The following is a 144,179-nucleotide window of genomic DNA, read 5'->3' as shown; positions in this document are numbered from 1 at the left end:
TTGTTTAATGCAGAACAACTACACTTGCGTTGAATCAATTGAAACGCATGAGCTGTCACTCACAGATCATAAATATGCCACCACGATAGACAGGCTGGACTAAAGAGTGAGGATTAATTCATGATAAAGACGTTGCTTTGAAGACGGGGGGTGGAGATAATCGGTGCAGGAAAAATCGAAGCTTTTATAGGGATGAGTGCAAGGTGCGACATTTTGCAAAACTTTAGAAAGCCTACGTGGAATGATCAATTTGTGTCGTGGGTATGTAGTAGGTTAAATACATCGACACATGGTAGAGGGTATATTGAATAATTTTTCCATTTTATATTGAATTTGCAGTAATTTACAAGAATAACTTGGAATTTTCAAGCCAATGAAACCAGTGTTCAAGAATTTTATGCAGGAAAAACTTAAACGAATTGGGTGTCCACCTTTAACTTGCTTTATTGGATAAAAATTTGTACATTTTTGCATACAAGTATACATATATTCAGATAGTGTCTATGAATCCCCTTAATTTGTTTTGACAGAATATTTGTTTGCTTGAAGAGTCAAAAATTTCACGGAGGCTGGTTTATCTCAGGTTTTCACACCGTTTCGACATATTACTTCGCCATAATTTCGGGTTTCGGAGGAAATCGAAAGTCGAGTAGCTCCATAACTGCACCGGTGGCGGCGGGGTAACGTCCTCGCCTGCCAACCCAGAGGTCGCGGGTTCAATGCCCGCCTAGGTGGATTTTCCTCCATCTAGAGTTTGGTTGCATGAAATGTCTGAGGTTTAGGTGGAAGAAGGGGCTATAAGTCTCAACCTCGCCTAATTAAGTCGATAACAAATAAATAAATGCAACCTTGGGTGGATCTAGACTTCCTCCGAGGGGGAAAATGAATGAATCAAAACCTAAGACCATATCGTACTCAAAATATCAGCTAATGCACTCAAATACAATAAATAACTACAGTCCCTCTAACTTGGAACGAAAAATATTCAATTTGTAGTTAATCGGATTTAATTTTAATCTTGACACATGTCTGTCTCAGTTCGTATAATATAATTAAATATATTTTTTCAATAAATTTTAATGGATTGCTTCTGTTGGATGAGGAATCATTAATGCAATCGCTTCCTTCGTAGGGAACGGAGATAGAACCATTTGAAATGTTTGCATTAATATTAATTTATACTTACAAGGTCTGTCCAAAATGTAGTAGGACTTGCTTTTTTCCTGATGGACGGACGGGCGGCGTTTTCTCTGGCTGGGTTCGAGGGAGGGGAGTTTCAGGAAAGGATGGAGGTCGGTGGCAGTTGGCTCCCAGCATTTGCGGAGTGCGGATCGTTCGTTTGCGAAGCATCTATAACGTGACCTCGTTTCGCTCCGTCATGAACCAGATATTGGAACAGCGGTACGCCATCAAATTTTGCATGAACCTGGGCAAAACCGGGAAAGAGACTCATGATATGCTCAAGGCAGCTTATGGTGACAACGCCATGGGTAGATCGGGTGTTTTTGAGTGGCAAAAGTTGTTTCGGAAGGGTAGAGAAGATGTTAACGACGCCGAACGTTCAGGTGGCCCTTCGACCTCAGAAAGTGACGAAAACATTGCTAGAGTGAAGGCTTTGTTGCACAGTGAGCGCAGATTAAGTGTAAGCATGGTTTCTGATGAACTTGGCGTCCCTATAAGTGATGCGCATCGACTTGTGACCGAAAACATGGGCATGAGAAAGGTGTGTGTGAAGGTGGGCGAGTGCTCTTGGACGAAAAAAACGAAACTCGCCCGCGGATATGTCAAAAGCTTCACAACCATGTGAGGGAGGATCCAAATATTTTAGACAATTCCCCGCCAGACTTTTTCCTCTTCCCCCGCCTCAATTTCGTGCTAAAAGGATGTCAACACGGCACTGTGGAAGCGTTACAACAGGCCGTGACGCCGGAGCTTAGCACTAGTTCCAGGCGCCGTCTTCCAGAAGGCGTACAATGCGTGGAAAATCCGCTTGATGCGGTGTGTGGACGTACAAGGGTGCTAATTCGAAGACTTGGGTGAATGTAACACTTTTGGTATTAAATTACTTTCAATCGAATCAGTCCAACTACTTTTGGGTCAGGCCTTGTATGTTAACATTCGCAGAATTGTCAGCGAAATATGGCGAAACACCGCCGGGAGAAATACTCCTTATATTAAAAAATAGCACCAGGGCATAGCATAGCATAAGTGTTAAAAAATATAATAAGTGTTAAAATTAAAGAGTAAGGTTGAGGTCAATTGTAGACACTTATATTTTTCCTATAAATGATTTTAAATTACTATGAAAATTTTTCTCATACTTAACGACTTAACTGAACTTGGCCCACGCAGAGCTAGCCCACGACTACTTAGCGGTCGGTGATGCTATGGATTTTTCAGTGATACTAACATAAACATTTTTGCAAGAAGTAACTTTGTAAATCTCCTAAACCATTGCATTTATCTCACTACATTAGGCATAATATACTCAGTAATACTTTCTATAATCACTACCAAATGTAACACCGATTTAAATTACATAGTATATGATAAACGGCCCTAGAAAGATAACTAAACTTATAGTTAGCCCAAGCGGTGAGTCGTCTTTTATAGCGAAAGGAAAACCTTTTGAGGCAATATCTCCTGAACTAGAATTTTTTTCTCTCGAAATTTTACATAATCCAAATTTTAATTTTGCATAATCCAAAGCATTTCTTCCTCTATCTGCAGGCTGACGCTTACCCTATGCTCATTGCCTAGTTTAGGATCCAGGGCCTACTTTACGTCACCAGAGTCGTCCTTTCACACCGAGAATCAGAAAGTACTAAACAATATCTCCTAAACCAGAACAATTTTTTCTTGCGATTTGACATAAACACCAATCACAACTTACTCTATCTGCGGGATTTCGCTTACCCCATGCTCATGGCCTAGTTTCCGATCCAGGGTCCACTATCGTCACCAGAGTCGGACTTTCACGCAAAAAATCAGAAAGTACTTAACAATATCTCCTTAACTAGAATATTTTTTCTTACAATTTGGCCGAGTGTTTGTGGTAATTTGTGGTGAACTATCGGAGTGTTAGTTTAAGAGTTGTTTCATCAGCAGATTCACGGGAGGATCTGAACTGAGGGAAAATTAGGGTACATTTACCAATGAGGTATTCACAGCAGCCGTATGTGCATGGGTTTTACGACAATATTAAAAAAAAAATTATTCCTAATAGCAGACCATGCGGCAAGGAGCATTGAAGTGGCCATATTGCCCCGCCTTCACAAACCATCGAAATTTAATCCCCTTATTTCATCCAAGCCAACAACATCATCCCCAAGACCACCATCTGCATCAACCTCTTCTATTTATTCCTCCCCTTCATCCTCGTCGTTATCATCTTCATCCCAAAAATCAAAATTCCACCACACGAGCTGTCAAAAATTCCTACCCCCCGATTCTCCTAGCAAACCACCTCCCAACTCTTCCACCACATCTTCCTCAAACCCACCCTCCAACTCACCCCCCAAATCACCCCCAAATAACCTCCAAAAATACCTCCAAAACCACCCCCCAACTCTTCTATCACCTCTTCTTCAAACTCACCTTCTACATTCTTCCTCTAGTTATACAAATACACACATTATTTTTTTGGAATGATTATCAGAGTAATTATCCCTGGCTAGTAGTTCAATATATAGAACCATTTTCTTGAAGACCTTCTTTTCCTTGCAGTTTGATTTGACAAGCTTGTGTTACACTGCAGTGCTGCACTCTTAAAAAGGAATATTGAATAGAGGGACATCTCCACTGCTATGTCATCACACATACCCATCCCCTTTCTAGCCAAAAGCTAATTGTTTCCTGAAAGATTTAAGTCGCCTCTTACGACAGACAGGGATACTGCGGGAGAATTCTCAATCCCCCTACCCGCATGAGGGTAGGGGGATTGAGACCAAACAAAGAGATGATAGAGTCACCGCGAAAGAGGAATTGAATGCTACCCCAGGATATCCCAGTGCACTGCACAGTCCGTCGGATGGGACGCAGTTGACTCATCGCACTTCTGAGGTGGGATTGGCAATGCTGCTCCACCTGTGCCTCAAACCTCCCTCCCCCTCTCCTCTGACCTTCCAACCCACCCTCCCCGTTATGTACAAGTTGCCATGCCCTTATGTAATAGACTCAAAGAATACCAAGGAAATATACAGCTTCATACTACCTACTGAGGAATAGTAGTTGCCAACACATTTATTTTACCGAGTTCCTGATGAAATTTTCCTTACAGCAATTCATCGCCAATGTAATTGGAACTTGCAAATTATTTTCCGGGTCACAAGGCATTAGCATCATCATTTGGCTCATTTACTTACATGTGTGTTACGACATGTATTTTTATAGTCATGGATTAACAATGAGACCCAAGCCTGGATTCACTGAATAGTCACACGATGGCTCGTTTAATGACGCGTGCGCAATTCTGGAGGGGCACGCAATTGCATTGTTGGCTGGTGGTCTTGGCGGAAGCTCTACGTACACTCGGGTCTCTAGCTTTCGGCGAGGAGGTTAACTGCAGAACTCCATTGCGAAGTCATGTGAAGATACGCGAAATGCGCACTTTCGGAATTGAAATGGGCTTAGGATTCCCTCCGCCTCCTTTTCCATCGTCCCAATTCGATTTCACTCCCTCTTGTCCGAAGTCTCACCCCTAGCGAATAAACCCCCCTAGCCAACCCCCTCCATCCCCCCAATGTCCCCCCTTACTCGCCGACGGGCATTTGGTCTCGCCAGTTCGGTTAGAGAGCCGGGATGAGCCAGCCGATCGAAGTGGATGGACTTATCGCTATCCCGGAGTTCGTGGAACCCACGAGGGCATATCGTCGAGGTACTCTGGAGAAGACTTAAGCTCTATATCATTGGTGAGTGGCGATTTCATTCAAGCCCACGTGCAAACATACAGTGGTAGATTAGGCTTTTTCATAAACGTGTTCAGTGTATCAAGTTTCTAATTGTCAGGTTTCGATTATCTAGATCTTAGGGCCACTTTCCAAAATTTACGGTTGCATGTTAGTACGTACGTGTGTAGTCAGCTTGCAAAAATTATTTTGAAATGTGCTTTCACTTGCTGGCATCCGTATATACATACACTTGAGCAAAGGTTTGAAGTACGCGGTAAATCCGATCTTCAGCTTGGGTCAATTGTCGTTCGTTATTGTGCTGGGGTTGTATTAATGATGGTCCCGTAATTGTCATCGCTGGGGATCGGGATGGTGCGGTGGGTAACGTACTGGCTTCCCACCCAGAGGGTCCTAGTTTGAATCCTAGAGGAGGCAGGTATTTTTCAGTAATGTCTCGATACCTACGATGAAGGTGCTTTGTGGAGAGCACTTTGAGTTAGTAAACCGTCGTTTGGGGCGTTAAACTGCGGACCTCTTTGCGCCTTCCGTTGAGAGTAGACTACTGCCGACGTCCGGTTTCGCTCCACCCTTCCTTCTTTCTCATCCAGCCCTAATGGCGCAAATGACCTCGGCTTCCGGCCACCTCCCCTAAAATTAGAAATATTGTGTATCCTCAGTAATACTGAGGTTACAATCACGGCCGCGGTAGCTTTCAATTCTTGTGCCCCCACACATTAAAATTTCGATTTGCGACGTCCAATTCTTCGTTATTGTAGACGCTCCACAATTTTTGTAACCTCGCTTGGAATGTGATCCGAAATGGGGAGGGACTGCAGATTCGATCGCGTGGATAAAAATTCAACCTGAATTTTGAAGTTCATTCCCTCGTAGGTGACGGTGGCCGCCTAATTAGCATCGCGCTCGCCATCCAAGCACAGAGGCTGTGCGCTCAAATCTAGCGTAGTGTGTGCGAGCGACAGGATGTATTTCCGAGGAACCCTTATAAGGAAAATAAAGCAACCGTCCCGGCTCGTTGGAGCTCGGTTAAATTAGCCACCTAAATTTTGTCAGTCTTAAAAAAATACTATTTTGAAAATGCTTTCTCGGCAGATACGCTTCAGATGAGGTCACTCCTAGGCTAAAACATGTCAAGCTACCCTCATCATTTCATCTTAGGCCTATTGCAGGAAAATCGCCTGAAAAAACGTCCACCTGCTGCCGAGAGGAGAAAATATGGGTAAAATCTTATAACTCAAGGTTGCTCTGGCTCTACTGACACAATTTGCCAAATATTTTCACTCCCCAAGTATTATAAGTATGATGATGAATTATTTATATTTTGCCATAGAAAGTAGAAGTGGTGTAAACGTTGACACTGTAATAGAGCCGAGAAGAAAAGATTGTGTACTTTCCACAGAAATTTAAATTTGCGACAACTATCTTCAATGCAAAGCCATAATCCTTGGGTACCTTAAGATGACACCTGTGTGTTGAAATTAGATGAGGGAAATACATCGCATTCTCCTTTCATTCAGAAATAAATTTCCACACAATCAAGTCTGATATTGAGTGTATGAAAGGGAAGACCATTAGTCAAGACAGGTGACTGTAGGTACATACTAGGGATGTTGGGTGGAATTAAGGGAGGAAGAATGAATGTGAAATGGAAGGATTAATTGTAGTGTGTGGTGCCAGGTATTCTTTTTTAGCAAGGTTGAGAAGTGAAGTGGCTGTATTTTAATGTCTTTCCAATACAAACTGTAAACTTTTATTTACCATGAACCAATATATTATTTAAAAGTTAGTTTTAATGTTTAGTAATATTAGTTAAAATTGTTTTACCTTTCATTGTGAAATATTTTACATAATTAAAAAAGCATTCCACAGTGAAAACTTACTGGTAAAATGACGCCAATTTGTGGTGGTGGCAAAAAATTGAGAGACCACTTCTTAAATATTTAGTATCTGCCAAATCAAGTGAGTTTATGCAGATTTTTTTGTATTAATATGGCTGGGAAATTTTTGTTTTATAACGCTTAAGGTGTAATTACAGATTCAAACTAGCTTTTTTTGAGAGTAGAGTAGCCCATGTTGAAAGCATCTCATCTTTGGAAAAACAATCCAAAAAGTAACCAAAGAAGCCCAATTTGTAATCATCTCATTGATGCAGGATTGTTGATCTTATTTATTGAAGTCATTTTTTCAAATTTAATCATTAAATTGACAAAATCTTATGCTGGAAATTTAGTATGCAATTATTTCTTGTAGGAAGTGTGGTAACCAAGGGATTATATAATTCAGTTTAACTCTGAAGGGCCAGGCCTGATCCCTGGTGACATTGGAAAATTCCCAGATTCACTGTAATTCTATTATTTTTAGGGTGCTCAACGTGCAAACCACAAGCAGCTCAAGGAAATGAACTGCCTAATCTTAGTTTCTTAATTTTGGCATGATGTCCTAATTTTCCAAGCACCTTTACACCTGGGTGTGAGGTATTCTGTCAAACTTTTTAATCCCACATGCCTTGGGCATTTGTGAGGTGAGCTGCACTCCAATATTTATAAAAATCAATCTTTGTGCTGATCACTGTGGTTACTCTTGTTTAATCATTTGGTAAGTTTGATTTTCAAATTGTTTTCAAATTTGACTTGAAGTATTATGGATTTGAGTGAAACCAGAGTACAACTTTTAATAAAGTCGCAGGTTGGTTTTGATATACCTCGCCTAGTAATAAGCTGAATTTTATGTTACATTCACTAATCAACAGGGTAAAAATGGGAGCCAGTTCCTTTTCTTGCACCACTTTGTGGTTTCCCAGGAAGATCTGGTACCCGAAAAATCCCACAGCCTGGATGAAGCCCAAGAAGATTTCAAGAGGTATCACTCTGAATCAAATCCAGGCCCCCAGGGCAGTAAACCAACATGCTACCAATTGGACTATTTCACTCCCTTCATAGTTGGTGCGTAATATATTTTTAAATGAGTTAAGTTAAACCAAATTAAAATAATTTCAGTAAAATCAGAATTAGCTTTAATTCCTGACCTTAATTTAACCAAAGAATTTTTACCTACAGTAAAGATCAAGAACTTGATCCATTTCTTTAGGAGATAAATAAATCATTATGAAAGCTAATGAAAATTTAAGTTGCTCTAAGTAATGTGAGTCATGTTAAGGTTGATCTTATCATTCTTTCTTCTTTGCTATGATTTCAATAACAATCACCTTTTTCAAGATGGATTAATTATTATTATGTCAATTTTTGCCTAGTTCCTTCTTATCAAATACATTTTGATAAAATGTCAACAGGAAAATAAATTAAATCACTAAAGGTTACTCCACTAAATAAATATTTTTAATACTTACATTTAAGGCGAAACTATAAAGTCTCAGCATACTTATGCACTAGTTTTGCCAAAAGGCACAGGTCCTTGCATTTAATCGTGCAATGTTGTAACAGGATATTGATTTCAATCTCAACAAGAAATAATTTATATATTCAATACCAAGGTTTTAGGTCTGCATGTTTAATAAACTGGTGCGTGGAATATTGATGTTAATAATGTGTTCTGAACTACACCCTTTGATGTACACTATTTGGTTCCTCAATACATCTCTAGAGGTATTAAAACTCATGTTTCGTTTTACCTTTTTCTCCTGGAGAATCATATGGAATAGTGCTCTGGGGATCATCTGTAAGCATATTGTACAAAGTTATCTTCAACCATATAGGCCCTCATTAAAAAACTTTAAAATCTTACCATTCCTTCTATGTAATATATATTTGCCATGTCTGTCTTAATCGTAAATAATATTCATATCTTTCATACAAATAGCAATATTCACTCATATTAAACAAGAAATCATAAAATCCACAGAAGTTATCATTAACCAGCAAATTTATATAAAACCCCAACGGTATGGGTGTAATAATTTATAACACAATACCAAACTCATTGAAAATGAGTGATAAATTACGTGGTTTCAAATTGAAACTCTGGAAATTCCTTCTAATGAAGTGTTATTTTTCATTGGATAAATTTTAAATAACATAATTGTAATGCTTGTATTTGAATTTCTGGGTACTCAATCCACATGGGTTGTCTTTTGGTGACGACAGTTTCCGTGGCCATCCTGCCTGCATCATTAGGTTAAAGGTATTATTTGAAGATTTCTTGTCCAAGACCTAGAAATATCAACCTGGACGATAGATCTCCATTAAACAGCACATGGAAAAGGACTATCCGATCAGAGCGCAGTATTTGGCTACCAGCACTAGATAAATACGGCTGTCACCAAAAGACAACCAACGCGGATGAGGAACACAGAAATGCAAAGACAAGCAATTCAACGCAATGGAAACCTTCGCACGAAGTAATTGTAATGCATGGTTTTTATTACATACTTTAATATGGACGCTTTTTTTTAACCATGTTCATAGTGCCAAAATTTATTTTGTAAATTTTTGTTTTGAGACTCCTATACATAATGTATGGTCTGTGGACAATAAAAATATTATTTGGGCACTCATTCCTTTAGTTACGGTATGTGCAATTTCTCTGTTTAATTCGTTTCTGTTTTTTTAGGTAATTTAAGAATTCACCAGATGGTTAAAATGTCTCCTATGAATGATGTTCTTTGGTGATGGAGACATTCTGGTCTTGATGTTTACTAGTGGTTTTCCTCCTGTGATGTCCATTAGGTCACGTCTGTTAAAGCTGTGATGTTTACTGGGTGACAGGTATTCCACCATACAAGTTTAACACCTACTTTCATTTAGGACCAAAGTATCAACTCTTTCCCTTCATTCTGCCTTTTAATCTAAAATGCCTTTACATTTGTTTTAATTTCATTCCCATATGATGATCCTCATATGACATATTTGATGCAGCAAAACATAAGTTGTTCCATGTTCCATTCCACCTCATCTCCCTTTACTTGAAAGAAAAGATTTATTGCTACTTTTAACTTAATCTTATAATTTCCACATTCATATGGGGATATTTAAATATATTTTGAAATTATGAAGTATGAATGCTTTTAAAAAAATACATTAGGTCAACATGAACAAACATAATAATGCATTTTACATTCAAATTTCTTACAAGAGTGTTGATTGGAAGTCATTCATTTCAGCAAGCCATTCTTTAAATTAATATATCGGTGATAAACAATGTTTAAGGTGTTCTTACCATTAGTTTTAGACAAATTAATAAAAATTGAAGTCAAGTGAAGTAGCAGTAGTTGTTAATCCAATAATTTCCAATAAATTGGATGAATTGCATCAGTTTAACTAAAATGCCATTTGTATGAAATTGTCATTTTAATTAAGCTTTAATTAAATCTGTGATATTTCAATGTGGTTATGTGTATAGATTTCAAGTGAGTTTCCATTTTTTTAAATTTTTGAAGGGGAATTAATCTTTCAATCATAAACCAGTAAATATTTCTTTAGCCCTTTTGAACAAAAGTATTTATATTTTTGCTTAAAAAATCCTAAAAGTAGTTTATAAAAACCACATTAACTCAAAATTCATAATCATATTTCAATAATTTTTCCTCAGGTTTTCCATTGGATGCTTACGCTGGGTGAGAAGAGGAGCATCCATGGGAATCAAGGTTGATCAGCAAGCTTTCTCACCAAAGGAAATATGGAACGAAGGTGTATATTTCCTTGCAAGTGCTAAGCTGGGCAGTGTCATCAGCATCTAAAGAAGTGCACTTCATGTGGGTGTCAGCCTTAAATGAGGCCTCTGAATAGACTAAAACTTCTCCTCGGCTAACTTTGTGGATAGCGGCTATGAGGGTATTTCAGTTAAATGTTTTGGTGAAAAAGAATATTTGAAATACTGATGCAATTTTTGATACAGATTTATCTCAACAAATGTATTTGAGTAATAAAGATGAAACAAAGATGAATGTTGTCTAATTTTTAAATCTTTCTTTTTGTGTAACTTTTGAATTACTACTTTTGCCTCAATATGTTGATTAAGAATTAAAAAGAGAGATACAGGAACTCATCTGAAAAATAGATCTTTTTTCTGAGGGTAACACTTTATGAAAATGTTGATTTGAATTTCTATCTTAAGTACAGTTAATGAATATATTCCAATGATCTCCAAAAAATAATGGCAGCCGGAAATTATTTACATCCTCTGCCTTACTTACATTCGGCAATGCGGGTTATTAAATTCCTTAGGAATTAAAACTGAATTAAAAGTAGATGGTTTTTAATTGTATAATGTAAGCATTTCCTACAAATATCTATTCGAAACATTATTATCGAATTGATTGTTTAAAAGCTAAGAAGTAGCTTTACTACATGTAAAAAATGTATCATATTTAGCATACGTAAAATATGGAAAGATTAATTAATCCGTACGTGGGTAGCCTAAAACATTGTCAAATTATTCTAAATTAATATTATCCTATCCTGCATAGCAACATTGTGATTCACTCTGAACAATTGCCCTTTGGTTTTAAAGGTGTAATTTGTGATTGCAATAAACATATGAGCTATATTTGCCCGCACCAGATCAAATATTACGTCATGCAACGAACTGAACGAAGTTCAATAATCAGAGTTATTTGATCTATCATATGCGAAAAAGCATGGTATCGAATGTTTTCCATGAACCAACTCACGCTTCAAAAAGAGTAACTCCGTCGACGGCCAACCGCTCACGAGCCATCTCGGAGTACCGTGAGGGCCAAGAAGTGCTAAGCCTCCCAGAGAAATTATACGTGTATTTAAGTCCCGAGTCCACCCAGCGAAAAATATTCTAAGTCCAGAGCCCCTCGCCAGGCGAGCGAGGCTTCGAGACAGGCAGATGCCTTGGATTCGTCAGGTGAGAGAGCCTTGCTGAGTCCAAGTTGATTTTGAGAAAAAATCGGCCAAGTCCGCAGATTTGCAAACTAAATAATAGTTCAGAGCACGAAAAATATAAGAAGCCCGGTAGCCTGAGGGATAAGAGGCGGATTACGGATACGAAACTCTAGACAATGTTATTTCCGTTCACTTTTGCAGCCGAAATTTTTTTTTTTGCAAAAATATTTTCGATCCGCAAATATGCACAATAATATCACCAGAGATTTTGACAGTAAGTCCAGGACGCCACAGGAGATCAGGAAAACAATTAAATATTGAATATTTTTGAGAAAAGGGCTGCCATTTTTTCCAGCCGGGCGGCCGGGCGCCGGAAAAAATGGCAGCCCTTTTCACAAAAATATTCAACATTTAATTGCTTTCCTGATCTCCCGCGGCATCCTGGACCTACCGTCAAAATCTCTGGTGAAACTTTACTGAAAATTAATGAACAAAAAATTAATTAACGGATTGGTTGAGAATCCAGCCAAGAGGTGGCGCATGCATTCACTAGTTGAAACCTCCTCAAATACCAATCACATCGTAGTTCATCCTTTTCCCACTAGAGACACGAACGTGTAATTTCGAAATTTAATTTATACATGGCCGTACAAAATGCATTGTTTAATTCGTATTTGGCTCTACGGGATTCGTTCGAACTTCGGCACAGTTAATAAATATATGACGCACCCTTCCGATTACTTCCAGCACATTCGATAAGGATGAGCTGGAACTTCATAATGTATTTGAATATTAGCGAGGTAATATTCAGCAATAGTGAATTAAATATTAGATAATGCTCAAATTAGAAATGGGGCGGCAACCCTAATTGGTAACATTATCTCCTAGTTCATATTCAGTATTTTTTTCATTTCTATAAAATCTGCGAGTTGTGAAGGATAGAAGTTATGTTTGACTGATCCAAAACTAAAATATTTGTTAATAATAGCATTTTCCAAAAAAATCCTCAAGATCTTTGTTTCAATGGTGCGGTTGAGCTATGCAATTCTACCCACTGTACTGGTTGCGACTTTCACATTCTCTTGATTACTGCAGTCACTGTAGTTAACATTTTAATAATACATTAGAATCATTAATGCAAGAATGTATTCAAAACTTTTAATAATTTCAAAATTATAGAATACAAAAGTGTCCACTAAATAAGTCTAAATTTCTTCTTATACAATTCAGCAAACAAAACTTTCTGAAAACTCCTTGGGTTTGACAAAACCCATGTCCCTGATATTTCAGGGATAATATTACTGTATCTCCAATTAAGTTTCTTCGGCTTCCACCTAAATTCAAAGTAAGTACATTTTACAGAATATTTTGTCTACACAAAAAGTTAAAGGAATAATTTACTCTCTTACACCATGACTTGGAAAGACTATTAAGTTTGCTTTCAATTGTACCAGAAAATTAACTTGACAAACTAATATCCGATAACGATAGCCACACCATATGTCACTTAGTACATCATATCCTTACATTATTTATATTTATCTATCAATGGGATTCCTATGAAAAACTAAATAAAATTCATTTGCTTAGCTGCACAGGCATAAGGAATTTAGATTGTAATGAATTTCTCATCTGCATCTTATTAACCTACTTCCTAGGAAGTACTTTGAATCATGGGAGAGGAATGCTGGGAAAGATCAGGCAGGAAAGGTCGATGCAGACCTTTTTGATTAGCAATGGGGTGCTGAAAATAGTAATAGAAGGGCGAATGTTAGGCAAGGAAGGGGTAGTAATAGTAGAGGCATATTAAACTGAATTGAATAAGGAGGTATGCATAAATTGAACTGTGGTCTATTGTAGTGTTGGATGCAGGGTTGTTTAGTTAGGTGAGGCCAGGAAGTCTCTGTACTGTTTGGTAGCTGGTTTAAATCATTAACCTACCTTATCGGTAGATTAATATAATAATAATAATTATTATTATTAATAGACTGATTTCAAAGAACGTGAAAATGTAGCAATCAACTGAAAATAAGATGCAAAGGAGTGTAAAATAAAAATATTATAATCAAGTAGGTTTGATTTATATGGAATCTGATATCAAAACAAGGATTATGGTATGGTAAGTGGGTAACTGCTGATCTCAAACTTTAGGAACAGTAATTTATCAGACCAGATTTACCTGCCAATTACAGAACTAGATAACACCTTAACTCAAGGGAAGGATTTTAATTGTAATTAATAGGGATTGTTTTGGGAACTTGTTTGCCAAAACAAAAAATGTGACTCAAAGTAGGGGTGGATAATGCTAGATTACTTCAAAATGTAATTCCAGTTTGTAGATTAAGAATTTGGACCTTAAGAAACTGTAGCAGAAAAAAAGAGGGGAGAAAAGCCTTTGGAAGGCTCTGAGAACATTAACCTTTATTCCTGGCAACTGTTAATTGGAGGAAACATTTAAAAATAAATATCAAATGAAAGTAAGCCATCTACATTTGAGTGAGTGATTAAGGCTCTTGGGGTTTCATGGGTCTTTAAGGACCATTTTAAAGGGCCACTCAATAACAGATTCTTCACTATGGTTACTTTATTGCAATGAATTCATTGGCGTTTGTTTACCATTTTCCAGCTAGAATAATTTAACACAAAATCACACTTCAATTTAATCAGCCGAAATTCATAAATTTTAACCATGGGCACCTACCTACCTTTCTGTTCATTTGGTCTATTGGTTGCAGCTGGTTTCTGGCAGTTATAAAATGGCTTCCTGTTAAATAATTTTTAAAACATTTCATTACTCCACAAATAGGTAAAGTCTTTATTTACATATTTCATGTTAAATATTAGATTACATCAAATAGGGATAAATCAATTTATTATAAAACAAAATAATAATCAAGCCACATCATAAAAATCCACTAAATACTTTGATTCTACACACCACTGTGATATAAACCACAAAAAATCCTAGTAATCAACCCAAAGGTCTGTTTGGTAAGTGATGGTCGAGTCCACTCAATACTAGGCTCGATAGGGTGTTGAATCCACACTTCAGGGTAGGGATGCCAGTGCCTTTCCCTGTGCCGCTTGTTGTTTCCCAGGAAGATCTGGTACCCAAAAAACAGCTTGGGTGGAGCTGAGGGTGCCTTAGAGGTATGACTTTGAATGGAACCCGGGCCCTCCAGTCAGCAGTCCATTGCTACTCCTGGCCTATGAGATCTCTCAATGATATGTTCATTCAATTTCTTCCTTTACCATCATAGCTGGGAGAATTTTTGACACTGATCACAAATGTTGGAAGCAATTAGTTTATAAGCTGACTAACTCAATTTCTGTAAACAATACCTTTCATGATGATTAAAAAAATTAAGCATAACAAATGTGCATATTTGAAAACACTTGCATTCAAAATTCTTCATAGACCACTACAGACTGATTGATTACATGTGCGACTTGTCATTTAACCAGATCTCTATGGGAAACCAGAGCTGGCTCAGGGAATGGTACTAGCCTTAACTAATCTTATGATCCTGTTTAGCCAATTACACACATGGTACAAATAATATTTATTAAATTAATTAGATCTCTCCTATCAAACCAGCCTTCAAGTAGAATTGCATCATTTTGATTTCAGATCAATGAGGCAGTTTTTCACAAAGTGAGTAGAAATTAGAGATTCTGACAGGGAGGAAACAGTTCCAAACCCCTATAGGTCCACCCATCTTCATTTTAATTTATTATTGTCTATTATCATTTTCGAATATACATTTGAGAATCTCTCCTTGTTCGTACTTGGGAACAATTGGGTTGGACATGGCACTAAGATTAACTGATGAAATTGAGCCACAGATACCATATTTGCTATTCATCAGCTAGTAAAAATCTACCATTTCAATGACATTTATAACCTTCTCACATGAGGAAGCAACCCAAGGTTCTCATGACAATCTGCAATATCCCTCAGCTGAAGCTCTTCACTGAGCAATAGGGAGGGTCACCATATATGCCTGATTCTAGGTTAATCTCATGTTCTAGTTGGCCCCTGAATTTTCACTCAAAATTCCACTTTTTACATAACTCTTGTGTAAGTAGTGTTTTGAATTTATTGACTGTTTAAGAGGTCATTCCAGTGAACTAATTGTGATTATAACTCTTGAACTTACATGAAATGCATGCTCTCAACAAGGATGAAAAGAAATTTAATTGATCACTTTCAACAGCGGGTATCAACTTATAAACAATCATTATATATTTGGATTTATTTAATCAATAGTGAGATCCACTTCTTTTTCACCACCATTACTATGAATACTGCCCACGTGCGACTGCTAGAATTGCTTGCTTTTGCCACTGTTATACTGCAACAATCAGGATTCAGAAGCTGCTGTAGGACAGGTCATAACCATGACATCACAATTAAAAAGCTACAATGGCAATGAATTTAAATATTGGACCTTGTTGAAGTATAACTCGGATAATAAATAATTTTTTTAATTACTACAAATTCCCTCTTGCCCATATTGGTCAACTCTTAATTTTTTTCAATGAAATTTTATTTAATGAAATACCTAGTGGAAATTTACAAGTATTTAGGGGAACAAGGTTGTCCAGAGAAATTATCGTCATGATTCTCAGCAAGGATATTAGAAGTCCAAACTTTTCTCTGTCACAGAGTCATTATGAAAATATATCATGATCATCATATTCCCTGCAGTAATCCAAATGATGTGATTTTGAATTATGATATTATTCAAGCCATGATGCTGATTGAAATTCAAATTGCTTGAAAACAATCATCATTTTTAATGTATTTCAGCTGGCAATCCCACATAAAACCCTTCAAAGCCCCATTTGGAGTCACAATCCATGGGTCCAAGAGAACTTGAGTGTTAAGGTCCATAACATATTATTAACCCTTCAAGTTAAGTCCTTAACATAACATGTTAAGGACATAACTGATTTGTAACTTAATGATCCCTATGGGTAAGTAAGATTGAACAATTCTCTCAACTCATTAAGTAATATTTTTCACTCCAGGCAACTCTGGATAAATGTCAGAAAGAGTGGAGCTTGTTAATAACAGTGAAATTTCAAAATTAGTAAGCCATAATCAATCATGGCTTTCAATGCAGACATGCGAGTTCCAGGAAACATCACTTGAAAGACAAAACATCTTGTTCATTATAGATTACCTTTTAGTGAGATTCTGCAGCAGATGAACTGACTTTCTTGCAAAACAAGGTAATGAAAAATGGGCAAGTACAGAGAAAAAAGCAAATATTTGAAAGAAAGATGTAGAGATAGGGGGTTGGGGCTGATACAGAGGTAATGAAATAGGTGACAAGAGGGGTTTAAGGTGTTAATTGTATTAATCGAGGGTTATGCAATGACTGGGAAATGATGAATTAGTTGTCCTGGGTTTTCCACTGCTTTGGTCTATCTGGTCTGAAAGCAGTTTTGCAATTAATCCAAAGAATTTTATAATTAAAAACATCCCAGGAGGCATTTGAAAGGTGAAAGGTTAATGGGGCAAGTCTTACATTGTCCATTCATACAGAACTCAATGGTCACTTGCAATAACACAATAGAGAGATAGAAAAAAACAAGCAATTCTCTTGTTGGTGATTGCATAATATGTGTGGAGTGGCTTTTGCTCAACATTTAATTTGGAGAGGCAAAATTAATGGACAATGAGAACTGAACTTGAACTCATCATAAAAGCCACAGAAATTATACAGATAAGCTAAGAGTATCAACAGAGGATGCCGACCAACTCATGGAAGTAAAAATTCAAACAGCCAAAACTAAGCAAAACCAGAAACACCATCTTCACATCATCACAACAGGTCCATGCAGGCCATTAAATTTAGTGTATACTGATTATTTTAACCTTTTTCTAAAAATAACTCACCCTAACTAGCTCCTTTATTGCTTAGAACAAGTGCCCCAACCATGCTTTAAGTTATTGGAGAGAAAACACCCTAACCACAATCCCTCAATCAACATAAGGTTCATTGTGCTTTTTCATATAAATTAAAAGACAAAGACAGTACAACACCCGTGTTCTAATTTAAATTCATGCCAAGGTTCAAAGAAAACTTCATTTCACTGAGCACATTAGATGACTCCCATCTAAACAGTTAAAGGGAAATACAAGATTGATTTGGAAAAGTTTTTCTTCAATTGAAAGATTCATTTGAGAAGGAAAATAGGAAACTCAATCAACATTTGAATAATGAAAAGAAATGTTTTCAATTTATTGAACAACAAATAGTCATATTTGGCTCGAGACATGCCACTAACTATATATAATGCTCACTACATCTTTTAGAAGCACTGTAAAGATCTTGAAGTAAAATATCTCCAAATTTTCACAGAAGAGATAAAATATATAAAGATTTTAAATAGCTTACGTCACTACTTGCAGTGTGAATGCTGCTCTCTTCTCCATCCCCTCATCTGCCTCAGCAGACCTCATGTGGAGCACACACAGTGCGACTTCTTTCAGTTGAGAGCACACAAATGACAAATGGTGAGACCAAAGTTATACTGAGTATGAATAGGAGATGTTGCAGGCATCTTAGAACAGTTTCTTCCAAAGTGGAGTCCATTCTAGGTTTGGGGTAAAGGTTGAAGTCCATCAATATTTCTAGATAGGAAGTACAAATTTAGAAAAGTACAACAAAGGGCAGGGTGGCAGTATGGGGGAGTTTGTGATTGAAAAAAGTATCATTCAACCACATGAACAGTTTGGGGGTTGAGGCAACAAAGAAAAAATTCAACAATAACTTACGGAACTAGGGAAATGTAATTTTAAAAACTCCCCATTTGTGGATCTGTGTGGTTGAACTATCATTACTTTTACTGTATATGGCATCAAAACCTGATGACATATGGTTAAATGAATTTGGTCAAGACAAAAATAAGACTGAATTAAGTAAGAAAAGTAAGATTTTCGAATGCAGATTCAAATGGTGGGTATGATTAGAGAGTTTTGAATTTTTTCTCTAAATTGTTCAATACCTACATGAAAGTAATTTACCATTAAAACTTTTTAATTTTAGAAATAACTACATGCTGATTACATTGCTTGTCAGTAACACTATTTTCAATTACTATGAAATGCAACATTATGAAAATTCAATAAATTTCGATTTACTCACAGCCCATCATTTGTTTATTAACCTTATTTCCGCAAGTTCTTTCCCAAGATTACTACCAAATACTTTAACAAGTACAATGAAGTACTGCACTTCTCCCAGTTATATTTTGTGTGTGAATCTATATCTGTATTCCTATAGTAGTCAGCGCATTTTTGCACATGTGCTCACATGTACCTGAAGATGGCATAATAATGTGAAAATACTTTGTACATAGTAATAAAAGGATGGTGGAATGGTACAAACCATGGTGCGAGCTATCACTTAGTGCATACATCTGGGCTGACCGAGTTCTGGTGAAAAAGAAGCTGCTTAACTTGCGTATATAGGCACACTGAATGCGTTACATCTAAGCCCTGATAGAAATATTTCATTTAAAGCCTCATTGATCATTTGAAGAAAAGCAAACATAAGGATCACAGTAGGTTCATCTCATCACCAATATTGGAGGTTGAAGTTCATGAATCTTGTCATTTGTGCTTGAATAAATACCCTCTGATATCAATCTGGGAATGGGCGTGGGAAGAGGACACCATTGTCAGCATTAGTCTACTATAATGGAAAGACGCCAAGGGGTCACACAATTTAATGCTCCATTTGGTGGATGGACTACTCCATTATAGCATATGACACCCAAGTAGGGATCAGGATATCTTAGAAAAATTATGCTCCCACTGTGATTTGAACCCAGGCCTTCAGTATGGGAAGCCTATTCAATAGCTGCCGCACCAACCCGATCTCCTTCATTGAAATCATGTTATTTTACTAGTAACCGAGAATGCAAAAACATTCTAAAAAAATGGATGTTATGTAACGATTGTTATCAGTTACAAATTTTTTACCAGGTCAAAATGACATGGCATCAGTTGTAAATAACATAGATAACTCTACTATGTGTAATTATCATCATTTAGAATGAATTTTAACTTAAGTACATGAAAAGAGATGAGAAAGAGCAACTTATCTGCCAGGATCTTTCCTTGCCAAGTAACTGCTCCTACCATTTGATATATGTATTATATTAATATTCCTAAAAGAATGATACGATGTGGTAGTCGAGAAAACCAAAATTTTACTTACTGTTAAGTGGTCCCCGGAATGAAATCCTGGTCGATATATTTGGAGAAATCTGAAATTAAAATAGGGATATTGTGGCATTCATAAATTGAGGAAAAATATTATAGGACATTGAGATGATTTGAATTTTCCTATTCACTGAATTCTAGAGTTTCACGTGGGATAAGAGAGTTCATCGTGAGCTGTACAATCATTGTCATCTTTCAAAAAATCCCTTCGGATCGATTACCAAGGTATGAATCGACGGCGAGAGTTGGTGAAATTCATTCAAACCCACCTGGAATACGCGTAGCAGCATCAAGTAATTCTATTGACCCACATGAGCGGCTCAATCTTCCCTCGCTCCGACAGTCACTCCTCGTCCTCTCTCCGAAGTCACGGACCGAATACTTCCAGAGAGTACTCTCGCCCCGCTCGAGAGAAGGAAGGCTGCCAGGAACAGAAGAAAGCCGAGATGGAGGAATGCAGGGAATGAAGGGCTGGAAGATGCGGACACGGAAAGTGGTGGAGAGCAAGCAAGTGTAATGGGAGACTATGACGCCCGTCTGGGACAGGGGTTGTGAGGGAGTAGGGTTAGGACAAGAGAGGGAGAGACAAGTATGAAAGAAGGGAAAAACTTGTCCACTCTAGATGACCTGATGGATGAGTGCGTTGGATTGGTGAAATGAGTGAAGAAGGAGGGGAGGGATAAGTTTGTTGGGGTGGAGGTCCTTTCACGTTGACCTATGCGATGGGTTTGCAGTTGGAAGGGGAAATAAGTGGAGAAAGGGAGTGATTTCAATGAGCGCAGATGCATTTGACCATGGCTCAAGCCCAGTCCCAAGTTAGTAGGCTGCCTTTCCAAACTGGGTGAGTCGGGGCTGCTGTATTTGACACAAGTTTTTTGGGGGATGGTGGTGTGGGCCATTTCATTAAGTCTCCTTATTGTGGACAAGGGTGGGGTGGCCCGTGCTGAGAAAATTTCCCTACAAAGCGAGACTTCAGAGTATTTTTCAAAGCTTTCTTGTTCACTTTATATATGGCTGGTAATCATGCACTGCACTCTGCCTGTCGTAAAAGGCGACTAAAAAGGCGGGGAGACATACCCGAAAACTAATCCCAATTAAGAAATAGATACTTCCATACAGTCTAATGGATTTAGTCTGCCTACAGCCATACCATCCGGCCTGCGATCCACATAGGTGTTTGCCGCGCCTGGAAACCCGCAAGTGAGAGAAGGGGATCCCGGAAGGTGAGCGCTCTGGTTCCCGACCCGATTTTGTAAATCTGATATTGACCAGGGAGTAATATTCCTCTTCGGTCCTGGATTTTTTTGAAAACGGGTGTTCGGGCCTATCCACTCCCAGTCAATTGGCATTCGTCACGTTAATATATTTTGAAAGAAGATAGGAATTGGGACCTCTTTTTTCCGAAATTCTTTCACTTGGTCCTCCTAAGTCATCGCTTCAAAACCAGAGCATAATGTTTCTGAACAGGACAGTGCATGATACGAAGAACGGGATGAAAATATCGTGCTTTGCCCATTGTGTATTATACAAGTACATGTGAGAGCATACTGGTCTGAATGTGAGACCATGATGCTCTCACATACCCTTTGTCCAGCGACTAGAATATATGGAAACAATTAATACACTTTATTATGGCTTGTTGATCAAAATTCGAATCGACCGTATTTCAGCGTGACACTTCTTGCCACATCAAAAGCGGGAAATTTGAGGTCAGAATATTGCTAGTCATTTTCGGTGAAACTTTGTACTTAAAGCTAGGCGAGGAGTATGCCTAGGTGCCATAACATAGTGCATCTGCGATCGACATTTAGGTTGTCCCGAAGGAATTTTAGAGAACCGCATATTTATGGTTTCCATTTCCATCGGAATTCTCCAGAGATTTGGCTATTGAAGCCATTCTCTTCCGGTGAGAGGCTCAACTAGGCATTGTTGGCTAATTTCCATGTTCAGTTATGCCGGTATATTTAATCCAAATATCTAAGTATATCCAAATATAAAATCTTTACTTCATTGATGACACTGTACTGTTTTCTTAACTAGAGATGATTGATGACATTTGGTAATACCATAATTTATTAATTTAATTTTTAACTCAAAAAATGTTATTTCATTTAATCTGTTTTATAGTGTTAAGGTTACCACCTCTCGAATATCCCGACAGGTTTATCACCTCTCAATTTATCGAGGAGGTCTAAATTTATTCTACAGTGGAGGAAATACTTTGTTTATCATTAAAGTCGTGATTTTTTACCAAAGAAGCACCCAGCCATCTCGAAGACTTTCGGCGTATACTTCTCAGCCTGGGAGCAAGTATTACGTAAACCTGAGTGCTAGTGTTGACGAAGAAATGCCACTGCGTTAGGACAATGTTATTCTGATTCCTTATCGTTCGTGGAAAAAATTACATCTTTAATCCACCTATGGATTTAAGATGGATTTAATCTATAATTTAATCTTCGCTCCGTGAGTGATTTCAAGCGTAGCTGCTCTGATATTTTGGATATGCCACTAAGTTTATCACACCAAATTTTACAAATCTAGCTCCTCTACGCTGCACGCGATCCAATTTGGCAATTAATCCAAATTCGCGAGGATCCCATATATTTGCAGCATATTCTAAATGAGGCCGAACCAGCGAAAGATAACATTTCTCTTTGACCTTTTCATCACATTGACATAGAACTCTTCTAATAAATCCTAATTTTTTGTTAGCTTGTCCACATATTCCCCGTATGTGTTTCACCCAGGAGAGGTTGTGAGGGAGGGTAACGCCTAAGAATTTAATCGAGTCTACGCATTCCATTTCTGTGATTTATGACTACGCACTTGCGAGGTGAGATGGAAGGATAGCAGGGATAACTGTAGTAATAGCTATATTACGGTTTAGGCGGGTGGAATGTCAGCGGGGAGAAAGCAATTGAATTCTGCATGAGACGGGTTAGTCATCCCCAACACTTAAGTTTGCACCCTATAAGTAGCTTGACTTATAGCCAAAAAACTAATGCAATATTATTCCAGATTACACGACACACATTTATGTACTACATAAAGAAAGAATCCTTAAAGAGAAGAGTATTTATTAATCACTCAAGATCATCTATAATTCACGAGCAAAGCTTACACATTATTAGGAGAAAATCAACATAAAGTCGAGTTCTTCTCTGTTCGCTCTTAACTCTTTTGAGATGTGTTGACTCATAGCTGAAAAACCGTCGGCAGCTAACGCCAACGAGCTACACAAATAGAAAGCTAAAAATCCCAGAACTAATATTTAGAATAAACGGGGAGCAGTGATTAAGGTTAAGCCAGAATAAGCAATGAAAGAAGGCGTACATTAATGAGAATTCTGTGAAAATGAACAAGTCTTTTCAAAGTCAAAGAGAAAGCTTGAAAGGAGAAATTTTGCATACATTGGTATTGGAGAATCCTTGCCTTTCTTATCAAATTTTCAACGAATACCCACAGCTCGCATCACTTTTCATTATATTAACGGCCTACTTCCTCGTGCCGTTCCCATCCCACTAGATGGACCGAAGATAACAAGAAGCCGCGCCAGCTAATCTTCCAAAGAACGTAGAGGGTACAGAAAATTTCTCTTGCCCAGGGAACAAGGATCGGACTATTTTCAAGGGAGGATATCGTATACAGCCACCCGCGAGCCTCCACTCGTCTTATTGAAATTCTCTTCGTTCGATTGATTCCCCAAGTGCCCTTTCTGTACTTCATTCTCTTCCTCCATAGAACGAACGCTTCTGTGACAGTACATAACAATTCTCAAACGCTTCGAATTATTTAAACTACCTAATAGTTGAATGTTAACTTCTCTCTCTCTCTCTCAATTCGTTGGCTTTATAATGAGCTCCTTATCTCGTTGAGATTTAGAATGCAACCAAATGAAAAGGCTTGTTTTTATCGTGATTATTTCATCCCCGACATACAAGTGAACGGGGCTAATCGCGTTACTTCTAGTATTCCCCAAGGTTTAATAGAAGAGTTTAGCTTCTTATTTATTCCTTTCATCTTTTAAAATAAATGGCATTCCTAATTATTTCACAACACTTGAAGTATTTTGAAGCGGTGAGTCCATACACCCTTACCTCGAACATTTGTTCCAACCCAATCTTTTATTTGTGTATTGAAGGCCATCACTTAGTCTAGTTAATATATCCTCGGGTAGTAAAAAATTTGATAAATTCACTAAATCGCCCGATCCCATTTGAAAATTATGTTTAACACCTCAATATTTATGTCAAACTTCTGAATTTCCAAAACAAAACCTTTTCCGTACCCTATTTCCTTCTCTGAAATTTTGAAGAGTTTACGACTCCCTTCATGCAGAACAAAAAACATTCTTCTTCCTCGATCCTCTAAATCCCATGTTACCCTTTTCCATAGAATCAATCCTCCAACCTAAAAATAGCTTTCAACCGTCCATTGCACTTCTTCATTCGCTGTGTCCTTTACCGAGCTTATTTACTACATGTCTGCCCTCGCCCATATCTGAAAAGCCACCAATTAACTCTCGCCCACTTTCCTCCGAAAGAAAGTTTCTCGCCGATACAAAAACCAGCTCAATATTAAAACCTCCCATTACTATTCGTTTGGAGAGCCTACATTTCCAAATATGCTACTTATTCTAGAGTAATTATTCTCTTGTTTCACTAATATGATAGCTATCGGCCAAAATAATGTCCAAAGGTGACAAATGCTCGAAATATTTTTATTCACCAGCTCACGTTTTTAAGCTGAAATTGCTTTTTTTTGCCACTTCGGAAGTTCGTTATTTTTGTTTCCTCAACTATAAATATACGAAGACACTTAAAATTATTCATGCACCGTCATTTCCAAAAAAATTACATATTTTCTCATTAATTACTTCTTCAAAGTTTTTTGAGGAGACTTAAGACAGTTCCATCAAAATTTACAAAGAATGGTAGTACAAACATGTACGCAAGAATTCACACGAAATATCTAAGCATGCTTGAATAGAGGCCATTATTAGGTGCTTTGTATTTATTTTTTAAACGACAGAACTATTAACTGTATTAAGATAATTACGACTAAAATAATAATTCATAAACGATAACACTGAGGCATATTCTGTTTATCATATCTTCTGTTTACGACGCCTTTAAGCAATCGCAAACTTTAATACCCTCTGGAGTCATAAAAAGGCTCTACTTTGCCCTAAAAACATTTACTTTAGATAAAAATACTACAGATAAATTGCTTATTACCAATGGGGTTTGATTAATTTTTCAGGTTAGCCGCAAGGTTATTTGAGGAGAGCGTGTTGTCTTAAAATTAATTTATGACTGAAGAGCTCATATCCAAGGACTTCTTCGTTGAAACTGACTTGTGGAAAAATTCGACCAGGTTTTCTGGCATGACTCAACGGTTAGTAGTCATGGCAGATGAGGGTGAGGGTACATCACAAATTCCCACTCTTTCACTCTAAGTAACACAAAACTCCTTCATTTTGGTGGAAATATGAGCATGTTTCCCTTCCCCTTCGTAGCTGAAAGTTGGTCAAATAAAAAGTCACACGACACTGATGACACACACATACGAACGCTGCACATTATGATCAACTTCGTAGGAATACAAAGATATACATTAAATAAATAAATGTAAATACTCTATCCTTTGAATTTATGCATATAACATAGTTGATGAAGTCTCAGGAGTATATTTATAATGTCGCTGATTAACAATAACGCCAGCGATGAAACCCAATGAAGGGCTTTATTGTTGGATGCAAGGAAAAGGAAGAAGGTATTCGAAGACGTAGATGAGTAGCAGAGAAAACATTCATGGGGAATTCAGAAATGTGAATGCATCTTGAAGACAATCGGGGAAGGCGGGTGAATGGGATGAACTGCAGATAGATGGAATACCTCAGGCAAATTATGGGAGAATAATTATGTTATAAATACCGTGGTATTATGAGGCTGATTTATAGAGGTATGGGGTGGAGAGATGAAGCAAATTAATCATTACATTAAAAAGAATAAACAAGCATCGACGGCTTTTAATTAAGATTGATTCTTGGATAAAGAAATTAATTAACTTTCAAAATGGGGCATCCTAATTTTTTTACTATCAAAATGAATGTCTTTAGAGAAATTTAATCATTTGAATTGACAGCTGGATGTCACCATTTTCCATTCAAGGTATATTTTACAATACCTTTATAAAAATATGATTAGTTTGTTGCTGTCATGATTTCAGTCCCTTACTGAAGTGACAGGCAACAACGGGGCGAGAAGAAAATTAACTGACGAGCAAACACCGATATAAGAAATCCGTCTTGACTGTCAGCATTCGTCGCTTCAACGGTAGAAATATCACGTGCGACAACATTACATGGAAATAAAATTGTATGAGCCACAGTAATCAATTCGAAAATTGGTTTGATAGGTGGGGGTAAAGTTCACCAAGTACTAAACCCAACGGCGTGTGAATATCACACGACAGGGTACGGGAGCCAGTTCCTTATTCCCTGTGCCGCCTATGGTTTCCCAGGAAGATCTGGTACTACCCGTAAAATCACACTGCATGGGTAAAGCTGAGGATACCTGAAGGCATTGCAGATAATCGAACCCAGGCCGTACACCGAGTAGCCCAATGCCCTACCCACTAGAATACCATAACCCAATAAAAAATGTTGTAACAAAAATAAACATCGTATCCCTTCAGGCTGCGAATTCAGGAAAAGGCACCTTCGTAACTCATTGCTAACTTCAAGTACATAGAGCAAAAATAGGTGCTTTGAAATAATTTTCCCAGCAAGAATTAACGAATAAAAACAAAGTTTAATTAAAAGATAATGATTGTCTTTATTTTCTCCATCTGTTGTCATGTTTTTTGACAATTACTTTACAATGCACGGCTATAATATCCCATGGCTCACGTTATCCCACGACATGCCTAATCACTACTTTTGTATTTATTTGGACATTCATTCTCGATAATTGACGAGGCGATGTCGGTCACCCCATTCTGCGGCATCATTGAACTGGTTTTCAATCAGACTGTGGGGTAGATTGCGCTTGCCAATCTACCCCGTGCATCCAATGAGGTGGGGGATATATGACCAAACTCCAGTCGGCCCACTTCACTCTTTCCCTAAATTTTCCCCCCTTCTCCAGCCCTTCCGCCTCCATCCCTACACTCCTCACAATCATGTGCGCGTGCCATAAATAAGGCTGACCATCACTCAGCTTCTACAGTTGTCCCGGCCGAAGAACCATGAAGTCCGCAAATTTCATAATCATTGGTGAGTATTCTTCTTCTCCCTTCATGAAATAGTAATAACTACTTTTCGTCGGATGTATTTTATTTTTCTGTCAGGGCAGACGATAAATCTAAATTGACGGGCAAAATATTCGAGGAGCTAATGAATAAGGCTCAAGGGCAATCGCTTTACAAGAATTCTTGCAAAAGTAAATTAGGAATTTAAGTCGCTTACAGAAAAATTAGTCTTTTTCTAAAAAAACTTGGTCATAATGAAGGCTATGGATGTATTCCTGTAAAGCTTTTGCAGCTTTACGGGAAGGTTATTTTTGCCTGAATGAGTCTAAGACAGACCTGGATAAAGTTTACTGCTAATTTCAATTTTTTCTTGACGAACAACCTTAGTTACTTGCAGGATAACATTTTCTTGACAAATAAATGGCAGAGTACCTTTCTTCGGGATGGGAAAGCATGAAATATCTATAGAATACCTTGCCACCTTACAATCATGGCGTTGAAACAATTCCTTAGTACTTTGCAAGAAGTTTTCGTAATTATTATTTAATAATGCTAGTCTACTGATTACAACAGCGTGGAACCCTACAAAAAAATAAACTCTTTTGCAATTTTGCCTACTTTCTACCTCCATTCAGCCCAACAGGCTATTCTTCCCTTTCAGATACCTGGGTTGTTTGACGTTATCCCCTCCATCACAGTCTTCAAAACTCCATCGCTAATGAAATGCCCAATAGTAATTTTCATGCTTCATTTTAATTTCTCTCATTACTACCTTATTTCCTCTCCTACGATGCTCAGCATAACTATTCGTTGTTTTTCATATCATCCTCTGTACTTTTGTTCGAGTTTTGATAATGAAGCAGGAAGGTTTATATCGCAATAAGAGTGGTATTTAATTAACGGATAGTATTTAATAGATCTAATTGTGATCTCTTTTTTCGTTAATTCTTTTTTAAAAAAGAGTCACAATTACTCTCCCACCTATCACATCCATCAACATTCCATTGCCAATCGAAATGTCTTGTATCCGCTTTTCGTGTATCCTTCGAGTCTCTCCCATCAATCTTCTCACCGCCTCCATCATACCTAGCACTTTTTCTTTAGTTTACCTCTTTGTCCATTTTACTTATTTCATTCATCTTTACAAACGTCTCAGAAATCTTCCATCTTCGAGCACACTTAAAATCTTGCATCAATGAAAATGTTTCAACGCCGTAAAAAATAAGATTCATCTTCAGATATATAAGGAATGTGTCTAAACTTATCATATGTCTACATGATACCCCACTGACACCGGCATGGTGTTTGGCAGGGGATGTATTTACTTCAGGCATCCAAAACACGCGAAGCGCGTAGGCATTCTGGATGCTAGATTAGTAATTACAAAAACTTTTGTGAAAATCCTGTAATGTCCTACGAGGGTATAACACAATGGGTACTTACAAATAAAAAAATATTTCACTCCAATCACCTTAAATGATTAGGAGTTGGGAGTTCAGCGGCGTCAGTTATAAATATCATACTCTAAATGTATACGTATAATATGCAGTTTAAAAATGTAAATAAATGAGATGCAGGAAGTTTTTAGCCGTTGGTCATAAATATTGGACATAATAAAATTGGACATAAAATTTTAGATGTTACGAAAGAAGATGTACTGGTAACCAAGTAACCTCTCATTAGATATTACATGCCTAATTCATCAAGGTGTATACAAATAAACTCATCTGTATATCGCGGCACATACGAGGCACGGTTCGTATTAAAAATAGGCGTTGTTAAGAGACTCATGGGCTCTTGTGATCGAGATGAGATTCTTTCGATTAGATTATGTGTATTTTAACTTTTGTTATTTTGAATTCCCTAACGCACGACAACACCAGGCGCCGCATTTATGGCGGCTCTGCTGGTTTCAGCGGAAGTGGCCGTCCCTGAAGGGAAGGGTTGCGAAAAACCCTGCAATCGTGCGTTCCATCCCGTCTGTGTGATAAACAGCGAAGGGGCCCAGAAGGAATTTTGGAACGAATGCCTCTACGAAATCTACGCCTGCAATCATCCAGGGGGTGAGTCCCTAGACTGCACTTATTCCATGCATTATCATTTCTCTTATGCCATTCCATTTTCATGAGGTTTTCTCCAGAGGTGGTGGAGAAGGCTGCTTCCACTCTTTATTTTTCTCAATGAGTGCATAGCCGTGTGAAATTAGCCATTAAAAATATTCCGTATGCTGCAATAGCACCTAGGCACGATCTCTTCGAGACATTCTCCAGTTGAGATAGCTTACACCAACGATTGATCGATAATGATGAGGAAGAAGAGTGGAAATACAGTGAAAATAATGGCATCGGAAATAAATTTTTTTGCGGAGAAACGTGGCCATAGGATTGATCCCCGTTCGGATTGTTCCTCTGGACTCTCTTTAGGTGGTCGGCGCGAGAGTTGAACTACAACTGAATTTTTCTTAAACTATTGCTACGAACATGAAGATTAAATTTTTAATTTCAGTTATTTCGAAGAGAAGAACTCATTTACAGCTAAAGATATTCTTTTTTAATGTCGATCGTAGCTTGTTTTTGTCTACAAATTTTGATTTTCTTTCCGTATTTCTTTTGATAACAAAACACTTCAAAAACACGAGATCGTGAAAAATAACGATGGATAGAAGTTCTTTTTCAAGAATTTAAGAAAATTTTAGGCCTAAAATGCAGATATGGAAGTAAATATTGGGGTTGAGGTTTGGAGCGCTAAGAAATTTATATTCGCGTGGCAGAGAACGTTTTAAGTGGAGTGGCTGGTGACTAGCAGCAAAATACAGTCTGTATTTTTGTGTGAGCTAGTTTTCACCTCAACGATTCTATACAAATCCTATTTACACGTAAAAATTCACTTTATCTTACTTTTAAAAGACAATATAAAGTTCCCGAAGTCTTTCCCTCTCTTTGGCTGTCTCAGATTTTCTGATTGCTTTTGCAAAAGTCTATTTCTGCCGAACTAATCTTTAAGCAAGCGGAGAAATAAAGTTAAATTAGTTATATCAGAAAAATGAGTGTAGTTTTTCAAAAGTTTTGTGAAATATCACATTCAAGCATGAATAAATTCCAAATATTCAGCCTACTTTATTATTCCTCAGCCCATCATTATCTTTATTATTAGAGTAGCATGGTAATTTCTTATGGTTCGGCTTGACCTCAAAAACCCAAAGCCAATTTTCAAGATCATTACCACTAAATGAATTTTATATTTCTCTTCTTTTAAGTGACAAATTTCACATATAGCGTTGATAGAAAATGGATTTATAATTAAAAAAGGAGATTAAGAGCTGAAAGGTGAAATTTTTAGTATGTAATAGGAAGCAGTTTGTTGGTCTTGTTAGTAGTTAATCATTACAGCGTATTTTTCAATTATAGGTCACGATGCGATGAATATTTTTTATTTTGAATAATTCTAATTTTATACAACTGTTTATTCAAATGCTAAACTATTAACTTTTTATTACAGATACTATGCTGAAAACGAGTGGAAGATGCAACCCGGAAAATATTGCTTAATCGAGATGATTCTTAAAATTTACCTATACATTCTACAGGCCGGTTGGTAATAAAATATTAAAAGCTTAATGTGCATGCGTAAGAATTTAATACTCTTCTTTACAAGTGATTATAAAAAGAGTGATTTCAAGAATGAAGCTGTGTGACTTAAGTGGAAATACAATAAATCAATCTAAATTAACTAACAAAGCACATTTTTATCACACTATTTTAGGTTCTGCATAAGCGTTCAATTTATTATCAAATTTATGACGGCTATTTCATTTACATATCAGAACTGGTTCACCATTGTCAACCAGGCATTACAATTTTTCTTCGCAACTGAGAGAAAAACATCATTCTAAATAATATTGAAGCGATATTTTTGTCAACGCTTATATTTTATATGCATACCAATGGGAAATAACAGTAACGGGCTCAGCGTTTGATCCTTGTCTTTCTCAAAGTGATAAAATTGACTCATAAATATACACATACATGATGGATTGTAAGAATTTTTTGTCAAGACTTCATTGAAAACCTCGTCTAAATCTGAATATTCACTATGTCTAAAAGTTATTGACTGTTCAAGATGTAAACTATAGATGATTAACGCCAATGTAGCACCGCATATGAGACTTCATGATGCAGCTATTCGGTTTTCTACGGGTTAATTCAAAGTACATGCCTGGTATTGACGGAATGTTGAAATTTTCCCCCTGAATACTTGACTTGTATTCCCCTTGAATTTTGTAGCATGTCCAATAACTGTATGAAAATACGATATCAACATCAAGCTTCACTGGGGTCATAAAAAATAAAGTAGAAGGAAATAATAAACGAAATATCTCGTGTATCTGAAATGAGAGCTATAATTTATTGTTGGCCCAAGTAGGTATAATGCCATGATTTACATCCGTATTGTTCTTAGCTCTGATTGATTCTTATTAGTATTTAGCATGTCCTACTATTCCAAAGCTTTTAGGATCCCGTATTTTCAATTCGGAGACCACTGAATATTGCATAGATTATTGAATTTTTATCACCGAATACTGATTTGGTGCTTAAATAAGTCGATAGAACACGGTGATTCATCACTTTTCTAATCTTTTCAGAACTGAAACGATCAAATTCCTGGAGACTTCAATGCTCGATTAATCTTCACCTTTTAATGACATTTGGTAAATCTATACAGATTGTAAAATTTTGAAATAATGAAAGCTATTGAGATCAAGCCTGTTGATTTTGACCTTTACTTGTTATTCAGCATATTTTTTCCGCCAGACTGCATTTTTCCGGTTGAGTACGTAGTTTGGTCTCCTTCGTTAGGCGCAATACGGTATTTAAGGAAATTCATAGATATTATGTTGAAAACCAAAAATCTATTTTCTTCACAGAAAAAAACAAAATATCGTTACATACACAATTTAGACAGTCAAGAAAGGGGGAGTGTTAATAGAATTATATAAATTATCACATTATCGTTATAAACCCACATGCCAACTCTCAACGTTATGACGGAAACGGAACATGCTGGAATACCAATAATTATAATTTTTCTTGATTTGAGGATACATTTTGAAGACCTATATGTTAATGGTTTAATATCACTTTCATCTAAAACCTAAGTTTTGATGCATTACGCTCAAATATCGAAAATTTGTTATAATTGATCCTTATTCACTTATATTCATACTATCGGTCCAGTACATGTACCTAGGTTTAAGTTTCCCAACCTTTGACTAAGTCATACGCAGTTAAATTTGAGAGGCCTTTAATTTAAATAAACCGGAGTGTATTTTGATTTAAGGTTGAACTACTTATATAAACAACTGACGAAACAAACTATGTCGCTACCGAGGTGGGAGAGGAAGGAGGCACGGTAACGGGAAGGAAATTCAGTCCGACCGAGACAAAATTTATTGTTCAGTTCGCCGGTAAAATCAAACTGGAGCAGTTTATTTGAAACTTAAACTTGGAATAACCGCGAGGGTGGGATAGGTAGTGGAATCGATTGCTGAACAGAGGAATGTTGAAAATAGCCATCTAGTAAATGGGTGACTTAGCTCCTGCGTCATTCGACGGCGGTCTCAGTACAATGTGACATTGCTGAATCCCCGGTTCCCATCCCCGTCCCTTATCGTCCCCGAATCCCCTCCCACTCTCGACCTACCGCCCCATCGCCACCCTCAATCGGCGTTTTTATGATGCCGGAGAGTGTTCCCGTGGCTGCGCATACGCGTGCAAATCTCTCCTCCAGAAATACTAGAAAGGACTCTCATACGAAGGTGAAGGTATACAGAAATATTGTGACCACCTGGAACACCCACTGGAAAAAAGAGCAATTTCACCATCATACGCAGTTATTGAACGAATCACCGCTATTTAAGACATATTAGAGAGGATTCCAACCGTGATGCAATCATCGGTAAAGGTCTTGATGCGTCTGAGTGCAAGCATTGAGTGAGACTCCCCTTATCTAAACATTTCTGGAGCCTGTCCACGCAGGTAAGTGGAACTAAGAGCGTGCACCAAGGGTGGTTACGTAAACGATTTTTTTCTTTACAATGATGATTTTCCAGAAACTATGCCATTTGAATTTAAATATTGAGGAAAAGCTTGTCTGCGAATGTTCTGGAAAAAGTAGGATCTTATATACATAAGTTGTGAAAAATTGGGTCAAGTTCGTGGAAATGACGATGTTGTTATTTTCACAAATTTTCTCAAATGAATTCAAAGAAGATTTGATTAAAAACTGAAGTGAAATAGTAGTTTTGCAAAAGGTATTCTAGTACCACTTTCCAGCTACATGGTTCTACACCTCGGCTATCCATGAGTTCGTCGCTGTGTACGTAATTTTTTATTGTCTATGTGAATATCGAAGGTCTGCCGCGCACTGAATTATTCCATGAGAAATACGATCAGAGGTATCATAAGAAAAGATTTTTCGTTGAGTCAATACTTTATATACAGTATAATTCAGGAGGATTTCCATTCATTTCTGAATCGATACTCTGTGAAAAAAGAATTACTAAATTTTTGGCCAATGCTTTTTATGAATCATCATTAAAAGTGAGCTTCTTCCGAATAACGACTGCAAGCACATTATTATTTTTATCATTAGCAGTAGACTACTGGCTTAGGAGAGGGTTTTGAAGGAGCCTGACACTACGCAGTACTTGCAAGCGTTGACTAAATCCTCCTAAAGCCTTGACTATGCTTAGACTCCATAATTCAAATAAATAAGTCATTCTTTAGTTCTGAATACTTTATACCTTCTTTAATTCCATCCACACTACCTATTCTTCTCTTCCCTATAAGACGCATTCCCAGAATCATCCCATCGATTAGTTTTTAGCACCCCATTGCCTCTCAGTATCTCTTGCGACCACTTGCCTTGCGTTCTTAGAATTTTAGCATTATCTCAACCATGTCTAGGACTTCATTTTTTGTTTTTATTTTCGCCCATTTTATTTTATTCATTCTTTACCGCACCCGTAACTCTAAAAACGTCAAATTTATTTTCTCGCCTAAACGACCGAGTCTCCGATAAATACTAAAAGGCGACCTATATTATACTTTTCACTAGTATTGCTTTCGATTTACTTCTTTATTTCAGATTTCATCATCCCAATGCCTCTCACTACCTCAAGCATCCACTTGACTGGCCTTAATCCAATTTATCGCACCAGGTGACTCTTCCTCTAACTTGCCAGGATCGATTGCTTTTCTTTACGACCATTTTTTTCAGTCAGGAGCCAGTTTATTTCAGAACCACGTCGAAATCAATTTGAAATATTTTACTGATTAATCAAATAAAAATAATACTCTAATGAATTTGAGACTCATAAACTCTTCATAAGAAATGAAATGTCTTCATGAGAATACCCCAGGCATTCAATGTAATAAGGCAGTAACAGTACGGTTTTTAATATTGGAAACACATCATTTTTAATTAAATTTCCATAATTAGCACCCAAATTTAGATACCACAAAAATATATTTCATTTCATTGTTATGGTATTAACAGCATGAATTCAAGCATATTGCTCTTGTAAATACTTTCAAGTATAAACTAATTTTAAAAATATTACTAAATATGCAACAAAATAAAATAATGTGGAATCGAAAATTCAAGGAAGAGAAGAATTAAGTTAACGATGTGAAGTAAGAAAATTTTATAGGATTGTAGGTAGATTGAAAAAATGTGAAAAAAGAAAGAATTTGAACTACAATACAATAAAATACTTTGTATCAGTAATGCGCTGCAAGGATAAGACTGGAAATAATAACCGAAGAGAAGGTAAGAAAGAAGGGCTCTATGCTATACTGTGTCTGTAAGGGGGGTACAAGAGGATAAATGGAAGAAGTGGAATTGCTATTAAGAAAATGAGTAGCAATAGAGAAATTGGTGGAGATGAGGTGATGATAGATGTAATAAAATCCTATGATAAGACTGCTAGCAAGAATACGCAGACTTGTTAATACAGCTTTGATAATTGAAATTATGCCATGCAAATTGAAAAATGGAATAATATGCTTAAAAAGGAGAGAAAGTCATCATCATCATTATTGGTCGTGCAATCCTAAGATTGGTTGTTTATCTCTTCTAATTCCGTTTAATTAGACGTAGAAATTTTTTTGCGACATAGCTAAGAAAATTATATGGAACTGCAAATGAAAATAGTAAGTGGAGAATAATATATAATGCAGAGTTGAATTAATTATTCAGAGGATAAGATATAGACATATATTTGAAATCCTAGGGAGACTATATCGACTCATGCGTAGAGAACGGAGTGAGGCATGATTCCTAGAGGAATGTTGAGTGATTTGCCTCATTTTGAGACGATGATGAGTGATTTACCTCTTTGAGGATGACGCATACAACACATTTAAACATTCCTCTAGGCATCCAACCTTTCAAGGTTCTCTCTTAGGAGATCAGAGTTTAGATTTTTAGATGATGTAATTGCAAATCTACGGATAAATGACCTTATGGAATTGAGGAGAACGTTTACAAAGTAGGAATATTTGAGGCTGATCATAGAGGAGGCCTAGGCCTACCAAAGATTGAAGTGCTCGAGATAGACTTGCTTCAAAATTCTCTGTGAATATACGGGACATATAAATAACCACATGATATTTCAGCGATTCTAGTTTTCAGTTCCATGTATGGCTATATTCAATAGCCGTTGCTGATAATGTTTCTGCACCTTTTGCATATATGCAGGGGCTGAATATTGTTGCAGCTTGTGTTCTGGTTTCTGAACAGGAACTGATCAAAGTTATAAACATATTTAACTGCACTGAGTCATCAACGTTTTAATCAGTTCAGTTTTAATCGTATCCATGCGAGACGACATGTATCAGTCATTACACGGCAAGTGAGTAATACATAGTATGGTATAAAGTAGGCTATCTGTTTCAAATAATTATTCTCTAGATTTCGTAATCCCTAGGAGAGAATGTACTGATATTTTCAGCCCATCTGTTTCACTGCCCCTTTATTCTTATCATGGGATTTTACATTAGTTTTCTATAAGCTGCAAGTTAGGTTTGCAGGATTTTTTTTTCTATAAACCACCTCAAGTATGTGTAAAAAGTTTGGCCAATGTTAGCCAATATTTTAGCCTTCTTTTTTTTGTTTGGTTGCATTTCCGTTTGTTCTTAGATTCTAGCCGCTCTACTAAGTCTATCACCTATTTTTTTAGACATTAGTTGGTCATAGATCTATCCAACTACAACGGTCTTCCAACGAATAGCTCTTGCCACGAAATGTGATTGGCAGGTGCTATACGCATAGAGAGCTCACGTGTTGAAGGAATTTGCGGCGGGTTGCGGAGGGGAAGCGGGAGAAAGTAGACGGATTTGAAGATGTAAAATAAATTGAAATTATTTGCGGAGTCGTAATAAATCAAACACAAACGACTCTTCTCTCCGTCTTCCGAGAAACGAAGGTAATGATTACAAGGCCTGCCAGGAGGTCAAGGCCTCCTCTCTCTCCTCACCTCCACCGGCAAACAAGTATATCCCGAAGGCAGCCAATATAAAGGAACGCGCATCTGACATTGCCGTTCATATTTTGGAGGAGCGAAGAGAACATCAGCTGCTGAAATGGCTTCGTTGAAGATAGTGCTAGTGGGTGAGTAGTAAATGGTTATCTCACAAGTGCATTTTTAAACCCATCAAAGGAATCCAGCCAGCCGCCCCTATACATCAGTTACGAAGATTTCGATTCGGGAGCATTATTTTTGTTTGCGTCGGCAGAATACGCTGCGTTGCGTTCGGAAATACCGTCTTTTATTAATTTCTTTCCGAATTTAGAGGAAAATCAGAAGGAGTCAATCTAGAAAACCCATTTTAAAATTATTTTAATTGATTCTCATGAATATCTTCCGCATGCAAGGTCTTGAGGGCTATAAGTGAGTTAATTGAGCCCTTACAAAAGTAATAACGGCAAACAAACTAAAAATAAAAACAATGAGCAAAGATTCTCTCAAATCGCAAAGATGTATGGAACGGAGTTAAGGCAGGAAGTCAGGAATCATAATGAGGGAGGTATATATTCAATTATCCGGAATGGTCACTCAATTAAACAAAAACGAGTACTTTGAGGCAACGCTGAATGCTTACATTAACAAGAGGACCATATTTGTGGATAAAATACCTAGGAATGTTGATTCATTTCACCCCAAAGCTTATCTTTATTACATGCTAAATAAACCTGTGCCACTGAGGGCGGGATAGAACTTCGTTTCATAATAAGATCTAACAAATAGTACATGCATACCTGGTGCCCTGCAAGCCACCGCTAGGGTGTGTGGCAAGGGGGTGAATTATACCCCGGCCTAATTTTGACACAAAATACTTTCCCCCTTAGCGCGGTTGGATGACGTTATTTTGATTCCCTATCGTTCGTGGTAAAAATGGCATCTTAAATCTATCTCATTCACATAATATCTCAAAATTTATACTTCTACATATTTTATATTGTGAAGATCATATCACTATAGTATATGCTAAAGATTGTCTGTAATTTTATGTCGTATTGATAGTCTCAATTCTTTTTGTGTCATTTATGATGAATATTATACTACAACTGTAAATTATACATAAATAGCAATAAATTAAATACATTTACGAAAAAAATATCTCTCTTCAACCGTAGTACGATGGGGCTAATTTCAACAATTGTATAACCAGATGGGTGGAGAAATAAACTTCCTAACCGAAATATCCCGGGCGGGAGTCATTGTGTTTCTGCTAGAGATGGACAGTTATTAATCCATATTTTTATTAAATTTGGTACAAATAAGCGACATGAGGGAAATGATCATGCCTCAATATTTGACTTCTGGACTGCAATAAACTGGCCAACATATTAGCCCTAGGGATAAATACTTGTGAGAAACACATCACGTTTTTCAATATTCTTAGACAGAAAGTCCCGCTCTGTACTAAAAACCAATCCTGAATTCTGTTAATACTCGTTCGTTTGGACGAATACCTCAATAAGATACTGTGAATGCGAATAAAAACTAGGTAATTTCTAATTAATTGATTGAAAGAACGCATTGCAAAGTGTAGCGAATGTTTTAAATTTCATTTCTCATAAGACTATAGGAAAACCTTTTATTTTTGAGCCAGAACTTCGGCATGGATAAATGGTAAACCCCAGCCAGCCCTACGAGCGGAGTTTAAATGTTTTCCTATCACGATGAATATGAGTATACATTTTTTCAAAGGTAACTCCTTGTAAAACAGGGCGATAACTGAACTATGCAGATTCTTACATTTTTTTACGGTATTCGCGAGCGATAACTCTTAAAGTGCTATTTTGACCGAATAAGTGAGCACGGGAAATACGTAGAATAGATTACTGGAAGGTTGCATATTTAAACCAACCATTCGGCTTGAGTATTACATCGTAGGAAATGAAATTTCTTCCGTTAGATATTCACTGCAACATGATCGAAGCCGTCTAAATCGTCTCAGTGTATTTTAATCCCGGTAATGACAAAAAATTTGCAGAAAGTTAGGAAGTCATTAAAATCAGAGAGAAAGCTTGAAAGAGATGCAGGCTATATAAAAAGGTAGTTTACTCTATAGAATCAAGTTTACCTAACCTTATATGCACTTCCAAAATGAATTAAATCTCGAGCTCATATAACATATTCGACCATGATACGTACTGTTACACACATGATATGAGTCTATTCACATTGAAACTATATTTAAATTGGAATGGTACATACGTTCTGAGATTTACTTCCGAAGCGTGAGATTATACCTCTTAATATTAAGAGGTATCGTAAGTCCTTTAAATTTCTTCCTTACTTAATTCTCAATGTTTTCTCGTTATTTTCATCGGGATTAGTAATGGAATGATTGCAACTTGTTCAATGGGAATAAATTTTCCGAGAGATGTCCATCATATGATTTATTCATAGGTCTGAAAAACAAGGAAGAGAATTAGGTATAGTTAGTACTTTTCCTAATTTAATTCAGAAAAGATAGAAGGGAGTTATTGGACAAGGAGGAAGAAAGTGGAATTGATAATTAGAGCTGATAACCAGATAAATGAATTGGGAGAGGGATATTGACGAGCCTGTCAAATACCGTTCACGCACAGGGGATAGTGGGAACTAACACACCGTCCTGAGTGTTAATTTCAGGGGACACGCTCCTATGCCAGGAATCAGCTCACGTAGGTGACAGCCACAAAAGAAATACTCCCGGGAAGGCGTACACAAACTCCCTGTGGTTATTTACGCGAAAATACTTCCTTGCTAGAGACAGCCACAGGCACCAGTCACTTTACCTATTAATGGTTTCTCAGAACTACTATTTCACAAGCTCACAAAACGTTTTTCGGAGAAATTTAATCCTTCGCCAGGGACCAACTGATGACATTAAAGCTGACTTATGTACCAGTGTCATCTCAATATCTTCGTGTTACACACATACCCACAGGTAAAAATGTAAATATAGTCACAGCTACTGCGATGAAAACGCACCGAAAAAAGACACAAAATTGTTTATTTTTTTAATTTTTCGGTGTGACACAACCACTTCTTTTCCCGGAATGAAGAAGCTGCACATATGCTGATATACGCATATGTGCTCGTATATCAACCTGGTTAAAGTCAAAAGGCATGGCTAATTTTACTTGTTAACATATCTCATATTACTCGAGTAGAAACTATGCTAAAATGGAAACCCGACTTCGGCCACTGTCTTCGTCAAAGCGAACCATATCCTAAACAAAAGCTCTTTCCGATCCAGCCACCGTCGCCTGCGTACTGGTGATGGGACTCCACATGACGGCGGCGACGGTCAACTGCCCGTCGCTGTGCACGCTGGAGTACGCCCCGCTGTGCGCCCGGAAGGCTGACGGGACCACGAAGGAGTTCGCTAATAGATGCGCCCTCACATCCCATGAATGCCGAAACCCCGGAGGTGAGATGGCGAATTTGCTTCGTGTTTTTCAATCCAGATATTGGGTAATGGAAGGAATGAGTGATATAAAGCTCTCGGAGGATTTAAAAAGGTTCACCGGGATGTACATATTTCTTTTTAGAAAGAGGAGGAATTCTGAAGCCACAGTACGGGTTCAGTACCTATAATGTAGAATTTTTTTTAAACTATCCAGACAGTTTAAGAAATGTGTAGTTGCAAGGGTGAATCGAAATGTCTCCTACGACCTACTTTTTCACCTCATCTGAGGCGAAAAACACACCTGAGACATTTGAAATTGAAAAATAAACAACTTGGCTTTTCCACAAAGAAAATATTTTATTTACGACCTAGGTTTTGTTATGCTATAACATATTCGGGTTACACCATAAAGAAACCTAGGTCGTAAATAAAAATGTTTTATGTGAAAAGGCTAAGATTTTTATTTTTCAATTTCAATATGAAGATTTTCCACCAAGTCACACCTGAAACTGATTTATTTATACACCTGAGGCTATTTGAATTTTGAATATAAGAGTGGGAACAAAGCCTACCACAGATATTCTGCTGATTCCTTCGTTAATGCTGCCGAATACTTCTCTAATAATTGATAAAACCCTTTGGATATTTCAATGTGGAGATTCAGAAATGTTAGCACTGAAGGCCCAAAATTATTCCCTGAAACCTGGACTACACTAGTTCCTGGATATAAGGTAATTAACATTCACTACTGTGAACGGAAACGGTCTGCATGGAATCTTGGGAGCATAGTAAAAGTGAGCAAATTTAAAAGTAAAGTAATGATTAATGTTAATTCTGTATTTTATATCTAGACTGCTCACGCAGCGAACAAAAGTAAATATGTATTTTAATGAAAAAAGATTCATGGAGATGATTTAAATTCTACGACGCATCACGACCAAAGGCTGGTGATGATATGCAAATATCATCTCTTTCATCTGTTGATCAGATATGAAATGAATAAGAATTCGTGAAAAACCAAGGATTCTAAACCGGTTACAACAACTTAATCAAAAATGCATTGATTAATTCAAAGTAGTAGCCACTTCTCTGTTCGCTAGTATCCTATCAAATATATTAAATAATAAATTTGAATAAAATTACTGATCAAAAGTATGGAAAGCAGTGCTAAAACGGGAAAGATACATCTATGAAATGTTTTCAAGACAGCAAATATATTAGTCTTTTTTGCCTATTCCTTCGCTGTTCAATGAAAGTTTTCTACTTTAAGGTGGGATCTAAACGATTTTTACGCAAACCTGCCTTCTAACAATAAAATATTTCATCATATTAATATGATATCACAAATAAATAAAGTAAAACTGTTTACTATTATATTTATGAAATCTTTAGTGCACCACTCATCAGTTTACCCTTGGTTCGTATGATTCAATGTAAAATTCTCTCTAATTATTATTGGAAGGTAACTATTGGACATGTATGGCTATAAGTTGGCATTCAAGCAAAAGTATTTGATCTTTCCACAGATATCATCTCATCCGAGCGTGGCAGGTGTGCACCAGCCACGACCAAAACCCGGAGATGATCCCACAAAGGGAATGAAATTCCTGACGAGATACAGTGTGACCACACAGCTGATTGGAATTCTAACCTCAGTCTCTCCAGATTAAATGTCATACTTCATGTTATTATCTGCCCTATTATAATCGAGTGAGTAATAAAAAGATCTAAACTGCTCTAAGTGGTTGTGAAATAATATTGGTGAAGATTAAGCCACAAAAAATTCTTGGAGACGAGAGTGAAAGGGTGTTTTGAGAAGGAAATACGGAAACGCGGATGTAAACAACGTAACGTGTACACTTTACTACATATTTTTAAACCGTTTATCAGTGAGAATTTTTCGATGCGTTGCTACATTTTAATGACAGAGTAATCCATGACGCCAGTTCTTCGCATTCCTCCTCCATTAATTCCTCATTCCTCGCCCTTTCCACCCAAATTATCTTGTCATTCTCCTTCATTACCATGATTACGGAGAAAGAATATGCCAAAAATCGACGAAGCAGCGGCATTTGCGGATGGATTCTTAAATATTCAAGTATGCACATAATTTTTACGGAATCTGATGGTTCAAGGATCTAAATCCATTCGCATAAAGTACAAAGATTCTACACTGTTGAACCAAATTTTAAAAATTTGTCCAAAATATTCACTGCGTTGAAAAGTATTATGATGCCAAACAGTTTATTTCCCTCTCCCCAAAGGTAACTAAACTAGTAGAGTTACTAAAACCGTTGTCTATTGCATGAATATGAAAGGTTTAATTGAGCATATGACTATAAACTTGCTGTATCCGACTTATTTTTAAATATTGGTATCGATGTCATTTTAGAAATGAGCTTGCTCTTTCAACCAACTGTTAACGTGCTAAACAAAGAGAAGCATCTTAAAAAGTTTGAAGATGGTACATTTGACAGGAAACGTGAAGATAGTTGTGTGATTAAATTAATTATAATGCTCCTCGTTTGTAATTTCGAACAACGTTATTAAAATGTGCAGTAGCCATGGTCTACATTAAATATTAAATAATGTAATGGGAAATAACTACGGATTTGAAGCTGACAAACATTGTGGTCGTAGGCATACCGCACTGCAGTTTGGACCCCCTTAGTTGATATTAGGCTGTTAAAAATGAAATGAATATCCGAGGTGAGTATCAACTAATTCATTGTGCTGAAATTAATTATGAGAAATAGTTCAATGCTGATAGAAGAGCTGTCAAGACCAATAGATAAAGAAACTGCATCTATAACGCCGTATTTATAGCGGGAGGAGGAGATAATTCGTTTCTCGATATGGTATCATCACTAGAATTACTTCTCGTGCTCGCCGTGGAAAACATTTTCCTTATGATTTACTTCATTCTACTATGCATATATCTTCAATTGTTTAAACACGGTTTCAAATCTACCATGTATTATAAATATATGAACGGAAAGCACTCATGTGTTTTCAAGCATTCAACAGGAGATACTCGATTAGCAGTTCAGTTGTGATAGTAATGCATGAAAGATGTTATTAAACCAAATGTACGTATTTTTTCTCGATCTCGGAAGGCTGGGAACTTAGAATATGTAGAAACATTTAGAGACTTCGATGCTGTTGCGCAAGTTTATTTCAGTTAAAAACTCAGCATAAGATTTGCTAAGGCCGTCTATCACTTATATCAACTTTGATTGAATGTGAGGGTATCATTTTTAACTAATTATTACTAAGAAATAACCACACTAGCTGAATAAAATTAATTCTGCACATTAATTGATCTTTATTTACATAATTTTGTAAGTAACAGCTATTAATGTTGATTTGTTTTGCATCTGGAGGCCGTAGATTGAAGTAACACGCAGCATGAAGAAGATAAAGGCTCACAGTGTGACTAAGTTCCTTCATTTGAGAGGTTACAGTAAATGGTAAATCCGCAATAAAATTATGGCTGTTTATGAATATTATAGCCCGTTATATGACACAGTTGTGAGTTGGAAAAGGAATTTTCAAACTGGAAAGATGTCCCTCAAAGATGATCCTAGAAGTGGATGGCCATAGCTAACTGAGACGACAGTGCCTCAGTGAAGAAAGTGAAGGACTTATATGTCATCCGACTGAAAAGCAACCACCCAAATGACGATGAATTAGACCGATCTTAGCTACGGCAGTGTGTGGCAAATTGTTCACGAAGAACTGGACATGTCAAAGGTGTCAGAACGCTGGGTTCCACCACTACTGACTCCTTTTCAGAAGCAAACACGGCACGACATGCAATCGCGACCGCTGCGCGACCGGCAGTCAACGAATCCTTTCTCTTATTCCCAGAACTCAAAAACCATTTCGGATTCGTAGATTTGACAACACATATGACGTCATTCAAGAGGTGGAACTATAATTTCCACGAAATCTGCTGAGTTCTACAATGACTTCGAAAGGTCAAGAAACGATGGGAGAAATCCTTAACTCTGGATGGTGACTATGATGAGAAGTCTACATAGCCACAAGCCATACATGCATGGGTACATGATAACAAATAAAAATTAAATATCTATCTCGATTAATTTTTAGTAATGATTAAAAGTTAACGACACCCCCTCTTATATCATATACATTCTATCGGTGACGCTACAGGTATACGTGATAGGTATTATTTTATGATATTTCCCTTCATTACTGCCCGCGCTCTGAAGGAGGGCAATACATTTATTTTGACTCGTCTCTCCACTGTGAGGAACATTTACATTCATTGAAAGATATCCCGCCTTAACATCAAACGACTAATGCACATGAGATCCTGAAGTTGATGGCGAAGCTACGTTTGGTGGAGTAAAATATCCATCTCCCAGATGAAAAAAAACAAGGCAACTAACGCATGACAGCGGATGGAAGTCATCAGCAATTCCAGAACATTCCATCTCGTTTCCAAGGTACAAAACTCGTTGTGAAGGGTTCATAAGGTTTATTAACAAGGGTTTTAGAAAAAAATTATGATTAAGGTTTAATAATCGAATCAATATGAATGGCAAAAAACATCTACATTCCAATTATGAAGAAGATTGCAACTTATGGGCCATTTCAAAGAAGTTCCTGTTCCTCTTCGGAGGAAATGAAAACTATTCAACGGTTTGGCACTTTATTAATCGTATAATAATGGATCAAAGATCGTGGAAACCTGGGCGTTTAAGATAAGAGTGTGCGTCTGTAATTATTTTTATTCTTTCCAGTAAGAGGAGGAAAATGTTGAATATTAAAAACAAAGTCGTATCTATTCCCAAAAATCAAGGTGCCATTGGTGAGAGAAGTTGCAGAACAATACAATCCTACCCCTATTTTTTCCCCTATTAATTGTACAATAACTCCCTGCAAGTAGATGTTAAACAGTTTTGGGGAGAGACAACACTATATTACAACAATATATTACAAATATTTCTTTCTGCCATTTCATTCCTAACCTACACCGGTACATTATGATCCAACCAAAACTTTACGATGATTCTTAATTTTCTCCAATCCACTTCTTTCTTCGAAGTATACCGTGGCTAATCCCATTTCACTCAAATAGTCTGACACCTCCTCTTATTCTCATTATACAGCTACATAGGTTCTTTCCCAACTTTGTCCTCCTAGCTCCTCATTACATCTGCTGGTACATCATCTACTCCGCATTCATATATATGTACAGAGAGATGTTAAGGAGATAGATGTTACGATGCATCGTGCCAGAAGACGAAGATTGACAGAGTACTCCGGAGAATGTGGGTTTGTAAGAGAAATAATTGATGTGAAGTTAAACGGAAAGACCATCTATAAAGAGTAAAGGATAGTTGTGGACGTCATATAAAGGGAAATTGTAGGAAAGAGTATCAGTATGAAAGGGATTTGCACAAGAGAGGTAAGATTGGAGAAATTATGATGATGAAACAAATTAGAGAACAACATAGTATGCACACTCCGTACCCTCTGAGGGACTGACCTCTCAGTTCCGTCTTTCCCTAAAGGACGGTGGGGGCCACCGAAAATTCTGAATGTGTGTGAGTTTCATTTGTATGTGTGTCTCGGTGTTTTTGTTTGCTAGCGCTATATCGCTTCTCCTTTCAATATATATATATATATATATATATATATATATATATACACATATATATATATACACATGTACATATATATATATATATATATATATATATATACATATATATATACATGTATATATATATATATATATATATATATATATATATATATATATATATAGTATATATATATATATTAGGTAATCTACCGGTTAAGATAGGTTTTTGTATGGAAAAAATTACAAATTCAACAATTTGTGACCCCCAGCAAAACACAACATCCCACTCTACATCAGGTCCCTCTTCATCTCTGAGTACTCTCTTCCTCCCTTCATCCCGTCCAACATCCCTATCCTGCTCCTTCCCTTTCCTCGTTTGCCTAACATTCTCCCCTCAATTACAGTCTTCAACATCCCACTGCCGGTCAATACACCCTTCATCCACTTTTCCTGCCTCCATAGGATTTCTTCCAACAAACCCCTCTCTTCGCCCACCATACCAAGTACTTCCTCATTTGTTTTCTTCTCTGTCCATTTCACCTTCTCCATTCTTCTCCACACCCACATTTCAAAAGCCTCCAATCTACGTCTATCCTCCTGCTTCAATGACCACGTTTCCGCGCCGTACATAGCTACGCTCCATATCAAAGTTTTTACAAGTCTTTTCTTAACATCCTTACTCAACGTCCCCGTCATCAACTCCCTCCTCATTGTGAAAGCCTCTTTTCCCAGCGCAATTCTCCTCCTTACGTCCCTACTACTTTGACCGTGTTGGTCCAAAACACTACCGAGATAAGTAAACTGTTCTACCTGTTCTAGTTTTTGCCCTCCTATTCTAATTTTAAGCTTGACCTTTTTCTTTCTAGAAAATCGCACAACCTTTGTTTTATTAATATTGATTCTCATCCCATACCTGTCGCACTGAATTTGCAATTCACTCAGCAATGCTTGCAACCCCTTGCCTGACTGACAAACTAAAGCTTGGTCATCAGCAAACCTAACTGATTTTACGAATACCCCCCCCCCACTTTCATTCCTACCTCCAGTTCTTCCCATGCCTCCATAATCATTTCCTCTGCATGCAGGTTGAACAGCAATGGTGATAATGGGCAACCCTGCCTTACACCTCTTCCTAACACAGCCCATCCGGACTCCCCGTTTCCCACCCGCACCCTAGCAGTCTGAGACATGTACAGGTTGCGGATATATATATATATATATATATATATATATATATATATATATATATATATATATATATATATATATATATATATATACAGGGTTCGTCCGGAAAATAAGTGTACTGATTTTTTCCCGCCGCTCCAGGCGCGCCAAGCACCGCTCTGACGGGCTGCAATTGGAGGGGGATATGTTGGCAAGCGACGCTGAAAAAGGCAGTCGGCTCTGAGCTGTGGTGTAGTGAGGAGCTCTGTTAACGCGAACCTCCACGCTCGACCCACGTCACGGAACGCGATGCCGAAGTTTTTGGAGCAGCGTTATTCCATCAAATTTGTGGTAAAGCTTGGGAAATCGTCTACCGAAACTGTCGGTATGATTAACCAGGCTTACGGGGAGTCAGCCATGTCCAGAAACATGATCTTTCGGTGGCACAAGATGTTCGTGGAGGGCAGAGAAGAGGTCGACGACGAACCACGGCCTGGACGCCCATCAACGACACTCACCGACGAAAATGTGCGAAAAGTTCGCGATGTACTGAACTCTGATCGTCGTCTTAGTGTTCGGATGATAGCAGAGCAGTGTAATGTGCCAAAAGCAATAGTGCACGACATTATTAGGGAGCAGTTACAGATGCGAAAAATTTGTGCAAAGTTGGTGCCGAAAGTGCTCAGTGATGATCAAAGACTCAATCGTTTGGAAATCGCGACACAACTTGCGGATCACTGCAAAAATGGTCCACATTTTTTAGACTTCTCCCCGGACTTCTTTCTGTTCCCGAAGATAAAGAGGAGTTTGAAAGGAACGCGATACGGGACTTTGGACGCCGTCAAAGAGGCCGTGACGACGTGTCTTCGAGAGGTTCCCGATGATGCCTTCGCGGGAGCGTTCCAGGAATGTGAACGCTCCCTGTATATATATATATATATATATATATATATATATATATATATATATATATATATATATATATATATATATATATATACATATACATACACATATTTACACGTTTGGCCGAGATGTTACGTACAAGTGCGGAGTACAATCGAAGAGCCGCTATTATCGAAAGTGTTCGCGCTGGGCGTTATATTTCGATTCTTCGGGTACCCCAGATCAACTGTTTACGATACTGTGGCTAAGTATAACGCTTCGGAGAAGTCTGGGCAAGGTTTCGCTAACCCATCGAGGAAATCTTATTCGAGAAAACGCGTGATTTTCCGGATTTAAGCGCCGAACCCTGCATATATATCCAATAATTTAAAATTTTGCGAATCCTCCGGGTTTTCCTGTTTAATCCTACCTATGGGACATAACTCCAAAATCCATCACCTTTTATTATGGTAGGCATTTAGTTATCCACAGACTACCGTACCGAGTTAAAATAAACTCATGAAAACCGATTTAATTTCCCTTAATAATTTCTTTCGAACAGATTCCGTTTCTGGTAATTCGAAGCTAAATCAGCCGATTAAATGGTCGTAAACCCGCTCACATCAGAACAGGGATATTTGAGATAAAATTATAGGAACGGGAGAGAGAAAGTAATGGAAGATAATCGAGATGAAGGCGTAAGAAGAGATCGGGGATGGTGCTCTTTGTGGTGCTTGAAAAGCAATTCTTAGTTTCCGTTCGTAATGAGCATAGTGAGGTAGATTTGACCTGCGGTCAAGGTCTTTTCCTCCTATCTCCGAGCCACGTTCCCCCACCCACGAAAGAAGTATCAATCATCCCACTTCGTAGATCGGGGAATATAAAAGAAGAAGCATTCGTCCTGTGTTGCAGTTAAATCAGGAAAGACGAAAATCCTCACCTGCAGCAGCAACTCGTGGCAATGGGCTCGTCGAAGATGGTACTCTTGGGTGAGTAGCGAGGGGACACCTCATCGATTCCTCCCCTTACCCTTAGAGGGGAGTTTACCTTGTATTCAAGTCCGGTCCCGGGGAAATGACACGTGAACTCTCTTTTCTCTTCCGACCATAACTTAGGGTATACAGTAAGTAGGTATTCCTTTGCACTCATTTTTTTATCAATGGGAATTAATTTACCTATTATATACGAGCCATTTTATTTTAAATGAACTAACTACGATTTAATTTTATCTGTTTGAAGTTTAACTCTTCCCGCCGTTTTTAGCCTAAAATGCAACATGATTTCTTTGACATAAAAACAATGATTACCAACCTCCAAATAAGGTGTAGAAATAATAAAAAATTGAAATCTTAAGAGCACAAAAATGCTCCTTCATATTTAAATACCAAGGAAATGTCGAGTATAATGATTTTTCTAAAATTTCGCAAATTTAGGGTCTGGGAATCGCTGTGTTGACGCACATAGTCTTGTTGGATAGGATATTGGAGCTGAACCCGTGACCTTATATCATGTAAGAAAGGTCAGAAATCATTAATGAACTATTAAAAAGAATGATAATATCTAAAAGTTAGAAAAAATTACGTGGGAAAATGGAGCGTAAACAATGAGAAAAGCGGCTCACCAAATATTTTTAAGCCTGCCTAAACATGCATTACTAGATTTCGATCAATTCCCTTATATTCGCGCAAAATTCTATTAAAGCTATGCACACGATTGAATTAATCTCTAACCGATTCGTCTGATTTATTAGGAATAATTTATCCAACCGCGCTTAAATGTTGTGCTTCCTTTTCCAAAATTATCAAATAAAGTATTAAGTAATTCTTTTCATTAGAAATTGAAAATTCATATGAGCAATATTTCAAGGGCTAGACACAATTCTGTTTGGCTGGTATTAATTAAAATGAGATTAAGTGCATTAATGTGCATTACAATGCAAACATTTCAGAGTGTAAAAAAACGTTCGCCTTGATCCCGGTCACACTTGCCTAGGCCCAGCACTCTTACACTCTGAAATTGTTGCATTGGAACAAACTCGATTATCTTCCTTCCAATGGAAAGAGATTCTATCATTTAAACTAAAAGATGTTCTAAATATACCTAACGCTCGCAAATTCACGAATGTGGATAAAGTGCCTATAAAAAGAGCTTCTCTGACGACACAAAAACAGCCTCCTCTTAAAAAAAAGGAAACTTAATCGAGTTAATGTTGTCGAATCACAATGTCTGAGGAGACGCAGAGACACGTTTCGAAGGCGGCGCTCCATACGTTTCAGCCGTCGTGATCTGCATTCTCGCGTTGGGACACAGCGAGACGTCCGGAGTCAAACGGCGAAGGCCCCGGCGTTGCACAGATATCTGCCCGCTGACTTGCGACCCGGTCTGCGGCCGGCTGGCAAACGGGAGCACCAAGGAGTTCCGCAACGAGTGCGCCCTCAAGGTCTTCAAATGCAAAAGGCCCGCAGGTGAGTGAACGAATGATGGAATTCATTTGAACCAAAAGGGGTAAAGGACAAATAATCAAAATTTTCATTAGACGTTAGGGATAGCTCATCGATCTTTCTCTCAGGACGAATAGCAGTTTGAAATGAGGAACGAAATACCAATTCATCGACGCGATTTATTAATGGACCTTGAGGAAAGAATTGAATCTCTTTTGTCTCCTCAAATGAACCTTCGTTCTTCTCCATCCTCGAGTATTATTTGGGATTAAGTGCATAACGTCTACGCGAAAACGCTGAAAATAAATTCAAGTAGCAGTATTAAAATTAGAATGGTGATAAAAGGGAGCAATTCAGTTTCCATGATGGGATTTGCGTTTCAATAGCATGTAGGCAGAATGCATTTAATGCTGCACCAGCGTAGTACCAAGAGTAAGTTAAGCCTTTGATATTTATTTAATAATTGAATAAAACTATACCTAATGGTTCCGAATTTATTAAATTACACATCAAAATCGATTCCGTTGGACGGCATATGTTTATTGAGCACGATCAGCTTAACCCAACCTATGCGATAATAACTGGGTATAGATCTTCATAGAAAACCATAGAAGGCAGGGATTAAGGAATTGCCCCACTTACCCTGATGTGTGAATTTAAAAAAAAACAGCTGGGCCTAGCATCAGGAAAAATACCTCTGAGAGACTCTCACCTGTCAAATCTCTACTGAAGTTGATGACAAGTTGACATTAGCAATAAAATATTTTAAATATGTTTACATTCATATTCACTGTTTATTCATTATCAAATCAGATCACAATGACCTTGTTTGTTATTTGATAGCCCTACGTCAAGCAACTTACATATTCCACTACTCCAGGAATGTCTTATTTTAATGGAAAATATTTTGCCGGAACATGATAATCCAGATGGATTGAGAATATCATAAAATACTTACTAAAAAATCTGATTCTGCATATGTAATTGACCGTTATGGTTCGGAAACAAACTATTCGTTCGACTCTATGAGCTAAGCCAGTATCTCTTTCACTACAGCGAGTGAATTCTCAAATGACCATATGGTTGGCGTATCAAAAATCAGCGACATTTGTTTTTCGGAAGGAAGAGTTCGAAAATTTTTGTTTTAGTTAAAATATTTTTACTTTTAATGATTCCTTAAGGTCCCTCAAACACGGAGTTACGAGGGTCATCCGGAAAGTAGTACCCGTTCGTGCCGCATGAAGTGCTGACGACGCGAGTAGCCGCTGGACGAGGTCAGATAGCTTCAGTGGCTTGTCTGCCTTCTCTGAGCCAAGTTGCGTGACGCTAGCATTGCCTGTGTTGTTTCTGTGATTGTTTACAATGTTTAAAAAAATTGAGAACGCCGCCAGTTGTGAAGTGAGGGCAGTGATTAAATTCCTCAATGCAAGAAACGTTCGCCCATGTGATATTCATCGCCAATTAAAGGAGGTGTATGGAGACAATGTAATGGACGAGTCGTCTGTTCGGCGGTGGTGTCGCAACTTCAACATGGGGAGGGGGAACACACACGACGATGAGCGTTCGGGGAGACCGTCTGTCATTACAGACCAACTGGTGAGCTCAGTTGACGAATTCGTGAGGAACGATCGGCGCGTCACAATTGATGACATCTGTGAGCATTTTCCCAATGTTTCTCGAACAATTGTTCATGAAATTGTTAAACACCATCTGCATTATGCAAAAATTTGTGCAAGATGGGTCCCTCGCGTATCTCAATGAGCTGGCGGCGAAGGACTATGCAGCAGGAATACAGAAACTTGTCACACGTTATGACAAATGCCTTAATTTGCTTGGAGATTATGTTGAGAAGTAGTTTAAAGTATCCTCTTTCAAATAAAATTTTTTATGTTTGTTAATATTTACTTTTGTGTCTTTATTTCACGAACGGGTACTACTTTCCGGATGACCCTCGTAGACCGTCCTCTTGATGTTGTGAAATTCTTTATGAGGTAGCTTCTTGGCTGCGTTCACCAGTCGGCTAAATGAAAAATATATTCGTTACCTTGCATTGTATTCGTTATTCACCTAAGGATATTATTAAAAATGAAATATGAACTCTCTACTTTCATTAGTGTGAATTTATACCAGCATATAGTACAATAAACAAACACAGACTGGACGATTTTCTCGAAAAGACGCTCCAGTTTGTAGAACCATTTACGTACAGAGGTTTTTTCGTGCGTTAATTATATAATAAAGGAATATATGAAATATGAAAATGCCAGGAAATTGATTTGATTGTAAAAAAATTTATCGTGCCGCGCAATAAAATGGCAGTCATTATTTTAACGTAAACATACATTCGGGATAATTTTGCGGTTTGGAATAAAATAAGAAATGTTATAAAAATTACTAATGGGCCAAGGAAAGGTCTTTATCGGCCATTTGTTTGTCAATGACTTACAAGAATGTGCAATTATTAGCTGTCAAGCTCATAATGGCTTTATGGCACGTTACTTACTCGTATAATGACATGCTCTATCCACAGGTATCGTCTCGTCCGTGAAGGGAAAGTGCTCGTGACTGACCCCGCCATCTGAAGATTCAACGAAATTGATCCAGTTGCTGACAAGTTCCCATCTAAGAACGTGCGCGACAGCAATCTTTCGAAATTCTTAGGGTGTATCCTGATGTCTATTAATATGGAGCAATAAAAATTTCCATTTTCTTCAAAGTGAATATTTAATTTGATGCTGCTTTGTCGAGACTACGCCGAAAATTTTCCTCCAGAGAAGATATTGAGAGCCAGTGATTGAAAGGGATGTAACGAAAAGATATCCCCAATCATTGGAATAGATATACGTGCGTCATAGTAATGTTTTCAACTGGGTCTACTCAGCCTATTTATATATGTATTATTATTATTATTATTACATAGTACCTATGTAAGTTAACAAGAAATTTCTATAATTTTACATGGCATTTCCCCACCCTTAGCAGTAATGGAAACAAACAGATTGCATGGACTTAATGCAATATTGTAGAACCAATGAAGTAGCCAGGGCGAATGATAGCGTTGGGAAGGAAATCCATACTGAAGCTAATCAAACGAGGAAACACGTGGATCCTGTGACCAGCAGTTTTCCGTACCTTTTTCAAATTCCTTACGGACTCCTATGATTAATTTACTACTCTAGGGAGATTAAAAAAATGGTACCATAGAATAAGAGCAGCTAAATAAAGAAAATTATAGTTTAAATAAAACTCCATTAGCCTACAAAAGTCGTTTTGCCACATTAATTTTCAAATTTTATACCTGTTATTTATTAGACTTTATTTTAAAATTTCTAAATCCTCAGTGTTTTCAAAGTATAAAACCTAATTATATAGAATAGTATTAGGTAGTATCTTTTGGATCAAATATAATATTTTTGGCCACATTCCTCCTCGTATCAACCCGACGCTATGAATTGAAAGTTAAATCGTCTTTTTGAGTTAAATGAAATCATTCATGCATTTGTATGCACTGCGAAGAGTGACGGGGTGTTCCTCGGAAGGATGCATAAATTGACTTGTTAGGGAGGGAGGAGTAGGAGTGAGGATGAGGTGGTAAATAAGAAGAGGGGAGGGTGTGTGATTGGTGTTGTTGATTTAGGAAAGGAATATAAAGAAGATGAGGTAGAATGCGGGCCTGAAGAGGAGGACGTTAGAGCTTGTGGAATGGGAAGTAAATTTCATTGCGACGGTATCCAGTTCCTTCATTTTCTCACCGAAATCTTTTGTGCTCTGCGTAAAACGACAACTAAAGATACCACTTAACGTTAACGACATTGACTCCGTAGTCACTGATAAGTTCATTTGCCGACGATGCAGTGGTTTACCGTGATACCCGTGATCATGAGGACACGGAAGCTTTGTCAGATGACCTTAATGCTATACAACGCTGGTTCAACAATTGGCAGTTAAAATTAAACAGAATAAAGTGCGCAGTATTAAATTTTTAGAAAAAGAGCAATTCCCGCCCAAACGCCTACTGTGTCAGGAACGCCGAAATGGAATGTGCAGACTCGATTAAATACGTGGGCGTTACCCTCAGTCACGATCTCTCCTGGGTGAAACACACACGAGAAATATGTGGACAAGCTAACAAAAATTAGGATTTATTAAAAGAGTACTAGGTAAATGTGATGAAAAGGTCAAAGAGAAAGGCTACCTTTCGCTAGTTAGGCCTCAGTTAGAATATGCTGCTCATATATGGGATCCTTACGGAGTTTGATTAATTGCCGAATTGGATCGCGTGAGGCGCAGAGGAGCTAGATTCGGGAAGCGTGGTAATGACAAACTGAGTAGCGTATTAAAATTATTAGAGATATATTTTGGGAGCCACTTACGGAGTGAAGGTTAAATTACAGATTAAATCTAATGTATACATTGGAAGAACGTCCCTTAAGCAGTGATACTGAAAATGTATTATTACCCCCACCTTATTACTGCAGGAGAGATTATGCTAATAAAATTAGAGGGATCAAGTGTAGAACAGATAGATTAAATATGTCATTTTTTCCACGAACAATAAGGGATCAGAATAACATTGTCCGACCTTGGTAAGGTCATATTTGGGGCCAAATTAGTCTGGTAGTCTGCCACACACCCTAGCGGGGTGTTGTAGGCGGTGATTACATACCAAACTACTTTAATAGATATTCTGTTGAATATCCGAGTTTTATCGTGTTGTCCTATTATGTAACACCCAAGATATCCCTATGACATCAATAAGTACTAAGGGTATATAAGTTCGTATATTAATTATTCAATAATTACCTTAGCCTGCTCAATGGCTCTCATGAAAACCAATCTCATGTCTCTTTTTTACTCCCTCCAAACGCCTGGCTAAGCTATAATAACCAATATAATGATCGTTATTCTCTTCAAGTCACAAGCCGGAAATTGGCGAACATGATATAGCAAAGGGAGGAGGAAAGAAATGAACGAATAGCGACATGAAGGAAAAAGAACCGAACGGGTTTTTTGCGGTGTGTTTGAAAAACAAATAAAAAAATTTCTTAGTTTCCACATGTAACAAGTGTATCGGGGAAAACCCAGCATGCGGTAAAGGCCTGTAATCCTCTCTCTTGGGTCACGTTTCCCGCCTGCAAAAGACACCCCCATCTGCCTGTATCACGACGTCCATTCGGTTTCACTGCAACCGAAAAAAGTATCAATCACCCCACTTCGGAGATCGAGGCATATAAAAGAAGGAGCTTTCGTCCTGCGTCGCAGTTGAATCAGGCTAAACGAACGTTCACGTCCGCAGCAACTCGTGACAATGGGTTCATCTAGGATGGCACTCTTGGGTGAGTAGCGAGGGGACACCTCATCGATTACTCCCTTTACCCTTAGAAGAGAGTTTTCTATGCATTTTTAGTACATTTCTGAGTAAGTGACCCTTGAGCAATCTTGTCTTTTCCGATCGTAAGTTACGGATTACACTGAGTAGGAATTCTTGTACTAATACATATACCAATTCTCATAGTTACCAGAAAAAGTGGCATTTTAGATTTATTTACAGCAATTTAATGATAGGGATAATATGGAAAAAAAAACTCTAACCTTGAATGAACTTGAATAATTTTTATTTCTTTATTTCATATGAAAAAAATTAACAATATATATTAGGGCGTAGAAATTGTAGAAAAATTGAAAATTGGTGGTCAAAAAATTGATACCACAAATATGTATAAATAACGAATGAAATAGCGGGGATTACAGTATTAATGAAATTTCTCAAGTTTATGGTTGGAAATTTTCTTTGACGTTGTAGGAAATATAAAGAATAAGTAATCGTTTCTGGTGTAACTTTGTGGAATTGTTCCATGATGAATAATGGCAAGATAAAACTTTGCAAATCCGCATATATAGAATAAACTTTAATGCAACCCGGGTTTCACTGCGGTGCAGCATCATCAGGCAAAGAGGTAACATCGATACCGGTATATATTCACATATATTGGCTGTGGTGGTGGGTAGGTGATTGGGAGAGGAATGTGTTGGGTTTGGTCAGGTTTAACTTATCTGCGTAATGACGCTGCACCGCAGTGAAACCTGGGTGGCATTAAAGTTTATTTTATGTACAATGATTTGAAATTTTTATTTATTTTCACATTATTCATTAGGAATAATGTCGACTGCACTCGAAAAATAACGTGCTTTGTGCAATATGTAAACAATAACTTTAAGGTTCTCTTCGATAGATATCCAATAAAGAAGGGGTCAGGGTATTAATAAAGAACCTTTATTTTAATAGACAACTTCCTCGCATTCCGAGTTGGAAAAATAAAATTGATCTTCCTTCTCTTTGTGAGAGCATCTTTACTAACGCAATTCACTTTGTGATGCCTCTGATTTTTTTCATCGTTTTTCTAAATATTAGCCTACCGTGACAGTCTCTATCGCTCGTAATTCAGACAGCTTCAGAAATAAAATTCATGGTGCCCCTCACCGGCATAGAATTCTACGTAATCTTTACATTTTCCCAAAGATTTAATATCCGTTTAAAAACTTATCTCTACGTCTATATCGCCATTGTCAGCTTTATAGAGATATGTTTTGGGTGTGGCAGGTCAATCATCGGATTAATACTATGCACATTGGTGCTCACTGCAATCGCATCCCTTTCCCTCATGAGCTGGAGCAATTAAAGCATTCGCTTCACGACCGGTAGATTTTTTCAGGCCCTTTACGAATGACCAGAAAGCTTTTGTAACAGCTATATAAAAATAAGACGTTTGTTCTTGAACATTTGAGGTGCATGTAATGTGAAAAAGGGCTCACTAAATATTTTAGTAATATCTTTTTTAGCTTACCTTGATTTGTATTATAGTGTTTCGAGGAGTTCACCCACATGCGCGCCTCATTCCTTTCAAGCTGTCCATTGGTATGGTTGGTCCAAGGCTAATTAGGCACTTTAAAATATGAATCGGTCTTCAATGGTAATTATCAAAATAAATCGAGGACTGTCATACTAAATGCATTATTCTCAATTATATTTACTGGACCTTCATCAGTTGCAGTTGTACGAGTATGCTGGATCATTGTGAAAGTACTCGTAGCTTGATTAATTTTTTTTTCTTCAACCGTGCGCAAAGTTTTGCGTTTCCTTTTTCTGGACTATTACCTAAAATCCTTGTCATTAGTGATGTAAAATTCAAAAGAGCAATAATTTCATGGACTGAACACAATTCTTTGTAGCGGAGTTCGCATTGTCGAATCAATGTTTGAGGAGACGGAGTAACAGGTCCTGCGCTTTCTTTGCCACAGCCGCCGTGGTCTGCGTGCTCGCAGTGGGACTCCGCAAGGCGTCCGCTGCCGCCGTCCCTTGCCCCAACGCCTGCACCCTGGAGTACGCCCCTGTTTGCGGGCAGAGGGCTAACGGGAGCACCAGAGAGTTCGCCAACGCGTGCGCCCTCAGGGTCTACAGATGCAACAACCCCGGAGGTATGATAAGGAATTATGGAAAACATTTGAGCCAAGAGGGGTAGAGGGGAGTGGATGGTAATTTACATTATGGCGTCAGGGGCGATCGCATCGAATACAGCAGTCACTGAGAAAGAATAGCGGTTTGCAAAGAGCAACCTGAAATTGATCTGATCTATACTTAAAAAATGTTGTGGTAATCAAGGAATAACGAAATTAATAACAAACATTCTTTCGGAGATATTTTTCTATTATCAGTATTATTTTCCTTAATTATTCTAACGAATGAAATGGCCCTGGAATGATCCTTAAGAAATATATATTTACAAAATACCTAACAATATATTTTCATTCACTCTATGTGCCCTGTGAAATAACTGTATATTACTCATTATACCATGATCTATCCACAGTTATCGTGTCATCCAGGAGGGGAAGGTGCTCGTGATTGGCCCGCCACCTGTTAAATTCAAATAACACTGCTGACAAGTCCTCATTTGAAAAAGAAGTACCTATGCAACAACATACTCTCCCAATTCTCTGCATGTATCCTGATGTTTATTAATCGGAGGTAATAAAAATACTCATCCTATTCAAAGTTCATGTGTGATTTAATGGTAAGTCGCGAAAGAGACGGGACGGATATAATGGAGAAATTGGTGAAAGTCAATGTTTTGAAAGGAATGTAAGAAGACGATATTCAATAATAACGGAATAGTCATATGCCTGCCATGGCTGTGTTTTGATCTGCACTTTTTCAGTATGTTAAAATGTGTAAGCTAATGAGAAATTGCTATGATTTTAAGAAGAGTTACTGTGGCCATAGCAGTAAGAAAGTGCACGCATCCCACAAATATTATGCAATGAAGTAGGATCAATCTCGAAGTAAGGGTGATAGAGTTGGGAAGATAATTCAAACAATTGTTATACAACTCACAAAGGACGTGGATCCTCTAATCAACAGTTTTCTGTACCTTTTTAATATTCCTTACTGAGGCCTAAAATTGATTCTCTGAGTTAGTGGAAAATTTTAACTTGAGATTCCCTAAAATTCGAACAGCTTATTGGAAAAGAATCGTGGTTTAAAATTAAAATTCCTTAAATTTCGAAAATTCTTCCGTAATAATCCAGGAGGAATAATCCAGTCTTCCAGAAGGAAACAAAAAGAATGAATACAATGAATAACAATTGGTAAGTAAATAATATTTTGGTAGGAACAATTAGCGTTATCATAGTTCTTGCTTTATATTAAAATTCATTTTTCTCCCTAGTAGTAGTTTTATGGGAGGCGATCGACAGCTAAGGTAATTTGCGCCATAGGGGATGGATGGGAAAAGAGGAAGGGTGGAGAGAAGAGGGGCGTCGACGTTAGCCTACTCTAAACGAAAGGCGCCAAGGGGTCCGCGGTTTGACGTCCCATCCGACGGACGGCGTACTCACTCAAAGTGCTCTCCAAAAAGCACCTCGCGTAGGGATCGGGATACCACTGAAAAATATCCGCCGCCTTCAGGATTCGAACCCGGACTGGAAGCCAGGACGTTATCCACCGCACCATCCCGATCCTTACATTTCTCCCATTACACCGCTGGAGAATAAGGAGTTTGTGCGCATGAGAGTGTTTACATTACTCTATTTATTAATAAAATTCAATTAAATAATTATAAATTATCAATTTTATCTGTGTATCAAACGTAACTATACAGAACTGTATTAGGAAGTATTATTTGTAGTCAATCGACGAGTTTGTGACACATTCTGAGAGGAAAAAGTTCTAAATAATATCATATAAAGGAACATAAGATGAAAATATCCCACGAGGCAGATCTGAGGACAATTAGATAGGCCAAATACAGAGGGATGTAGGACAGAAGTGCTACAAGGGCATTAGAGAATTATTATGGGTTAGACAAGAATGGATGGCTGCAGTAAACCTACCTTCGGATGAAATGCCTGATGATGACATAAGCCATAGTACTACCTACGTCGGTAGGTACTAGTAATTGCTTTTAATCAGGATATTTTTTACTCGGAAATAAGTTGCACAATGATATTAGCACTACGAAAAGGCATTACCACATTAGTTACTAGTAAAGGCATTACAACATTGCGGAATGAAAGCTATAATGTCAATTCGTATCACATTAAATCATTTATACATTTTGGAGAGTGAGGGAATGTTCGTGGGAAAGATGCATAAAGCGTATGAAGTGATATATGAATGAGGTGGATATTGGAGAAAGTGTCGGATGGCAAGCGAGAAGAGGAGAGGGGGCGAGTATGGCGAGTAATTGAATTTGGCAAAAATATGGGAGAGAGAGGTTGGCTAAGTGCAAGAATGAGGACGAAGATATTAGGAGTTGTGGGTTGGGAGCATAATATCTTTATTAGGGATTTCAGCTCTTAAATTTTCCACTCTAAAGTATTTTTATTCTTTGCAAAAAGGCAAATTTGAAGATAAAATCCAAACTCTAGACTAGGCCAAGACATCGCATAATGCCCTAATAAGAAATAAAAAGGTCAGCGTGTATCGGTGACATGCGTAGCGCCGGAGTTTGAAGGTTGGAAGCAGGGAGGGTGGCCACTGCTCTATCGTGCCTACCGCTTTCTCGGTGACAGAGTTAAATATAAATTCATGTTTTTCGTAATTTCTGTTACTCCATGATATTAGGGTAAACCGTCGATCCCCATACTATCCAAAGTCTAATAAACACCAATGTCGAAGACCAGCGATCGGAGATTCCAGCATTAATACCGTCGATGACTTAGACAGCATACGTTTTTGCAGTTCATTCTAGCCTTCACCTATTGAACTTGCATTTCATGTTTCCTGGCGGATTATTTGCCCACCCAGTTACATAACCCTTTGTGTATCTGAGTAGCCATTGGTTAATAAACATGCCTCTCGTAAACCGTCGTTCATTGCGACGGAGAAAATTACAACCAAATGTGCTACCAGCATACGTACGTACTTCCTTATGGTTGATGGAGTAACACGGCAATAAATGCCATGCATAATACTACTATTAAATATTACTCGGGGATGCGTTAAGATGTAGTAAGGAATATAATCCAATTTCGAGAAAATATATGACAATGTCGAGGAGATATATCTCGGATGTGAATGCCTAACAGTAACAGTGAAAAGTTCCCAAAACACAAGTGTCATTAATCTCAAGGAAGAAGATCCTAAGGCCAATAAAAATAATTAGGAAGAACTCCTATACCGGTATTTCGGTCACCAGGTGACCATCAACAGGGAGAAAATCAAATGGGGCACTTGAACTAAGAAGAGGATTGTGCACCAGGCACTGTCCAAAGTCAAGTGAACTTGACTTTGAACAGCCACTTGACTTTGGACAGTGCCTTTTATTGCCGTGTTACTCCATCAACCATAAGGAAGTACGTACGTATGCTGGTAGCACATTTGGTTGTAATTTTCTCCGTCGCAATGAACGACGGTTTACGAGAGGCATGTTTATTAACCAATGGCTACTCAGATACACAAAGGGTTATGTAACTGGGTGGGCAAATAATCCGCCAGGAAACATGAAATGCAAGTTCAATAGGTGAAGGCTAGAATGAACTGCAAAAACGTATGCTGTCTAAGTCATCGACGGTATTAATGCTGGAATCTCCGATCGCTGGTCTTCGACATTGGTGTTTATTAGACTTTGGATAGTATGGGGATCGACGGTTTACCCTAATATCATGGAGTAACAGAAATTACGAAAAACATGAATTTATATTTAACTCTGTCACCGAGAAAGCGGTAGGCACGATAGAGCAGTGGCCACCCTCCCTGCTTCCAACCTTCACCACTTGACTTTGGACAGTGCCTGGTGCACAATCCTCTTCTTAGTTCAAGTGCCCCATTTGATTTTCTCCCTGTTGATGGTCACCTGGTGACCGAAATACCGGTATAGGAGTTCTTCCTAATTATTTTTATTGGCCTTAGGATCTTCTTCCTTGAGATTATTACTTTAACAGCCAACAGCTCCACATCTTCCACAAGTGTCATTGCCTGGATTGCCTGAAATAACCTTGACAATGATTTCTTTAAGCAGCGTCAAAGTGGGAGTATGGGGAAATGGGAAAGATAATTGAAATACATCTTCGAATACATAAAGCTTACCTGTTGGGTATTGCTTTATACAAACGATAATCTTCTGCTATATTTCCCTGCTCCAGTAATAAATTTTTACTTTTGACACCACTTTGACACATTGTGCGTAGGATGAACGGACTTCGCCTACAACAATAAAATTTTGACGAATCAAAAGCATGGATTAATGAAGTGGAAATATTATTGTATAAATTAGTGTTTTATTCATTGATTATTTATTTTCATGCTTACTCTCAATATAAGTATCATTTTTGATCTGAAGTGTTCAGAATCCCTTTACTCGCTCAAAATATACGCCCCTGATGAAAGGGTATCGCATTTGAATCCGAAAAAACATTCATTCATACACAGTACCCTAAATAATAAATGGGTAGTAACGACGAAGAGGTGCCGCTTGAAATGTGCCACGAATAAAATGAATATTTTTCTGTAGAAAACACCTTTTAAACTCCTCTAACGATGAAGAAGACGCTTCCAAAGCATGAATCACATCGAGGGTTAAGGAAAAACGCCACATGACGTCAAAGCCTCAAAACTGACGTCAAATCTCTTAAGAGCTCATCTCTATGGGAGGAACTAATAAAACTTCTCTCTCGAGAGCGAAATAAATGGTTTCCGTAGAGATTAAAAGCCTCAAGGACTCTGAGTGGACACTGAGCAAGCTATCAAAAGGCAAATAATCCTTAGTGTACATATACAGGTATATTGGTTTTTAAGGCCGAAGTTCACGGAAATGAGCGAATGGATTTGGCTTGTTTAGTTCGATTGGAAATTCATCAACACTAAAATTACGTAATAAAATTATGTCGAAAGATTTTCTCCAATTGCATTGGTTTTTATAAGTCACCGTGCCAAATAAAATTTATATTTGTCAACGGATGTTAAGTGTGACTTCTTGAGTAGAAAATATATATGTAGCCTGGTATTGACCACCTGAGTATTCAGGAATTGGGCCAGGAGCTAGAAATGTTGGAATTACGGAAACGTATTTCTGACATAACGGAATCGGTGCGCACGTGAAACCAGACAGTTAGCAGCGCATTATAATGGTATTTGAAAGAATTGGGGAAGGAACTTGTCCCTAAAGGGGCTTGAAGATTTAAAGCTGGCGATCATATTAGTCGGAGTGATGTCGCGCAGCATTTTGTACCCATGTACGTAATGTGGTGCTGTGAAATAAGCAATGAATACCCTACGAAGAGCATAAAATATTTCAGAATGTTAAAGGCAATAATGAGAAATTGCGCGATAGGCTGTTAAGCTTGACGTGAAAAAAAATTAAAAACCGCGCATAGACGAAGATCATTCGTGTAGAGACATTATTACTCCACTTGAATTACATCATATGTTCAGCGTGGTAAATTATTATTAAAAGGTAATCAGCCGAGTAAGATTAGTGTAGAAAGATTAAGACAGAGACTGATACCATACATTACTTTGTCTCTCCTAATGCAGCAAATCCTGACACTTTACACCAATAGACTCTTCAATTCCGCAGAGTACATTCCATCCAACATGGCTTCTCTTTTTCTGCCTCCCTTGATTCTAACGTTTTTCCCTTCTTCATAGTCTTCAACATACCACCACCGATCAAAATTCTGCGTAGTAATTGACTCATATATAATCTATTTAATTTTACTTTATGTACAATATTCGGGTTAAAAGTAGTCTGGTGTGCATAAACCCCCTAACACACAACCTAGAGGTGGCTTGCAGGGTGCTAAAACAAATGTATAACATTATCCATCCGTCTTTAAAATCATCGCTATTTCAAATCTATTGCGTTCGTGCATAATACAAGTATATTGGAAACATATAAAAGAAAACTTTCATGTGCCCTTAAACGTACTTTGTTGCAGGAAATGTTCGTCATGCAGTTTCAATTTAAGTAGTAATGTATGAAAGACGCTATTAGACAAAATGCATGTAGTTTTTCTCGATCCCGGAAGGCTGGCAACATAGAATATTTATTTATTTATCGACTTAATTGGGCGAGGTTGAGACCTTTAGTCCCTTCTTCCACCCAACCCTTACAATACAGATATTATATTGAAGACAATCACATACAACCAAGCCCTAGATGGAGGAAAATCCACCTAGGCGGGAAACGAACCCGCGACCTCTGAGTTGGTAGGCGAGGACATTACCCCGCCGCCACCGGGGCCGGCAATAGAACAGGTAGAAACATTGACAAAGTTTAATGTTTTTGTGCAAGTATCTTAGTTTCAATTTAGACCCATCGGGCAAAAATACAATTGAAAGAAATACAATTGTAAGAGATACTTGCTGTTTAGCATCCCCAAATACGATGCATCCCCGATGGGGCTAAATATACTTTAACATCATCGCTGAAGAGATTCGCATCAATTTATGCAAGGAACTTTTTCTCTGTGTTGACCATGCGTGATTCCCAACCTAGTTACTCGAACAATTTACGAGTACTCGTAGATACGCTAACATATTTATCATAAAATCATTTTAAAAATCCACCTCGCTTCACACGATCTATTACGGTAGTACCGAATTTTTGAGGATCTTATTTACCTGCAGCATACATGGTGTATGTGAAAAGTATCGAGAAATTTTTCGTAAAAATTGATTTTCAGACATTACTACAATGGCTGAAATTCTTCAAAGTACGTCTCTGTCTCAATTTCGACCAAATAAAGACCTCTATCTATCTCTTGAGCGTCGGCACACTTTTGCTAGCGGCTTTTCCACGACTCGAAGTCCCCCTGGTAGGCGGATTCCGAAAGGTCCTTAATGGTACGCGTGCAAGCTTCTTTTACGGCACTCAGGGTCCTATGCTGGTGTCTTTAGAGGGAAAATTACACTTTTGTAAATAGGAAATAGTCTGCTGGTGCCAATTCTGGACTGTATGGGGAATGGGGAATCGTCGGGATGTCATTGCAGAAAATCATCGCAAGCATACGTTCGATTTTGCTCTTGGTCGTCCGTCAAGACCTTCGGGACGAGTTTAGCGCAGATCTTTCGCATTGCCGAAATTTCAATGATAATGGTCATCATGGGATAAATAGTGCACTGTTATATTATCAATGAAAATACGATCTGCGATCATGCACGCACTTAACCGACGGTCTGAATTCAGCACTTGACGCACACGTCAGGAAAAAAATTGTTACCGATAATTTTTATATACATCTTGTATTCTAAATGAGGCATAACTTGCGAAATATAGCGTTAAAATTATTACATGAAGCGCTCTATTGCAATACACGGGGTTTCAATTACGGCTATCGAAGTGAAAATTGATTTGGCGCTTGAGCCAGAGGAGGCATTTGTAAAGAACCAGAGAAAAAGCTTTGAAAGACGGAATTTAGAAAGTTAGCCTTCTCTGAACTGCTGGTAAATTTTCTGCCATTATCATTTTTCAGTAAATTAATTGTTGTTTTTTCCCTGAGTCTCCCTAACATAGGACCAAAATAATTCAGGTTGTCTTTTAAATTTTCAGATATTTTCTTTATTTTGAATTCCCATAACGCTTTTGGAAATGCTCTACTGGAATTGGCCACTCCGGTCTTCGCTAGAGATATCAATGCGTGTATTTTTCATCTAGGCGTGACGCATAAAAGTCCAGGAAATCGTTGCATCTTGATGATAAAGAGACAATTTGATGCATTGAGTGCGACGTAAAAGAATATAATATACTGGGGTAATTAATAATAAGGAAAATATCGAAGACCAATCAGTAACCGCCATTTGAAAGTAAAAAAACGAAGACAGGCGTACAGCGCGCAATTCCATTCCCACTGCCTAGAGGTATGAAGTGTTAAATAGAATAAATATAATCACATTATATTGCCAAGGGATAAAAAGTAAAAGAACGGATAGGGAAAACATCTCTGAAAGCACAAAGGTAGACAGAGTATATAGGAATGGAAAGTTGAGTCGTAGAATATACGTATTGCAAACAGCGACGTTTTCCGAAAGGTTTCGCTTCCAAAGAAAAAGCAGAACTATTAGACTTGGTGGAGTATAGTATTCATCGCAGTTGACCCACAACTTAGTAACTTTCGTTATGAATGTGACGACAACGATATAGAAAGTGTTTCTTGTATCTTTAAGGATTATAATCACAGAAGCTTATTATTATGTTTATTCTACAGACCCTCTGACTCCAAAATAATTGTTCTGTCCAATTTCAATTACCAAATATCCACACTCTTCATCAAGCGCAGTAACAGTATAATTATAATTGCTGACGACTTAAATCTTCCGAAAGTTAATTGGAACGACTATTGCGTATAAAAACGTGCAAAACATCGCAGATCATATAAAAAACCTATGCTTATATGTTGGCCAAATTCATTTTAGAACTAGTGGTTAAATCGCCGCATATCCAACATATTTGCGACTGATACGTCAGCTATTATCATAAACGTGAACATAGCTGGCACTAAGGGCTAACGTGGCATAATTTAACATTTCATTACATTTTTATTTACTAGCATAATAAGGGTTAACGTGGCTTCAGAGACCTCAAAGCTATATTTGAAGAAATGAAAACTAAGTTCACGAAAATAGTTGCGGAAATGTGTAAGGTACATTTATTCAGTAAAATGATTGTTCGTTGGCTTTTTGAGAGATTATGACACATACTACAATCAATCAGGTTGGAAATTCACAGTGCTGATAAAGAAAAACTTGTAAAATATTTTCAAATACTACACGTGACTGTATTGGGAAGTTCATTCAATAAAGAGACAAACGCAATAAAAAGAAACCAAGAAGGCAAAACAGAGTGGCGTTAGGGAGAAAAAGGAGAATAAAAAAAATTTCAATTGGTTGAAATAGTAATGACAAAAATCAAGACAAGAGTCAAAAGCAAGAACAAACAAAAAAACCCTATGAGAGAAAATCATGGTATGTTGAGCAAAAAACGAAAACGATTATGCGCAAAGCCTGAGGTACCTTCAAAATCAACATGTTAAGCGAATATTTAGAGCAAAGCTTAAATCATTTTGGTTTTACGTGAGGAGAAATTCTCTTGCAAGATAACTGAATCATGTCAGATGCAGTGGTTCAGGTCTCTTGTAAGAAAGTTTCTAATATTTTTCTGAAAAATTCTTTCTAATTATTTCTGAAAATGCCACCATCTTCCTTCCATACTGTTTTATTTCCCCCTCTCCATCGTTGAGAACCTTGCATCGCGAATCTTTCTCAGGTGTGTTTTTATTCAAATGTTTTCTTGTTTCATCTCATTCAGGGTTCATCCTCTATATCTTTTTAATTGCAGATGGATTTCCATGACAACAAGTTTATTGTCAATGTTTATGTCTGCTCCGATGTAGCTCTTGCACTGTTTCCCTTGGTACTTTCACCGCTCACCGATCAGGGAGTATGCGGTTTCATATTTGGATCTGCCCTCAGTCATCTTTCAAGAGTGGTTTCAGCGTCTAATTTGTCCGAAGAGTGTGTTTTCCACAACCAAATTATTCTAGTCTCTCTCCTTTGGCATTTCATTTCCCCCGCTCGAATAACTGCTTTCATCTTTACCTTCTCTAGCCACTGCGTCGTAGTCAACCACTATGGTTAGTCTCTTTTTCCACCTAATTTCCTGAGGAGTTCTTCCGGTTTTTCATACACTTAAATGATCTTTACAACGTGGGTGGACGTCGGCATATATGTACACATGCACTACCAGTGAATAGACATGGGGTCTCCTTCAAACTTGATCATCGGGATACTTTCGCTAAACAGACAACGTACTTTTACTCCTCTTCTTCATTAAGTCATTAGAGAGAAGAAACATGACTTATGTCGTAAATTCCTGCTTCAAAACCAGATTCATGGCTATTGATTAGGACACAGTTCTCGACCTGGATCTCGGTCGGACCTTTAACTGGGAGGGAAAATAGACCAATTTTTTTAATTACGTAGATTCGTGGCTCAAAATTTGAAGTGTTTCATATAGTTTTATCATATGGGTTTCATGAAAATCAAGCGTACAGTTTATATTCACTGTACATAGTTTGTATTCCAACATGTCTAAATTAATGAAAAGTTTAAATCTTCTAAAATATGTTTTATGCGTCGTATGTTAAGTTTTAAGACCATCCATTTTTTTCTCATAACCAGGAGTAAGATAAAAATGTGGCTATGCTAAAAATACACGGAAAATCTCCGTAAATATTAAAATAATATGGCTACAGTCCATGGATCGATCACACGGTTTGTGTGGCTCCCGCTAGTGTTAGATGCGTTTTAAATTATTAACATGGCGTCGTTCAGTGTACAACAACAATGTTATCGTCTGTTTACCACACTTGCATGGCTTAACGCCCAAAGAAATACATCGCCAATTGAGTGAGATACGCGGCGATGGTGTAGTGGATGCAAAATACGCGCGTCCATGATTGCCACAGTACAAAGAAGACCGACTTTTGTTTGATAACGACCCCAAAAAGCCTAGTCCACGGACGAGGCTTCTTGAGTTCCAGTGGAGAAAATAAACCCCCCACAGAAACGTTCCTGCGACCAACAAATATTGGCATCGGCGTCGTGAAAACTTCTACGTCTATAAAAAAATTATTTGGAGGGATATCAGAATTTTCAACTTTCTGATATAAATAATTGACCAGAAAAATTAGGAGATCTTATAACTAGAACTATACTCGTACTCTTTGCACTCTTTCATGCTTAGGTACACAATTAGTCCTAATAAAACTATGTTTCCATATAAATTGATCCAATAATACTTAGGGCTAAGCGATATTTGAAATAATTAAGTGAACACTGTTTAGTCAAGAATTATACAGTCGAGCCGAATAGGGAGAGGTATTAGCTGCAGGGAGGGCTGCGAGTAGGTGTGTCGTAGACCTAGGAATATTACGTTGGAGAAAGTATAGGAGTTGTCGAACAAGCGTCAACGACCACCATTCTGTGTTTTGACGTGCATCTGAGGGAAGATGAGTGGGAGAAATGCAATTAAACGTTTACAATTAAAATTTAGCTATTTCTTTTTAATAACTCAACCAAATGCTCGGCCAGTTATTTTCGTGCAAGGGAAAATTTGAGCAGAAATCATGACTGTATTTATTCTTGAAAAGATGAATAGTCAAAATGGGTTTGGTATTAACTTTACGAAAACAACCTGCGCACTCTTTAAACATTTCTTCGAGAATTCTGCCTGGTTGTCCGATCTCAGTTGCTGTTATGTAGTATTTTAATTTATGATGACCATTCTTATTCAATGTTGCAATGTTTTTCTTGGTTTGATTAATGGCGTTTGTTAACTTATACTCATAGCTTCCATCATTTGTTTACTTCATCCTACACACTGCAGTAAATTTGTTCGCTCAGGAAGCTCAAATATTCAAAGTCTCAGGACACCATTTTCAGAGAATACACTTTTCACTGAGACACCATTTTCGGAGTACACTTATTAAAACAGCTATTATCAAGGGCACTAATGAATATTGAATAGAAAAATTCTGCTTTCCGAAAGAAAGCCACCGTTAAATACCATGTCTCCCAAATTTTTCTTTTCCGCGGAATATCCGGGTTTTCTGTTTTTCTCCTATTTATAAAATATCACCCCCAAAAAGCCCATCCACTACCAATTAGCGTGGTATGTTTATCATTTTCCACCTTAATGTGTTGAGTGAAACTTTTCACGTCAAAACAGGGAAATTGGATAGCACGATACAGGAAAGGGAAGGAAAATCATGAACGCCAATCGATGTAAAGAAAGAGAAGCGATCAGGTTCTTTGATGTGGGTTTCAAAATATTTCTTTTCTTGGTATGCACTGGTGAAACAAAGATCGTAGGGCGGGTCTTCCCCGCCCTGCGATCAAGGTCTTCCCTCCTCTGTCCAGGGCCACGTTCCACGCATGCAAAAGACACCTCCATCTTCCTGCGTCACAACGCGAATCGGGACTCACTGATATCGAGAAAAAAACATCATATCTCTTGCCCTGGGCCAGGTGGAGGAGACCGAGGGATATATAATGTGGAGCCCTCGTCCTGTGTTGCATTCAAATCAGACTACGCGGAGCGCCCACATCCTCATCAACTCGAGACAATGGGTTCATCCAGGATGATACTTTTGGGTGAGTAGCGAGGGAATATGTCTGACCGATTCCTCTCCGTTTCCTTTGAAGTAAGTTTTTTTTAAAACTAAATGTCAAATCACAAAAATGATACCACTTATAAATAACGAAAGAAAAAGCGACGAATATAATATTTACTAAAGTTCTCAAATCTGTGCTCGGTGATTTGTTTTGATAACGCTATGAACAATCACACAAATTAGTGTAGTAAAAACGAGAATGAAAGAACGATTACCGTATTTGTAGAAATGTTTATTTTGTGATATCTGTAAGAATAACTAGGTTTTCTTCGATGGGCATTTACTACAGCTAACTGTATGAATGTGTGGGACATTGTATAATTTTACCAACAAAACAGGTAACTAAGTTTCGAGACATCCGGAGGATGCAGAAGAAGGATAAAGCTCTTGGCCATACCAAAGCCATTATGCTTCAATAAACACTGGGCTCTGATATTTCTGGGAATCACAGTAATCGGTGGAACAATGAGTAGGCGATGGGAAAAATGTTGCCTCACAAAATGCAATCTATTATTGTGGTCACTCATATGATAAGTCAATTATCACTCGTGTTAAGGGTTAATAATCTCGAGAGAAGAGCTGTCAAAAATATTCCTGTTCATTTAATGCCCACTTTGAAATAATTACAAAATATTAGACACCGGTAGCACCTATTAAAAGCGACGACATGTTACGAGACAATAATATCTATTGTGTTTTGATTAAATAAAACTTTATTGCGTTGTAAAAAGTTAATTTTACTTTCTGTGTTTCCGGATGAGGCGCTTCGAGCAAAAAATTGATGGCGTACGTACGTGGCGTAGTTGGATATGATCTTGGACATGAATTTATTACGGTGAAACTATAAGATCTTATATGAGGGCCAGAGATCGGGAATGGCTGGAAGAAATTCTGATGTATATTTAAAAATAAGGCATTTATTCTTGAGAAATTTAGGAGCATGTAATAAGGTGTTCAATTAATATTTTGTGTACGTTTCATCAAGCCCACCTCTATTTTATTTAATGGATTTCAAGCAGTTCACATGTGCTCATAATTCCCTTTAAGATGTGCACGCTATATCATTCGTCGCTAATTAAGACACTTTTAAATCTTTGAAGGAAATTCAAAGATATTTTTACATTTGAAAACGCGTTATACTCCTGGATAGCATTTTAGAAAATCTTTAATTCTGACCAATTTTTGTTAAACCCCCGTCACTTGCAGTTAAATGTTGGATTGTTGATGAAAAGTTCTTAATCCGATTTAAAATTCTAAATTTTTTCACTGAGTGTGAATGGTTAAATTTTATTGACTTATTTTCTTAATTATTACCTAAATTTGTTCGCGTCAGGATCGAACATCGACGCGAGTAATTTTTATGGATTAAACAACTCTATCCGCTAGTATAATTTTAGGTAAATATTCCAAGAAACTGCGGGAGATGCCGCAACAGTAAATTGTCATCCGCTAATGTGCATGTCAATGCAACAATTTCAGAGTGTAAAATCATTCGCTTTGAATGATTTTTACACTCTGAAATTGTTTCAATTAAGGTAAATATTTTGAAACGCTCGGCAAAAATTTTGCAAAAGTTCAAAAAAATCAACGGAGACTTGGACATGAGTTTTTTTTTACAGATAGCGCACATTCTCGCCTTTACGAAAACGTAGATATATGCCGTGAGAAAGAGATACTTACATGGGAAAAAGATGAACCAATTTCGCGACATTTTTCTCGTCCGCCATCTTCAGTTTTTATTGTAATCAACACCAAAATAGCTGCGTCCGTGAGTTAAAACGTTCGTCTATGACACACTAGTGGCATTTTCATCAGGAGGAAAGAATGAATGAAACAAAATGAATTTTGAGCATTTAACCCATATCCTCCCAACCCCTGCCACACACCTTAGCTGTGGCTTGCAGGGTACTAAAATATCTGAATATTAATCTAGGGCACAGGAGAGAAATGGACCGTGAGATGAGTGGTGTAAACATGAAAAGTACGGAATATTATTTAAGGGTACAGAAAATGGAGCTAGTTGTTGAGAAAACGTTTCAAAAATATGAAGGCTGCTCTTAAATGGAAAAATTGATTTTCAAGAGAAATACGTACGAACGTAAACCCACTGAATCCTTAATTAATAATGGTGGCAAGAAAACACAATCCAACCCGACCTTATTACTCGTTTGTATGACTTGTTCGTTAAACGTAATATTGGAAATAAAATCTCAATCACGACCGCGCGGGCGATTCCTTACCACGCATATCATCATACCGTCATATTCTGCAAAGAAGTTGGGTTCATTCATCCCGTAAGGCCTACTCGCAAGAAATTCAAACCGGTCTGTTTTCAATCTTAATCGTTTATTTCGTTTTGATAAAATGAAATCATATTAACTCTAGGAGAACGAAAGGTACATTTAGCCACAAACTCTAAAATCCCTAGGGCAACACAATTAGCGAGAATAATGAGGCTGAAAGGTAATTGATTGAAACTACTGAGCATTGTTTAGGGAATGAAGAATATCATAATCGCGATGTGAAACACTTGTCGAGGCATCAATTGGAAGATCATTGCTTGAGACCAACGACGATTGTCTCTAAAAGGCTCTCTCCTTTAAGAGTTCAACCAAAAACATATCAAAGCAACGTCTTGAATATGAATGTAACAATTTCAGAGCGTGAAAATCACTTGCCTTGACCGGGATTCGAATCCGGATTTGTCGATTTTCAGCCGAGTGCTTTAGCCAGTTGAGCCATCGAGGCATCCTCTTAAACTCTGAAATTTTAGGGGCTTAAAAGGAACAAGATGTTGTGACGAAATACCGTACTTAAAATGTCACAGATATTCCTAATCGTGCGCGACGCACCGCATTCCACGAGGTCAAAGCCAACTTTAAACAAATAAGCTGTTTTTAACATTGAAAAATTCCAAGAAACTGTGGGAAATGCCGCATCAGTAACTTTTGACGGACACCGAGGGATCCTGGTTCGAATCCCGGTCAAAGCGAATTGCTGCATTGCAATTCCCAGTTGCAATACCCTCTGAAATTGCTGCATTGAAATGTATATTAGCGAATGGCTCCGGTAAAAGTTACTGTTGCGGCATCTCCCGCAGTTTCTTGGAAGCTTGAATATGATACAAGTTGTATTATCTACTTGTACATGTTCGTTGCGGTGGTTTGAATCTGAAAATTTTTCTAACTTAAAAAATTAACTGATGAATTTTTAATTGAATCCATTAGATTACTTTTCACTGAACAGGCGTTTAAATTCTAAACGATAAGCTGTCCTAACATGTCTAAAGCTAGCAAACAAATAAATATGCTTTGCGTGTCTCTGGGAAAGAGATCATCTGCCTTACGAGGCACACATAGCCTTTTCTTACGATTACGTCCTTATCCTGGAGTGCACTTGCGCAAAAAAAAGAAACGTAATTGAGTTCACATTGTCGAATCAATGCCAGAGGAAACGGAGAGAGAGACGTTTCGATGGCAGCGCGCTCTCTTTGTTTCAGCCGCCGTGGTCTGCCTGCTCGCTCTGGGACTCCAGGAGACGTCCGCTGCCAGACGGCGTTGCCCAAACGTCTGCACGGCTCAGTACGACCCCGTTTGCGGGCGGACGGCTAACGGGAGAACCATGGAGTTCTCCAACGGGTGCGCCCTAAGCATCTTCTCGTGCAATAACCCCGGAGGTGAGTAGTGGGCGTAGAACGAAGGAGAGGACATAGGATGGAAATTTTCATTTGAGGGCCAGGGGATTTCATTGAATTTAGGACTCGTTGAACGAAAAATAGATTTGAATAGGGGAAAGGAATTCAATGCACCAAGAAGGGTTATGAATTGTACTTGGAAAACGCTTTTTTCAATTTAAAAGCAATTTAGCAGCCTTACTAATCAAAATACTGTACCAGCTAAGAAATTTTTGTGTCCTCATCGAAAGTATCCCAAGAAGTAAACTATTGTTACTTAATAATCGTAAAGAAATTCATATGTCATAAGTCATAGTGCATACTATTGATTATAAGAAAATCTGCTTGATTTGATTTTCAGTTACATCCGCGTTATTACCCTCAGGATTAGTTCTTTTGGAATATTAACATGACGTCTAATCGAAAAAGTTACAATTAAATTCCTCTAGTGGCATTTAAAGTTAACATATTTTAAAGGGAAAACACTCAGCTTATGTCATATAATGCGGAATTCAAGAGCGTACAGAAAGATGTATTAATTGTGGGCAGGGGTGTAAGTTATGAAAACCTTTTATGCTTACCTAATAAATAAACGTGAATATAAATACCTACTGGTTTCAAAATGATTAGCATATACATATACCCGTACATGTAATTTGTAATATTTGATCAATATTTATAACTACTGAGGAATATCAAAGTAGTTGACCACCCATAATAAAAAAACACATCAATTTATATTATTATATTACAATTCAAAGTCGCAACTTGAGTTATTTCAAGACTGTCCTCTTCTTCCCACCAAGTATTTTACACATTTTTAGATACATCGTAGTGTATATAAATTTGAAACAGCATAAAAGTAGTAATAACTCTTATTTTTCGGGTGAATATTTCAGCGAAGTTTCAGAAGAAAATTATATGCGTGACTTTCTAGGCTAAGCAGACATCTCTTACACTTCAGCACGTGAATTCTAGACTAAACATATGGAAAATGTTCCAGCAATCACCAAAACATTGATTCACAGTTTAGAGCATCCCATAAAATTATTTTATTTAACATATGTTTAATTTTAGAGAACTAAACAAGTTTCCGTAAGGATACTTTGGATTTCCTCGTCCTGATGTTGTTAACACTCCTATCACGTAGATTATTGGCTGCGTTTGGTAGAGCGACTAAATGAAAAATATATTCATTATTTTGAATTCCTTATTCATTCAAGGATATTATAGAATATATAAACTTAAACTGTATGTAATGAATTGTTAAAATGAGCAATCATGAAACGATTTTTTCACGTAAAAACGCCTCAACCTTTCAAACAATACACAACATTTTCTTGATGCACTCATTAGATTAAAATGCAATGTGAAGAATACTAAAACACTAATCAAATTGATCTGGTATATTAAAAAGAAAATTATGGTAATTAAATAATAATTATGATTTCAATAGGTATCCATTCAGGGGTATTAGGTAATTATGAATATTATTTTATAAAATATTAATAATTATGAGATGGTCAATAGAAGGATACTTATGAGCTCCTTATCAGTTTAATTTATCACAAGTGATTTTCATGTATACTATGTGTACTGTGAATTAGCGGTATGTTACTCATAACAACATTCTCCATCCACAGTTATCGTCTCATCCAGAAGAGGAATGTGCAGGAGGAATGCCATCTGAAGTCTCGCCTAAATAAGTAACATTGCACATTTTTTAATTTGAGAAAGTACTAATGCAACAACAATCTCTCCCAATTCTCCTATGTCTATTAATATGAAGTAATAAAAATATCTCATCCTCTTCAAAGTGCATGTGTGATTTCAATGGTATTTCGTCAAGACAACGCCGAGCATTTCGACAATGACATGAATATCCCGCGATTCACCAAAAAGGTGTGTGGAAGGGGGTGCAGGCACCAGATAGGAAAGGTGAGTGATAAGGAAGGATAGGGGAGAGGAAGGAAAAAGGGAAAAATACTCGTTAAAACAATCAAATAAGGTGCAAAGTTGTACACGTGCTGGAGGAAGACTTAATTCAAAACAAGTGTTAATTCACCTAATTAATTAATTCTTTGTTATGCGAAAAAAGGGAATAAAAATGAAATTAAATCATTTATACAGGTTATGCAGACCTGCATAGTAAGAAGTGGAAAGTCCATCATTACATGGACGTGCAACTAAATATTGATACATACATTTTCGCCTGGATAAGTTATTGAGAGCAAGTTTTAAATGGGATCCAACGAAACAGTATCAACGGAATTATCATACGCGTGTCATATTACTATTTTGAACCGGCTCTACGTCAGTTTATTATAATTCGTGCGCGAATGAGTAATCGCTTTAATTTGAAGACGAATTTGCTATCCATAGCAGTGATGGAAAAACATGCATCACAAGAATTTCATGCAATAAATTAGAATTTGTGACGTAGCCCGGAATCAAATTGAAACACAAACCACGACGAACGGGGATCCAGTCATAAGCAGCAGTATGCTGTAGGCTGTTAGACTTCCTCACTGACAACTGACATTGATTCACTAAAATAACGGCATTTTGTGGTCCCTTACAATTCCAACAGCTTATGAAAAAGAATCGTCGTTTAAATGAAAAAAAATGATTTTCGAAAACCTCTTCATATAAATAATTTTCATAACGAAGATTAAATATTAAATACAATAGAATAAAATTGTTAAGATAATAAAATTATGGGGGAAACAGTCAGTAAAATTCAACGTATCCTATCATATTTGTTAATTAAGGGTACATCCTCCAAACTTTTTTCTGATATATCAACATGGGATGAAGGTTTAAAGCATAGAAAAACATTTAAAAGTGTCATTTTTTATTAAACTCCAAATTAATATTACGGTAATGCCAGAAAATTGTAAAAAGTGGACAAAGAAAGGAAAACAGATGGATAGTTCCCAAGAGGAAGGCTAAGCTAATTAATTACATTGGCTATATACTAAGGGGAATGTAGGATAGCAGTGCTATCAAGGCGCAAGAGAATTATTTTGGGTCAGGGAAATATGGAGTACTGCAGTCAACGAATCTTCGCATTGAAGGACTAATGATATGATTTGTACGCCAAACCCGTGGACGAAGGCACTACTTCGGTGAGGGGTGGAAGTTAAATTTTCAGTTTGCATCCCAATAAATCATATATGCATATGCATAGGTATATGTTTAAGAAAATGACAGAATATTCATGGGGATGATATATAAAATTGCTTTTGAGGAAGAAATGTCTTAGGGAGAGGGTAAAATGGCGAATGAGAAGAGGGGAGAGTGTGTAGGCGGCGATAATGTCTTTCAAAAGGTACATTGAAAAGGAAGAATATTTCCTTATGAGTCTTCCCATTTCCTAATTTTTTTCACCTAAACATTTGTATTATTTCTGAAGGGGAAAGTGTAAAGATATAATGATTAGTAGTAGTAGTAGTATTTAGGGGAGGCGACCGACAGCTGTGGTCATTTGCGCCATACGGGATGGACAGGAAAGAATGAAGGGTGGAGAGAAACCCGGCGTCGGCATTAGCCTACTCTTTACGAAAGGCGCCAAGGGGTCCGCAATTTAACGTCCCTCCCGACGGACGGCATACTCACTCAAAGTGCTCTCCAAAAAGCACCTCAAGTAGAGATCGAGATACCTCTGAAAAATATTCAATACCCGCGGGATTTGAACCCGGGCCCTCTAGGTGGGAAGCCAGTACGTTAGCCCCCGCACCATCTCGATCCCTGTAATGATTAGTTCTCCTCACTTTTTATTAGGCTAATAGGATAAACCCCCAAGTAAGAAAAATCGAAAGTCAGCGGTTATGACTGAATACGTGGGGTCGGTCTTTGGAGTTAAGGGAAGGAGTAAGACTAACTGCTCTATTTTACTCCTCAGCGTCTAATTACTTTTAACGCCAATGAGTTGAACATAAACTTATAATTTGAATAATTTCTGTAACTCTCTAATTAAACTTGCAAGCTCCATTCAATCATACGCATAAATAAAATTAACATCGAGATCAGAGAGAGCCCTGGGGAGGGAAATTTCTACTACTATTGCCATAGTTGAATCTGAATGTAAAGACTTTTTTCAGTTTTCTCTTGTCTTTGCCTATTGAACATGAACACCATGTTTCATTCTTCCATATCTTCTTTCCGATGAATGGAGAAAAATAAGGTAGTAAATTCCATTCCGGAATAGGTTTCACAATACTGCAGGGTTAAATTCCATGAAACTACGGGAGATGCCGCAACAATAACTTTATACGGAGTCATCCGCTAATATTCATTACAATGCAACAATTTCAGAGAGTAAAAATTATGCGTCTTGACCGGGATCCCGGTGAAGAGGTTTAGATTCAGAAAGGAAAAATAGAGCACAGTCGGAACTCTAACTCGAAATATGAATACTACTCTTCAAGCTTCTAAAAACAAGTTTCATTGGTTTGGTTGACTTAAATAATACTAAAAATCATTAGGCCTGTAGAAAATTGCCTATGGAAGTAAGTCTCAACAGTATCAGGACGGGAATCCAGGGACTCATGAAGAAAAGAATTCAGAAGTTAGTGACAATTGATAGATATCTTCAAATACATGTGGTTTGCCTGCTCGGTAATCTATCACCTACTTTTCTTACCCCATTGATTCTCCGCTATCCCACAACTGCTTTTACGTTCAGTCGCTTTTGATTCATTGTTAAAAAAAAAACCAAGTGTTTTCATAACTGCTCTATTTTTTCCATACGAAATATACAGTGACGAGGAGTTTTAAGTGTTTTGCTTTACATAAAAGTATGAAAGTAAAATTGACCCCAACTAGACATGGGGATTTCTAAGAGTTTGAGCGATGAAAAGGAGGCAATATATTTCATTCACATGCGATTTAATAGATCGATAGGAGAGTGATGGTTCAGGCTTTGGCCTGCTGACTGGAGGGGCCAGATCCGTATCCCGTGGACGCCTGTGGGTACCCTTTCACCCAATCTATAACTATGTGATTTTTGTGGTAGCCGACCTTCCTGGAGAACCACAGCAGGAACTGGGAATGGAACTGCCACCCTACCTGGGTGTGTGAATGGCACACGCCGCAAGATTGGTAGAAGGTGAGCTGTACCTATCAAAACCAACCAATGAAGAAATACAAGAATATATGGGTTACGAGTAGAAACTGCTCTGATGTCCAATATGTTAACAAAAGGACGCTGTAATGGGTATCACGGAAACTGGACTGCATTTTCTTCTAGGAGAGAAATCAGCTTAAGTCCATATAAGAATACAGATTTGGAGAAAAGGTTTTTGCATTCATTCCAAACAGAAAAGAAAGAAAAGACATTATTCTAGTTTGCTATAACCGCAATGCGAGAGGGCTTATACGCTTTGCTTTTATGCTTTTAATGCTGTAATGGTTTTGAATCCCTGAAAAATCGAGTTTGGATTATCATAAGAAAAAAAACACTCATCGGAAGTGATCTGAAAACAAATAATCAATATCATAAGCTAGATAAAAGGTATCTGCTGATTTTAAAAGCCTAAAAAGACGTGTTTTTATCGGGCGAGCTCCGAGCAGGAAAAAAGGTTTTAGATGTAGATTGGTTTTTAACGCTTAAGTTCTTGGAAATGATGAAGTAAATATTGCTCGCTTAGTGCTCTGGGGACTTAATTTACACTAAAACTACGAAAGAAAATCACGAAGAAGTACTTTCTAAAGTAATAAAAGAGTTCTTACAGTCGGTCATTGTACCGAGTAAAATTTATATTCATCAAACAAAAGAGAAGAGTGAATTCTTAAGTGGATAATAAAATAGAAAATTTAGATGTAGTCTGCAGTGACCACCTGAGTTTTGAGTAACCGGGCCATGAGCCAAAAGAGTTGGCAATACGGAAATGTATTTCTGGCCTAACGGAATCGGTGTGTATGTGAAACCGAACAGTTAACAGTGCATTGGAATGACATCCGAGGGAATTGGGAAAGGAACTGGCTCCTGAAGGAGCTAAAGATTTGAAGATAGCAAACATTTTAGACAGAATCATGTTCCTCATAATTTTACATTCATGTACGTATGTGATGATATGCTGTGTTAAGTGACATGCATATCTTACGGAGAGTATCGAATGATTCAGAATGTCTAAGCAACAATAAACAGATGTAGATTTTTAGAATATAGAGACACAAAGAAAGGACACTCACAATTTGTTATTTAAATATAAATAACAAATTGTGAGTGTCCTTTCTTTGTGTCCTTATATTCTAAAAATCTACATCTGTGTTTTTATATATTTGCGTGTCGCCGAAGAGCGTTCCATTTCGAAGATATTATATATATATATATATATATATATATATATATATATATATATATATATAGTGGTGGCTACTAATGGCCTTCCCCCCGAACCTAATGACTATACACAGTATACTAAACCCTTTCCCCCCCCCTCCCGGTCTCGCCCTCTCCTCACATCCACACCCACCCCGGTTTCCTTCCCCCCCTTCCCCGCACAACCCCACCTATTGACAATTTCGCTGGTCTTCACACTTTCTGGCCTAGACTTAAGTATGCCTGCTCCTAAGCTGTCCCAATCTACGTCATATTTTCTTTCGTTTTCTATACTTGCTGAATAGTATCTTGTTAATGTAAACCCTTCATGTTTCTATTTTCTATCTGTTTTGAATATTTCCTGGTTCAATCAAATAATTTATTTCCTGCGGTATCTTAAATAGCATGCACCATTTTTCTCTCCTTATTTTCTTACACTGCTTTCACCTTTCTGTACAACGCACCCATTTCGAGCTCATTTGTAAATCGTTCATACTCTTGCACTTCATCTACCAAGTTTATTTTGATTATTTTCCTTAATCCCGTTATTTTCCTCTTAAAGTTTATTCTTTTATCGGTGCCCCGTATTTATCTCCTTTACTTCCTTCAACCTAATTGGGTAGAATTGCATCCACACCCGGAAAACTGTGCGAATTGACAACGTTCTTCCTTAATATAGTTTAGCTGTTATCTCTCTGAATCCCCGGGCACTGTCCCTTAATGGTCGTGGTCACCTAATGAGTGTCCAAGTATGCTGTATCTACTTTTGTATAGTGTATATACTTCTATTGTAGCTTTTATACCAAATGCTCTTTATGATTATACCCTGCCTCCTGCCTTCGGAGCTTTTATGCGTTCTCACCGCGGTCATACCTTGCTCCTGAAAGTTAATCGGCTACCTTACACCCATCTCTATGTTTGGCCACCGTATTTTAAAAATTAGAGTCAACTGACTCCATACTTAACTATCTAAAACACTCAAGACCTTTTGCGACTAACCGCAAAAGTTTGGTAAATAGTAAAAACTGCCGGTAATTTTGAAGTTGCCCCAATTGTAAGTAGTTATTGAAATCGCCGATAGCATATTTGAGCGAAGAATCTAAATTTTATCTAAGGCTAGCTGAATACCCGGCTTTGCACGGGTGAGGGAGAAACAATAATATAAATATACTACATAAATAAAAACAACAAATTATAAAGTACAATAATACACTACTTCATACAAATTTAAGAATCTTTTTTATTTAACACCTGTTTATAAACTACATTTTTTGTTTCATATCCAGGAGAAAGAATATATAAATTTTTAGGCGAACCTACTCTGGAGCAAGCAACATAAAGTTGCCCGTGGCTAAAACATGGCGATCTTAGATCAACACCACAAGACTTTAAAGACTGTCCCTGTGATTTATTAATGGTAATTGAAAAAGCTACCCGGACTGGAAACTGTAATCTTTTAAAGTTGAAGGGAAGATCAGTTGGGATTAGAGGTATCCATAGAATAAAAATTATTTCACCTTTTCCTTTTCCAGTTAAAATGACTGCCTGGATTATATTTTTCATTAATTTTGTCACACACAATCGTGTCCCATTGCAGAGTTTTGGTGGATCTAAATTTCGCAATAAAATGATTGGAGATCCTACTTTAAGTATAAGGCGATGTTGTGGCAATCCAGCTGGATCAAGTGAATTTAGGAATTCCGTTGGATAATTGACGGCTTCGTCAGCATCCACTACGGTATCAACCGATTTATATTCAATCACGTCTCCTGGCAGCATGGCTAGTATCTCCTTGTTAATTTCATTAACATCATCGTTCTTAGGAGCAAGAATGGCTCTTTCTCGCAACCATTCTAAATTTTTATAATTTTGATTAACCTTGGGATAGACTGCTTGTATCATATCGCGGACAGTTTTCACCGATACACATAAATCTGATGACAATTTTATCATACCAGATGCTTCAATAACTAATCTATCTTCTCCAATCTCCAAAAGTTTATTTGCAAAATTTTGAGCATTCCCATCTCTTAAGAGGATTGGCATGTTTTGTTTAAGGCTAATTTCTTGGACATGATTCCATAGAACAGAATGTTTTAAACAGGCATAAATTTCATCAGCTGGAGTCGATTTTGGAATGACAGGCAGAGTTTGACGGAAGTCTCCACACAGGAGTACCAGAGCTCCTCCCATTAAACTGCAGTTTCCTCTAAGATCTTGAAGTGTTGCGTTGAGGGCCTCAAGAGATTTTTTATGAGCCATCGTACACTCATCCCATACTATCAATTTACATTCTATAAGAACTTGTGCCTGGCCGCTTGTTTTATTTATATGACATGTGGGATTTTCTTGTCGGGAAATATTAAGTGGCAACTTAAGGGCAGAGTGGGCTGTTCTTCCTCCTTCCATTAATGTCGCTGCAATACCTGAAGATGCAACGGCTAGAGCAATTTCTCCATGAACCCTGATTTCAGCGAGAACTAAATTAATTAAAAATGTTTTTCCCGTTCCACCAGCAGCATCAAGAAAAATGATACCTCCTTGTTTATCTACTTGATCCATTATTGTTTCGTACGCGAATTTCTGATCTTCATTAAGAAGTGGCTTTTTATCCGCGATGTATGCTTCTAAGTCTAAGGCATTGTAGCTAGTTTCACGTATATAATCTGAATAAAATACACCCTGTTGATCTTGTACAGGTGCAAAAAGACCGAGTTCCACTAAAGTCTTGTTAACCATGGTGATACACTTTTCCTCCAAAATAATCAAAGTTTTATTAAAAATGTCGGAGTTAAACGTAATATCCAATGTAGGATTTTCACTTCGAACTTTAGCCAGTATATCCTCACTCATTGATTCTTTATATTTTTCCCATATTGTTTTTGGGTTAGATGGATTACAGGAGGTTATTATGATGGCAAACAAAATTCGGATTTGTCCTGGAAGAGAAATCAAACTGGCCTCTCGCAATGAGTCATCCCAGTGTTGATCTCCTTCTAGCAACCCTAAAATCTGGCAAGCTTCTCTGAATGTCTCACATATTTCTCCGTTTACCGTTCTTAATTCTGCAAATGAGCGAGGTCCTCTAATGGTATGCAGAAGCATTCTTAAAAAATAACATTCGGCGTTGTTAGGATGGACTGTGTAGACTCGGCCCAATGCGTCATATGAATAAATATTATTCTCAGGATCAAAGTTGCCCATTTTTCTTCTACAAAAGACTTTCCTTGATGTATTCCACGTATAATATCTCGGCAATTCTGAATACAATAGTGTTCTTGCAAAAGTATCCTGCTGGCATAGTTGGGAAAATGCTGTTTCTATGACAGCAAAAAAGTAAACAAATTACATACATACAAACAAACACTCTTCTTTATATATATATATATATATATATATATATATATATATATATATATATATATTAGTGACCACTGATACGTATATATGTACATGTATTGCGTATTTTTCGGGTTTTCACGATTTGTCCTAATCGCACCACAAATATCGTCCACAATTAATAGCTAATGTAGATTTGAAATTTCCTCCACTGACTGTATCGTGTACAATTGAACCAACTCCATTTCTCCTATTGATTCCCTCCAAACGGATAAAAACATCATGAGATAATACAAAGTTGAATGAACCAAGTCGAGGTACTACCCAAGTTAATGAAAGTGAATTCATTATAGTACAGGGAAACCAGAGTCCAGCCAGAAACCAACTGATTTTATAACTTGTTTATTTCGCCGGATACAGCTTAATCGAACCCTGCCTGGTAAGCCGCCTTAGGGATTCTCTGCAGGTCCGCCGTACAATTAGTTTCAATGTCCTAAATAGAGTCGAATAGGCACCCTTTCAAGGTTGATTTTAACTTTGGAAACAAAAATAAGGTTTTAAGAAACTCTGGGTCGGTATTGGCTCTATCCAGGAGTGCCTGACAAATGCCCACGCGTTTTTGTCTCTGTTCATCAGCCAGCACCCGCGGGACGAATTTTGATGCGACGCGCCTCATGCCCAAAATGTCAGTCAAAATTGTCTAACAGGATCCAAAACTAATGTTAATTTCCTCAGCCATCTCCCTAACAGTTAAACGGCGATTTCTCGCTCCAAATCGTTCACCAATTTGACATGGTTGGGGTCTGTCGAAAAGGAGGGCCGTCCCGTTCGCGAATCTTCATCTGTCAAGGTTCTGCCCGATTTAAAACGACTGTACCACTTATAACACTGGCTTCGACTCATAGCTTCATTAACAAAGGCTTGCTGAATCATTCCAAATGTCTCCGTAGCACTTTTGCAAAGTTTGAAACGAAATTTCACGCACACACGCTGTTCCTCTAGCTCCGTCATTACTGCCGTTGCACGCGGCGACGAACAGGTTAAGACACGTACCGCTGCTGCAGCGTGACGACTTAACGTAAACAAACGCAACACCTCTCATTTTAGTCGTCAGATGTGTCGCTAGATGGCGCACTGTCTCTCATTTCTATCCGTTGAACAGTTTGCGTTGAATAAAATCAATACAGTCTTTTTTTATCACACCTTGTACACGATCCTGTAGATACAAATATTCGTTATTTCCCCGGAAAATCAGGAACCATAATAGTAAGAAATCAAAATCATCATAAAAATAGTTAAGACATTCGATTTGCAAGCGAGGACAAAATTGAAGTAGACGTAGCTGCGTAGACGTGGCTGCGTAGACAAGGTATATTCGTTGGTGCATTTACAAGTGAATGTTAGTTGCTAGTGTATATGTTTGCATGTGTAAAAGTTAAAATGGTTTTTGCATGGATACATACACCTCTGTGGGTGTGAATTGACATGAATTTGTTAGTTTTTTATGTGGTTTTATTACGTTTTACGGGTGTTGACCTAAAACTCCCCGCCACTCACCCTTGCGGCGGCTTGTGGGGCATTGTGTAGATGAGGATAACAGACACAAGTGTTTATATTCATACTGGATATCATACATCAGCGCGTACCTTCCATATATCTCAAAGTGGAATATCTCTATTTTAAAAAATGTTTTCTTTTGACGCCTATTAATAAGTGATTTCCGTGATAATAAATTTGAAAATAGCTTTGCCCGCACGTTTTCTTTCTCACTCAGGCAAAACACTGTCCTTGCGTGTAGTTAATCAACTTATCCATAAGCTTTGTGAATTCTATGGTTTTCGGCTCTACTCGATGGAACTTCATGATGAAAAGTGAATAATAATAACTTAGTAACTTCCACTGATTTTTTATTTTAAAAACGACCGGTTTCGTCGAATAGTCGACGTCATCCGTGATGGATGAATGACGTCGACTATTCAACGAAACCGGTCGTTTTAAAAATAAAACTCAGAGGAACATACAAAGTCATTATTATTATTCACTATTCATGAGCTTTGTGTCCTAACTTCTCCTTTTTGTACATCGTAAATCGATATCGCGACACGCCAACAGTATGCGTATTGGTGCGATGTCTTACATATGGCGATTATAGTGATGAATCGGTTGATTATGAATAAATTTCAAGTTTTGATAACTGCTGAGTGTGTGAATTTTTGTGTGCTTTGCATTTTGTTCACGTATTTTTCCCGCGTTGCCACTTGAGAAAGATTGGATTTTGAGCGGTTTCTTTGTTCCTAAAGACATCTGATTTCACGAGACTGAAACATTGTGGCACAATGCTTTAAGCAATGCAAAGAGAGCTTTCTAAAATAGATTAACCGCTCCGAAATCTGAAGTTTAGAAAATAACGTGGTTCAGTGACAGTTTAAAAACTGCGACAGATTAAAATAATTATTCATGTGTTGACATAAAATACATGCATACAGCCTTGCACATGAAATGTTTGAACTGTTCCTTGTATTTTGATCTTTATTCAACATCTTGCTCTCCCTCCATAGAAATCGTCTCGTCGCATCAGGGGATGTGCTCGTGATCATCTCCAGCCACACGACGAATGTGAAAAGGAGATGGAGTTCCGGAGAAGTCAAGAGAAGCTGATACCAGGGAGTGACGACCTCCACATCTCTCGCTCTCCATTACCTATCCACTCTATATTTGAATTGTCTATCCTCGACGGTCGAGAAATAAAGAAATTCCAAGCTTACAAAATGGTATGTGATTCCACTGTGAGCGGTCATGACTATTTCTCGTACCTCCGGCCTTGAAGTAAAAGATTATCGAAATCATTTGGGGTCACTTGGAGAACAGAGAGTCATTGATAAAACAAGAGGTCTATCCGGAAAGTATCCAGTCATGCAATATTTGGAGGAAAATAGTATATCTGGAACAAAGAGGCCTCAGTTCCCTTCGAAGTACTTCCCTTGGCACCGCCTCACAAAATTATCCCAGCATATCTTCCACTTTTCAAAACAACCAGAAAAATCCTTTTTCGGAATCATCATCAGCTGTCTCGTCACATTCTCCTTTGTCTCGTCAACCGACTGTTGGGACAACTGTGCTTTTGTTTCAGGCTCATAGCCGTAGACCTATGACCCATTTTAGTTAAACATTTTTTTTAGAAAACCTCGGTCATCGTTTGCGGCTTGGTGCAAGTCTCCAGCAACTGCACGAAATTCTTGACGCAGATGAGACAGCTGACGACTATTCCGAAAAAGGACTACGCGGATTGTTTTCAAAAGTGCAAGAGACGCTGGGATCAGTGTGTGAGGTCCCAAGGGGAGTACTTCGAAGGGGACTAAAAGCCTCATTATTCTAGGTAGGCTATTTTTCTCAAAATATTGCATGGCTGGATCCTTTCCGGACAGACCTCGTATATGCAAATGGGCGATAGTTTTGATATAATTCATATTTCACTATTCATCTCTCCGAATTTAAAAAAAATTGTTCCAAATCCTAATAATTATATTTTTTAACTTGCTTAATCATATTAATGAATTCATAGTAGCATTTATCTTAATGCACGGGAGAGAAATTTGCTAAAATTTGATAAAACGTATTTTTCCATTTCCATCTAAAGGAACAATCACGTCTCAGCTCAAATTTCATTAAAATCAAAGCTTACATTTGCAATAAAATTTCGGACCCGATGTTAAAACTATCAGAAGTATAAAACAATATATTAATGAGTCAAAGAAATGTGCACCAAATAAGTCAAAACAAAGTTTACCTGTAAAATATGAAAAAAAGAAGAATGATTGGTTACTCTATTCAGAAAGATTCATGTGCACCTATAAATAGTTTGATAAAAAGTCAAATGCAATTTGAAGGACTATGAATTATTGAGTTGAAAATTGCCAAACTTTCGTATTTATCCGAAAGTAATGATCGCTCAACCATTGATCTTAATCAAATGGGGGAATTGCTGGAAAGTGGTACTTACTTGAAAGCGCTACTTTTTTAATTCCTCTATTCAAGAATTAGGCTCCTTCATACCTGTTACAGGTATATAGCATAACGGTTACAGTTCATCACGACTGCTAATTCATTAATTTAATTCCATCAAGTTAATTCATATAGAAACTGCCGGGGTTGTGGTAAAACTTGATGTAAACATTTGACCTTAACTAATTAATTTGGTAATATGCACACTCGTATGACGAATTCACAGAAGAGTCATTGGTCACGATCGGATTCCTCGCAAAAGAAGCGAAGTTTTTCCTCTCGAATTACTCGACAGCCATAACCGTCCATGATACGCATTAGCTTGCAACAGTGCACCGCAGTGAGGCCACGAACGAGCAACGTTGATTTAGACTTGGAATACCTCCTTTAATTAGTGAACCCCTTACTTCACATTCTCGCGGCTGGAGGAGCACATATAGGTTGCGCGGAGTGGTAGACGTGTCAACAGTATTCAGCATGACTCTTCGACTCTCGTGTAATTTGTAGGTTCCAGGGGTACACTTCGGTCAAACACAAGTGCACTGCGTACGAGTATTAGATATTGTGGAATTCATCCAAACCGGCCACTGAGGGACGGGGCGGTTCGTCGGATAATTCGGAGGATCGGTTAATTTGAAAACACTAGGAATATCTTTTCAAGCCTGGAAACTGATACAATGCTTTCCTTGAGTGATTTTCTAATATAAAACCAAATAGCCTTGATTTAAAATATTGCTCAATGATAATACTGCTGCAACGCACCCTATTATTCCAATCTTTTGCCAATCTGGATGCCAAAGCACCACTGTCACTTTAGCAGTCACGGGCCGTTTATTTTAGAACTCAAAGCCTCGGAAAAACTTCACTTTTTTTTAATTGCCAGTATGCCTTTTTACGATTTTCTAAAATAAGACCAGAAGTTATTCCTATTTTCCGTCAATATATCACTCCGAAAGCATGTACCTACAATGAGCTAGTTTTATATACCCCTGCAAGTTTGATTTCCCATCTAGTCGACACAATACCAGAGAATTACCTTGGTACCTCATATCACAACTTTTCGAGTGAAAATTTAAAATAGATTTATTGTCGTAAAACAGATAGTCCAACTTTCATTATATCCTGTTCACAGTCAAATTCACAGAAAAAAGTAATCCGAAATTCCACGGATTCCAAACGATGCTGGAATGTAAAAATATACGCAAGAAATGGATTTCCAGTCACCACGAAAAATCAGGATGATATTTTCAAATTAGGAACAAGGGGTAACGATCATACTGCCGGCCCCAGTGGCGATGGGTTAACGTCGTCCTCGCTTGCCAACCCAAAGGTCGCCTGTTCGATTCCCACCGAAATGGGGTTTCCTCCACCTAGGATATGGATGTTTATCATTGTTTTCATTGTATGGTCTAGGGATTAGGTGGAAGAAGGGACCATGAAGTCTCAATCTCACCAAAATAAAGTCGTCAAATAAATAAATACTTGAAATCGCTCGAACGACACCTAGATTGCAAGCATAACGGTGATTTTAGCCCTGTATTATTGCACATCGGTCGAGACTCGACACCTTTGAACACTTGGAATTCTTCACTGCTAAACTCCCCACATGAATATTCGGTTGACGAACTGTTCAAGTTTTCCCGTCGCTCCTCTGCCCTGCTGAATACAATTCCCCACCACCAGCCGCCTCCCAGCCCCACACCCGCCCACACCATACGCGCGATTCCATCGTCTGGCCTTGGGATACTTCACACCACTCCGCGTCTCCCAGACCGAGCAACACCATTCAGAGGGTGTTGCCTCGACCCAGCCGAGTTCCTTCCTCCCCTTTCTCCTAGGCCCACGGGCCGTGCTCACCTTCGCCCCAACCGGTCTACCCGTTCGACCCTGAGTGTCGACCAGAAACTCCTCAATGCACACTCTCTTCCACTCCCCACCTCATCCTTCATCCAAAAAAATTGTATTTAACCCTACGTATTGTTTATTCAGAGAGTCTACCGACAGTTGAGGTAATTTGCACCATTAGAGATAGATGCGTAATATGGTAGGGATAGGATGTTCACGGTATGAAGGAAGAATGGAGAGAAATCCATCGAGACGCGAACCCGGACCCTTGGGGAGCGAAGGGGGACATACTAATTCAAAGAATAATCAATTTCATTTCGTAATTCTATGATCTCATGTATACTATACTTGAATCTGCGCTCATCTTTGTTACTGACAATTAAAGAATGATTTATTAAAGCTGAAAGATCAGATATCAATAACTGAGCCATATTAATTAATAGGCGATTAATTCAAATGCATCAAGTTCACAAGTATAAAATAGCTTTTTGAAGGGGCTGAGGTAATTTCGAATCAATACCGCCGCTTTGCAGTAAATATTTAACAAGACGGAAGCAAATTATAACAAGAGACCATCAACATGATTCGATCAAAGATAAAAAATTTGGGTGGGTCCATTAACGTTCCATTGAGATTTAAGCGACTTAAGCAAGAACGTCATGTTCAAAACAGGATGATCCACGCATAAAGAGTAACCACGAACCAATGCAATAAAAAAATTTAATTTAACGTAAAAATGTCATCATAATAATTCAAGGAATATATATAAATTCATATCCTCACAATCGGAATTACAATTATATTTTTTAAACTGTTAATTTCAAATAACCAATATCGGTGCGAATTTCAATCGATTTGAATATTATTTCAGGGAGTTCATTGAGCGTAAATAAAATGACTGATCAGATTAATGCAATTCCAAAGCGGAAATGTATACCTACAGTGTACATAAACCTGTGAAAATACTTGTACTGTAGTATAATACCCTCTAAAAATATTAGGTAAACAATTTACCTTAGAAGTTCTATAGGAAATCGGGGTGAATTTCAATGGCAGAAGAGCATTTGCAGCTCATCGTATAAAGATGCGTAGTGGGTGAGAAAGGGCGGAACTAAATAGGAGGAAGTTAAGACGGAGAAAGCTTTCAGACATGGGTGCTTCCTCTCACCAAAGCTCTTCAATGTACGACATACACGTATGCTGTGGGCAATGAACTAAATCCTCGATAGGATAGAGGGAGGAATGATCGTGCAGGGACATGGGATTACAATACTTTGATTCACTGAGACATGGCGTTTCTGTTGGATTCCAATGATCAGTTGATAGAGATTCTGTCAGAAATTGAGTATACTATAGCCTAAACATCGCTGAATCGTATAAAGAAAACATTCTTGCTGCCAATAGAGAAGGATAGACTGAACCAAGGTTTGTTTTGGATGAGGCAATTATAGAAAAAATGGAAGACTTTTGATAATTTGGAAGCAAAATAACTTCTGATGTTAGAAGTTCAAGAGAACTTATGAGAAGGATACTGAAGGCGAATATTGCTTGAAACAAAGAAGACTCTTCAATTCTAAATTTTTATATGGCATTGGGGAAAAAGCTTATTAAGACCGTGTGGAGTATGCTGCTATATGGTAGCAAGTCATTGGCAGCAGAGAAAGCAGAGAGGAAACATCTGGAAGCTATTGAAATTTGGGCCTAAAGAATGCCCAAGATAAGTAGGACAGTGGACAGATGTCCTTTAGCATAATGGATTGACGAAATTGTAGGGTAAGGGATTCTCGAGGGAAAAACTATAGAGGACGCTCCAAATTGGAGTATATGAAACAGATGATGGAATATATGGGATTGAGTTGGCTTTCGGAACTAAAGAGAGGTAGAGGATAGAGATAAATGGAGAGTTGTTGCCAACCAACCCTGATGAATTGATAATCGAAGAATATGATACGACTTATGCAGTGAGAATATTATAATGAGGACTTTTTTTTAACATAAATTGACAAAATTTTGAATTATGTCGTCAGGCATAACAACTGGGGAATTGATTAAGATTCAAAAATGACAATCCTACATGTTCTGGAAAATCCTGTCTATATTTTACTATATGATGAAGACTTCCGCCGCCGCAATATTGGAGTCAAATCAATGAAACTTTCACAGCTTAGACGTTTCGTATTAAGCAAGCAATTTAACATGGATTCAAGTTTCGCATACCAATTATGTGAATAAAAATTTTATGATCATTCGTTTTTGGACATACTTTGAACCATGGAATTTGGAATTATTCGGAATTTTCTGTCAAATTAAATTTCAACTTAATTGCCATGAACTTTGCTTTTGATGTCAACGAATGGAAAAATAAACCTTCGAAATAGATACAATAAATTCACGAGATATTTGAACAAGACAAAGATATTGTGTAGCATTTGAAGAAGAACTAAGGACCATATTAGATGGCTAAAAATGACAGCAGCGCGCAAAATGACGGCAGTAATCACTTCAAGTAGTAATAGTACAAATATTTTCACTTACGATAGTCTTACGTCGCGGAAGAGGAACACCACACAGTCACAAGGATGGAGTTATAATGATGTCCGTTACCTTGCACGGTGTCCCAGATGCCAGCACCACATTCGTGAAATGGAATGCTCACGAATTCCAACACTTCAAGGCTGGAATTCTGGACATCACTATGAGAATTAAAATGGGAGACAGATAATCAAAATTGAAGTTTGGGATATAATATTTTTGCAAAATTAGCGAGAATAGTTCAAATTGTGGAGAAAGAATTCCACGCTGCAGCATTACCGAAGTTTCCTCAGCATCCGAAGATTTGCAGAGACAACTTGGGTACTGTGGACCATGGGACCACAAGTAACGGTTGCCGATTATTACTCGAAGACTCAATGGATGGAATTTAGAAACAGTGCCCCCAACCTTAATACAAAATGCATCATTATGCACACATTACGAATTGTAAACGAATATCATCAAAGCAGTTGCGGAGAGGCAGTTCTAATTACTTTACTAGTTACCGTGTAACCGCAGCATTCAGTGCGAATCGAATTCTCAGTGAAACGATAGTAGAAAACTCTGGAACAAATTTATCGTACCATGTGTCACATTAGCTCTCTAATGGGCGTAATTTATCAATTGTGACCACTGTTGTTAAAATGATGTTGATCTCATATTATATATATAGTATACATATTACACATATTCATACATATGGATATACTTATCCTCAATAAAGTATGGGGCACTTAACAAATGAAAAAAACTAAAATCTCACAATATTAATACAAAAAATAAGAAAAGTTACACCTTTCGATGCTGTTAAATTATATCCATTTTAGAACGTTATCGCAACAAATGAAAGCTAAAAGACAAATGCCGATTCCCAAGTGGGAATGGACTATTTCGATGATACTTTATCTCACGCTTGGATTTCGTTTAATCGCAGCCATTTTGAGAGCAGAGATGCAGCAGTAGATGAACCTCAATTTGATTCGATGATGAAATCATAGATTTCGCAGTTAATACAAAGAGAGTATCACAAGGAGAAGTAATGAGCAAGCAAGAGGAACCCGTAACATAGGCACATCCCCCATCCTTAAATTTATGGCGATGACGGCTGGCGTGTGCTCGGTCACCCCATACATCCACTTTCAGGTCAAGCAAATAACTGGACAGCAAATGGAGATACAGTGGTCAGGAGGGGAGCATCGCCAGTGGAAAAGAGTGCCTCTAAACTTCTTCCACTCTAGAGAGTCCCATATAATTACTACTTTTAGAGAATACTCTTTGAGTTTTTAAACTGTCATCCTAATTTTCTCACCACTTCAACTGTGCAGCACAATACTCTCGGGTTATTCGCTCAACCTTTTCTAATGTCCCCCTACTTTAAGGCTAACTTTTCTCTCGATAAATATCCACATTAAAATGTTTTGGTGACGATGTACAACTCTCACTTGCACCCCTGATCGCTGTGCTTACATCAGCTACCCTTAATTACGATTATGGCGAGTGATATAAAGATTTCGCAAAGTCGCCTTTTCCTCTGGTCATCTATATAATAATGAACAAATGATGATCGCTCTTACTCTAACATCGTATACATAAATAATCCATGCATTACCAGATATTCAACAGTTTTGGAGTAATTTTAGGTACCTGTATTAAGGATAAACGTATTTTTAAACGATTCCATTACATTTGTCTGCGACGCTGTGCCGAACGCCTTCCTGAAATACTTACGGAGAGATAAAGGGTGGGAGGTCAGGTTTGGGGAAGGAATTGAGGTGAATGGAGGGGTGTTCAGGTGGTTCAGCAATGAACGACGGGTAGGAAGGTAAGCAAGAAATAAAATTCCTACTAAAGGCACGAGTTTCGCTTTCGACCCGGTCGGCAGATTTGTTCCTTCAATAGTTTTTGACTGGGGGTTAAGCATGACAGCGTGCGTGATCGCCTCGGCAAAGTTTCTTTGAGCAGACGAAATTACGTAAATTCTACTGCATACAATAGAAGTTCCCACGAAAACAAACGATGTAGTTGACTCGACTGTTGTTAACACGGAGAATTCATGACAGGATGATCGCCGAAACGAACGCATGAGTTTCTAATCCATTCACAATCACATTCCTTAAAGGCATTCTCATTACTGAGAGAGGATTAGCCGAAGAGAGAGCGGACATTTTGGAGGAATCTGCTTGCATGAGAAAGTCGAAGCTTTAGTGCCGACACACCGAGATTAAGGAGACTTAGGGTGGAACTGGTTCAATAAAGAGCGCTGCAAGTTTAATCATTCAAGAGAGAAACACAGGATGAATAATAAACCTATTTTCCTTTTTTTTAGTTCTCTAAAAAATAAATGTCATAGTTTTCAATAAATAAATAGAGTACAACAAGAGTACAGGAACAGTAGAATAAACTCCTTCTAGAATTTACTTTTCATCATGTTAGTCTTGATAATCTTCGACTCCGTTCAAATCTAATTATGAACATTAATAATTTGTTTTCAGTTTCCCAAATCAAATCCCACAAGTAATTGATTTTGAAAATAAGCACACCAATTTTGTCAACCATTGCTGTTACGTGCAAACAAACTTTCATTCTTCTGATAATAAAGAATACATTCTTTTCTCGAGGGATTAATGTACCCAATTAGAATGCTAATTTAAGAAAATTTGTAAGGCTGTTTTTCTGCAACATTCATTGGCAGGTTGGCTAAAGATGAGGCTGCCTTCAGGCGTAAACTGCATCGTAAAATCTTATCAATGTGCTTGGGAAATTTATTAGTTATTTTATTCGCTGTTTTTCATAGCATTAGTTTATGAATTAATTGCAGTGTTGCACTGGTGGGTTGATGTTAAACAATGAGAAATTGAGAAATATTTCAAATTTCTACAGGGGTCACTAATACCAATCTCCAGAGAAAACGAAACATTTGCAACGAATTTTCGGAGACGAGAACAGCAGCCTGTATTCAAGTGAAATTTTAATAATGTTCGAGAGTACATTAGCAAAAATATTCATAGCATTCAAAGAGATGTTTTTGACAAATCGGATAGATCGGGGTGATAATGTGCCATTTTTCTCTCGCCAAACGTTCCTACGCCCTCCATTGATACCAACATCAGAATCGCTCCGTAAGTTTCCCAGGAGCCCCCAATCCGATTCAATTCCCTGTAACACCCACTATATCATTCTTCAATCACCTCCCCGTCACTGCGCCTTTTAAAAGTAAGTCTGGGCTACTTTGCTACCGGGCGGATCGCGATAAGGAATAGACGTAATGAAAACTTTAGGTTGAGCATTTGAAAAAAATAAATCGTTTTTAAGATTGAGTTTGTATCCGATCTATTTTGAAAAACCTATCCACTACATCATGCTACATGACAGGGCTCGATCACTTGAAAATGCGCCGTTTAACTTCCTGCCCATGATCGTAGTACCAATTCAAATAATGGGGAATTACTTATTATAATGTGCGATGCACTCACCGATGCCCCGTCATCTCTTAACTTCACTCCTCCGAAACAGCCATCATCCAAATGATATGTGTAGTTATCTCAGACTCTTTCGAGTAAAACCTATAAATTATTAAGGAAGACAAAAATTAGATTGGTTAAAAATGGAGCTCTCCTACATTCAACTCAAATGCTTTCCTTCGAGAGACAGAAAATTTCAAATATTACAGCAGATGACAAGGCCTCAAATATATATATAGTATGTACCTTTCCTTGCTTCTCGTAATTAATTCAGTCCTTCCTGCTCTAACCTATGCAGCAGACGAACCAGAACCGAGTGAATGGTTCCAACGAGTGAGTGTTTGACTCTTCAGACGAGAGGTGGCGCTCCGAAGGCATTTCATATCTTTAGGGTGAGGGTAAAATGCAGCAGAAGGATTTAACCTCACGAGTCACAATGGAATTGATCACAGTTGAGTTGGGTTTCAAGAGAGCTCCAAGAGACGTCTGCACGCCTCTTAAAAATTCTAATAGATCCACGCTGGGTAATGAGGGGCCCTGTTTCACCATTCTCCATTCTGGCAGTGCCTAAGTTAGAGGAGAGGAGTCTCTTGAGTGCGTGCAGCACGCAAAAGGGCAAACAATAAGGGAAGAGACGGCAAGATAAGGTAAAGTTGGGAATAAATGATAATGGGAAATGACGGAGGATAGGCCACACAATTCTCGGCATCCACTTAAAACACCTTGAATTGATTAATTTTCATTTGTACGTGACATTATTCAGTCATTTTGGTGATTATTTAAAAAAAATACATTCAACGAAAGATGTACAAGTGATGTGTCATAATTACTAAAAATCCAATGAACGACATGCATGATTAAGAGAATTTCGACCTCCGGGTTTTGGCGTTCACTAGAGAAGTTTGGTGTAGCTACTTGGTACACAATTGCACTCATTTTGGGAAGCCCGAAAGTCCAATTGTTAACCGAACTTTACGACAGGCATCACAGATGGCTTTGATATTATGAGAATCGAAGGCATTTACAGAAAAATGAAACATTGTGTCAGATGGTAAATGATTAATTCCAGGCAAAAAAATTATCATTGTTCAAAAATTATTTCATATAAGGGACCAGCTTGGTGTTTTCTTTTGCTCCCTCTCTGAGACTTGAGTGCACTCTGGGAACACTGACTTCATCCATTGTCCAACACTAAGAAAGTCACACTCACTTCAATGTACAGTTTGATGACCTGCCATAATGGGGATCTAAGTTATATGGTGGTTTTAACCTGTCTTCACATGCCAAGGACCTGGGTTCAAATACTTTGGGCCAAATATCTTTGCTTGCTTGTATCTATGAATGGGGCAACCAAGTTTAAGAACTAGGGCAGGAGTAGTGCACTTTTAGTTATCCATAATTCATAGTTTCTAATCAAATACCTTCAATGTCATAGTTGATAAAAGAGTTTCTACCTAATATCAGAGACCACATTATCTCACAGGCAAACACGCATACCTAATCCAGTCCTACGAACAAGCACACTGGTTGTGGTTATACATTTTCCAGGCCAGCCAATGTATTCAGTTCACTCTGCATTATTTGAGATGAACCAATGAATTTTATTCCTTAGGCAAAAATCTAGACTAAAAATAGCATCTGCCACTTTTCTACTAAAAAATACGAATAGTCAAAATATATCACTTAAACTTAGTACAGATGAAGGAAAATGATTATTTAATAAGATCATATAGTCTTTAACGCCACAGATTTCATCCTACAAGCCTTACATCAACTTGGGTCTGAATATTATCAGAGAAAATGGAAGACAGCCATTTGCTTTATAAAATCAGGTCAACTTCAGGACCCCACAAATTTGAATCTCACAAATTTTAAGTCTGATAAAACATATTCATTACTGCATGCATCAATCATTGGAGAAAAACCATAAAAAGTTTCCAATTCATAATAGCCCTTTATTGTTTCCCTACCTGTTTCAACCAAAATTAACCCCCTTACATCACCAATCCCATTTAATAACCTTTTGGCCTCTCAACATCATCTTCAATTAATTTACTTTTGCGGCCTTTTTTTAACTTCTCCACAAAACTTCTTCCTAACATGCACCATAATGCATTATGTAAATCCTATATGTTTTTGTGGAAGGGGAAACGGTTGAGCAAAAAAAATAAAAGATTGCTTGAATGATTTTCCATGCCAAAATAGTAGGCAGAGAGAGCCTTGCCAATGCGAGCACTTGCAAGAGAGTCCTTGTCATAGACCTCTTTGTCCTCGGGAGTAGCAAAGTGAGGGCATAGACAGGGAGAACTGGGTTTCACATTACACAACCATGCTGTTCATATTTATGGGTAAACAGAGGAAGTTGCTGGATGAAATTCAATGGTAGAAAAAGGTGGAATTTTAGAATACTTTTATGGAGCTAGGGTATTGATTTGAAACAAAGTTACTAATTAGGTCCAGGATTAAAGTGATATAGCTTTAATCAGGTAACATTAGACTGGGGAGGGTGAAAATTGTGTACTATAAAGTTTATTTATCATAAGCCAAGCTTGTCATATGTAAACTTATTATAAACAGGAAACCTGCAACCTCTTTTTTCATCTCAAATACTAAGACAAGAAACATTAGGCATAAATCTTAGACACTAGCTTCAAGGACAAATTTTAAGAATGAATTTATTCCCAGTTTTACAGGAATACATGTTACGAACATTAATGACTGTATAAGGATCACTCTTTGTTACACAATAAGTAAATTGCATTTCATTACAGCACTCCTGCAATTATCACAGAATATTCAAAGGCTCCTGTTTGTTAATTGCAACAATAATAAAGCCATCACAGTTAAAATATTAAACAACAATAATAAAGGAAACTGAATCAAATATTTGGCAATGTAAAGCTTTTTGTACACATCTGTACATACAAAACAATTTTTACAATGAAATAAATGCACAAAATTTTGAGAGATGCATATGAAATTATGAAGACTTAGATGCATTTGTAGCAAAAAAATATTAGCTGACATTAACTTTTATTTTAAGCAGCAAGCAGTTGGAAGCAAAATATTTCCTTTACATGAAAATAAAGGAGACTTAATACACCCATTCGAAGACATTTGAAAAAGACCTTAAAAGATTTCATTCAAGGAAAGGCTTTGCTCTCATCATTATCATCTCTCACTCATTGCTTTTCGTACATTATTGGTCCCATAAATGATGTGAACAGGTGTCACCCACCAATTACAGCAGCATCTAAGGCTTTTAAATAGAAAATACTATAAATATAAAATCAAATATTGTATAATATTTTCAAAAATATAATCAATTACTACGTAAGAAAATTAAATGACAATGTAATCAGTTGCTTATGTTTCCTAGCATCCAAGGTTAACTTTTCACATGAATACGAAACATAGTTTTCAATAATTTTTTTTAAACAGGAGCACAACACCATCAGATCATTAGCCTCTTCCCAAAACATCAAACATCACTGAACTATGAAGTCCTTATAGCTACGCATTGACTTGAGCTGCTTTCTGATTCGTCGAGCCAAATCGGATGGTTGCACCAACACTGACACCTCTCCTCCAAGAGCACCAAGCCGCATGGCAGGCTCTCCATCCCGAAAGAATGGATTCAGAGGCCTCGAGTTGACTTCGGTAAGGACCCATGGACAAAGAGAGAGGCCATCAGCTGTGGGGGCCTTTGATGGGAGGCCAGCACGAGCCGCTGGTCCACCAGGTTCAACCGACTTAATCTCTGCTGTGCCACCCTCTAGTAAGAGCCCTAAACCTTCCACATGATTCCCAGGCCCAGTCTCCGTGGAAGCATCCCGTCGGATAGCATAAACTCTCCCAAAAGGAACACGCCGAATCAACAACTCCACCTTTGGAAGGAAGATCGACCAGAAAATAAGAACACTTATTCAATTGACACCATGACAGGGAACCGAACAGTTCCCCAAAACATGCCCAAATATCAAGGTAAGGAAGTAGAAAGTCAAACCAAACATATAATCCAAAGAGACACTTCAAATAAATGACCTATTGAGAATAAACCATTTTCTGCTGTGATGAGCATATTTGCTGCTAGGTACACCTAATGATAGACTACAAAAAAATTCAAAGTGCCAGACTGATTCCTTATACATATTCCAAATGTGTGGTTGCTAAACAGGATTGTATTTTTGTTTCCTGAGAGCATGAATCCAGTTAAGTGTTTGTACATTTACTACAGGGTTGATTTTAGCTGACAATGTTTCAATGATTAACTCCACCATCATCCTCAGGATGCTGCGGATGTCTTGAGGGTGATGGCCATTGAAACATCAGCAGTTGAATTCCAGACCCTGTGGAAAGCCCACAAAGATTTCATCCAAACAAGGCAAACAGTTTGGCAAGCGGAATTATGAAAGTAACATAATTTTATTTAGGATTATTATAATCAGGACCTCAGGTATGTCACTATATCCTTGCCCACAACTGTACTTTAAATTAGTGGATGATTTCTAGGACCACAGGTCAAAGATGAAATTATATCTGATGAAATTTGATACATTCAGAGATGAAGAGGGGTTGCCATTAAATGGATAGGGTTTCCTGAATGAAAGGAGACAAAATTATTAGGCCAGTTCAAATTGCCAACTCATACAATTCATACATACCTTTGACACAGATTGAACTTAGATACCCTAAATATTTCAAAAAAATATCAGAAGATTTTTTCTAGCAACTCAACATTAATTTATTCTAGACAATGTATTTTATCTTAATACACCCTTAAAGTATTTATTACATCTTTGTTATCATAATTAAAAATACAATTATTATGAAATTGCACTGTGAATAAATATAACCATTAAAACATTTTTCTACAAGAAAGATGTGGAGATTTCCTCGCAAATAATCTGGGAGATGGTTTATTAGTTTCTCCACCAGATCAGGTCTTTCATGGTCGATGTTTCAACAGACAACTCATCCATCATCCTCAGGCCATAGAGTGCCCATTCTCACTTGCTGCCTGGTATATACCAACACGTCACCCGATTGGTTGGCACCCATTGTCTCCTCTCCTAGCTTCCCGATTGGATGAGGTTCCCTGGATTTTCCCTGAATATCCTTGATTACAGGCCCTACATGTTACTTAGTACACAGCCTGAGGCTAAGTTGCAATTGTGTTTGTTGATATAGTTTCCTTGGTAAGTAAATTTATCCAAGGGGCACAGTTATTTAAACTCATCAAGATCATTGACATGATCTCAATGGAGAATGTGTTCAGCCACTACTAATTTCTCTGGTTGGTAGAGTCTGATGTATCTTCTGTCCCCTTTCAGCCTGGTCTCCAAGGTAGGAAATATTGAAACTAGAAGTTACACTTTCCCTCATCATAGAAAAGAGAATTTGGGAAAGATTAATGGATATTGCAGATGTCATAGCTAAACTTGCATGGAAGAAAGAAGACCTTCCAATGAGTTTAGCCAATATGGAGCAGAGGATGAAAAAGTACAACCTAAAGATTAAAACTAAGGCCGTGCCCTACGGTTGAAGTAGGAAGCTAATCTTCAAATGAGACTAAGGAAAGACAATTTCATGTAGAAGAGTTTTGCTATATAGGCAGCAAGATTACTAGTGATGGAAGAAGGAAAGGAATGTAGTCAAAAGAATAAGAATGGTGAAGAAGGTTTTCTATCAAAAGAAGCAGCTACTAATTGTAGAGTAACAGCATAGATATAAGGAAACAATAAAAGGTACAGAAGTAGGATGATAGAAGTAGATTGGAGGCTTTTGAAATGTGGGTGTGGTGAAGAATAGAGAAGGTGAAATGGACCGAAAGGAAAAAAAATGAGGAAGTACTATGTATGGTGGGCGAGGGGAGAATGTTGGGCAAACGAGGAAAGGGAAGGAACAGGATAGGGATGTTGGATGGGATTAAGGGAGGAAGAAAGTACTCAGAGATGAAGAGGGACCTGATGTAGAGTAGGTTGCTGGATTGTGTTTTGTTAGGAGTCACAAAATATTTATTCGGTAGTTATGTCCATTCAAAACCTACCTTAACTGGTAGATTACTTAATAATAATAATAATAGGGAAACAATAGAATAAAAGTTATGTTAGGAGTCTTTTGCTTTTTTTGCTTTTCCACAAATGTGAGCCCTGGACTATAACAGCAGCAAATAAAGATACACTTCAAAGGGTGGGTGATGAGAGAAGTCTATGGAGGGTATAGAATGGATTGGACACATACAGAGATATGACAGTTAACTGAAGGAAACATGAAGGGAAGAATAACAGATGCCTAGGATGAACTATGAGAAGCAAGTAATGGACAATGGTAGTGCAAAGAGCTGTGAGGCAAATACAATTTCAAGTCCATGTCAACTACTCCCAGGATTTTCTGATGACTACTAAGAATGATTTCTTTATCAAGTAGGAAGAAAACACAAAGGTGAGTAAACATTTCTAAATCTAAATGGAGGGCTAAAAACATGAATTCTTCTCAATTGATAAGAAAAAAATACACACACCTCATTAATGAGAAATAAAATATCAGCATTTGCAATTAGTAGTAATGGCCAAAATTGCACCGCAAAGTTTTATTTATACAGAGATTGTTATGAATAAAAAATCCTGCATGAGCATAAATATGTTTTATCACAACTGAAGTTAATCTATCTATTTAAGGTAGGTTTTATACACCCCAAATAACTATCATCTACACTGTATTGCCTAAACTTTTTCTTCTTAGTCTCATATTATTTGCTCTGGCCCTTTGTACCTTCCACCTGTTTTCTTACAGCCAAAATAACCCATTTTCTTCCTTTCCTTACCCTATTTAATGCTACCTTCCTCCCTTCTATAGAAAATCTCTGCAATAACCAGGATTTTTTAATCAAGTAAAACTTCAAATGAAAGAATATCAATTTAAAAAATTTACATTTAATCAACTTCAAATCAATCTGAAAGAATCACCAGCACTACTATAACATTTACTTGAATTCTATCAAAATTCACTGATTAATGTTATGTGAGGGCAATAAGTACCCTTTTTGCAATACTAATTCGGCCATTATTCATCAAGCACAACCTGTTATGACATCCTCAATACGCCAAAAGAAAGTATACTTGTTTTTCAATGATTAACCTCATAAAACAAGATTTATATGTCCCTTAAACATACAAGTAATTATTGATACTCTATATCAACATGTTGATTTTTTTGGAGCCTTAGAACAATAAGCACAATAATTTCATTGTAATTTGTGTCGGAGAAGTAAAAAATAGATTACACTAAGCCAATCATGGAGTCCAAAGCATAGATATTAAAGAGCACACAAATGACGTGACTTATCAAATATAACATTGGTTCACATGAAAGAGGAGGTTTTACAGAGAACAAGAAACATGAAGGCATGCTTACTGGCTTAAACAAAACACAATTACATGCAGTGACATAATGATTTGACAGTTCACTTCAGCAAATGGATCAAAATTATCTTTCAATTATAGAATCCCAATTTTCACTCAAAACGTCATTCAAGTGAAATGGCAAGGAAATAATTTTAAGTAATGCATTTGTGCAACCCGTAGCAATAAATTTAAGATTTAACAACGTTCGTAACTGAGAAAAGGCATTTCATATGCTATTATCAACATTGTGTAATCTCAGTCACCTCCTGAGTTATGCAAGTACAACTGCCATCAGAAGCAAAACCGTTAATCAGTCAGTATTCGTTAACTGCATTACCCTAGTCAATTTAAGTGCAAAAAAGAGTTAAAGAGTATCCTTATTGATGACCTTATAATCATTTATAGCCGTTACTTAAGAATAACTCTGTTCAAGTGCATTGTAAATGTAAAATAAACATTTAACATCCACATAATCAAGGCACATGTTTACTGAACAACATTACAAAGGAAAAGCGTATCTCCTTGAACCATTTCTATCAGCTAGCATTTCAACCGATTCACTAACAATTTATTGGTTTTGGAAATGAAAAACAAAGGCATTGTAAAAAACATTGGAATGGCCAGAAACCAAGTTTCCTCAGTAGAAATTCACATTTTTTGTGGAGGAACTCCTTACACGAACTCACAATAAATATTTTTAACTACAAATTATTAAAATGTTTACCCAGGTATATTGTCACTAGAATTTCTCGTGAATTTTATTTTTTAGGGTAATGAAATGATTGAGTTTACATTAAGTTTACCTTACGTTTGCATAACTCAAGAGCACCTATACACTAAATATTACGTAATCAGGAATTAATATTTTGACAAAAGTGCTCAATTTGATATAGAAGAAATTCTAAATACTATAAAGCTATACCATATGAAATTGTACTCCAAGGGTCTGATGACCTGTCTTTCTGAGAAAAAAATATTCCCTTCGGTATCCATTATATCTGGCAGCAGAAAACCTAGTTTCCAGAACCTATGAGGTATTATACAGGGTGTGGCGCTTAAATCCAGACAAACACGAGTTTCCTCGAATGAGGTTTCCTTGCCGGGTAAGCAAAATCTTCCCCAGACTTCTCCAAAGCATTATACTTAGCCACAATATAGCAAACAGTTGATCTGGGATACCCGAAGAATCGAACTATTTCGAAATATAACGCCAGCGCAATTACTTTCGATAACAGCAGCTCTTCGATTGTACTCCGCACTTGTACGTATCATCTCGGCCATTTTGAGGTTATGACTGTTTACTAGATGCAAATAGCTTTCACGAATGCCAATCGCAACCTCCAGTGGAATTACGATATGGCAGGAAATTCAAATTGATATTTGTCCGGATTTAAGCACTGCACCATGTATGAATGAGTACTTAAAATCAAATGAACTAGATAAAATCAATAATAAAATCACTGGACAACTGTCAAAAAATCTAATCAACTAAGTCACCACACCACTACAACAATGGACAGCAAACAAATACAAAGCAAACAACTCACATAAAGTCCTGTTGCCCCTCGAATAAGACGCTGGGCATCAACAGCACTAAGGACTCGAACACCACAAACACTGAGCAATTGATCTCCAAAATGTAGGACATTATACAAAATAGGTCGTTCCCTCTGTTTCCATCCAGCTATCCTATGGAGGACAGAATGACTGTTGTGAAAATAAATCAAACAAAGTACAAACAATGTGATAATTGTTAATGACCAATTTGGATTCATATTATGAGCACCTTTTCTTCTGAGTAAGGCATAAGTTCAGAATGAACTGTAAAGCCAAATAAAATTGAAATTGAAGAGTCTAAAGAAAACAGAGAACTTAAAAAACTGAAATTGATCTATAGCCTAGACTACAGATTAGCTGACATCAAGAAATATTTTATTAATAACTTACATGAATTAAGGGAGAAATATTCAGAAAAATAAAGGGAGACATAAGTGACATTAGAGGTGCAATGGAAGGCAAAAAAAATTACAAACATGAAGAGGAATAAACACTACAAGGTATTTTTCCACATATTTTATTTGAGTTACAACGAGTTTCAATGCATAGGCATCATCTTCAGGTACCGAAATTTGGTTACATATTCATGATAAATATCCAGAAAGGGTTATGGAGGAGGTTCGGGAGAGGTAGAGGGAGGTGGAAGTGGTGGTTGTATGTTAGAGGGGTTGGTAAGCTAAGGAAAGGAAGGAGATGGAAGTGAAACAATTAGTGGGTATGGTGGTGGGAAGGGGTAGGGAGAATGTACAGCGGGGGATTGGGTGTCTATTTAGGGAGGGGTTCAAGAAGGAGGGAGAACCTTTCAAACAAAATATCATTCACCAAATGTTCATTTAGAAGTTCTTGAACTTCTAAATCTTCCCACGTCTATCTTCTTCCCATTTTCCTGAGGGTGTAGTATTGCTGAGATGAAATCACTGCTGTGATTTGACTTCCCACAAATGTTTTGTGGATTTAGATTGGCTCAAGTTGCAGTTCAGGAAACAGTGTTTGTGTTCACCCTTGCATGTTAACAGAAATCTACCAGATTTTCCAATATATATCGCACTGCAGCCACCACACTTCAGTTGATAAACCTTACTATTTTTTTAGTTTCCCAATTTTGTCCTTTGTCTTGTTCAGGAGAGAACCAAGGTTAACCTTATTATAATATGCAATCCTAAATTACTACCTTGGGAAAGTGTTGGCTAATTGGTGATAGATGACTCCATAGAATGGAAGTTTGCACCTTTAGCCTTTATTAGCTTTTCAATTTATGGTCGAAACAGCAGACTCTGCATTCTGATGAAATGCTTTTTATATAGCATATTTTGTCAATTATTTTCTCTTTTTGAAGCCATTGTTTTAATGGTTCTTAGCTCAAGGTCAACGTTGGTTTTGGAGAGGGGGATGTTCAACAACTTTTTAACATAAAGTGAACATCTGACAATTTTTGGGATAGGTGATGACATGTTACGTGGTTGTCTTTTTGTGGAAAATTACAAAATCAAAAGCTAGCTTCATATGAGATGTAGGGATGCCAAGAAAATTCCGTTTTCCTTCCTTTTCTTTTTCACATGGAAAATTTATTTTGTTACTTGAACTATTTCAATATTTAAGAAAAACATCCAATGTCTATCAGTCCCCAACAATACCGCAAAGGTCATGTAATGATACCAATGATATATTTTTCAGTAATTACTGAGTCACTTTTGAACGCTTTTTCCTCAATATAATACATGAATAATTCCTTGAAGAGTGGTGATAAGGGTGACCTCATCGATAAGCCTTCTGTTTGTTGGTGAAATTCATTATTGAATTGGAAATAGTTTTGATCAATGCAAACTCTTACAAGTCTCCCAGGAAGGAGGGCTATGCCTTGCACTTTTAAAAACTTTCTTTTTATGGATCTATTAAGGGTGGCCCCAGTTAGTTTCCAGAAGGCATATAATTTTTTCCATCGTGGCTAACCTCTTTTTGAAAGCTATTTCACAGCTCTGCTGCCATACATACTCATCCAATAAGGTCCATACAGCTCCATTAAACTTCTGGTAGATCTGCATGTGTAGCAAGAATCTGTACTGACTGATTCCAATGTACTCTCTACATACCAGCATTGTAGTTCCCTTTTAACCCAAAGGGTGCATACAGCCTGAATTGCTTGTCTACTGACTGGTGATCTGCATGTTGATATTGATGTACTTCAGGATGATTCCAAGATCCAAGCATCTACTGCTGATGTAGATGTTTAGAGACCCCATGCTATACTTTATGGATGCTGTCTAGTAGAATTTGGGTTGATTTGCTGTATTTGGGCTCTTAACAAATTTGATGATATCAGGCCTGGCAACATGTAAATCTATCTTGAGGAATGAAAAATACCTTGGATACTGTTTTATATAATCTTTAACGTCTGCTTCCAGATATTAGAAAATTCATTCAAAAAACAACTTGGAATAAATTACTTCTTTCCAACAGATTTGTAATAAATACTGCACAAAATGAAATAACTACAATTTCAGGGGCTTTATTAAAATATTTTCATCTGAATAACTACCTTAACGTACACTTTCAAACAGCAAGAAAGAAATTATTTGATTTATGTCAGTTCAAAATCATTGACACATAGATTGCTACCAAATTCTTGATAGTATGAAATTCCATCTTACCTAGTACACAACTAGGAATTTTTTCAAACATTTCTTTAATTCTTGAATTCTACAAAAGTAATTATGCCATAAATTACTCAATCAACAGGATGTAAAAGTCTGCAAATAAGATGTGTGGATTTCAGTTTCTTGATAAAAACTTTCATATTATGTTAACTCAGGTATTTGTTAAAGCTAACCAGTTTTAATCATTATGTAATCCTTTAATTGTTATAATTATATTACAACTAATGTGTGTATTTATAGTTTTTTTCTACTTTTATATTGTGATGAAAAAGATGAAACTTATTAAATACTAAGTGAGTTTAACTTGGAAGCCTTTCTTAGTACTTTTCTAGAAATTCAAGATTATCTGGAATGTTTTGCAGCATGGAGTCCTATGATCGAAAATAGTATGGATTGAAAAAAGTTTGCATTTCCAAAGAAGTGCAGAAAGCTTCCTGCATCATCTCAGTAGCCAACATCCAGCATTAAAACTTAAAATAGAGACAAAGGAGGATGAACAACTTCTCTTTCCCAATTCTCTGATATTGAGATCAGCAGATGGATTGCTGAGAGACTGACTGAGTTTACTAAAAGGCAAAACTCACAAGTACATACATACTTGAACAAAACTCTTTCCACTACACTCAAGTCAAGGTCTCACTTATAAGAAGTCTTTAATAAGCCTCAGGGGATTTAATAGGCCTCATGGGATGAGAAAAGACCCACCTCTACTAAGAGATGCGGAGTGATAGACTGAGGCACTTAAAAGGCACCAAAAAGCACATGAATGAGAACAAAGAGAGGCTAGTGAAACTTTTTGCCTAAATAATGCAGCCTCTCATCACTGGCCCGAAGAGAAATAAAACTCTAGTTCGACTCCTGAAAATCAAGGGTAACATTCCAAAAACACATTGTAAAGTTTGCATGGAATTCTGTGCAGTTAAAAATAAATACATTGCGTAAACAGAAAGAAAAACTGAATGAAAAATGGAAGGACAAAAAAGATTAGTCAAAATGTCAGAATGCTCTCCAATTATCAGTTGCTGAATATACATGCCTTCTCAAGAGTTGATCACAAAATCAGAATTGAAAAAGGGTCCAATTATTTATAAAATAAAACTGCCGTTTCCCTTGAATAATTTTGGAAGCCTCAGATTTAGTAAAATAATCCAAAGAACTTCTAATGAGAAGATGGGCATATCTCGATCAGCACCAGATAATGTCATTTCTCCGGACAGAAACATTCCTCTCATTGGACCAACAGCAACAATACCTGCAGTTAACCAAGGAGATAGGCTGGCCTATGCCCGATTTCTACCAAGAATGCACTTTTTCAATCCATATCAATTCAGATATGAAGACAGAAGTTCTAATGACTCTGAAATGCGATAATAAAATTGAAGAACCAACAAAGCATTGCAGAAAATCCTGACTTCCTTATGTGAAAGATATATACATATATAAGGGAATAGTGAAATATCAGCAATATTGGTTGGGGAACACACAAATAGTTTCTAACGGGGAACACACAAATAGTTTCTAAATTTTGATGCATAGACATTCTCTACATACCACACACTCCCGAGAGCATCCACTAATGCAATGGATCCAACACAGTCCTTCCTTCGCAGCTGCAAGCGCACACCTCCTGGATGGGACATCTCTTTACGGAGCTGTAGGACTTGTTGTTCTCTTAAAGTCAGTCGATGGGCATTTGACCCAGAAACAGAACTAGCTTCAGCTATGCTCTAAAATGAATGAAATTAAAGTTAACAGACTGTTTCAATGTCGGCCATTGTTTAAATGATAAACACACTGGGAAAAAAGTTACATTATAAGAGATAAAATTGACAATGGTGATCAAATGAATATGTCAAGAAATCCTGCATGGAGAACAATAGCAACGGCTAAAGAGTAAAATTACAAAACACCATTCAAAAGACTCCAAAAATAGTATCTCGGCATGATTTTTTCTGAACACATTAACAAAAAGTAAATGATACTCTAGCAGTGTAGCAATATTTGTAACTTAATTTGCAGCTAATTTATAACATTTATGTGCATTGAATGTTTCTTATGCCAAATCGCAATGCAAATAAAAAAATGTCAATATGGCTGCCTTTTGCTAAGCCATAATTCCATTTGTTTATATGCCTATTGTCTCAGGGTGTTATAACTTGCATCTCTGAATATGTATTGTGATATCATTTGCTTATTATTAACGTTACTTTCAGTAAACTGCATGCGTTAGTATTTAATGTGATATCATGGGTGCTGAAACACCCTAAAATGGCAGTTATATTGTTAAAAAAACTCGAAGAAATAATGGCATTCATCCAAAGATGCTAGAACGGAATGAACATTTGACAAAATCTACTCTTTACTTCTGAGAAGATCACTACGACAATAATATGCTAACTTTTGCTTTTATTGCATGTCGTCTGTTTATGAAATTTCAGTAACTTGATAGGTAATAGATGTCACAACCATATAATTTGTCACTGAAAGTGGCAAGGTGTCAGAGATGTAAGAGTTAATACAGAATGGCAATGGATAAAAAATAAAGAATAGGTCACTCAAGTTTGCATCGGCAGCAAGTTGATAATAAAAGCAGACTAGCTAATGCATTACCTGCCCTGGCTGTCTGTATGGCTGAGGAGGAGGGAGCAAAGTTCTTCTAACCACTGTTGTAACAGCATTGCTGGCAACAGGCCCCTGACCTGCCCTACCACTTCCCTCTACAGAAGACACTGGATTGTCCACATTAGCAACACTCCTGTTTGGTTCTTCAGCTGCCCCTGAAGATTCACTGTTACCCCTTGCTCTGCTCTGGCCCAAATTGGCTCTTTCTCGAGGTGGGTGTTGCGGGATTGAAACAGGAACGTAGACTCTCTCATAAAGACTCCCCTCGTTGCTATCCTCGCACCCCTCTGTGGTGACTGCAGAGGGGCCCTCCGTCTCTGCCGTGCCTCTCTCTTCCACCTGCTGCACATAAAACTGTGACTGTGACATGACTACAGGGGAACTGAGAGAGCTTTCATCCCTCCCCTCGGGAATGTCATAGAAGATAGAGTGGACGAGATTGGGCCTTATCAAGGGTGCGACATGCTCCAGTCTAGGTTGCTGCAATCGACGGACTGGCTGCGCATAAACGGGGACCTCTCCATGAGCAATGGATGGGTTTGGATTTTGGACAACTTCAGGGCTGTCGCCATCGTGCACTTGACTGCTGGATTGGTCCGATGATGACGACACGGGTGAGCCTCGCCTTGCTTGGCCATCATTTTCAGCACCTGTCAAAGCTCTCTCCACGGGACCAAAGTTGAATATTGTTCTTCTACCTGAACTAGATATTAATGGAAACACCTGGGGATTTGTGTGCCCATTTTCTTGAGTAGCTGCACTAACTTCAATTATTGTGATATTTGGGGTCTGGGATGATGAATTGCCGTCATTTTCAAGAGCAGGTTCACTAAATGAGGAAGTACGGGAGACAGGCTGCTGGGGTCTGGAAGACAAAAACAATGAATTAGATAAATCTCTACCACATAGTTCAATCTATATTAAAATATTTTTACCAATTTTAAATAACCTAATGAAGATTGATAAAATTAATTATCACATGCATATTTTTTACTTAAATTTAACAAAAGAATATAATTTATGAAACCAGAGTGCAGTTCAATGGATTTAAAAACAGCTTGAGCAAAATAGGAAGCATGATAGCCATATATCCAATATAAAAAAATCATGATGTGTTGTGACACATTAATTAGTTGTTTTTACAGCATAGAGCAGGGCCAATTATGTGAACTGATTATCTCATAGCTGGATTACTCATTTATTCTAGAAAGAGGAATCCTCTCCCTCATATCTCCTATTACTATTGCTTACATTATAATGCTACCAGTAATTAAAATCAGAGGTACATTTAAACTGGAAAATTTTACATTGCTACATTACAAGCAATACACATGAACTTATGGGAGTTATAGACTTACAAATTCCTTATGATAAATCTAAAAAAACTGCTTAGCTTTTTCATGACCTGAGCATGTGACTACACATATTTACTTTGGTAACAATTGAGCAATCTCATTCATTTTTTCTTTAGAATGATTTTTAAAAACGTGTATTAATGAGCAGATTAGAATTATATCAGTTCACATATCATAACAAACAGGATATTAAGAAATAAAATTAAAAAGAAATGTCAAAAAGGCTTTTCAGTAATCGAAACTATTTGAAAAAGCTGTCAATGAGTTATCATTATGTAAGCATGTCATAGTATGGGTAAGTACAGATTAGGGTAGGCTACAATTCATGATTAGGGATAGGGTTTTACTTTATTGTTTTGAGGGAAGGGAGAGGATCGAGATGAGGTAGATTAAGTGACATGGGTTTTCAAGGATATCTGAGAGGCTAGCTCATGGTAAGCTCCAGGACCATCATACATATCCTCTGAGGCCTTTGATTGGCCTATGCTAGGAAGGTAGAAGGCCACGTTCTCTGCACGACAGCAGCATGACTACGATTGAGCTCTGCCCTTATAAATATTCTCAACCTGGGTTAGAAAGAAGTCCAAATATGTAAAGTTGTTTTTTGCTGGTTACTGTTTTTATAAATATTGTGAAATTGTTATCGGTAGTCGACCATTTTAAGGTGGGTTACTTTGGATGAATGCTGACTCTCCTACAATTCTTAGCATAGCCTGACAAGATAAAAACTGATGGCCCACAGCACGATTAACTCCTCTTCAATTTTAAATACATTCTATCTCCATTCATTCTGTCCAACATACCTATTTTGTTTCATTAACACCCACCCCTCTCTAATAGTCTTCAGCATTCCATCGCTAATCAAAATTCTCTGCATCCATATTTCCTCTCCTCTTTGGATCTATCCCAAAAACACTCTCCTTTCACACCATACTTCTCTTTTCTTCATTTAATTTCTTAAATTTTCCATTCTTAACCACACCCACATCTCAAAGTTTCTGATCCACACCCATCATCTTGCTTCAATGTCCAAGTTTACCAGCCATACAAAACCACACTTCATTCCAAAATTTTCTCAATTCTTTCATTCAACACCTTCCTTAATGTCCCTATCATCAATTCCCTCCTCCTTGTGAGAGCTCCTTTTCATAATGTAATTCTTCTAATATACCTAGTACTGTGACCATCTTAACCAAAGACAATTCCAAGATTAGTGAATTTTTCCAAATTCTCTAGTTTTTGCCCTCCCTTACGTCTTGAAAACCTCATAACCTTTGTTTTTCCTTTTTTGATATGCATCCCATACTTATTTACTATTTTCTAAAGGGTACAGGAATGAATTTAACTCCTTTGATGACTGGCTATCTAAAACTACATTATCCACAAAACTGTTTCCATGAATTTTCTACCAACTTTCATTCCTATTTCAATATTTTTAACTGCAGTGAAAAATGCTTTCGTGAAACCAAAATATGTTTTTTTTCTTTTTTGGAAAAAGGTGCCCTTTTGCCGTATTAATATCCATATGATGATGGGAGCAGATGGATATATAATTCACAGGGAGAAAGGGCGGGTAAAAATAACGAAAATGGCATGACATAATTTAAGGACGGCTCCTCAAAACAATCCCATTCAGCTTTCATGAGGAGCTCCTTTATGAGTATTTCCTCTACGTGTACGTTGAAAATTGCAGGTGAAAATGGACATTCCTGCCTTACTTCTCTTCCGAACACTGCCCATCCTGACTCTACATCTGCCACTTGAACTTGAGCAGTCTGAGACACGTGCAGGTTGTGGATAGGCTATCAGTCCATCTAATCTACTCCTATTTTCTGCAATATATTTAATAATCTACCCAATCTACCCTAATAATCTACCCTAAAAAATGGCACGTCTTATCGAAATCTAAAAATAAATTAAACACATCCCGATTGTATTCTATATTCCTCTTTATCAATGACCTCATCACTGCCAGGGCATCATGCATGCATCTCCGCTTTCTGAACCAAAACTGTTCTTCCTTCAAGTAAACTTTTGCCTTCTTCTCCATGATTGATATTCCTAGGTACCACTTTGGCTGCTTCCAAAATCAAACTTATTTTTCTGTAACTCTCACATTTGGCTGCCTTTCTCTTGCTTGGGATAAGGACTAACAATGGTCTGAAGAAATCTTGCAGCCATATTCCTTCATCAAAAATGCTAAAATTAGACCATAAAAACACTTTATTCCATTTTCCTAATCCCTTAAGGAATTCCACAGTAATTTGATCGTTCTCCAGGGTCTTATCTGATTTCAATTCCCTTAATGACCTTTCTTTCTCGAAATCAAGCATGACTGATCCTAAGCTATCCCATGCAATATATGTTCTCTATATCTAAACTTGCTGACCTAATATTCTTACAATTTAAATTTATTCTATTTTTTCAGGCTTCACTTCGTGGAAGTATTTAATATCCATACTAAAAAGAAAGACTCGTACTTTTCCACAGATTTCCAAAAATCTGTAGAAAAGTACGAGTCTTTCTGTTTAGTATGGAATTTAAATTTACTATAAATTCTTTCCATCTGTCTCAAATATTCCCACGCTTCCCCACTGTATCTCAAATAGTGTTCCTTCTTTCATCTTTCTCTACACAGCATCCATTCCTTTCTTCCTCAATAAATTCCCTAAGTCCTTGCATTACATCCTCCACCATGCCTCTTTCACTCCATTAGTTTCCTGCCTCAGCTAATTAATTGTTTCCTCGTACTTTCTTCCACCTAATGCTGCGGTTACATCCTTCCATTTCCATCTCCCATCTTTTTAATCATCACATTAGTATCCATGGTTCCACTGTACTATTTCAATTAACTGTTCCTAATGTTTTGTTTTTGGTTTATAAAATCCCCTTCTTGTCCCCATTTTTCTTCTGTTGTAGCCATCTCCCTCTACTGACTCAATTTTGTCTACGGCGTTTCTTTTCATCCTGGCTAATGCTTCAACATCCATTTCCTCACCAGTATTCCCTGTTTATTCCACAAAAATTGAATGTCAAACTTTATTAGTAATACTTTAAGATCTGAATCCACATTGACTGCAGGAAGACTGCGTGAATTAATTATGCTGCTCCTAAATCTGTGTCTAACCATAATAAAGTCTAACTGATATCTCTCCGAATCCCCAGGCATTTTCCACATGCATTTACATTTTGAGGTGTTAAAGCCATGTACCAATTATAATTAAACTCTGTCTCCATCAGAACTCAACTGCTTTGGCCCCACAGTCAATTCTAGTCCTTAAACAGTAGTGCACTAACTCACTCCCATCTCTCTCTCTCTCCATCCACAACTACAGTCCAATCCCACACATATTTAATATTTCCTCCTAAAACACCCGCAATTATTTCCTCTAATTGGTTGCATAAACTGTATAGTTCTTCCTCCCTGTGTTGGCAAGAAGATATGAGTAATGACAAGGTTGAATGATTCATCTTTTACCCCTACTACTATTATTCCTCAATTCTATTTTTGTTCAACACTACAGCAAACCATTGATGGATCTCTTCCCATCCACTATATCACTCCATAGTTACCACTCCAATTATCGCCATTGTCTTTCCATCTCACCTGACACAGCTCGAAAAATATCTATGTTTCCTAAATCCAACTCAATTTCCTATTCCTTAACAAGGTCCCAACATTCCAAGTCACTATTCTAACTGTTTCAGTTCTTTTATTTATCTTATTTACTACTTCTGCTATACATTTCCCTTCGAAAGAATTTCATGAGATGATAATTGTTGCAGCCTTGGATCTGCCGCAGCTAGGCATAGCACACGGCCCAGCGGCTTGGGTTCCTTAGTTGCCAGGACTCATTTCTATACTCTTTGTGATATAGATATGTTATAATTAAATGATAAAAATATTTAAAAATCAATAATTTTAAAGACTTACATGCTCTGTTTATGTAAAAAATACTAGAAACCAGAATTGTGATACATGCTGTAAGTAAATTTCCATTGCTGTTTCTTATAAATAAGGAGGAGACATACAAATAGCTATTCATATTTTTGGTAGAAATTTGAAATTTTAGGAAGGATGACAGTGATAAAAGATTGGACAAAAATAATGATCAGCAAATGATTACATAATTCAACAAAAAACATGTGTGAAAGATTTTTTTTAAGATTTTCATAAGCGGTGTACATTTTAATGTTTTTCTTTGACTTAGATTTTGAGAGAAATGATGAAGAAATAACGTGATAACTTGGGATGCTTTGGATGTGTACGGAAAATATAATCAAAGAGTGCATTCATTTTTTTCAATTGCACACAGAGGAAATTGTAACGATTTTGCAGCTGATTCTGGTATATAACCACTCATTTTTAATGATACCTCACTACTTTTTGGGAAATTATTATGCTATATAAATGGAGGCTGCCCACTTTCCAGCATTCAAGATGTCAGGGCTGTAAAAACAGCAATGCGTATCAATGCTCCATGGAAAGTGGCATTGTGAATTCGTGACGTGACCCTCACGCAGGGGTCCAGTCTGGCAGTGATTCACATACTGTAATGACCCGCACACAACTGTAGCAGGTCGCATTGCTTACCCAGGACCTCCAACCACCTTTCCGGCCACAAATCACCCCACCGTAGTCAATCGCACCAGTGGGAATAAATCATCAACTTACTTTTTCAGACAGACTGTACATGCAGGGTTTATGAGTGAATGACAAAAACCATAATCATCATGTCTGACAGATATTTGTTTTGTGATACTCTTCAGTAGCATTTTATACCGCATTATTCACCATATTCTTCAAAAGGTAACGGATAAACCAACTACAGTATAACTTCAAGTTGCCAATATAGAATTTGATGCAATTCCTGTTTTAAATTTGTTCCCCAAATTCTTGACTATTTTTTCCAATCCTCCCTGCAGTTTCTTATTTAATATTATGCCCAACCCTATCCTCCTTTAAATTTACAGTACATGCATATATTGACATTTTCTGCTTGAATCATCACAAATCAATAGGCCATAAGGTACTAATAGATCTTAAGTGAGGTTTCACCATCATCGTGCTAGAGTTTACTAATAGTTTTATACCTGTTGTAAGCCGGGGGCTCAGACTGAGTTATGTACAATGATGTGGTGGTTGAATTAACTTGAATCCGTGAAGATTCTGGAGGGAAGAAATAGTTCTCCTCTTCAGTGATGGTCTGGGGAATGGAAGTACCTGCAATGGTAAATTACTGGGGTCAAATTTACAACCACTCAATCCCTCAATTTGCCGAAGAAAGCATTATGCATTAGGGGTATATATAGGAAAATCCATACAAAATTATTTGAATATTGAGAATTTGATTCATCATAATTCAGAGGCAGCAACTGTTGATTCACATGATGGCAGAACAGTTACTTAGAAATGACGATGAGCTGGGCTTTTCACAGTGATGCAATGATTGATTGGATCCTTTCCCTGTGCAACCATTTTGCTTTCCATTGAGTCCTAGCAATGGATATTTTGCACCCAATGGATTTATGGGGATGTGCAAATTCAACACTCAGGACTAAATAATAATAATTTGTACAGTTCTGTTGGTCAAGCATATGGCACTGAACATAGGCAACAAGAATGAAGAGAGATTTCATAAAAAAGTATGGGCAGAAAACAATGCTACAAAAGGAATACCAGTCTAATCACAACTTGTCACCCGAGAATACACCAACACTGCAGCATATAAGGATACATATTCATAACAGGGCCAATACTTTCATTTCCCTAAATATTGGCCTACCTAGGGTCCTAATGGGAGTATCCACTATTGCTTTTACAGACCTTTATTGCATGGAGAATGCCTTAATTTTGGAGTACCTAGTGAGGTAGTCGGGAGTGAATCTCCATACGTCCAAGGAACCATTTAATTAATTATTCCTTCAACATGAGAATACCAGTCAAAATTTTCACTCACGAGATAACCCCAAGATTTTAGAGAGCTGGACTGGTGAATAGATTCATGAGAATCTGCTCCAAGAAGAGGACTTGAAATAGGGGGATTGACTACAACAAAATTGTAGAAAATATGCTTAAATCTCATTCACCAGTAAAGTGTTTGTCATGTTTGTAAAGTATGACAACCTGCAAGATACAAGCAAGATAATAAAACTCAATATGAATTATGAATTATTATTATTATTAAAAATACACGTGCTGACAGACATTGTCAGGTGGCACACAAGTCCCAAATAATCGTAAAAGATAATTCATAAAACCAGACTTGAAAACACAAATCTCTTTAACAAAACAAGTGAATCCCCATCCCATTTAAAGCCATTAATCAGCAAGAAAAAAAAGATAAATTAAAAAAAAATTAAGCTATTACATATAATACAATACACCACACATCAATCAAATTATTACATATATGCCTTACATCTATTCTTAAAAGTATACACTCTGTCAGGAAAGGGCTCGAATATTTTTGCAGGTAAGGTGTTCCACTCAACAATTGTTCTATTTAGGAAAGAAAATTTTTTTTTATTTGTTCTCTGTGCCCGGCATTTTACCTTAAATTTGTGATCATTTCTGCCTATAAAATTTGGGTTCCCCGCCTCTTTCCTAAGATCTGCCCAAGCTTTCTCCCCCTTCAGAATTCGGAACATTCCACAAAGTCTGCTTACTTTCCTTCTGGTTTCTAGAGGTTCCCAGCCCAGCGTTTCTAGCATGTCAGACACACTCTCCATCCTCCTATGCTTCCCCAGTACATATCGGGCAGCCTTTCTTTGCACATTTTCCAGTTTTTTAATATGACCTTCTTCATGAGGGTACCATACAAGGGAAGCGTACTCTAAAATTGGTCTTACTAGGGTCTGATAAGCCTTCCCCTTGGTTGCTCTAACGCTCCCTTTGAGGTTTCTCATCACCCAATGAAGAGTTTTGAAAGCTTTCTTATAGATGTACTCCACATTTAGCCCCCACCCTAAGTCCTTAGTTAAATATACACCTAAGTATTTGCAAGTATCACTCCTAGGAATGACATTTATATAAAATGGCAAGTGGAGAATAGCAGGGTAATCGCCTGAATTTCATATGCAAAAGGTTTAATTTAAGGTAGAACTATTATTAGTAAACTTCAGATTCATTTCAATGGCTACTGGTTACTTATGTCAGAGGGTATCAGCACAATCTGATACCTTTAGAACCAACCTAATATCCTTTACTAGCCCAAGTCATTCCGCGCCTATTAATCTAAAAAACTTCAGTTCGATGACTATAGGCACACATGCAATAACTACATTTATGCTTAGTGTTTCTAACTAATGTACACATTTATACTTACTGGTAAGAATAAGTGGTTGAGATTCAAGACCGGCGGTGGTCGACATTGGACCATTGGGTCTAGGGGGGAGGGGTGAGTTGGGGTCTCGTGTTGGAGCTAGGGGACCAGCAGGACTTCGACACTCAGGCATTCTAGTGTATAAGTTCTCCTTAGGTGAGAGGATCTTCATTTCTCGCAGCTTTGACTGTAGTGTGTCCACCCATTCCATCATCACATCCCTTGGATCAGAGAAAACTCATGTTACAGTCATCACACTCAACTGCATCAATAAATTAGGAGAGTTAGCTATGGTGAATTAATAGACAACTTGATGACATGCTTTCTATTTTCGAAAACTTATCTGAAAACAATTAGGAAATAATAACCCCCCCCCCCCTCCAAGTTAGGAGTCTCACATAACATTAGGCAAGCATTTAGATATGATAGAAATATTAACAAACATTCAATAATGAATAAAACATTAAATCTATTCAGATTGTCAATTTAAAAATATCCATAGATTTTGATGGGAAAAATTGAAACTCACCAGGTTGGAGCTATCAAGCGAACATGGTCATCTGTAAGGGTGATGACAAATTCAAATTCTCCTTCATCACCTTGAGCACATATCGTGGGAGATACATGGCGACATCCACCAAGAGAATAGCTTTTTTCAGGTCTATGGGTAGCTGCCACTCGTTGGTCAGGATAAATTTCCAAAAAGGCTTCTGCATCATCGTGGACGCAGAATACCACCCAAGCGCGTTCTCCCTTCTTTGGAGGACAAAAAACAAGGACAGATGAAGAAGGAGGGAAATTAGGAAAAGTTTGATGCATAAGTTGATTTCCACATAAAACTAAATACGAGTGAAGTTTTTCGGTAAAAACGTCTTCATGAGCATTTAAATGATGTTGACCGACTGCTTACTTTTAAAGCAACGCCAGGCTTCTTGTCTGCTGGGGGTAATTTTTTCAACCAGGCGTTCTTATGAATTTCTCTGAATATTATACTATTATGCGGTGGTCCTCTGCGTTCTGCTGCCCTGGGACTTCTTGATGTTTCACCTTCAAATTGAAATAAGGGCAAACAATCAATCTCATTGGCAGAATTAGAAAGAGTCATGCTTGGACTACGACTCCCATTAATGCATGTAGAAACTCTGCGGGCGGACTTAATGCTAATTATACTTTACCTTCTCGGGGTATATGCGCAACCTCCTGAGAATTTTGAACTGTATCCATTTTCTGAGCTACGTTGAGGCCACATCTAGTTGCTTATGGTCCCTTTGAACGTAACCACCGATTATTTTATATAATTTATGAATCATCACTTGAACTGATTCCGGTTACTGTTCTTAAGATACGCCCAAGGCATGATTACTGCAGTACCTGTAAATTAGAAGCTATGTCAGTCGTGATTTAAAGAGACGTACACAATCAATATACACCAATTTACTGTCCCAAATTATAGATATTTCAGTTTTAATTAAATAGAGATTACTAATAAAATCTAAAAACTATAAAACACTATCATGAACCATCAAAAAAATAGCCATATGGGAAAATAAACTCGACAAATTACCCCCACAGCTGTCTTACCACCTACACAATCCCTGCTGGCCTTGATGTGTACTAAAATAAAATGACAAATGAATTCCGGTTTAGCGCTTCAGAACTACATTTAACATCGGGGCAAACTTCTTACGGTCCAAAGCGAGTAAATCGTGGAGTACGATTTTTCGGAAAGATGAATTGAAATTTGCAGTGTCTGTACAAACGGTTTTATGCAAAAAGAAAACATAGAGTTTGACTAAATATATCATAGTCAGTTATTCTCATTCTGGAAGGCTTAAGAATCCAAAAAATAAAAATTTGAGTTGATAAATAGATCAGGCATTACAATTTGAGTAGAAAAAACACCACGGAGGGTCTGCGACTGTTAAAGTTGCGATAGCCAACCTTCGTCCGCTCTGGCTGAACGAGATTTTGAATCGTTCATTGAGAATCCTGTTTTCTCTTTTGGTGTATTACTGATAACTTAGCAGCAATACTCCCTGCAGTATTTCCATACGGCCCTACATCTCTAGTATATCTAACACTTTCTCTCGCAATCAACCACTTGACAATTAACTTTGAATGAAATTTTCCAGTTTCCCTGTACTAAACATCCTTACGTTGCAAGGTCCTATTTCAACAGCTGCTGTTCACTTCTATCTTAGTTTCTATTGATATCATGACAGTTGAGCAAGGATTCCTATGGTGATGAACGAGTATCCCTTCCCTTTCTCGATGCTGTTGTGACTCTCACCCTGATGGATTAAGGCATATACGCTCCAAGATTCATTATCGTAAGCGTCACCTGCTACAATCTATTTAAATAGGCTCTTGCAGGCAACTCTTCAGTAGGAAACTGCTGCAGAGCTGGTTTGGCATCTGCTAGCAAGAATAAAATATCAGCTCCAACAAGTTCAACTCTAGGGGTCATCAGACCATACAAGCCCATCCAATACATCAACGTTTTTGATGGGGGGGGGGGGGGGTAGAGAACTCACGAATAGTATATTTTTCATATGGTAGATTATTGCCACTCTGACCATGCGATCGCCAATCTTGTTTTTCTTTTCTTTTATGTAAACAATCTCATTAGGTGAACACAGTGATTTTCCTCATTTAGACTTGATCTAACTCAGAGTGTAAAAATCATTCACCTTGACTGGGATTTCAGAGTTGATCTTAATCATTGAAAAATCATCCAAACACTGTAATACATGTTTCTACCAGTTATTTGTTCTTAACTTTCTGCTCAAACATCCCCTCCTTCATCTTTGTTCTTGTATACTTTCTCCAGCTTTGTGCAGTTGTTATACTTTGCTACGGCTGGATGAGTAATGACTCTGATGAGTCACTGCTCCAGAATCGTCAATACTTGCAGTAAAATTAGTGTTTTAAGGTGAATTCCAATGATAAGCAAACTCAAAGCTTTGTAATGAAAGGCAAAAATCATCAAATTTACCAATTTTGTTTTGGAAAATTATATAATCATTATTAAATTATTTAATGTAGTTAGTTACCTCCATAGCTATCCACTGATGAATGAAACAAATTTTCCCATGGTCATGTTGAAAGGTTAAGTTAAGTCATTCCAAAATGCAATGATTGCCGCTCATTTACTTAGGAACTTTATTCCACGGACAGGTTGGCGAGGATTACCATTTGGTGGGATCATATAAGTTAAAAAGCTCTGTTGCTTATTTTTATATTATAGGATCATGGGGCCTCACCAAAGTTCCATTACTCTTTCAGAGGTGAAACAGTAGTTCATTACAAATAAAAATCATCATAATTGCAAACTTTTACGTTCTCAACTATTTCCATGTCTCTGTATATATTCTTCTACAACCGATCCTAGGTACATGGCAGTACTTTTAGAATTTTATAATACAAACCTGTGGGTAGTTTATGTCTCTGCAAGTATTATCATCCGGTCTGGTGGGCTTGTTTGTCAGCACATCTAACTCTTGGACAATAGGCAATATCATGAACCCTTAATTGAGTTATTTTATGGTGTACAAACTGGCCTCAGCCATTTTGGGGGATGTATGAGCTTGTAAATACGATTACTATTGCTGCTGAGACTACTGCTAATAACTATTCCAATTTACTTCTTCCATTCCTGGTAGTGTGAGACATTCAAATGAAAGGAAATCTTTGGAACAATATAAAGGACCTTTTTGGTAAGAGAGGGGTAGGGAACAGTGAAAAATTGTTCATATACCTGTGCTATATTGGTGAAAATGCAAACCATGGCCAAAATTGTTTTGTTAGAAAATTTAAACAAAAGAACTAGGTCGTAGCCCTGATTCAGAAGCAACTGAAATGTTTATTAAGAAAAAATACAAATACTCTGGAGCAGAAATCCAGTAGCATTTTTTCAATGAATACTCATCTATTCAAAATCTTTCATTCACTTCCTCTTCTTCTTTTCTTTTGAGCTACATCCCAATCTTCTCTTCACAAAACATTTGTAAAGAGTATTAATCAATAATACTGGTCCCATTATGCCTAGTGTAATGCTGATAAATATAAGTGCAAGCACATCCATTGAGAAGTACTGATACCAGGCAAGGTCCAACCCTGCAGAACGAAGACCTTCTACTCGTCCTGTACCATGGCGGAGTGTAAACTCCACCCAAAATATTGCACGTTCCAATGGAGTTTGTGGCTGGTCACGCAGTAATCTTGAAATCTTTTGCATGCTGTTGTTATAACTGTGATATGAACAATAGGAGAACATATTCATAACTTCCTTCATTGTAAATAATGTATGTATTTAATGCTCACTATTCCCAAGAAAGACCCACATCATGCAGCCTCGCTTATTTATAATAAACTGCCAATGATTATTAAAAAGGGCAATTGTGACAGCTTCTAAAATTGAACTTAAGAAGTTATTACTTCTCAAGTGTTACCAAAGTATTCATGAACTCTCGGTTGGCAAATTGTAATTCAAATGATGTTTTCTTTTGGGTGATATTTTGTACCATATAGTAATGTTCCTTGTGTATTATTATTATTTTATTCCTTTTCCTTACTCTACTGACCATATTCCTTGCCATGTAGTTGACCAACAGTAAAATAAAGTGTTATTATTATAATTACCTTGTTGAATCATCTCTAGCTATCTATAATACATGCTCAGAGAATGAAAACCAGTGCTCTTTCATATCTTATATCATGAAAGCAACATGAGAGTATTGATAAATTCACTATGTACATGCTTGATATTCATATATGTAAGAATAATTTATGGGAGATGTGTATCAAATTGCAAAAATATTTCCATTTTTAATGGAAATTGTTCATTAATCAATGAAAGAAAAACTGTCATTCATATTTACCTTGAATCATTGATGACATTTAAAATTTTCCTGAGGAAAGATTCTTTTGTGATGGAGATGAAATCCACATGCTCAGCCACTTTCATTGCCACTATCCTTTTTGCATTGGTATGTTGGTCAGCAAAAAAAGGAACAGCAACAATGGGCTTACCATGATATATGGCCTCAGTCGTGCTCAAAAGCCCTGCATGACTCACAAATGCTAAAATCTTTGGATGACCTAATTTCAAGGCAATTTAGGATAAGAATACATTAGAACTTTTCACTTTATTTCATGAAATAATAGCAAACATTTTCTAAATGAGTTTATAATTATCATAAATTGAAAAGTTTTTACTGCCATACACATACACGTACATACTTACATACATGAGCTCATGTTAGTACCCAAACCAAATAGCAGTAAATATGAATCCAGCACGATGATTATCTTTAAAACTCAAATTATTTTTGATAGAACATTCAAGCTGAGACAACGGCATTGAATTGGTTTTCACTAGTTAAGGATCTACTGGTATATTATGAGTCCCCAATCTTTACGGCAAGTGGACCATATAAGTATACGGAAAGTGCTAGGTAAGCCAGATCTAAAAGGACATCTATTTTATTCAACTTCATGTATTTTCACATATCATATGGGGTCTATCCCAAAAAATCAGAAGAATAAACCAGGAAAAAAATTATTGGAGATCAAAATGCATATTACTGAATTTCTTCGAAATAGCACCCTTGTGAATTGACACACCAATGCCAGTGCCTCTGTCAGTTGGAGTATGCTCCTTTGAAAGGATGAATGGGAACCTTGCTCAGGTACTTTGCCACGTCCACTTTGATGTTATCCAGGATTTCAAAATGTTTACTTATCATGCTCCTTTTAATTCTTGGGAACAAAAAGAAGAGTGGCGGTGCCACATTGTGCTTGGCCAGGCACTCGGGCACGAGGAAGGTGGTGTTGTCATGGTGCAGCCTCCAGTGGGCAAAGATCTCCTTCCTTATGCCATCTTTCGTAAGAATGCAATGCACTGCGGTTTTTCTTATATTGCACTCTTCTGTCAACATTCTGATGCACAGGCATCAAATGGAACTGAACATGTCTCTCACTTTTTGCAAATTGTTGTCGTACTGAGTTGCTGATAGATGTCCAGGGCTTTCCTCATTGTCAACCTCTTCTCTATCCTTCCAGAGCATCTTGTCCTTGTGAAAAACCACTCCTTGGGATGTTGCTTCATCTCTTTAAGCATCCTTAACTATGTGCAGTTTTCCAAACCTGATTTTCCAAACTTAACAGAAATCTGCATCGCATATCGTTACTCCACGGAATGTGGCAATGTGAATGTTTGGCGTGACCCTTGAGCAGTGGTCCAGTCTAGCAGTGAATCTGCATACTGTAATGGCCCACAGACAACTGATGCAGGTCACGTTTCTTTTCCAAGACTTCCCACAACCTTTCCAACTACAAATTGTCCCACTCCAGCCGATCGCATCATCAGGAAAAAATCATTCTTCTTACTTTTTGGGACAGCAATTCTACTTATAAATCAATTAATGGAAGAATTTTTGTTAGATTTGAATCACAAGTTCGAATCTTAGCTAAGTCAAGTGATTTTAACTGTATCCATTGGTGTGGTTAGAGTTAATATCTGATTCTGAGCAAGAAAAAAATATGCATAACAGCATGAAATTTACGACAGAATTTAATGCATAAAAATTAAAGGTTTACACCAGTTGAGGAATTAAAAATGTGAAATTGGTAGGTACCTACCTACAGGAAATCTTGGGATTATAAACTTTGATAAGTAGTTAATGTTTATTTCACATAGAGTTAAGCCTCTGCAAAAGCTTTATGGATAGGATAAGTAAGCAGTAGTATGTAAGGAAGAATATAAGACTTTGGCATTTATCTAAAGTTGATTAATCTTTTTAGGTTCATCTAATGGCCGAGGTCATTTTACATCAAAACAAAAAAATAATAAATTGGATTTAGATCACAACTCCCTTGGCTCACAAACTTGGAAAAATATGCTTCAAATGCAATTGCTCTCAAGATAACCCAGCTGAAACTTACCAAGCACATCCTCTTGTGGAAGCCACTTTTTGAGTAGAACATTTGATGAAAGCCCTTCGATAGGGACTTTTGGGTCAAACTTCCATAGGACACGAATCTTTGGCCCAAGGGCAGCAAATGTCTCAATTATAATCTGTAACTTTTCCCTTGGCAATTCCTCACTTTGCAGATTGCTTCCAAGACTGAAATATATTGCTCCTTGGTCAGCTGAATCCAAAAATGATTGTATATCCTGTGTAAAGACATGTGTTTAAGGATTTTTAAAATTTGAGAAAATAGTGAATGAGGTAATTGTATTGGTATCTACTCTTGAGAATGTTGACTCACAGATTATTAGGATAACATTGTTTTTTTGTGGAAAGTATGAATTGTAGTACCAACTCCATATGTTTGATGGGACTGAAACCCTTATATGGCCATGGAGAGGATAAATGTCACATTGATTATACAATTCAATTCAACATAAAATGGTTAGCTTTGTATATATTTTCATCCCACCAACTTAAATGAATACTTGTTGAGTCAAATTGGGAAACTCAGGTAACATAAATTCACTTGATTCCTTATTTGAAATGCATCATGTTGGCCAAGGTATGTATGGATACTCTACTGGTCATAAAGTAATTGAATACCTAGGTATTTAGTCATAGTCCTATAACATTCCTTCTTTTTTAGTAAAGAGAAAACATCGCCCATTAGGGATGGTTATGAATCCCTAAAATTTATTAGGTAGCCTGAATTACAATAACTTATCATGTTTGATCAAGAGGCTAGCGTAATTTATATATAGGCGGAAATATATTTTGGAGATAACTCAAATAGTTTTAATATCATTTTTCTTCAATAACTTGACCAAAAAATCAACAGAAAATAATAACATACAACTCTCAAACATCTGACTCATATATCTGACTCATCTTCAAGAAATTAACTCTCAAAGGGATGGCATGAAAAAATAATATTACTTTAGCATAGAGATAAAATGGATTTAGATTAATAGAATTGAGATTAATAATATCTAACGATGCATATTTGTTGGATTTATACACTTATCTGATGTATCTATTACACTGTGTCAGTGTCTTCTGGGCAAATAAAGATTATTATTATTATTATTAGTATTTGTTCCTTCTTGCTATGGTATGAATTTGGGTTTATAATTTCTCTTTAACATTTGCATGAATCACACCAGAATTCCATTTTAATAATACTCAATGGTTTAAAAATTTTGTTGGTAGTGATAAACACATTGAAAATATTGTAATTTTATGTGTTTGTACTCCTGCTTTCATAATTATTTAAGTTAACATGCTAACTTAAATTAAAATTTAAAATTAGTATACTTACTACCTACTTCTACTTATTAAAATTAGTATACCTACTTATTAAGTTTATACTTCATAACCTAATAACCAAGTGTGGTTTCATTATAGATAGGTATCTACAGGGTCGCACCCAAAAGTGGTAGGACTGATTTTCTCTGGCGCGAATGGAGCGGTGGAGGGGGGTCTGCCTGGCAGGGTAAGGTGGAGGGGGCTCCACCTTACCCTGCTCCTGTAGTTTAGGTAGCATTGACCAAAAATTTTCGCAAACTCATGTGTGAATGTGTTATATTTTACTGATGATAAAGTTGTACTTTCATTTACCTTTGGGAGAGCTTTTGGTGGAGAGCACTGCATGGCACCAACATCAATTATTCCAGGTAGTTGTGCTTGGGGTCCATTGAGGACAAAATGATTATTAACCAAAATAAGGCTGATATTTGAACCTATCTCTTGCAGTGGTGGTAATGGTTTTCCTATTGCAAAAAAAATTAAAAATAATTTATCAATTTACATTAAAAATGAATGAAACATGAACCTTTCAGGCAAGTGATTGGAGTATTCCTGTACTGATTTTAAAAGTGACTATTGTCTATATAATAAATGAGGGCAACATTGTATCGTGAAAGAATACTGCTTAAGTTTTGTTAAGCAATTTATAATTTAATTTTGTGGTGAAGATTATTAGCTGTGCTTTCTTATGAGTTGAGGTATTCCAGTGATTAGAGCATTGGGCTATAGGGCCCAGGTTTGATCACAGGTGAGCACTCTCACCTTCACCCTGGCTTTGTGATTTTCTGGATACCAGATCTTCCTGGGAAATCACCAGTGACACTCAGAAAGGAACTGGTCCCCAATATTACTCTGATTTTTGAATTTCACATACTGTTGGCCTAAGTGTTAGGTGACCTACTCCACTCCTAGCAAAACCAACATTCTGGCCATTTATTGTAGAGATTTTCTAATTAAAAAAATATATTTGAAAACAATATCAGTCTTTTGATTAAGTAAACATTTCATTCTTTCAGAACAGAAATAGGAAGGCTCAATAATGGCCTGTTTCTGGTTGGTATTTCTAACTGCATCATGACCATAACGTGCGGAATACTCTTCAACTGAAAGGTCTTCAATTAAAAAAGGGGTCATTGGTAATTGTTCTTATTCATAACTGTATCAGTTTTTTCATGTAGCAGTTAATCTGCAGCAACAAAGTATAGGTTGATTGCAGGCAAAGGGAAATCTTATACCAACAGGATTACCTAAAATTTGATGATATGCTGGGTTATTATGTAATTTGGTGCCGGGTCCTTTTAAGAAACATTATAAATTTAAATTATGTGGTTAGAGGAGTCTTTATTTAACTTGTAGTGTTGAAACTGGAACTCAAATGGGACTAGTACTGCAAAGTACTGGTTTGTAGAATGTGTTAGCCTAAATCAAGCAGAGTGGATATCTACATTAGTCAGAAATGTCTATTTCTAATGTAACAATCTTGTTCCATAATAAAACAGTTTCTGGCGTCACTGGGTGGAAATTCTTCATATTGAACTTATATTAAAACACTTCACTTTTCCACATTAAAAACTTTTATTTACGACCTATGTTTTGACCAACGAATTTCTTTACCCTTCGCGTTCCCCGTTATTGTATTTTCCTCTCCAATCTGCCAACTAAACTGACCCCAAGCAAAGCCTTTTCAACAATGTAGTAACCCCTCCCAGCCAGCTACTTAATCACCTAACTACCCAGTGCCGTTCACAATACCCATTCCCCCACTCCTCTGCCAACTAATCGACACCAAGCAGAACTTTTTTTTATATATATTGTTTTTCAACAATGTATTTTTTTGTTATTTTATATTTTCAACAAAATAGTAATTCCTTCTCCCAGCCTGCTAATTTATCAATGTTACCATTCCTCCTCCTCTGCCCCCTCTTCCTGCCTCCACCAATCCTTGCTTTATTCCCTCCCTCCTCTTCCCCTCCATCCAGAGCTATATATACTGTGTTTGACTTGTGTTTTTACCTGATGATGTTATACCACAAGGAAACCTAGGTCGTAAATAAAAGTTTTTATGTGGAAAAGCGAAGTGTTTTAATTTTAAGTTCAATCTTGTTCCAGTAAAAAATTTGTATGATCAGAGAGAAAAATTAATTTCCTTTCAATATTGAAAGAAAGTAGTTCTTCCTATCTCTGAAATTTAAAAAGATATGATGGAAAAATAATGTTTGGTCAAAGAAATTTCAGAGAATATCAGATTCTATTGCAAAACATTTTGGTAATACTTGGGGATATTGGGCAAAGGTTGACATTTTATTGTGTATGCATATTTATATAATGTACATATAATCATGGGACGATTAATTTTGATGCTTATGGAAACAATGAAACATTTTTTTGGTTAGTAACAGATATTTTCAATTCAATTTTTGTATTGCCATTATCTGTAACTGAGTTAATTGCCATTATCTGTAACTGGGCATATAATTGAGATGTATGTATGGGTGTAACCCACCCTTACCTAACCTTCTCCTTTCTGTCATGACCTTAAACATCTGATTGCCTCTGAATATCTCCTTCATCCATTTCTTTTATCTTCTTTATATTTTGCTCTGTAACTTTTTTCCTTATCCTACAATTTTTTAAATGCCATTGTCAATACTTTTCTTTGTCAGTCTTATTTTCTCCATTCTTCTCCATTCTCTCACCTCAAAAGCCTGTAATCTACACTTATCCTCTTCCTATACCTTCAAAGACCTAATTTGGGATACATACAGGGCAGGCAATGAAAAATAGTAACTTTGTGTTTCCACTGAAAATTTATTACCAGATGACCCGGGTTTCAACGTTCAACGTCATCTTTGACATTGAATGTCAAAACCTGGGTCGTCTCATAATAAATTTTCAGTGGAATCACAAAGTTACTATTTTTTTTATTTCCAATATGAATCCATTCCATAAAGTTATACCGGAAACCATCAATTACAGGGCAGTATTTTAAATTAAATTCTTCACTAACTTTTGAAAAAGTGAAACCCAGATAAGAAAAATAATTTTAGAATAAATTATTGAAACAATCTTTCCATGATCTCTGGTAAACTGACCGATTTTTACTCAGTGAAATTCAGGCATTTTGATACACCTAGATGTATAACTCATTTTGATGTGCATGAGTGGATATTTTAATGACTGCATTTATTTGAATTTAGCATCAATGATTAAAAAACTAACATTTTCTCAGAAAAGACAGATGAAAATTAGTTTTAAAATTCAGGAAATAAAATTAGTGAAACCAATTCCACTCCAGTTAACACTTTGTTAATCACTTCTGCTATGAATTTTCACATCCATAGTAGCTATTGGAAATGTTTAACAATGACACAGTAAAAGACATTTAATATTCAGTAAATAAATATTATCCACTAATGTGAAACATTTCATCTCTTACCATAGGCATGTTCAGCAACCTTTTGCTGATTGGGATAGTAATGGAAAAGCATTCCACTCCAGTGAGTTCCTGTCACCAATGTATTATAAAACCTCTCCCATATATCCATTTTACTTGTATATGGAAGAATTGGATAAGCAAATACAGATGGAAGTGTCCACCCTCCAGTCAATATATCTGTCCATGGTCCAATTCCATAGGCTGTTAGCCCCACCACAGGGATCTGTATTAAATCAGATTGAAATGTAAATCTCCAAAAGATTTAGCACATTATGTTTCAGATACAGGATGCAATTTTGCAATGTGGAGAAAATCAATATAGGCAGTCATCTTACAGGTTAAAAATCTATTATTGGGGTTGCTAGAGTAATCTACTATTTGAGTTGCAAACAATAAATAGGATGAGCCAATGGAATAAGATCTATTGCCTTGCCCCACCCCTTGGGAGAATGTGAGTGGCCATATTGTAATAAAGGTAAGTGGTGAATATTTAGTGGCTTTTCGTAATAACATAATTGTTTCCTATTCTGGCACATTTGCTCAGTTGCAATTATACCTCAAACATAAACATCTTTTTCTTGATTACATGCGTGTAAGATTAGCCTACATTCTCAATACTTAAGAAACACATTCATATCTAGGGAATACAATGGATAATAAGCACATTTGATGAGTCTTTGCTGCTTTTTACTGAAAAATTACTGGCATCAAAAATATGTCAGGCCTGGTACTCTTACTTAAAAAAACTGAAGTTTTTTCATTCTCCACTATGAAGAGCGGCCTCCTGGACAATTATAAATTATTGAATAGGAGGTGGGTACACTTATCCTTATCTGAAAAATATTTTAAATGACATTTTTTAGGTAAGGTAAAAATGCTATTAGGAAGTAAGAAAGACAAATCCATACACACTATCAAGTCAAAGTAATACTTGATTGTGAGATAAAAAGTACACAAAGGGGATTGAAATCAAATTAGGCTGTGGTGTTAAGATAATGTCTCCACAGAACTACTTAAGGATCTAAAAAATGTGGAGGAAAGAGTTTCAATGCATTAATTACAGCATATAGGAAGAATTGGGTGGAAAGATCTTTTTTAGGTGCCATTCCAGAAAGGCATAGGCTGCCATATGTGAGGAATATAGAGCAATAAGTCTGATACTGCATACAGCTAAGATGGTTATAGAGTCATCAATTAAAGGATGGAGAGGAAGAAGAGTGATTACTTGGGGGATGATCAGCTAGAGTTTGGAACAGAGAGAGCCATGCAGGAGAGCCATGCATGATGCCTTCGCAGTAATGAGATCACCAATAGAAATGAACAGAGTACATTCAGGATGTACTTGTTTGCCTTTTAGATTTTAAGAAGGCCTTTAACTGAGAAAATTGGGTAGATTAATGTGATAAGGAAAGCAGAGTAAATTAGAAGGAGAGGCGACTTATCCATAATTTATTCATGTGTATACAAGTTATGGATAAGTATATGATATGTTATGTAGGGATGGTTATGTTAAGTATGGATGAGCTCAGGTGTTTAAGGTGGATGGAGAGTCAGGATGGACAGTGTTAGGAGGGGGAGGAAGCCATACAGGGTGCGTTCCAAAAGTAATGCAATTAAATTTCCCGCTCTGCTCTTATTGGTTGGAGAGGGATCGAACCACTTGGAGTAGGTGAGAGGAGCCCTAAGCTTTGCCACAAAATCAGTGTCAGTGCTCTTCAAGCTGTGGAAGCGGCTGGACGTCAGTTATGGCAAACCTCTGCTTGCTGAATGTGTCATGAATGACCAACTGAGCGGAATTTTCAAGTGAACTTTTGCAACGTATTGAAAATGAACCTGATTATTTGGATAACATCATCACTGGTAATGAAACCTGGGTTTTTGAATACGATTCAGAAACAAACCACCAAAGCTCTGAGTGGCACACCGACCAATCACCCAAGCCTAAAAAGGCAAGAATGAGCAAATCAAAAGTGAAAACAATGCTCATTGTCTTTATTAACAGTAAAGGAGTGGTCCATAAGAAGTTTGTTCCTCTAGGACAGACAGTTAACACTGCCAACTACGTGGATGTGCTGGAAAGACTCCGAAAATGGGTTATCAGGAGGAGGAAAGCCATCTCCATTATGAGGCATCTTCATCACGACAACGTGCCTTGCTACAACACACTATAAGTACACGAGTTCCTAGCCAAACACGAGGTGCCAACGCTGTCCCATCCCCCCTATAATCCTGATGTTACCCTAGCAGACTTCTTTTTGTTCCCTCGGATTAAGGTAGCCCTGAAAGGAACCTGTTTCTCTTCCATGGAAGAGTATCCTAAAAGTATAGCTACCTAAAAATTAGCATATCAAGAAATCGTAGCCTGACCATTAGCCATTAATATATTTTATTTACAAAGAGAATGAACAAGTTCTTTCTGGTTCTTTACTTTAATGTTAATGAAGACTTACCCTTGTCCCGCCTCCAAAGTGATGAAGATACATAAACATGCATTCACCACAAAAAACCTCAACCATTATTAGATCAAAAGAATCAGGAGGCATGCTGAGCAGGTCTTTGGCAGCCTTTGTTGCTAGTTGATGCTTGCATATCTCTATGCCCAATGTCCAAATAACTTGCACACCATCAAGAGGAGAGTCATAAACCAATGACTCTAAGTCAAACAAGTCTTTTACTTTCTCATATGAACCCTGGAAAAATAATGCTTTTTAACAATTAAAAGTATGCAGGATTGATTTTCCCTTGGCTGCCTTCCTGAGATGGGAATTCCTAGCAAATAGTTTGTTGAATGATGTAATTATGCATTATTACCACATGCGATATGCATACAAAGGTTTTCCTTTTTTTATGCACTTTGAGGTATATAATTTTTTTTGATCAAGAACCAGCTCTCTAAGCAAGGATTTGAAAATGGCATCAATAAAACATTTTCATTACATGATGAAATTAAAAATTGGAAAATATTTTTTTAGACTATTCTAAAAACATTAAGTGCTTGAGATGGTAATTGAAAATCATTTACTTCAACTGGTTATGGACATAACTGCAACTGCTGGCTTTGAGACTAAATGACATCCATGGAGACAATCCTTGTTATTATGTCTTAATCAGGAATTCCTCCCAGGAAATTAGCCACCTCAAATTGGATTTTACAGGGTTACCCATTGAACAAATTTTATTTTACAAGGGCGGGGACTTTGGCGTACCTCCTAAATTTTCTTAGTATTACATTTTTATTATTATTAGGTAATCTCCCAGCTAAGGTGGGTTTTGGATGGACACAACCACCAAAGAAATGTTTTGCCTCTCCTATCAAAACACAACCCAACATCCCCTCTTCATCTCTGTGTACTTCTGCTTTACCTTCATCCTATCCAACATCCTTATCCTATTCCTGTCCTTTCCTCATTTGCCTAACATTCTCCCTTCTATTACAGTCTTCAACATCCCACTTCCGATCAATACATCCTTCATCCATTTTTCCTGTCTTTTTTTGACTTCTCCCAACAATCTCCTCTCCTTGCCCACCATAACTAGCCCTTCCTCATTTTATTCCTTTCTGTCCACATCACCTTCTCCATCCTGCACACCCACATTTCAAAAGCCTCCAATCTACATCTATCATCCTGCTTCAGTTACTATGTTTCCGTACTGTACATAACTAAGCTCCATATCAAATTTTTGATAAGACTTTTCTTAATATCCTTACCCAATGTCACTGATCTCCCTCATCATTGTGAAAACCTCTTTGCCCAGTGTAACTCTTCACTTTACATTCCCGCTACTTTGACTATTTTGGTCCAAAACACTTCCAAGATACTTGAACTATTCCAACTGCTCTAGTTTTTGCCCTCCTATTTAGGTGTTTAACTTAGCCTTTCTCTTTCTGGAAAATCGTATTACCTTTGTTTTATTTATATTTATTATCATCTCATCTCTATCACACTGAATTTTTAATTCACTCAGGAATGCTTGGCTAACTGGCAAACTAAAGCTTGGTCATCAGCAAACTTAAATGATTTTATGAATTCCCACTGACTTTCAATCCTATCTAGAGTTCTTCTCAAGCCTCTTTAATCATTTCCTCCCCATATTCATTGAACAGCACCGGTGAAAATGGGCAACCCTTCCTTACACCTCTTTCTAACACTGCCCATCTGGACCCCTGTTTCCCACTCGCACCTGATTAGTCTGAGCCATGCTCAGGTTGTGGATTGATTAGCCTCCTGTCCCTCCAATCTATTCCTATTTTCTGCAATACACTCATGAGTTTTCCCCATTTCACTCTATCAAATGACTTTTCGAAATCTACGAAACAGGCAAATACCTCCTGATTGTTTTCTATATTCCTCTCGATTAGTGATCTCATTACTGTAATGGCATCACGTATGCCTCTCCCCTTCCTCAACCAAAACTGATCATCCCCTAAGTAATCACTAGCCCTACTCTCTATCCTTTGGTTGATGATCCTGAGAACAACTTAAGCTGAGTTAGAAGTCACACTGGGAGGTTTATTATTACATGTATTAGCAAAAATTATTCAATAACTATTTGAATGGCTATTTATGTCAGCATCCTCTTCCTTGGACTATTTTATTACTTTATGAGAATATGTATTCAGTTTTCATGGTAATTTGACTTGATATTTGGAAGTTGTAATTATTAAAACTACTCTGTTTCAGCGGTAGATACATGTATTTGGAATGGTGAACAAACTTCTCATGAAATATGAAGCTATTAGAGCCTATCTGGGCTCTACAATTTCTTGGAACTAGCTTGAAATAAAATTGCATGACATGCTGTAAGCTAAAATATATACTTGAAAGCATTGTACTATAGATCTTCTGTGGCTATCACACCTCTCACACCTACTTCAGCAATTGAAAAAACTACCAACCTGGAAGTATTTCAGATTAAGAGATCATATGCAAACCTAATATTATGATACACTTATTAAAATCTTTACATTGTGCAAAGAATTCATCAATTTCCTTTGATTTAACTCACTTAACATAGAAAACCATCTTATTTAATTATGAATTCAGTTGAAAATTTTAATTTGGACTTTCACCTTGAGTATCGGTCACATTTTGAATGTGTCGTATGCTACTTGCAAAAAAAATAATTATGACTATATGTAAACAATTATAATATAAAATGATAACAATATTAATAACATAGTGTGTATTTTTAAGTGAATATATACTCTGATCAAAGTGCTGCAAGGTGTGTTGAAAGAAGATAGAACTATAGACAAGGAAACAATATGTGAAAATATTCGTATGGAGCATGGCACTCTATGGATCAGAAGCATGGACCACCAAAAAAGAAGACCAGAAAAGACTAGAAGCTTTCATACCCTGATGCTGAAGGAGGATGCTTAAGATGAAATGGGCAGATAAAATAAGAAATGAAGAAGTATACAGAAAAATGGACATACTGTAGCACGGATCTAAGGGAACACCATAGAGAAAATAACCAGATGGATTGGCCACACCCTGAGGAACAATGGATTCATGAAGAATATGATAGAAAGAAAAGTCCCAAGAGGAAGGCCAAGGGACAAATACATGGGATAAATAAAGGAGAAAGTACATTGCAAAAAATGCCAGGAAATAAGCCAATTAGCATCAGATAGGGTAGGATGGAGGGCGGCAGTCAACCAATCTTAGCCGACCAATCAATAACGACCATTATGATGACAATATACTCTGAATACTTGCATATTTTTATATTTAAAATTAAGCAAAATAAAACTGAGATACAGGTGAAAACATTTTGTCAGTTGGGTAAGGATAAATGTATCCCAAATATTCATGCTACATGTATGACCAAGAAATTGACTGCACAACACTACAAGACAAATCTTTATATACCATTAAATATCCCTAAATTCAATTATTTTTGGGAACCAATTATAGAGATATATATAGATAGAGGATAAAGAGTATCAGGTGTCAATGGAAAAATTTATGAGTGAGGACAGGGAGAAGGGAAAGGTAGAACACAGATGGGAACATCTCAAAAAAAGGATATCTAAAGCTTAAAAAGAACCTACAGGAAGAGTAAATAAGTTAATGACAAGAAAAAAATGACAGATTATAGACAAGATGATTAATGAGAAGGAAATGGAAGAATATAAACTAAGAATTAGGAGAAAGGAATTACCAAGAGTTGAATAAAAACTGGGGCGAAAAACTAAAAGGAGAAGCATGGTGGAATGCAATGTGAGTATAGAACTCACAAAGGAAGGAGAAAACAGGTTTCCTGCACATGAAGGTGAAAGCACCATCAGGAAGTAAGAAGCGTAAATCTGAGAAAATTAAAAAGATAATTATTAATTGACAAGAAAGGCATGGAATTAAAAGGTCGGAAAATTATTAATTGAACCAGAAAAAATTCAGGAGAGAGGGAAAGAATAAATACAGGATTTATGCTGTAAGGATGTTAATCCAGTAAGTTTAGACATAGAAAGAGAATATCAGAAAAATCATGATAGCTCAGATCCAGGAATAGGTACTTGATTGCAAGATAAAATGGGCATTAGGGAATTGAAATAAAATAAAGCCATGGGATTTAAATAAAATCTCCATTCTACTACTCAAGGATCTACGAAAATTTGGAATAAAGAGTTTATATGGGATAAGTTGTAGCTGACAGAAAGCTATCAAAAATTTGGTATTTTAGGAGAGGGTAGAGCTCACCTAATACTAAACCTAATGTCATGTAAAATTAATACATCAGGGTAGGGGGCTAGTTAATTTTCCTGTGACATCTGTGAGTTAGCAGAAAGATTTGTCTTCCAAATAAATTACAAAACTTGGATTAAGATTCCAGTGCCCAAAGGCATCCCTCAGATTCAAATAGGAGACCTCGTTCAGTTACCCAGATCTCTACCCAGTGCATTACCGAACCCCCAATTTATATGCTATAATTGTGCAAATGTTTGTTTGAAAAAAATGCCATAGGTGGAAAACCCTGGAATACAAATGTTTTTGGTACATGTGGTACCATATTCCTGTTTAGCTTAGATCATTTGGACTGCGTATTTAGCCTGTAAATATAGTTCAGCTAAATTATAGTTAATTAGATTAATTATAAATTTTCTTGATTATGTTAACATCAATGAAATAAAAAAATATGAAATTACCTCTAGTACCATATGCTTAAGGTTGGGATTAGGTTCTATTGGTGGATCTGGACTAAGAGCAGTAATCTGATGACCCTTTTTTGCCAATCCCAACATCAGAGCACTATTCCAAATGTGGTGACTCTTGGAAGCCACTGGCACGAGTGCTAATATTCTGGCAGCATCCATACCAGAGAGAAATAATAAGGCAGCAAAGGTGCACACAAACATTTTTGGAACCATTTCTGAAACAAATATGACTGAGATAATTCATGTATGGGTAACAAGAATTTAAGGACTACTTTTAAGATCAGACAAGTTATAACGTTGACACAGTTATCTGAAGTTTAAGATATATTAACCAGAAATGCCAATAACATTATGCTGTGAAATATCGCAAAGACAAACCAAAGTCTTTACATGGTTTTCCCTAATCAAATTGTGCTTCACAAATAATGAACTATAAATAACTAATCAGGCATATTCTAATAGTATATAACATAGACAAGCAGATGCCATATCATCGCTCTTCCCTTTATTAGATCTCCTTTTCCACGTTGAGTTATGTTGTAGCTAATTGTTGTGGAATGCCATCCATGTAAGAGTTTACCATTGTTAACAGTTGAAAATATTAAGGTGACTATTTTTACTCAGCACAGATAACAATACAGGGTACATGCCATTAAACGATTCAGAGCAATTCAATAAAAGTGCAGAGTTTACATAACTTTAGAGTGCTGGAAAGATACCATGAAGTGTCAGTGGGACCCATCAAATCCATGACTGACATTGTTCAGCTCGCAAAAATTCGGATACAATGTTTTTTGAAGTAGTTGTGGTTAAATTAGGGTGCCCCGACAGCTACGGTCATTTTGTTTCAACGGAGATTTTTTTCATTGAGCAATTTCATACAATTGATGAATTTTATTTCTGTCAACATATTGCCATCCAAACCACCGATGGTGGATCTGTGGTGGCCGGATGTCATACATTTATGCATAAGTTATTAAGAATTACGATTTCCATTAAGAGCTGAAATTAAAACCTATTAATAGAGTTATTCTAAGTATTTTCGCTGCTGTATTCTCTCCGCGAATTTGATTCTTTGGCAGTTGAAAGGTCATGTAAAAGTTTGCCACATTTTTTCCCAACTTTACAGGGTCATGTCGAGCGTCTACAAAGCCACCGAAAAGGGCGGGCGTTTTAAATAAAGTTAATAAAAGGTTTTCCCAATAACATCAAACACCACTTGAATTACGCCGTTGGTATAGTTGACGTGATTTCCTCTGTTCGTTCAGATAAATAAAATACCTCAAACTTTTTTAAGACACGTTACTGATGGAAAACATACATTTACGCTGGGGGAATCCCAACCACTAAGGGATAATCTGACTAATATTTTCAACTCTTGTTGCCATAAATAATGTCAAATGAAGAACCTCCGCTTGTCCTCCTGCAGGAATGCACGATATTGTCTGTTTTGGAATAAAATTTAAATCGTTCACGACTTGTTACCTGCAGTAGGAAATTTAGTTGAAGCAGTTCGGATAAACTTAAAAAATTTAGAACATTTTCAAGGCATTCATCAACATGTGCATTAACAAGGAAAAAAGCTTCCATCAATAAACAGCGGAACACTCGACTGCAAGAAACACCACTTTCAGTTTAACTCGCTATATTGAAGGGTGTTTCTGGCGATCTTGATGGAAAGGCGTCTTCCTACGATGATCGGCAATTTTTACAATAAAATATTCTCGGAGTTAACTCTAGTATAAGTTTAACCGACAGGAAAATAATGTTCTTCTTCTATGAATTTGGACATTTTATCAATCTGATTCATAATATAATTAAATGGGTTTAAATAAGACAGCTTATTTTTTTGGGCCTTTTTCAATATTTTCAATTTTCAGTGCTCCTGCTTTGTCAATCTAAAAATATATTGCAAATAATGCATCCTTCCTAGTCTATTTTCATTGATTTCCCAAAACTACAATCAATGAAAGCGCTCTTCAAACGGCGATGCTTCTTGCATGATACTGTAATAATTATAATCATGTACACGCATACAAAATCATGAAATATACGTATTCTACTGGAAACAAAACTGATAGGCAGGAATTGAATATATCAGAAAAATTTGTTACATCCTTTTTCTTTTTTTAAATGATACATTGAAGGGTTGATCTACTATTTTCCTACCGCTGCTTTGAAATAGAGAATTATTGCAACTTTTAAACAGAAACTCATCACCTCGAATTATTTCAAAACACACAAAAAATATGGAATATATATTATACAAATACATTCAAAATATTTCATGTTCGGTAATGTAGAATTCCAAATTATTCGGAAATCGTCTAATGAGTGGAAAATAATTAGGCATGTGTGGAAATTCATTTATCTCCCATGATAACGGTAAAAATAATAATACGTAGAACGGAGCCTTAACTGAGGCTCGTGAGGTGAAAATAGTCGATGTGAATGAAGATTGCAATTAGGGACATACTAGTTTAATAATTTTTTTCAAAAATATCCCCTCATAACCTTGAGTAAGTGCCTCGCTGCACTTATGACTGGAAAAATGGGATTGAATTGTTTGTGTATAAAAAAAGGTTCGAAGATCCTCTCTTCCGAATATAACAATTTATTCCAGTCCAGTCGATATAACTTGTGAGAGAGTCAGTGAACCAGAATTTATATTCTTAAATGTTTAAGAGAGTTGCAAATGTTTTTAGTTCCTGATTCTTTTTCTATTTTAGTTCCTGAATATGTGTTCCTGGTCATTTTTAATTTTTCTAAAAACCCTCAAAGAGTTTTTGAAGAAAACAACTTAGCTATTTTTAAGGAGATCGCAGTGGCAAAGACAGAGCAGCGCAGTCAACTGGTCGATCGATTTTAGACCTCAGTACCTGCCTGGGTGTCATCAATTATGGGCTATTTTTGTGCATTTTAAATTTAAGTCCATCGTTAAAATGAGACGACTCATACTACCGGCTTACAGGTAAAACCACATTTATATCTCGTCGGAAATCAAAGAGAGTTTTATTTCTCTTGACACCACCTAAAACGGGGACCGAGATGGTATGGTGGCTAACGTACCACCCAGTCTGGGCTCAAATCCCGGGTGCGGCAGTTACTTTAGTGGTATCCCGATCCCTACTCGAGGTGCTTTGTGGAGGGCACTTTGAGTGAGTGCGCCGTGCGTCGGATGGGACGTTTTAACTGTGGACCCCTTGGCGTCTTTCGTTAAGAGCAGGCTAACGCCGACGATGGGTTTCTCTCCACCCTTCATCCTTGGCTGTCCATCCCTAATGGTGTAAATACCTCAGCTGTCGGTCGCCTACCCTAAAAACTACTATACCGTATGCAACTGAAACAAGGCGAATAGGCTCCTTCAAATTCCTCATTAGAATTTGATTCTCAAAGTGAGTTTTGCCAGCCCATACTGCCAAATGCGCAACAGAAAATGTCACTATAGATATTCCAAGACACACCACAGATCTACTAATTTTTTCTACGAAACAAACTATTTGTAGGCCTGACGTTTTTAGTAGCTTTTTAGCACTTTCCTAAAAAAATGAGTAAGACAAATAAGCAAAAACCTCTTCCGTTTTCCCCACGGCCATTCTCATGAGCAGTTCAATGATTCTTCGCTCTTTTAGTCTCGTCCCATTGTCCGCCTTTCTCGAATCCCCATCCTCTAAGATGTAAGTGCGGCACCAAGGAAAATCCATCCTCTATGCCCCTCGCTCTCGAATAGATAGATCGATAGATCTCTTTATTTGGGCGAAATTGATACCTAATGACCCCTTCTTCCATTTAACTCATCGTCGTATACAGTACAATAGATACCATGGCCTGCCTTCATGCAGTCTAAAAAAAGGCCACTCCCTTTCTCCCTCTTTCCCAACGCTCTCCTATGTACGAGATTATGACCTTCCACATACTTTTCAATATTTCCTCCACCCACTTTCTGTTTTTTTCCGGAATTCCCGGAGTAATATCCCGTCTTCGTCCACCCGTTTTAAAACTATGGCGTTTGTCTCCCTCTCAGTCCAAGTTATTCACTTCATTCTCTGCCACACCCGCATCTCAAAAGTATCCAATTTACCCTCATCTCATTGCCTTGAAGAACAGGTTTCATTCATACAGTGCACCATATTAAAGATTTTGCTAATCTTTTCTTCACATCTTCATTCAGTATGCCCGTCATTAATTCTCTTCTTCGTTTCAATACTTCTGTCGCAAAATCAATTGTTCTCTTTCTGTCCTCATTACAATGCCCCTTTGTCTATAAAATCATTTCCATACACAAAGATTCCTCTACCTGCTCTAGATTTTTCCCTCCTACTGCAATGTTTAGCGTAGCTTTCCTTCTTCTTGAGAAGCTCATTACTTTTAACCTTGCGGTTTAATTTCATCCAACAACTCGCACTGTCCCCATAAAAGCACACAATAATAACTGCAACACTTGGCAGTCTGAATTACCATCATTTGATCATCTGCAAAACTAATTGATTTAGTCATCTCGCTACTCACTTTCATTTCCAGCTCCAAACCTTCCCTGACTTGCCATTTACTCAGCGCATGCAAGGTGTGACTGGAAACTATCCAGCCATGTAATATTTTGAGGAAAATACCCTACCTAGAACAATATTCCCCTTCGAAGAACTCCCCTTAGGACCTCAAGTACTTATCTCAGAGTGTCTTCCACTTTTCTAAACAATCGACAAGTCAAGTCCTTTTTCGGATTAGTCATCAGCTGTATCGTCGCATTCTCCTTTTTCTCGTTAACCGACTGCTGGGAAGACTGGGATTCCTCTGACCTAATATAGTGCTTGTACTTTACTTTGTATCCAAAATTTCTCCATATCCTCTCACTGATCTTCCCACCACATTTCTTTGGCCCTAATAGTTTATCGCCGTTTGTTTAGTTCTCTGAGTATTTTTATCCCCAGTTTCGTGTTTACGCTCTACCATTTTCTTCTTCCATCTATTTTCTTAAGTATTTCTCCGGTGACTCATGACTTCTTGATTCTCTGCCATTCCTTAACTGCCATTTTTCAGCTCCGCCCACCTGTCTCCAACGGTTTTCATACCCGTCTTCACTTAAATATTTATTAAAGATTTTCTTGGCCCCTTTTCCTCGTTACTCCGGTTAAACCTTTAAACATTCCACTTTGGCACTCACCTACCACTACTAATCCTTTAGAATTTAAAATTGTATTTGATTAAAACTAAATTTTAGTTCGAGTGTGCATCAGTACCCGAGAAGCTGTGTGAGTTGATGATGCGGTTTTTAAATCTATATCTATCCTTGATATACGAATCTTAGTGGTATCTGCCTGTTTCTCCCGGTGTCTTGCCATTGCCTGTGATGATGCTTAAACCAGGTGTTAGTTATTAACAAACCCCTTCTTCTACAGAACTCAACAGCTTTATCTCCACGATCATTCTCATTTTTTAAACTGCACTCTCTGATCCGTCTTTCTCCCATTCCTTCCTTCGCTTACCCCGCGTTTCGCGTTCCAATCCCTCTTCACTATTAGGTGCTTCCTTCCTGGCAAAGTCTCAACAATATCTTCTAATTTATCTTACAAACAGCCTATTTCTTCCTCAAGGTGATTACTCAGCAGCATTACCAGGATTGCCGTTAGATTTATCGGGTCCAATTTTATCTTCAACCATAGTATTCTATCACTCACCTTCTCTAGTATAATCTCTTCCCTTATCCCCAGTGTCCTTTTCAGTACAGAGGCCACTCCACGTTTACTGTTCTTCCCCACCATATATTACTCTGAAGCTATCACTCCAGTTATTTCTTCTGCCTCTTCATCTCACCGCACACCAATCTAAAATAAACACACGCAAGCACGCAAGGTAATGATTACTAGTAGAAAAAAGTTTTCTTGATCCATATCAAAATTGCGGACGATACGCTAAAGAGCATCGACCCAGAAATTCGAAGTTCCGAGGAAGTGATGGTCTTTCAAAAGCATTCTGTTCACCATGATTCATGTCGTCCGTTTCCTTTTTTTGTCTGCGGGAAAGTAGTATTTTAACTACAATTCGAAAAAAGGAATCATTTGACTCTGATTAAATTCGTGAGCAAAACAATTAATATAATCACGAACAACCCGAAAATAAAATAAAATCGAATGCAAATCATCACCTTTTATACTGTTTGCTGGTGATCCAATGCCCTTATCACACTCCCTCGTGGTCGACTGCTGGGTAAATTGAAACGTAGGGGGTTGTAGATGAAGCCTCCACTCAAACGAGTCTCAAAGAGGAAGTAAGGAGTGGCTTGAAAGCTTGCCTGAGGATTTAATTCGTACGCATTCAAAATCACTTAAATCAACTATTAACCTGTCTGAACGAATTAAATTTGGCAATGAATTCTTCTTTCGGGGTATTAAAAAAATATGAACAATTCCACTGAGTTAAATGAACACACAGGACTCAGCTGCCACAGTGGACGGAATTACTTTTGACACACTAGCAGCCCTCGATTCGGGAACAAATGCGATACCCGAAAGTGCAAACAACTGCCTATTCTTCCAGTGGGGAAAATCACATCTTATAATCTATCTGTTCTGCACTTGAATACGTTAGAACGAATATATGATAAATTATTACAATTTCGTAACATCAGAAAGCTGAGAGGAGTTTTTGAATTCCCACACTTTTAAGTGTCATTGTAATTAGAGGTTTCGAAGTCCATGAAAAAAGTAAGACGCCTCAATGCACATACCTTTGGACAATAGCACATTACTTGGGTATGACCGTGTGGCTTATTATCTCTCCTGCAGTACTTCACTGTCACACCATATCAATTAGTTGCGAGAAAGCATTGAGCATTTGAAAGCACTTCCTTGCCGCGCTTTCGTGGTAGCTTTAATCAAAATTCAGTGAGCAGCATTATCAAGAACCTCTTGGCTTGCTGGCTTGACCTCGGCTGAATAGCGATGGGAGAACTAAATTGATTAAGCAGAAAATGAAATACTGTCACCCCACTGCCGTAGCTATGCTAGTTTCTCCTATCACAAGTTATTTCGTTAGCATTGAAGATAACGCCTGAAGATAATCTCGGGAGTTATGTAATAATCTAAGCAGAGGGACTTTAGACGGGCGGTTGGTAAACAATTTCAGTAGTTTCCTGCGTTTCTTAGGAAAAAATATTCGATGACTCGAGTTTTCCCACAGTCAGATGAAATTGGAAAAAAAGAACACAGCTAGGCGATAATGAGTTAGGAGCATCCCTAATTATAATCTCGAATT

At 37.3% G+C, this 144,179-nt stretch overlaps 4 protein-coding genes and 2 long non-coding RNA genes across 7 annotated transcripts; 4 read left to right on the top strand and 2 right to left on the bottom strand.

The window, feature by feature from the left end:
• Positions 1-36,805: 36,805 nt before the first annotated feature.
• Positions 36,806-41,918, top strand: LOC139693912 (turripeptide OL11-like). Its single transcript, XM_071592244.1, has 3 exons — positions 36,806-36,881; positions 40,025-40,198; positions 41,704-41,918. Exons 1-3 carry the CDS (start codon positions 36,854-36,856, stop codon positions 41,760-41,762), a joined length of 261 nt encoding a protein of 86 aa, XP_071448345.1. The 5' UTR covers positions 36,806-36,853; the 3' UTR covers positions 41,763-41,918.
• Positions 41,919-48,751: 6,833 nt separating this feature from the next.
• On the top strand, positions 48,752-52,997 carry LOC139694289 (uncharacterized). Its single transcript, XR_011702111.1, has 3 exons — positions 48,752-48,835; positions 50,123-50,311; positions 52,818-52,997. It is a non-coding gene; the product is annotated as an uncharacterized lncRNA (long non-coding RNA).
• Positions 52,998-55,533: 2,536 nt separating this feature from the next.
• LOC139694017 (vasotab-like) lies at positions 55,534-58,340 on the top strand. Its single transcript, XM_071592406.1, has 3 exons — positions 55,534-55,623; positions 57,587-57,763; positions 58,156-58,340. Exons 1-3 carry the CDS (start codon positions 55,596-55,598, stop codon positions 58,188-58,190), a joined length of 240 nt encoding a protein of 79 aa, XP_071448507.1. The 5' UTR covers positions 55,534-55,595; the 3' UTR covers positions 58,191-58,340.
• Positions 58,341-69,871: 11,531 nt separating this feature from the next.
• Positions 69,872-75,436, top strand: LOC139694291 (uncharacterized). The gene is made up of 3 exons (XR_011702112.1): positions 69,872-69,938; positions 73,458-73,634; positions 75,275-75,436. It is a non-coding gene; the product is annotated as an uncharacterized lncRNA (long non-coding RNA).
• A 22,345-nt stretch (positions 75,437-97,781) lies between these two features.
• Positions 97,782-119,652, bottom strand: LOC139693800 (uncharacterized). Its single transcript, XM_071592081.1, has 10 exons — positions 119,619-119,652; positions 119,230-119,425; positions 118,965-119,101; positions 118,584-118,810; positions 118,058-118,275; positions 115,824-115,953; positions 109,363-110,239; positions 108,304-108,479; positions 104,089-104,230; positions 97,782-99,022 (listed from the first exon to the last, which is right to left on the bottom strand). Exons 2-10 carry the CDS (start codon positions 119,276-119,278, stop codon positions 98,624-98,626), a joined length of 2,355 nt encoding a protein of 784 aa, XP_071448182.1. The 5' UTR covers positions 119,279-119,425; positions 119,619-119,652; the 3' UTR covers positions 97,782-98,623.
• Positions 119,653-121,803: 2,151 nt separating this feature from the next.
• LOC139693801 (UDP-glucosyltransferase 2-like) lies at positions 121,804-143,884 on the bottom strand. Of its 2 annotated transcripts, none has more exons than XM_071592082.1 (9): positions 143,653-143,884; positions 142,604-142,750; positions 136,920-137,143; positions 132,220-132,459; positions 129,770-129,992; positions 126,646-126,797; positions 125,000-125,231; positions 122,935-123,154; positions 121,804-122,304 (listed from the first exon to the last, which is right to left on the bottom strand). In XM_071592082.1, exons 3-9 carry the CDS (start codon positions 137,139-137,141, stop codon positions 122,001-122,003), a joined length of 1,593 nt encoding a protein of 530 aa, XP_071448183.1. In that variant the 5' UTR covers positions 137,142-137,143; positions 142,604-142,750; positions 143,653-143,884; the 3' UTR covers positions 121,804-122,000. The 2 variants fall into 2 exon arrangements, with proteins under 2 accessions (XP_071448183.1, XP_071448184.1); XM_071592083.1 differs by lacking the exon at positions 143,653-143,884 and adding an exon at positions 143,071-143,291.
• Positions 143,885-144,179: the final 295 nt, after the last annotated feature.

Source organism: Hetaerina americana, unplaced genomic scaffold (genome assembly GCF_022747635.1).
Source record: "Hetaerina americana unplaced genomic scaffold, ioHetAmer1.1.p SCAF_5, whole genome shotgun sequence".
Taxonomy (NCBI): domain Eukaryota; kingdom Metazoa; phylum Arthropoda; class Insecta; order Odonata; family Calopterygidae; genus Hetaerina; species Hetaerina americana.
This window is presented reverse-complemented; position numbering and strand designations above follow the sequence as displayed.

Coding starts and splice junctions, on each gene's coding strand:
- LOC139693800 (XM_071592081.1), bottom strand. CDS start 119,278: ATGGATACAGTTCAAAATTCTCAGGAGGTTGCGCATATACCCCGAGAA. Junction 119,102..119,229: donor TGCGCATATACCCCGAGAAG/GTAAAGTATAAT, acceptor TTCAATTTGAAG/GTGAAACATCAAGAAGTCCC. Junction 99,023..104,088: donor GAGGGGCAACAGGACTTTAT/GTGAGTTGTTTG, acceptor TTCCTTCCAAAG/GTGGAGTTGTTGATTCGGCG.
- LOC139693912 (XM_071592244.1), top strand. CDS start 36,854: ATGGCTTCGTTGAAGATAGTGCTAGTGG. Junction 36,882..40,024: donor GTTGAAGATAGTGCTAGTGG/GTGAGTAGTAAA, acceptor TTTCCGATCCAG/CCACCGTCGCCTGCGTACTG. Junction 40,199..41,703: donor TGAATGCCGAAACCCCGGAG/GTGAGATGGCGA, acceptor ATCTTTCCACAG/ATATCATCTCATCCGAGCGT.
- LOC139693801 (XM_071592082.1), bottom strand. CDS start 137,141: ATGGTTCCAAAAATGTTTGTGTGCACCTTTGCTGCCTTATTATTTCTC. Junction 132,460..136,919: donor TTAAGCATATGGTACTAGAG/GTAATTTCATAT, acceptor TTATTTTTCCAG/GGTTCATATGAGAAAGTAAA. Junction 129,993..132,219: donor ACTTTGGAGGCGGGACAAGG/GTAAGTCTTCAT, acceptor GATTTAATACAG/ATCCCTGTGGTGGGGCTAAC.
- LOC139694017 (XM_071592406.1), top strand. CDS start 55,596: ATGGGTTCATCTAGGATGGCACTCTTGG. Junction 55,624..57,586: donor ATCTAGGATGGCACTCTTGG/GTGAGTAGCGAG, acceptor TCTTTGCCACAG/CCGCCGTGGTCTGCGTGCTC. Junction 57,764..58,155: donor CAGATGCAACAACCCCGGAG/GTATGATAAGGA, acceptor ATCTATCCACAG/TTATCGTGTCATCCAGGAGG.